Genomic DNA, 144,179 nt, shown 5'->3' on the forward strand with positions numbered 1-144,179 from the left:
AGAGAGAGAGAGACAAAAAAGACACGGGGACCTACGCTCTGATGGAGCAAAGGTGCTTTAATGATTTTTCTATGAGTATATATAGGCTGTGGTACAAGAAACTTCTTTCGGGAATGATAGAGATCAGAAAACCAAACATGCAGCAACCGTTACCAAGGGAACAAGGGGTAATGTTAGTCACAAGGTCAGGAGACAATCCATGTCTCAAGAAAGGGGAGCAAGACTAAGCAGTTTTGTCCTAAAGAGAATGTTCACTAAAGGAGACCAAGCCTGCCTCACACAATGACCTCAGTCCCTGGGAGCAGCGTGCTGTTCCGCTTGAAGAGGCACAAAGGACTCATGAGAGACAGCATGTAGGAATCCTCCTGTCAAACACTCCCTGACACTAAACAAACTTCCTTGATGCCAGTGATGCCCCTAAACGTAATACTGAATAGGTAACTACTTAAAACTTAAAATAAAATTTAGATTTAGTAAACACTCATATGGTTTTCTATAAATTATGTCAGTTCACACCTCCACTATGACTTTTCAGTGTGAATCTTCTGGGTTTTCCACATCTGTGTTAGCTGCTCCGTCATGTCCAACTCTTCGATTCTATGGATTGTAGCCCACCAGGATCCTCTGTCCATGGAATTGTCCAGGCAAGGATACTGGACTGGGGTGCCATTCCCTTCTCCAGGGCATCTTCCTGACCCAGGGAATGAACCCGGGTCTGTTGCAGGCAGATTCTTTACCATCTGAGTTACCAGGGAAGCCTTTCCACAACTTAAACAACACTTATTGTTGTCTGCCTTTTCAACCCTGTCCATTGTGTAGAATATCTGATTCCCTGATGACTCAAAAAGCTGGAAATCAACTTATATGAATATCCCTTTTAACAAAATGTCTCAAAGTAAAAATTCAGCATAGGTCAGTTAATTGGGCTTGATTGATGGGATTGGGCCTCCTGTAACCCACTGGACTGGAGATGCAATTTTTGACTTCCATTGGTAAATATATATATATATATATTTATATATATATATATTTATATATATATATATATGTGTGTGTGTGTGTGTAGAGAAAGAATACATATTTAAATATATATTATAATTATATATATATATATATATATATATATATATATATCTCCCCATCCCTCTGTTATATGTTTTTTAATCATTCCAAATAGAAATCATTGATAGAGTCATATCAACATAGATACAGCTTGTGGTAGCTGGAATGTTCAATAATGGTTATTGCATTCATAACTCTCTTTTGACCAGTAAAAAATGAGGCCCATGGAGGAAGTGATTTGTAGAAGGTCACAGTTACTGTAAGTTGAGTGTTCATATAGACACAATGTTGTTGAAACTGCTTCTCCAGTTCATAGCTTATTTCTAGAGAGGTTTTCAAGCTAAGTTAAATTTGCTGCCTCTGAAGAAAGAGCCACATACTTATCAAATCAATGAGAGCTGCTAACTAACTTTTCGCCAGTATGAGCTCATGGCTTCTATCATTCTGTATATGACCTAACTATCATCAGTGGTTATGCTTATTTGTGGGGATACGAACTGCAGAGTAGAAAGAAGGAACTGTGAGAAAAGAACTGACCTAAGTTGCAATCCTAGCTAAGTGCTGAAGAATTGATGCTTTTGAACTGTGGTTGGTGTTGGAGAAGACTATTGAGAGTTTCTTGGACAGCAAGGAGATCCAACCAGCCCATCCTGAAAGAAATCTGTCCTGAATATTCATTGGAAGGACTGATGTTGAAGCTGAAACTCCAATACTTTGGCCACCTGATGGGAAGGGCTGACTCTTTTGAAAAGACCCTGATGCTGGGAAAGATTGATGGCAGGAAGAGAAGGGGTCAACAGAGGATGAGATGGTTGGATGGCATCACCGACTCAATGGACATGAGTTTGGGTAAACTTCAAGAGTTGGTAATGGACAGGGAGGCCTGGCGTACTGCAGTCCATGGGGTAGCAAAGAGTCAGACACGACTGAGCGACTGAACTGAACTGAACTGAAGTTACAATCTCAGTACACACGGTTACTGAAGGAGGCCATGCAATGAGAGTCAGAGATGGTAAATGAAGCCTAAAATTGTTGGGATGATACCTGGATGAGACGCTGATAGATGACTCAGAGAGGAAATAAGACTGGAAAATATAAATAAAGTATTAAACTCAAAGTTGAGGTTGAGTAGTCAGGGAGAGGGTTAACTAGCGAGAGAGAGGAAAGCCTTCAGTAGTAAAATGTATGCTGCATTATAAATTACATCAAAGTTGCATTAATTGCAGTGGGAACTATCTGTAACAGTAGTTTTGTCAGAGGAGGGGATAAGTTAGAAGGTTGGAATCAACATAAACACATTACTATGTATAAGCTAGGTAATCAGCAAGGTCTTACTCTATAGTATAGGGAACTCAATACTATGTAATAACCTATATGGGATAATAATCTGAAAAAGAATAGATACATGGATTTGTATTACAAATCACTTTGCTGTACAACTGAAACTAAGACAAATTGTTGATCAACTCTAACCCAATATAAAATATAAATTAAAAGTAGAATTTTTCCAGTACAGATCAATGTGAAGGTAGGGTATGGGAAATGCTGGCTTTCGGTGGGGAAGAATGGAATGGTAGCCTGAAGGCGATGAGAGGCAAATGTTTTGTCTCAAATATGGAACAGGAAATGTCCTAAGTGCATGAGTTCATCACAAAAGATAGACATTGTTTCCTTTGCAGCTAAATGTGTCATTTCAACCATGGCCCTGGGGACAGGACCACAGAATTGCATAAGAAAAGTACTCTGGGATTAATTAGCCAAATCATTTCTTGGCAAGGTGCAACCAGGGAATTGCATCATTAGGGTGGTTTCAGGCATTTGGACGGATTTGGGAATGGTGTGTCCAACATAGATCACTGTGAAGTAACCTCTGCTCAGCTCAGACATTGAATGAATACAGGGTCTGGAAAAACCAGTCCTAAGGGCAAAGAACTGCAAACATGATATGATGATGGGATGTGTAGTGAAATCTGAAACACTGGATGACCTGCCTCTGACGTGGATAAAGGTGGATCCTGAAGATGTCACTGATGACCTGGTGCTGTGAATGATATCATCTCTTTTCAGGGCTCGTCCCTGAGGGACTTAGTAAGCTTTACATGATTGTGCAACCTGTGTAAAGCAGATAGCGAGTGGCAGCCTGCTACACAGCACGGGAATCTCAACATGGTACCTGTGGTGACCTAGAGGGATGCAGTGCCGGAGCGGAGGGTGAGCGGGAGGGGATACATGCACACACATGGGTGATTTGTTTAATGCACAGGAGAACTAGCACAACATTATAAAGCAACTGAACCCCACCTAAAAAAAATCCAGATTGAATACTCACCTCTCTTACATTTTAATCATTATGTTAAAATAAAAATAAACAGAAGCAAATGCAAAATTCCTGATTTCCTTATCATCTGTAAAGGCATTAATGCAGCGTCATTAGGTGAAAAGTTAAAGGAAAAAAGTAAAGTCTATTTTCCTTAAACATATAGTGGGTAGATGGTAAAGAATCCACTCGCAATGAAGGAGACTATGGTTCAATCCCTGGTCAGAAAGATCCCTTGAAGATGGAAATCCAGTGTTTTTGCCTGGAGAATTACATAGACAGAAGAACCTGGCGGGCAACAGTCCATGGGCTCACCAAGAGTGAGACACTACTGAGTGACCAAGCATCTCAGCACCTTATATGTAATTGATGACCAGAGAATCCAATTTTGCATAACACAAATAAATTTATTTTTAATATGTATGAATATCTTTGCTAGGTCTTTAAGAAAGTACATTGAATGTGGAAAGGGTTTGGACAATAATTAAGAGGTACTGACTTATAAAATATCCTGAGGAAAAAAATCAGTTATTTGAGGTTATAAAAGAAAATAGGTGGGTCATGGACACAGCGAGGGAATTAAAAAACAAACAAACAAAAAAAAAAAACTGCTTCTGCTTCACTGGCTGTGCTAAAGTCTTTGACTGTGTGAATCACGAAAAACTGCGGAAAAAACTGAAAGTGATAGTGTTTTGCCGAAAGTTTTCACTTCCATCTCAGGTTCAAAGGATTTGTTAACAAAGTAAGCCACTCAGTATATACAAATAAATAATGCAGATATTTATTAGAGAATTATCTAGCTTACTTTCAGGACACTAACATTAAAAGAAAAGATAAATAGGAAGAGCAGAGAATACATCACCAAACTGGGTTTTGACCAACATCCAGACTTAAACAGGGCTGGGAAGTCCCATGTCACAGCACGTCTGGAGTCCCAAATGGGAAAAGGTCCCAGGCAGCACATCCGCTCTGCTCTGTGGGTGAGACATCAAAGACTGACCTTTGGTTCTCATTTATAATCCCCGGAGACTCAAACGGATATATTCATCAATCTGGGACCAAATTGCAAGCCTGGTTTCAAGATAATGCTGTTGGTTTTGCCATGGAAAACCTGCAATGTGGTGAAGCCTGGGGCTTGGTTGGTCAGGCCGCCTCCAGGGACTCAACTATCTCAGGATCCCTCCCACATCTTATCTTTGTGCTGCAAGTCCTGCACTCAGCAGTCACTCCCAGTCACCCCCAGTCAGGGCGGTGTCCAGGTAGGTTAGAGCAAAGTCAGAGGCCTGCTCTGCTTTGTCTCTGAAGCCTAAACAAGACTACTTTATTTATTTTCTTTAACAGATGGGAGTACCAGATTACTTTACCTGTCTCCTGAGAAAATTGCATGGGAGTCAAGAAGCAACAGATAGAACCAGACATAGAACCAATGACTGGTTCAAAATTGGGAAAGGGGTATGACAAGACACTATATTGTTATCTTGCTTATTTAACTTATACACAGAATACATCATAAGAAATGCTGGGCTGGATGAATCACAAGGTGAATCAAAATTTCCAGGAGAAATATCAACAACCTTAGAAGTGCAGATGATACCACTCTGACGGCAGAAAGTTAAGAGTAACTAAAGAGCTTCTTGATGAAGGTGAAAGAGGAGAGTGAAAGCTGGCTTATAGCTCAACATTCAAAACACTAAGATAATGGCATCTGGTCCCAACATTTCATGGCAAATTTTGGTGTTCACTCACTAAGTCATGTCTAACTCTTTGCAGCCCCATAGACTGCAGCACACCAGGCTTCCCTGTCCTTCATCATCTCCCAGAGTTTTCTCAAATTCATGTCTATTGAGTCAGTCAGGAAGCAAGAGTTAGAACTGGACATGGAACCACAGACTGGTTCCAAATAGGAAAAGGAGTACATCAAGGTGGTATACTGTCACCCTGCTTATTTAACTTATATGCAGAGTACATCATGAGAAACTTGCTGGGCTGGAGGAAGCACAAGCTGAAATCAAGACTGCCAGGAGAAATATCAGTAACCTCAGATATGCAGATGACACCACCCTTAGGGCAGAAAGTGAAGAAGAACTTAAGAGCCTCTTGATGAAAGTGAAAGAGGAGAGTGAAAAATCTGGCTTAAAGCTCAACACTCAGAAAACTAAGATCATGGCATCCAGTCCCATCACTTCATGGCAAATAGATGGGGAAACAGTGGAAACAGTGGCTGACTTTATTTTTCTGAACTCCAAAATCACTGCAGATGGTAATTGTAGACATGAAATTAAAAGACGCTTACTCCTTGGAAAGAAAGTTATGACCAACCTAGATAGCATATTAAAAAGCAGAGACATTACTTTGTCAACAAAGTTCTGTCCAATCAAGGCTATGGTTTTTCATGTATGGATGTCAGAATTGGACTATCAAGAAAGCTGAGCACCAAAGAATTGATGCTTTTGAACTGTGGTGTTGGAAAAGACTTTTTGACTTTTTTTTTTCTTTTCATTTATTTTCATTTGTTGGAGGCTAATTACTTTACAATATTGTAGTGGTTTTTGTCATACATTGACATGAATCAGCCATGGATTTACATGTATTCCCCATCCCGATCCCCTCTCCCATCTCCCTTTCCACCTGATTCCTCTGGGTCTTCCCAGTGCACCAGGCCCGAGCACTTGTCTCATGCATCCCATTATACAGAGTGAAGTAAGCCAGAAAGATAAAGACCAATGCAATATACTAACGCATATATATGGAATTTAGAAAGATGGTAATGATAACCCTATATACAAAACAGAAAAATAGTCACATAAGTATAGAACAGAATTTTGGACTCTGTGGGAGAAGGCAAGTGTGGGATGTTGGAGAAGACTCTTGAGAGTCCCTTGGGCTGCAAGAAGATCCAACCAGTCCATCCTAAAGGAGATCAGTCCTGGGTGTTCATTGGAAGGAATGATGTTGAAGTTGAAACTCCAATACTTTGGCCACCTGATGTGAGGAGCTGACTCATTGGAAAGGACCCTGATGCTGGGAAAGATTGAGGGCAGGAGGAGAAGGGGACAACAGAGGATGAGATGGTTGGATGGCATCACCGACTCAATGGTCGTGTGTTTGAATGGACTCTGGGAGTTGGTGATGGACAGGGAGACCTGGCGTGCTGTGGTTCATGGGGTTGCAAAGAGTCGGACATGACTGAGCAACTAAACTGAACTGAACTGAATGCCATCCAATCATCTCATTTTCTGTTGTACCCTTTTCCTCCTGCCTTAAGTCGTTCCCAAATTAAAGGTCTTTTCCAAACATTTGACTCTTTGGATCAGGTAACCCACATATTGGAGCTTCAGCTTCAGCATCAGTCTTTCCAATGAATATTCAGGACTGATTTCTTTTAGGATTCACTGGTTTGATCTCCTTGCTGCCCAAGGGACTCTCAAGGGTCTTCTCCAGCACCACAGGTTGACAACATCAATTCTTTGGATTCAGTGTTCTTTATTGACAATTCTTACATCTGTACATAATGACTGGAAAAGCCATATTTTGGCTATACAGACCTTTGCTGGCAAAGTGATGTCTCTGTTCTTTAATACTCTAAGCTTGTCGTAGCTTTTCTTCTTTTACTTTCATGGTTGCAGTCACCATCCACAGTGGTTTTGGGACCCAATAAAATAAAGTCTGTCAGTTTCCATTTTTCCCCCATCTATTTGCCATGAAGTGATGGGACCAGATGCCATGATCTTAGTTTTTTGAATGTTGAGTTTTCAACTGTTTTTTTTCACTTTCTTCTTTCACCTTCATCAAGAAGCTCTTCAGTTCCTCTTCACTTCCTGTCATTAGAGGGATATCATCTGCATTTTTGAGGTTGTTGATATTTCTGCCAACAATCTTGATTTCAGCTTATGATTCATCCAGCCCAGCATTTCACATGAGGTACTCTGCATGTAAGTTAAATAAGTGGCGTGACAATATATAGCCTTGACGTACTCCTTTCCCAATTTTGAACCAATCAGTTGTTCTATGTCTGGTTCTAACTATTGCTGTTTGACCTGCATATAGGTTTCTCAGGAAGCAGGTAAGGTGGTCTGCTATTTCCATCTCTTTAAGAATTTTCCACAGTTTTTTGTGATCCACACAGTCAAAGGCTTTAGTGTAGTCATTTAAGCAGATGTTTTTCTGAAATTATCTTGCTTTTCCTGTGATGCAACAGATGTTGGTAAGTTAATTTCTGGTTCCTCTGCATTCTCCAAATCCAGCTTTTACATCTAGACACTCTATTCATGTACTGTTGAAACCTAGGAGAAGGATTTTTAGCATCGCCTTGCTAGTATGTGAAATAAGTGCAGTTGTGTGGCAGTTTGAACATTCTTTGCCATTGCCCTTCTTTTGGATTGGAATGTAAACTGACCTTCTTGGCAAATAGAAGTGGATAAAGTGGAAACAATTACAGATTTTATTTTCCTGGGCTCCAAAATCACTGGGGACAGTGACTGCTGCCATGAAATTAAGAGATGCTTGTTCTTTGGAAGGAAAGGGATGACAAACCTGGACAGATTATTAAAAAGCAGAGACATCACTTTGCTGACAAAGACCTGTGTAGTCAAAGCTATGGTTTTTCCAGTCGTCATGTATGGATGTGAGAGTTGGACCATAAAGAAGGCTGAGTGGTGAAGAACTGATGCTTTTGAACTGTCGTGTTAGAGAAGACTCTTGTGACTTCCTTGGACTGCAAGGAGATCAAACCAGTCAATACTAAAGGAAATCAACTCTGAATATTCATTGGAAGGACTGATGCTGAAGCTGAGGCTCCAAAACTTTGCCCACTTGATGCAAAGAACTGACTCATTGGAAAAGAGCCCGGTGCTGGGAAAGACTGTAAGCAGGAGGAGAAGGGGACCCAGAGGATGAGATGGTTAGGCAGAGTCATTCCCAAAATGGACATGAATTTGAGCACACTCTGAGAGATAGTGGAGGACAGATGAGCCTGGCATGCTGTAGTTCTTGGGGCCCCAGAGAGTCAGACACGACAGCCACTGAGCAACATGGACAACAAGAAAACGTGTTTCTCCTCTTTAGACTTTGTGTAATAAGTCACTGCTGACAAATAACGTGCTGACATTTTCATTTTAATATGCTATTTCAGGCTTATGATATGTGAGGTACATAACATACAACACATCATGTACACCGAAGGGATATATAATGTTAGGGAAGAGGATCTAAGGGCCAACCTTGTAGATCCCATTACTGTGTTTCCAGGCTTTGAAAAGTGTGTTTACAGGATTCTTTCTTGACAGCAACATAAACAGTCCTGATGGCTTGACATAGTGCTATGTTTTTTTAATAAGTGGATAAATAAGCAGTTAACTTAAATAAATTACTGGAATAAATACTAGAATTACCTAACATTCAGCTCTTTATGATGACTACTACTAAAATTTTGTTTAGAATAAAGTTCCAGTACATGTCGCAGATACACAGAGAGACAATATCAATCACTGCAAATATAATACAATTCTAAACATTACCTTATGTTTGTTTCTTGTTTTCCTGTATACCAATACTTAAGATGATAACTTTCTCTTTCATTTAAAAGATAGCAATTGGGATTTTTTTTTTTTTAATATTAACTGAGATAATGGCTAATAATGCAAAGGACACGGGTTTAATCCCTCAGTCAGGAAGACCCTCTGGAGAAGAAAATTGTAACCCACTTCAATATTCTTGCCTGGGAAATCCCATGGACAGAGGAGCCTGGCAGTCTACAATAGAGTCAGACACGACTTTGTGACTAAAAATAATGACAGCAAAAGGCTAATGCTAGGAGCACCTCAAGAAGTGGAGTTGTCTTTTCCAATGACCTTTAAAGAAGATCCAGGTTCTTCATCCCCCAACTTCCAATTATGAGTTTCTGTGCCTCTGTGAAGAACACTGGGTCTGGTCTCTGCAATATTGGCAAGACAGAACCTCCGCAGGACGATCGCCAGCCTCTGCAGAGCAGTAGCAGTCTAGTGCATATGATTCTGAGTCTGCTTAGTGGTAGACTTATAAGGAATAGACTATTCAAGAAGGTCTGCCAATCCCTGTGAACCCTGTCTCTTACTCATTCAACTGAGGCTGGAGGCATGAAACAGAGATATATTTCTTTTACAGTGAATATGCGTGTGAGCTAAGTAGCTTCAGTTGTGCCTGACTCTTAACAGCCCCATGGACTAAAGCCCACCAGGCTTGACTGTCCATCGGATTCTCCAGGCAAGGATACTGAAGTGGGTTGCCATGCCCTCCTCCAGGGGATCTTCCCAGCCCAAGGATCAGGCCCACATCTCTATTCCTCCTGCACTGGCAGGTAGGTTCTTTACCACCTGCGAGGCACAGTAAATATACTAGAATAAAGTGAAATAAAGGGAGGGGTTCTTGCTAGTGTATTTGGTAAATTTATAAGGACTCCTTTGCTTGATACTGCAAGGGGCCCTCGCTCATTTAATCAATAAGTGTTTTTGAATGGCATTCTGAAGCCCAGCAATATAAATATCAAAATAGATAATGGGTGAACGAGAAAGGAAAGGAACTTGCATTTATCGAGGTTTGAGATACAACACATGATTTTACACTTATTCTTATTTTTTATGAATTTATTTATATATGAAAGTATTTATTCACTACCTCTACAATTTTACATACTATGATGACAGAGTTATAGGGTGATACAAGTACATAAAACATGTACAAAATAACTATTTGACCTACTAATATTCCCTTATTGCTTAGCAACTTTATTAAACCTGTTGTTTAAAAAATGTACTGGAATCATAGGATGGTAATTTGAATTGACATAGGTGGAGGGATTGCTCGGTGAGTGCTATCTCACAGGAGGCTTACCCAAGGAAAGAGGTATAAAAAGACCCTCTCTGAAAAACAGCAAAGTGACCATATTGCTCCCCTTTCTTAGTCTGAAGACATTAAGATAACTGATGACTACTTTCAACACTCAATTTAGGCACAGAGGTAAGTAATGGGAATATCCAGAAGACTGTAATGATGAGACCACAAGCATCTAGCAGTACCTGAGCTTCCGCTCTCAGAATCTTTACATATGTAGTTTCGGTTGAAAACACTGTATCACTCAGAACACAGTTTAGTACTGATTACTTTTTCTATGGCAACTTTCACATCCTTATTTCTTAAACTGTAAATCAGTGGGTTTAGCATGGGGATGACAACTGTGTAGAAGACAGAGGCTATTTTGTCTGTGTCCATGGAGTAACTCGAGCTGGGTCTGAAATACATGAACAGGAGTGTGCCATGAAATACAGCCACAGCAGTTAAATGGGAGGCACAGGTAGAGAAAGCTTTGTGTCGCCCCTCGGCTGAATTCATCCTAAGGATGGTTGCTATGATGTAGGTGTAGGAGAGGAGGACAGTGATAATGCTGGTCCCCACAACACAGCTACTGGATATGAACAGCATTATCTCATTGATGGATGTATCTGAGGACGAGAGGGCTAGCAAGGCTGGGAAGTCACAGAAAAAGTGATCGATGACATTAGAACTGCAAAATGATAATCGAAATGTACAACAGGTGTGGATTGCTGAATCTACCAAACCTTCCACATAGACAACAGATATTAGCTGGGTACAGAGTTTTCTGGACATGGAACCTGTATAAAGAAGTGGATTACAAATGGCTACATAACAGTCATAAGCCATGACAGCCAACATGAGACATTCCACATCTCCAAAAATCCCCCAGAAATACATCTGCATGGCACACAAGTCAAATGGAATCCTTTTATGCTCAGAGAGGAAATCAGCCAGCATCTTGGGAGAGACAGCAGAGGAGTAGCAGACATCACAGAAGGACAGATTGCTCAGGAAATGATACATGGGTGTGTGCAGTCTGGGGTCCACCTTGATCAGCAGGATCATCCCCACATTGGCAACCACAGTCACACCATAAACCAGCAGGAAGAGCAGGAAGAGGCCCTGCTGCACGTGCCTGTTGTCTGAAAGTCCTCGGAATGTGAAGTCAGGAGCCACACTGCAGCTCTCAGCAGTCATCACTCAGGTATGTCGGGAAATTCCTGGCTGTGAAAGAGGAAATGGAAATGGAGGGTAAATATATCAATTTACCAGTTTTATAGATAAACTCCTGGTCCTTTTGCAGATTTCAGTAATCAAGAAAAGAGACAGACCTTCCTAGGACTGCATGAGGCCAACAGACTGAGAAATATTCTCCAGTTTTATATAAATGAAAAAATAATGTTGACAACAATACATTTGCAAAGCACTGTACCCTTGCAGTGCCCTTGCAACCGAACTAAATCAGACTGTTTCCAATCCAACTTGTGTAGTATTTATGACCATGTTTGTGGCTTTCCTGATGGCTGATATGTAAAGAATTTGCCTGCAATGCAGGTGACCTGGGTTTGATCCCTGGGTCAGGAAGATATCCTGGAGAAGGGAATGGCTATCCACTCCAGTATTCTTGCCTGGAGAATTTCATGAACAGAGGATCCTGGTGGGCTCTACAGTCCATGGGGTCGCAGAGTCAGGCACGACAGGGTGACTAACACTTTGCTGCTTCTGTCTAACACTAACAAAATGATGTGCTCTAAGCGAAGCAAGGGTCTAACAATTAGGTGGTTCACATAACTTGTCTTCTGACAAGATTGCTGGGTGTTTTGGTTTGTTTTGTTTTTCAATGATGTAGAAATGTTGTTCAGAGAAGGCACTGGCACCCCACTCCAGTCCTCTCACCTGGAAAATCCCATGGACAGAGGAGCCTGGTAGTCTGCAGTCCATGGGGTCGCTAGGAGTCCAACGAGACTTCACTTTCACTTATCACTTTCATGCATTGGAGAAGAAAATGGCAACCCACTCCAGTGTTCTTGCCTGGAGAATCCCAGGGACGGGGGAGCCTGGTGGGCTGCCGTCTCTGGGGTCGCACAGAGTTGGACACGACTGAAGCGACTTAGCGGCAGCAGAAATGTTATGTCCTGTGTTAGAGAAGAGTAGTAAGTAAGAAGCACAGGTGATGAATATATTGCTTTATTATTCCCCCTTTGGAGAGGGCAGGACTATAGCCAGTTTCTGAATGTAAGACGTCTTCACTTCCCCATTAACCTCTCAAGTCCCTCCAACCTCAGCATAGGAGGGATAGATGGTTCATGATTCAGGACCTGCTGGGACAGAGAGGGTGGTGATTTTTGGAAAAGAGGGTGCAAGGGTCTCTGTGAACTAAATGCTGAAATGCTGACCATTCTTCTGTTTGGAAGTTGCAGTTATACCAGGGAGATGATGAAGAGCATTTGAGGTCCAGTTGCAGAGATGCTGGTAGCAAGTGTCATAGAGGCGAGAAAGAAGGCTTGGTTTGCTGCATGAGTCCTTTCTGCCCTAACCTACCCTCTTCCACACTTTGTATTCTGCCATAACGGTTTTGTAAGACACATAACATAAATACTGTCATGGTCAGGATTCTGTAACCTCAGAGACATTCACATCTGAGCTGTGGCCCCACTCCAATTCCCTAAAAATTTTAATATTGTTTGATTATTTTACTTGAGCCACATTTCTCTTCAGTATCACTGAGTTCTGCCTTTCTTTGGTTTAAGAATTATTTGTCTTTGGAAGGACAATGGAATTTATGTCCCACTGTTATATTTTACCCAAACCAATTATGTGGTATATAATGTCATCAGTTAGTCAGTTCAGTCACTCAGTTGGGTCTGACTCTTTGTGACCCCACGGACTGCAGCACACCAGGCCTCCCTGTCCATCACCAACTCCCAGAGCTTGCTCAAACTCATGTCCACTGAGTCGGAGATGTCATCCAGCCATCTCATCCTCTGTCATTCCCTTCTCCTACACTTGTCCTCTTATGTTCTAGGAGAATTTAAAAAATAGGAGTTGAATGTAGATGAGGGATCGAGAAGAGCATTGGAACAGTGGTCTAGTAATCACTGTGCAGGTTTCCAACCCTAGGACTTAACTCGTATATCTGCTTAGAAAGACATAATTAAGCAAAAATACTTTCCTTTAAAGCTTAAAGCATTTATAGAAATATAATATACATGTTATATATAATGCATAATATAACAGGTAAATTTTTAAAATAGTAAAAACATCTGACCATTTCCATAATGCATGTTTGCTCCTTTTTTATTCCTTATTTATATGTATTTAAAATAAACAAGTTGTACAACTAGCTAAAATAAAAATGTGTGTACTATTTCATATGTTCCTTTGTTTATATAAAATACCTTCTTTCAAAAAAGCATTAAAAAATAAGGAAATCTCAAATATAAATCAAAGAAACAGCAAAGATACCAGTACCTCTCCCAGAACTCCTGACTTGTCCGTTGCATGCAGTTCTGTCTGCAGGAGGGTTCCTCATTGCCTCCTGCCTGACCCAGATTATATAATCATCTCTGAGTCTGGTCCCTGGGTGGTGAACCCTTAGTCTCTCAGGAATAAGTAACAGATATGATGTAATTTATCATCTGATATTTCATACAAGTGAGCTGATTGCACATGGAACATAGACCTTTAGAGTAGTATGTCTTTGGTCCCCCTCTACCTTAATGCCCCATATTGTACTTATTCAGAAACAGTGAATGCCTCTGATCTGCAAGCACTCCTAATTTCCAGTTCATCAATCCTTACACAGCCACTTAGTTTTCATTCACTACATTAGACAACAAATGCATACCCATTCACCCTCACACACTTACACAGACCACACAACCACCAACACTCTCCATTAAACACATTCATGAAACAAAGATTTTGCAGAAACATCAAAAATCTCAACATATGTACATTCCGTAGGGATAACTAGATGCTTCCTACACTATTTCACTTTTAGTTTTTAAATAAAAATGTTAGGATTATGTGTGTGTACAGGGAAGCCTGACGTGCTTAAATGCATGGGGTCACAAAGAGTTGGACACAGTGATTGATTAACAGCAAGGCTTTTTATATTATGTCATAATTACAGTCTGTTAGAAATAGTTTTAATAATTATTTAATTGACAGTGGTCACTTCCATTATATGGCAAGATTCATTAGTATAAAAGCAGATGGAGTCACCATGAAAGAAAGCCCACATAGAGTGCAACAGCAACTTAGAAAACACTAATTTTCAGAAAATTAAAAAAAAAAAATTAACACATATAAGTACTGAAGAAACACAAATTTGACAAATGAAGAGTCTGAGAATGTTCCACAAATAAGGAGTATTAAACAGAAGTTTAAGATATAAAATGAAACTTGTGGCATTTAGGAAATCATACATATTGCTAGGATTGGAAGATAGGATAAATACAAATGGAATCACACAACATTAGCCAAACCAATTTTGATTTTCATAAATTATTGTGTATACAAGCAAATTTTCAATGGAATCATTTTTTATTTTTACGTTTCATCAGAGCCTCTTTCACATCTTTGATCCATAGGCTGTAAATCAGAGGATTTAACATGGGAATCACAAGGGTATAAAGCAAGGAGGTCATTTTGTCTTCGTCTAGAGAGTAGGAAGTACTTGACCTGAAATACATGAAGAGCAGGGTTCCCTGGAAAATTGCCACAGCAGTTAGGTGGGAGGTGCAGGTGGAAAAGCCTTGAACCTCCCTTCAGCAGAGTGGATCTTTATCACTGCTAGGATGATGTAACAGTAAGACACGAAGAGACCTGAACGGGTAATTGGTTCAACGAAGCCCAAAATGAGAAATATGACTAACTCACTGACCTGTGTATCTGAGCAAGATAGCAAGAGGAGAGGAGGAACGTCACAGAAGAAATGGTTAATTTCATTTGACCCACAGAAGCATAAGTGGAAGGTTAATATTCTATTTATCAAAGCATCTATAATTTCCACCATATAAACTCCAGCCATCAGCAGTGAGCACACCTTGCCAGATATCCTGACTATAAAGCAAGGGGTTGCTAATAGCCATGTACCGATCATAGGCCATGACTGCCAACAGTAGCCACTCAGAACCTGCCAAGGTACAGAAGATCAGGAATTGCAGAGCACAGCCATAGAAGGAGATTGATTTGTTCTTGATGAGGAAGCCTGCCAGCATCCTGGGTCCAATGGCTGTGGAAAAGCAGAGGTCACTGAAGGAGAGGTGGCTGAGGAAAAAGTACATGGGTGTGTGCAGCTGGGGTTCTGTTCTAACTAAAACAGTCACACTGATATTTGCAACAAGAATAATGAGATAAACAACCAGAAACGTGGTAAATAGAGTCACTTTGATTACAGGGCTACTACTAATTCCCAAGAGAAGGAGTGCAATTTTCCCCATCCATTCTTCTTTATTCTTCTTGTAAAAATGCTCCAGAAATGACTGAGACAATGACAGATCCATGTTTTCACTCCTTTTGAGACAAAGTATTATCTGTAAACCAGATATAATTCATTTCAGTACATTTTATTATGAGAACATAGCCCATACAAATTTCCTCACTGTCTGATTTTAAAAGGTTAGGTGTGGGATAGGAGTTTTGAGAAAGTCTGACTCTAAATTTGGATGTCATCTATGATGTATGTGACTAGTTGGAACCTTCACTGCTTTATCTCAACAATCAGTTCTTTACTGAAAGCTCATTGCATGTCAAACATAATATGAAAGTAACACTTGAAGACAAGGTTGGAGTATTCAACCTTATATTTTAAAGATACCTATCCAACTAAGAATACAAGTGATTACACTTCTTGAGTACTTATATATCAAAATGTGTTTATTTGTTCGTTTGCTTGTTCAATAGCTAAGACGTGTCTGGCACTTTCAACTCAATGTTGAAGCCTACCAGGCTCCTCTGTCCATAGGATTTACCAGGCAAGGACACTGGAGCGGGTTGCCATTTCCTTCTCCAGGGCATCTCCCCAAATCCGGGATTGAACCCCCATCTCCTGAACTGCAGGAGGCTTCCTTACCCCTGAGGCACCTGGGGAGCCCAGTTCCCTTATTATTGTGTATTAAATAATGGCAGAGTTAACTTATCTCTGATTTTGAAAGAATGAGCAATATGGTATAATATTGAGCATTAGATATATTTTAGTAAAATTTTCTCCAGAAATATTTTGCTGCTTTGCCACATTATTATTACTTATGTGCAGGAGCAGTCTGGTGCCAAAGGACATGTCTCTTGACCAGATAAAGAAAAATTCTAGAAACAAGCAGAAGCAAGACACTTTAGCTAATGCATTTTCATCCCTTTAGATTTTAACCTGGCTTGTTCATTCAAAATAGATGGGACAAAAGTAACAAACATATTTGATATGAAGTGAATTCGCTCAGTTGTGTCCAATGCTTTGTGACCCCATGGACTATAGCCTACCAGGCTTTTCAGCCTATGGAATTTTTCAGGCAAGAGTACTGGAGTGGGTTGCCATTTCCTTCTCCAAGGGGTCTTCCTGACCCAGGGATTGAACCCAGGTCTCTCACAATGCAGGCAGACGCTTTACCATCTGAGCCACTTCTGAGCTAAGCTTCTGTTTGTGTGTATGTTTATATGTATGTGCATGTGTGTACTTGTGTGTCTCTGCTTTTTAATATGCAGTCTAGGTTGGTCATAAGTTTCCTTCCAAGGAGTAAGCATCTTTCAAATGGCTGCAGTCACCATCTGCAGTGATTTTGGAGCTCCCACACCCCAAAAATTCTGCCACTGTTTCCACTGGTTCCCCATCTATTTTCCATGAAGTGAAGGGACTGGATGGGCCATGATCTTAATTTTCTTGTTGAGCTTTAAGCCAACGTTTTCACTGTCCTATTTCACTTTCATCAAGATGCTCTTTAGCTCTTCTTCACTTTCTGCCATAAGGGTGGTGTTATCTGCATATCTGAGGTTATTCATATTGATAAATACTGATATGATAAATATTGGTAAATGGCTCATAGCACATTTCTAAAGAGAGAGATATCCAGGGAGGTGAAAAGTTTCAGCTTCTGTCTTTAACACAGAACTTTGTGCTTATTGAATTGTTGAACATTCATATCACTATTTTTTTTACAAATATAGTTATACAGCCAATGACCCATATGTATCTCTCTATTTTCGACACTGAACATATGCTCAAATCTACCATTTGATTGTTATATCATATTTGTACTTAAGTATTTCAGTGGCAGAGCTTCTCTGATGTCTCAGAAGATAAAGAATCACCTGCAATGCAGGAGACATGGGTTTGATCCCTGGGTCTGAAAGATCTCCTGGAGGAGGAATTGGCATGTCACTCCAGTATTCTGGCCTAGAGAATTCCATGGATAGAGAGGCCTGGCGGGATCCATGGGGCCGCAAAGAGGCAAACACGACTGAGCAACTAGGCGCACACACACATTTCAGGGGCAGGGATGACGGGATCAAGAGACAGGAACATGATTGCAGTAGTAGTCCACTGACGGGGTTCCCAGGGGCACAGTGGTGAGGAATATGCCTGTCAGTGCAGGGGACACAAGAGACACAGGTTCAGCCCCTCCGTGGGGAAGATCCCCTGGAGGAGGAAATGGCAAACCGCTCCAGTATTCTCACCAGGAGAGGTCCATGAGCAGACGAGCCTGGCAGGATATAGTTCATGGTGCCACAAGAGTCGGAAACAACTGAGTGACTGAGTACACAAACACACATCAGCCTTCTACACACTGTCATTGATAACACTGCAGTTGTGTGATGACATCTTTTAATCAGTCATTGGTGGATATATGAGCCGGAGGTGAGGTAAGAAGGGGAGTATAGTGATGAGGACTGAAGCAGACAGGGTAAAACACACCAAAGTCTTTAGTGCAGACTTCTTATTTTGCAAAATCTCAAGATAGAGGAGTTATTATGCATTCCTGTGTATTTTTTTATTTTAGTTATTGATTCCTAAAGTAATTTTCCCATAATTCATTATTCAACCATGCAAATTCTCAGAAAGGCAGAATCAATCAGTAGATTCCATTCTTGGCCTTCCATTTAATGGGCTTAATTTTTTTATTTTTTATTTTTTTTATTAGTTGGAGTTTAATTACTTCACAACATTTCAGTGGGTTTTGTCATACATTGATATGAATCAGCCATGGATTTACACGTATTCCCCATCCCGATCCCCCCCTCCCACCTCCCTCTCCACCCGATTCCTCTGGGTCTTCCCAGTGCACCAGGCCGGAGCACTTGTCTCATGCATCCCACCTGGGCTGGTGATCTGTTTCACCATAGATAGTATACATGCTGTTCTTTTGAAATATCCCACCCTCACATTCTCCCACAGAGTTCAAAACTCTGTTCTGTACATCTGTGTCTCTTTTTCTGTTTTGCATATAGGGTTATCATTACCATCTTTCTAAATTCCATATATATGTGTTAGTATGCTGTAATGTTCTATATCTTTCTGGCTTACTTCACTCTGTATAAGGGGCTCCAGCTTCATCCATCTCATTAGGACTGGTTCAAATGAATTCTTTTTCATGGCTGAGTAATATTCCATGGTGTATATGTACCACAGCTTCCTTATCCATTCATCTGCTGATGGGCATCTAGGTTGCTTCCATGTCCTGGCTATTATAAACAGTGCTGCGATGAACATTGGGGTGCACGTGTTTCTTTCAGATCTGGTTTCCTCAGTGTGTATGCCCAGAAGTGGGATTGCTGGGTCATATGGCAGTTCTATTTCCAGTTTTTAAAGAAATCTCCACACTGTTTTCCATAGCGGTTGTACTAGTTTGCATTCCCACCAACAGTGTAAGAGGGTTCCCTTTTCTCCACACCCTCTCCAGCATTTATTGCTTGTAGACTTTTGGATAGCAGCCATCCTGACTGGCATGTAATGGTACCTCATTGTGGTTTTGATTTGCATTTCTCTGATAATGAGTGATGTTGAGCATCTTTTCATGTGTTTGTTAGCCATCTGTATGTCTTCTTTGGAGAAATGTCTGTTTAGTTCTTTGGCCCATTTTTTGATTGGGTCATTTATTTTTCTGGAATTGAGCTGCAGGAGTTGCTTGTATATTTTTGAGAGTAATCCTTTGTCTGTTTCTTCATTTGCTATTATTTTCTCCCAGTCTGAGGGCTGTCTTTTCACCTTACTTATAGTTTCCTTTGTTGTGCAAAAGCTTTTAAGTTTCATTAGGTCCCATTTGTTTAGTTTTGCTTTTATTTCCAATATTCTGGGAGGTGGGTCATAGAGGATCTTGCTGTGATTTATGTCAGAGAGTGTTTTGCCTATGTTCTCCTCTAGGAGTTTTATAGTTTCTGGTCTTACATTTAGATTGTTAATCCATTTTGAGTTTATTTTTGTGTATGGTGTTAGAAAGTGTTCTAGTTTCATTCTTTTACGAGTGGTTGACCAGTTTTCCCAGCACCACTTGTTAAAGAGGTTGTCTTTTTTCCATTGTATATCCTTGCCTCCTTTGTCGAAGATAAGGTGTCCATAGGTTCGTGGATTTATCTCTGGGCTTTCTATTCTGTTCCATTGATCTATATTTCTGTCTTTGTGCCAGTACCATACTGTCTTGATGACTGTGGCTTTGAAGTAGAGTCTGAAGTCAGGCAGCTTGATTCCTCCAGTTCCATTCTTCTTTCTCAAGATTGCTTTGGCTATTCAAGGTATTTTGTATTTCCATACAAATTGTGAAATTCTTTGGTCTAGTTCTATGAAAAATACCGTTGGTAGCTTGATAGGAATTGCATTGAATCTATAGATTGCTTTGGGTAGAAAAGCCATTTTGACAATATTGATTCTTCCAATCCATGAACACTGTATGTTTCTCCATCTGTTTGTGTCCTCTTTGATTTCTTTCATCAGTGTTTTATAGTTTTCTATGTATAGGTCTTTTGTTTCTTTAGGTAGATATACTCCTAAGTATTTTATTCTTTTCGTTGCAATGGAGAATGGTATTGTTTCCTTAATTTCTCTTTCTGTTGTTTCATTGTTAGTATATAGGAATGTAAGGGATTTCTGTGTGTTAATTTTATATCCTGCAACTTTACTATATTCATTGATTAGCTCTAGTAATTTTCTGGTAGAGTATTTAGGGTCTTCTATGTAGAGGATCATGTCATCTGCAAACAGTGAGAGTTTCACTTCTTCGTTTCCTATCTGGATTCCTTTTACTTCTTTTTCTGCTCTGATTGCTGTGGCCAAAACTTCCAAAACTATGTTGAATAGTAGTGGTGAGAGTGGGCACCCTTGTCTTGTTCCTGATTTCAGGGGAAATGCTTTCAATTTTTCACCATTGAGGGTGATGCTTGCTATGGGTTTGTCATATATAGCTTTTATTATGTCGAGGTATGTTCCTTCTATTCCTGCTTTTTGGAGAGTTTTAATCATAAGTGAGTGTTGAATTTTGTCAAAGGCTTTCTCTGCATCTATTGAGATAATCATATGGTTTTTATCTTTCAATTTGTTAATGTGGTATATTACATTGATTGATTTGCGGATATGGAGGCTAAATAACACGCTTCTGAATAACCAACAAATCATAGAAGAAATCAAAAAAGGAATCAAAATATGTATAGAAATGAATGAAAATGAAAACACAACAACCCAAAACCTATGGGACACTGTAAAAGCAGTGCTAAGGGGAAGGTTCATACCATTACAGGCTTACATCAAGAAACAAGAAAAAAAACCAAATAAATAACCTAACTCTACACCTAAAGCAATTAGAGAAGGAAGAAATGAAGAACCCCAGGGGTAGCAGAAGGAAAGAAATCTTAAAAATCAGGGCAGAAATAAATGCAAAAGAAACTAAAGAGACCATAGCAAAAATCAACAAAGCAAAAAGCTGGTTTTTTGAAAAAATAAACAAAATTGACAAACCATTAGCAAGACTCATTAAGAAACAAAGAGAGAAGAACCAAATTAACAAAATTAGAAATGAAAATGGAGAGATCACAACAGACAACACTGAAATACAAAGGATCATAAGAGACTACTACCAGCAGCTCTATGCCAATAAAATGGACAACTTGGATGAAATGGACAAATTCTTAGAAAAGTATAACTTTCCAAAACTGAACCAGGAAGAAATAGAAGATCTTAACAGACCCATCACAAGCAAGGAAATCGAAACTGTAATCAAAAATCTTCCAGCAAACAAAAGCCCAGGACCAGATGGCTTCACAGCTGAATTCTACCAAAAATTTAGAGAAGAGCTAACACCTATCTTACTCAAACTCTTCTAGAAAATTGCAGATGAAGGTAAGCTTCCAAACTCATTCTATGAGGCCAACATCACCCTAATTCCAAAACCAGACAAAGATGCCACAAAAAAAGAAAACTACAGGCCAATATCACTGATGAACATAGATGCAAAAATCCTTAACAAAATTCTAGCAAACAGAATCCAACAACATATTAAAAAAATCATACACCATGACCAAGTGGGCTTTATCCCAGGAATTTTTTTTCTTTTTTATACCACAAAGTATATCTAATAAAATGGGCCCATTTTAGATGAAATTAGTCTTTAGATACTATAATAAATTTACATCATATAGGTGAAAGTTGGTTTTTCACAGCAATCTATTGACATTCTATTTTGCTTGGAATTTAACATACTTCAATGTTTTTCTGTCATATTTTTGCTCATAAGCAGCAATTCCAAAAGAGTTTGCACAAATCAATGAAATACATTAGAGATAGATTTGAAACTTTTATCTGAAACAAGAATTTTCTGTAGGTTTTTCTTCACTGTGTGATCTTTGCCTAAAATGCCATAATGTAGAACAAAGGCCTCCCTGAGTATCAGAGGCATTTTTTAGACTTTACTTATAACTAGAATATTTTCACATTATAGGGCAGTTTGAAAACCTAAGACATCAGTGGCTTTTAGATTTATAATTTTAATAGATAATTAAGAATGTCTTTCAGTCTTGTAAGGTTGTTCAAATATATGACCACATCCACACTTTCTCAACAAAAAGATTTAGCTCTAGCCTTCAAGAAACAAAAACAAAAAGGTCAACACTCAGAAAACTAAGATCATAGCATCTGGTCCCATCACTTCATGGCAAATAGATGGGGAAACAGTGGAAACAGTGGCTGACTATATTTTTGGGGGCTCTAAAATCACTGCAGATGGTGATTGCAGCCATGAATTTAAAAGACACTTACTCTTTGGAAGGAAAGTTATGACCAACCTAGACAGCATATTAAAAAGTAGAGACATTACTTTACCAGTAAAGGTCTGTCTAGTCAAGGCTATGGTTTTTCCAGTGGTCATATATGGATGTGAGAGTTGGACTATAAAGAAAGCTGAGTGCCAAAGAATTGATGCTTTTGAACTGTGCTGTTGGAGAAGACTCTTGAGAGTCCCTTGGACTGCAAGGAGATCCAACCAGTCCATCCTAAAGGAGAGCAGTCCTGGGTGTTCATTGGAAGGACTGATGCTGAAGCTGAAACTCCTATACTTTGGCCACCTGATGTGAAGAGCTGACTCATTTGAAAAGACCCTGATGCTGGGAAACATTGAAGGCAGGAGGAGAAGGGGATGACAGAGGATGAGATGGTTGGATGGCATCACCGACTTGATGGACATGGGTTTGGGTGGACTCCGGGAGTTTGTGATGGACAGGGAGGCCTGGCGTGCTGCGGTTCATTTGGTCGCAGAGAGTCGGACATGACTGAGCGACTGAACCGAACTGAAATATATATATATAAAAAAACTAAACCGATGGCATCTAGCCCCATTACTGCAAGGTGAATAGAAGGGGAAAATGTGGAAGCAGTGACAGATTTCCTCTTCTTGGGCTCCAAATCACTGTGGATGGTGACTGCAGCCATGATAGCCAAAGACAATTGCATCTTGGCAGGAAAGCATTGACAAACCTAGACAGGGCATTGAAAAACAGAAATATTACTCTGCCAACAAAGGTCCATATGGTCAAGGATATGATCTTCCCAGTGGTCACATATGGTTGTGGGAGCTGGACTGTAAAGAAGGCAGAGTGACAAAGAATTGAAGCCCTGGAACTGTGGTGCTGGAGAAGATTCCTGAAGGTCCCTTGGACAGCAAGGATACCAAGCCTGTCAATCTTAAGTGAGATCAACCCTGAATATTCACTATAGAAGGACTGATGCTGAAGCGGAAGCTCCAATATTTTGGCCATCTGATGCGAACAGATGACTCATTGGAAAAGCCCCTGATGTTGGAGAAAATTGAGAGCAGAAGGAAAAGAGGGCATCAGAGGATGAGATGGCTGGATAGCATCATTGATGCCATGAATGTGAACTTGTGCAAACTCTGGGAGATGATGAGGGACAGGGAGGCCTGGTGTGCTACAGACCATGGGGCTGCAAAGAGTCGGACACGACTGAGCAACTGAACAACAACAATAATGACAGCATGATGATGCACGATACTAATGTCCTGTCCTTTGGTCTTTATAACGATACTAATGTCCTGTCCGTTGATCCTTATAGCCTTCTTTCCTTCCTTTTATCCAAGCTTTATTCAGTTAAAATTGACAAATAGTATGTATAAGGTATTGAAAATGAAGCTCTGATATATTGTGAAATGGTCACCACAGTATGGTTAGTAAATGATTCATTAATTTATACAGTTAACATTTTGAGTGTGTGCATAATGAGGACCATTAGGATCTACTCTCCTGGCAAATTTCAAGTTTATAACACAGAATTAGTACCTAGAGTTGTCATATACATTGAATCTCCAGAACTTATTCACTGAATAATAGTAAGTTTGGTCATTATTACTGATTTTGCCCACCTTTGGGACCCTGGAAAAAGCGACCAATCTACTCTCTAATTCTATGAGTTTGAACTTTTAAGATTCAACATATATGTGAAACTCTAAAAGTATTTACCTTTATCTGTCTGCCTATTTTAGTCAGCATAATGCATTTATGGTTCTTCCATATGTAGGAAACAAAGCTTCTTGAATTCTAAAAGACACAGTCTTGTCCCTCTCAAGACCCATCTAATTTCAGATCCTCTGCCCACTATCATTTTATCTCTCAAATAGAATAATTATTAGATCTAAGGCTGAATATATTGATCAAAAGATACACTAGTTTTAGATTTCATCTTGGATTTAAAATCCTCATTTTTTTCTTTCATAATGATTTTGAGATTTCTTATAAGTTATATAGCTATTTAATCAATTAATTATTTTTATTAACATTAGCTTATATTCATTAGTATAGAAAGTACAGTGTATGCCATAGAACATAAAGAGACTCAAAGATTTCTCAGGAAATACAATAATTCTTAAGGTAGCTGAAATATTATTCAAACAAAAGAATAAGTCAGCAAAATTTGACAAAAGTAGAAAATTCTGGAAAATTTTCATCAAAGGAAAAGTGCCATATGCAAATTCTTGATACATGAAGTATGCAATATTTCAAAACTAAAATATTTCTAAAACTTAGACTTAATAACAACAAATTCTCATCTGAACTATTTAAAACAACTTTGTTTCTCTTGCATCACGCAGTATAAGTTTATAAAAACAAAAACCACAATATGTGTGTACTTGTGACTATAAGAGTGTGTGAAATATAAACCTTTAAAATCATATTTAAAGTTTCAGTTTTTCCAGGGCCTGTTTCACATCCTTGTTCCTTAGGCTGTAAATCAGAGGGTTTAACATGGGAATCACGAGGGTGTAAAACAAAGAGGACATTTTGTCTTCATCTAGAGAGTAGGATGAACTCGGCCTGAAATACATGAAAAATACAGTTCCCTGGAAAATTGCCACAGCAGATAGGTGGGAGGCGCAGGTGGAGAAAGCTTTGAACCTCCCTTCAGCAGAGTGGATCTTCAAGACTGATAGGATGATATAACAACAAGAGACAAGGACTCCTGAAATGGAGGTCAGTTCAACACAGCCAAAAAAAATGAATAATGCCAATTCATTGACCCTTGTATCAGAGCAGGAAAGGGAGAGAAGTGGAGGTAAGTCACAAAAAAAGTGGTTAATCACATTTGACCCACAGAAACATAAGTGGAATGCTAATGCCGTGTGTATCAAAGTATCTGTCATTCCCAGCAAGTAAACCCCCGCCATGAGCAGGGAGCACAGCCTGCTGGACATGCTGACCGCATAGAGCAAGGGGCTGCTGATGGCCTTGTACCGGTCATAGGCCATCACTGCCAGCAGGAGACACTCACAATCTATAAAGCTAGAGAAGACTAAAAATTGCAGAGCACAACCATAGAAGGAGATTGATCTCTTTTTGGCTAAAAGGTCCAACAGCATCTTGGGGCCAATAGCTGTGGAATAGCAGAGGTCACAGAAGGAGAGGTGGCTGAGGAAAAAGTACATGGGTGTGTGAAGCTGGGGATCCATCCTAATTAAAACAATCATTCCGAGATTTGCCAAAAGGTTAATGAGATAGATAATAAAAACCATGATAAATAAGATCATCTTAACTTCAGGCTTATCCGTAATTCCCCACAATATGAACTCAGTTAAGGATGAGCAGTTTCCTCTTTTCATTCTCCTGTCTTCTTGTCTAAACTTTTGAGGAAATGATCAAGAAAATGATACACGTAAGGGAACCACTTCGGGGCATTCACAAAATATCTGCAGGGAAGAACACAATTTATTTTTGCAATGGTCTTTTTAAAATATGTTCAGCCTGGTGTTTCTAACATCAGTGTTTTTTGCACACTATTTTGAAGATGTGATGAGATATCAATTCATGCAAATATCCTTCTTGATACAAGGAAGGTAGCGCTCAGAGAAACTGAAGAGCTCATGACAGCAACCAGTCAATCCTAAAGGAAACCGGCCCTGCTTATTCATTGGAAGGGCCGACTGATGCTGAAGCTGAAGCTCCAATACTTTGGCCACCTGTTGTGAAGAACCAACTCCTTAGAAAAGATCCTATTGCTGGGAAAGATTGAAGGCAAAAGAAGAGGCAGCAGAAGATGCGATGGTTAGATCGCATCACCAACTCAGCTGACATAGATTTGAACAAACTCTGAGAGACAGTGAACGACAAGGAAGCCTAGAGTGCTGCAGTCCATGGGGTCACAAAGAGTCAGATGTGACTTAGTGACGGCACAACAACAACATAGACAGTAACATAGCTCAGAAATTACGTCTGGATTTACACAGAAGTTTCTCAACTGCCTAGCTCGGATATTTTCATTATTATCAGATTGATAGCAATACCTCTTTAGAGAATGCCCGTTGATCAAGTCATTTTCTGAGTGTGTGCCCGCATGCGTTCCCTGACGCTAAACTCTGTTTGACTCGTTGCGTCCTCATGGACTGCAGCCCTCCAGGCTCCCTGTCCACGGGATTTTCCAGGCAAGATTCTCATCCCATGGAGAAGGAAGTCTGGTGAGCTGCAGTTCGTGAGGTCGCAACGAGTGAGACAGGACTTAGCGACAGAGCATACACTCAGAAAATGACTAAGTCAGTGGGCATTCTTTAAGGAGGGATTGCTATCTACCTGATAATATTAAGAAATATCCGAGATAGATAGCTGAGAAACTTCTATTTCTAGATGTTGTTCCTAACTTAACTACTGCCATAAGCTCTTTAATTTCTCTGAGCACTGTATTCTTTGTATTGAGAAGGATATTTAGATGAATTGACATCTCATTACATTGCCAAGGCAGTGTGGAAAAAAACACTGATGCTAGAGACAGCAGGCTGAAAGCATATGTATAACCATTTACTATGCTGGAAAAGTTCCTTGGATACAAACATTTATTTTCATCATCATATCGCACATAAAACATAATTTAAAATATTAATTATTAGTTTTACAATCTATTAGTACACCATACACTGATAACAATGAAAATAATTGTTAGTGATCCTAGTCTTCAGTATTTAGTGAGACATGAAATAAGTAACATTGAAACCTTTCTCTAAAAATCGATCACTGCTTTGCCACAGAACTTATTATCTATTTATAGAGTTTCTGCTGCCAAAGGAGGAGTCTCTTGAACAAAGAAAAATGCTAAAATGAAGTGAAAACCACAGAATCTAACACCTACTATTGCATCTCTTTGGATTTTAATGGACTTCTGTATTATAAGAGTGGAAATAGTTTTAGGGACAATAAATGCCTCTGTGACACATAGGTTTCTCTGTCTAGGATGTATGCATTATGTGTCTGTCATACATTTGCATGCAGATTACATGTCTCCAATGTATATGAGAACAGTGCGTGCGTAAGGAATTCTTTCTTTTGACCTTAGTAGCTATGGGGCTTCACATGAAGATGAATGTGCACATTTTAATTTTTAAATTCACTCGTACATTATATTTTAAATAAAAGAGAACAAATCCACCAAGCCCCCTTTAAATTCACCTATATGCTACTCTGATTATAAAAGGAGTAATATCTTTCCTATAAACCAGAATCAAAATAAATTAATTTAATAGTTATATTATGGATATTAACAAGCACAGAATCTGCCAGCTCTGAGAAGAAAATATTGTTCCTGAACATTAAATTACAGAATGTATTCAACTGAGTAAACAGGTATAAAATGTTTTATTTATAAATTAATTTTCCTCCAAATGGGAATGTTTTTGTCCTATGTTCTTTAAATCAGGACCTCAAAACTTACCTGAGATGAGCTGGTCTTAGGTAGCTGAGCAGTAAGCAGATAGCATTTTATTTTACCAGGTACTTTGGGACTTAAATCCCTGGGCCACTGCCTCTGGGTATTGGTGTTGTACAAACATGTCATTAATTATGTTTCTGCTTCTGCATATTGGCTCATGAATTCAGGGACAAATTTAACACAGGATGACCTTGTATACATCAATATTGTTACTAAATTAATCTAGCAAAAGGGGGGCTTCCCTCATAGCTCAGTTTGGTAAAGAATCTGCCTGCAATGCAGGAGACCTGGGTTTGATTCCTGGGTTGGGAAGATCCCTGGAGAAGGAAATGGCAACCCACTCTAGTACTCTTGTCTGGAAAATCCCGTGGACAGAGGAGCCTGGCAAGCTACAGTCCAAGGGGTCCCAGGGGTTGTAAACGACTTAGTGACTAAACCACCACCACCAAGGATGAAGCAATGTGAGCTAATATAAAGAGAAATGTTTCCATAATATATGAAGTAAATATTTAAAATATTTAGAAACCTTGTATATATGACAAAGAACTTGTATCCAAAATATATGAACTTTAATCAATAGTAAAAAAATAAAAAACAAACAAAAAAAGTGAGCAAAAAAAAAAAAAAAAAAAAAAACTTGAACAAATACTCAACAAGATAACAAATAAGCAAGAGGTTAATGCTTAAGAATTTCATTCTTATGTGAATCAGTAGGTATTAAGCAATGGCAATAAAGCCACAATAAGATAAGATGACCTAAATGTTAATGGACTGAAATTAAATACTGATCATAACTAATTTTCTGTTTCATCTGAATTCTCATTTGTGAAATACACAGGATTTCTTATCGGTTTGGGTATTTTCTCAGTTCTTTTCAATTTTTTTGTTTGTTTGTTTTTCTACTTTTTTCCTTATAAATCTGAGAAATTATTTATGCTAAAATCCATAAATGTAGTACATATATAATTTTGTAAAAGTGATTCTTAATGTCAATTTTTAAAAATGCCTTTGTATATGTCATTGTCATTCTTGCCTATGAGGAACTCAACACTAAAATGTCACCTGTAACCTGTGGAGTTATCATTGAGGCAAATCTCAAACCACAGTATAATTGCTAATAATTTTCCACTAAAATTAAGAAGGGCTCCCAGGTGGCTCAGTGGTAAAGAATCCAACTACCAATGCAGGAGACTCAGGAGACATATGTTCGATCCCTGGGTCAGGAAGACCCCCAGAGGAGGAAATGGCACCCCACTCCAGTATTCTTGCCTGGAAAACTCCATGGACAGAGGAGCCTGGCAGGCTACAATCCAGTGGTTGCAAAGAGTTGGACATGATTGAGCACACACACACACACACACACACACAATCAAGAAACTATGTTTCAAAAGCGTTTTTCTATCATTATTTACTTCTCTGTTACACATATAGTGTATGTGCAGTTGTTCTCAATCCCCTAATTCTACTCCTATCTAAATTATTTTTTCCCTCAGGTACATCCCTGTCTTCAGGGATGCAAAAATCCCTTGGGTTATATTTTGTTCAGCCAGAAGCAAGTGTTAATTTTTTAACAGGCCTGCTCCTCAAAAACATGTGGACTAACATCCTTTCTATCTTCCCCCATATAACAATTTAAACCTGAGTTTGGGTAGCTACATTATTAATTGCAAGGTGGGTAACCTAAAATACCTCCCAATGGGATTGGTGCTTCATTAAAAATGGAGATTTTAAGTAATCAAAAAGCTTCTTAAGGAGAAAATGTATGCTTCAGATACAAATGAGGGAAAAAATGGTCATTATTTAGGTTTTTCATGGTGCCTCTGCTGACATGAAAACAATTTTATGTCAGCAAACACTACCCAAAGATGACCTTTTTCAGAATATAATGGTCAGTTCCTCCAACCGTGAGTAGAATGACACAGAGCTCACTGCACAGTCCAGTACAAAGTCCAGGAGCGCTCCCCGCTGCTGAGAGAGTGACCGGGAGGGTCAGGGGGTGGACGAATGCAGTGCTGTCCTACAAGCAAGGCAGCGCTTTCAGTGATACGGAGATCGAGGATGTCCTGAGATGCTCTGGTGATTATGCTCCACCTCAGTTTCATTGTTGTAGCCACGCGTTCCGGAAACAAACTCACTCAGAAGGACAATGCAGATCATGGAGGGCAGTTTATTACACCTGCCGGCCCAAGGCAGCGTCTGCTTTTAGCCAAGGACCCTGACCAGCACTTGTGAAAATCTTTTCTACCCCATGTGTACGTGTCCAAACTCACCAGCCCAAATCCCTTGAGACTTACATAAACTAAGGAACGATAAATACAATCCCGATAACCCCATCATTCATGTGCCTTGTGCTCAGACAGTTAAACAATTAGCCAATAATCTATAAGCCGGAGGTTATACTCTGATAGGTACACAAAAACTTATGGCCTGTCTGGAGGAAGGGGTGATTAGTGTATGTGTTCTCTTAGGCGAGGAGTAACCTGGATACGATCTTCAAGATTCCCCTGTCCGGGGCGGGGGTCTTATCCTTCTGTTGTCGTTTCCATAGACATTAAACTCAGAGTTCAGAGTCCATTGGAGAGGTGGACGAGCATGATCAGCATGGACAGGCCTACGATGGAGTCCAGGCCCTATGAATTCCTTCTTCATCATAAATCTATATGAACAATCATTTTATATAAGAAAATTTTAGACTTAAAAATAAATATTATTATTTTTTACAATCTCATAGAGAAAAAAAATAAAGAGGGTGATTTTAAAGTATAATATACATACAGAAAAAAATTTGTATCTAAAAATGCAGACTGCATAAAAATCTTTCAAAAATAGAAAGATTCCTGCACCCAGGACCAAAAAAAAAAAAAAAATTACTAGAGTCTCAGAAACTGTCCCTACATCCATCAGAAACTGATTTTCCATATGACATGTGAGTTTGTTTGTTTTTAAGGTACATAGTAGTGAGATCAGATTTTACACTTTTATGTCTGACATTTTTCACTGAAGATTATGTTTGTGAAGTTTTCCCCTGCTCTTGCATGAAGTTATTTTTTCTCATTGCTGTGTACTTTTCCAGCATACAAACTTATCATAAACTCATTTGTCTAATCTAAAGCAGGAGTCAGTAAACTTGACCTGTTAAGTTTTACTGGAGCTGTGGCGCACCATTTATTCACGTATTATGGATGGCTGCTTTTGTGATAGAGGACAAAACAGTTTTTATGTACCAAGATTTTATGGTCTACAAATCCTAAAATATACAGTATTAAGTACTTTCAGAAAAGTATGTCAAGTCTTGATCTAATGTGTTAAAAGAAATGAGTTGCTTTTGGTATTACACTACTGTAATTAATACAACATTTCTATACATGTTTTTTTGGTGCATATTCACTCTGTACTCTTGGACATACTTCTAGGAATAATATTTTTGGTCGTAGGACATTTACGTGTCCGGCTATAGGAGATTCAGACATAGAATTTTACCAAGTGCAGTGTCAAATCTCAATCTACTGTCAAGGCATAAAAACTGGTTGTTTCACATCCTCAACAGTAGTAGACACTTGTTTACTATTTGGTATGTAAACAAGTACTTTTGCCATTTGGTAAATGTCAACACAACTCTTAATATTTTGTTTCACTTCCCTTTACTTCAGCACTAATAAAGTTGGATATCTATCCACTACTATAAGTGAAAGTTTGCAGTCTTGCGCCATGAGCTGCTCCAGGATTCGTGACCTCCAGAGGAGAGGGTTTTGATCTGGAGTCAGAGAGGAGGCTTGATCACTTGAAGTTTTTGTGTCATAAAGTTTTATTAATGTGTAAAGGGATGGAGGAAGCTCTGACATAGACTTCAGAAGGGGGCAGAAAGAGTGCCCCAAGTGCTAGCTTTTAGCAAGGAGTTATATATCGGGTAAAGAATCACCTGAAAACTGAGAGAGTTGCATCAGCCCCCTCTCCCACAACATGCATTTTGAGACAGAATGCAAGGTGAGTCATCCCCAGCCATAAAACAATTGACATGAACCCTAAAGAAAGGCAGATTTCCAAACAAATACATAGCTTCATTAACATAGCTTAAGAGAACATTTCCATGACTAAGACAGACAGATATGTTGAGCCATTATCAGTTCAAGGTTTGAGAAAAGTTAAGCCCAGGCTGAACCAGGGGTCTTCCTGACAACACAGAATTTAAAACAAACCTTCTTTTAATTTTGTATAGAGAAGGAACAGACAAAACAAACAAACAAAAAGCATCTGCCACTTGCAGTTTACTTCCTCTGCTTCGGGATCCCTAGCCTTCCTGCCTGTTACCCTCTCATAAGGAGTCCATGAGATGTTGAACTTGGATAACAGGGCATGCAAAACAGCTGTTTTTAAAAGTTTTTGGCCTACTAAACTCACAGTGTCTTCATGCCTTCATGTAACTGACAATTCAGATTGAGTGAGTGAGTGAAACTCACTCAGTCGTGTCCAACTCTTTGCAACCCCATGTACCATACAGTCCATGGAATTCTCCAGGCAGAATACTGGAGTGGGTAGCCATTCCCCTCTCCAGGGAATCTTCTTAACCCAGGAATCAAACCCACGTCTCCCGCATTGCAGGCAGGTTCTTTACCAACTGAGACACAAGGGAAGCCCAAGAATATTGGAGTGGGTAGCCTATCTCTTCTCCAGGTGATCTTCCCGACCCAGGAATTGAACTGGGGCCTCCTGCACTGCAAGCAGATTCTTTACCAACTGAGATACTCGGCCTATATGTTCAGATCAATTCTTTGACGGGAATGTGAAGTGACTCTTTTTTCTTTTTTTCATATTCTTTCCATTGATATAGATGGATTTACGCTACAGTAAAGCCATAGTTTATAGAGGCAGATCATATCGCCTGAAAAGAGCCTTAGAGGTAATATAGCTTAAATCCCTCTTCTACACAGGGTGATCTGAGGGATAGAAAGTAAGAATGAGGTATTCAGACTGGTGTTCCTGCCTGGTTCATAGCATGGTTCTAACTAAAGAGAAAGACATCCAGGGTGGTTAAAGATTTTTGCCTCTAGCTTTAACCCAGATCCTCCTACTTACTGGTGTGTTGAACGTTACTGCTTTCCTACTTGTAACGAGTATACCTGTACAGCCAGTAACAAGTATGAGTCTGTCTGTCCTCTGCATTAGACATTTACCAAATCTAACATTTCTTTGCCATGTTTCAGTTCAGTCCAGTCTGTCAGTCGTGTCTGACTCTTTGTGACCCCATGGACTGCAGCACTCCAGACTTCGCTGTCCATCCTCAACTCCCAGAGTTTGCTCAAACTCATGCCATTGAGTCGGTGATTGCCATGTTTATGCTAAAGAATTTCAGTGGCAAGGAAGAAGAAAGAGGCCAAGATACAGGAATTTGACTGTAATATTAAAATATTACATATGTCATTGATAAATTGCATTTGCACAATATTTTCCATGAGTCATTGGTGCATGTATAAGGATAATGTGATGTGAAGACATTAAAATGGTAAAGAATGAAGAATACTGAAATTTACAGGCTAGAATAAAGTTTTTGATAAATTGTTCCCATTTTTTTTACAGATTACTGTCAAGAAAGAAGAAACATTTTGCCCAAATTCCTATCTGAGTTAGAAATTATCTAAAAAAAGAAAATTTCCATAATTTCTCATTAATTTCTTCAATTTGAGGAGAGCAAGCCTACAATTAACTGAATCAATCAGTTCTATTTTAGGAATTCCATTTAATGGGCTTAAAATTTTCTTCTATTTACGTATTCCTCACTAGATACAATGAAATGGGCTAGTATTCATGTTGAATTAGTCTTTAGATGCTGATCATATATATGAAGATGGATTAATTAGATCCATGTTTATTGATCTCTGAATTAATGGTAGTCCACTGACACCCTATTTTAACTATATTTCTGACTATATTTGCTGCCATTTTGCTGCTCATAAGCAACAAGTCAAAAGAAGTCTGAGTGAATTGATAAAGTATGCCAGGAGCACACATATTTAAGTCTTTCATATTATGCAAGAATTATCCTAATTTTTTCACTATGATAATTTTTCTTAACATGGCATAGTGCTTTATAAATACCACCCTGAACAAAAGAGGAATTATAGAGGCTTTATTTTTCCATTCTGAAATATTGTCACATAAGAACATTTTACAATGGCAGCAAGAAAATTGAAGACCATCAGAGGCTTTTAATTTTATAATTGCAATGGATAATATGTCTCTTTCAGTACATTATGGTATTTTAAATACATGGTCACATCCTAGCTTTCTTAACAAATTAATTTAGTGCTTTAGCCTTCAGGAAACCAGATCAAAAGCAGATGAAATAGTCAACTAGCAAGAACTTAGAGCTTATTCTTTCTAGTGAAATTAATAGGCATGTCTTATCACTCATGGGAAATAGATCGGGAAACAGTGGAAACAGTGTCAGATTTTATTTTGGGGGGCTCCAAAATCACTGCAGATGGTGAATGCAACCATGAAATTAAAAGATGTTTACTCCTTGGAAGTAAAGTTATGACCAACCTAGATAGCATATTAAAAAGCAGAGACATTTCTTTGCCAACAAAGGTCCATCTAGGCAAGGCTATGGTTTTTCCAGTGGTCATGTATGGATGTGAGAGTTGGACTGTGAGGAAAGCTGAGCACCAAAAAATTGATGCTTTTGAACTGTGGCATTGGAGAAGACTCTTGAGAATCTCTTGGACTGCAAGGAGTTCCAACCAGTCCATCCTAAAGGAAATCAGTCCTGAATATTCATTGGAAGGACTGATGTTGAAGCTGAAACTCCAATACTTTGGCCAACTCATGTGAAGAGTTGACTCGTTGGAAAAGACCCTGATGCTGGGAGGGATTGGGGGCAGGAGGAGAAGGGGGTGACAGAGGATGAGATGGTTGGATTGTATCACCGACTCGATGGACATGAGTTTGAGTAAACTCGGGGAGCAGGTGATGGACAGGGAGGCCTGGCATGCTGCGATTCATGGGGTTGCAAAGAGTTGGACACGACTGAGTGACTGAACTGAACTGAACTTATAGTATATTATCTTAATGTCCAAAGCCATTTTGTGGACCTTCCAAACATGTGTATATGTGTTCAATATGTTAACTATATTCTGATATACATTTGTAAGCTACTTATCAAACCCTCATTTAATTTTGTACTACTGACTTATAATTAGCAGTGAAAAAGTGTTGTCTTCTATTTTTAGTTTATTATATATTTGTTTATTTGATCTTCCAGACAACATGTAGTGCTTTGTTTATATAATGCTCAAAAGCAAAGAATTCTGATAAACAGGGTGATATAAAGTAATCTTTTAAATAGGTGGTTTTTTGTGAACAACAAAGAGACAAAGAGGTGTATTTAACCAGAGCTAAGAGTAAGGAAAATGGGAAGGAAATTGGTGTGCAGAGAGTCACAGAAGAATCTACAGCTGATAATGAAGCACAATTATGTACTTTACTATGATTCTGTCCACTGTCCCTTAACTTCTTTTACTCTTTTTTTTCAAACTGTATTCAGATAAAATTGACAACATGCTTATGATATAGGGCATGAAGATTTAATATATGTGTACATTGTGAAATAATTACTACAATAAAGTTAGTTAACACATTCATCAATTTACATAGCTATCATTTTGAGTGTGCATACCATGAAAACCTTTAAGAACTACTCTCTCAGCAAATGTCAGTCTTACAATACACAATTTTAACTAGAGTCACAGTGCACATTAGACCCCCAGAACTTATTCATTGAGTAACAGAAAGTTTGTAAACTTTGATCAGCATCACCCATTGCTCCCACTGTTCAGCCCATAGCAATATCCAATCTATTCTCTAGTTCTGTGTGATTGACCAGTTGGATTCTACATGTTTGTGGGACCCGTACAGTACTTGTCTTCCTCTGTATGAATTATTTCACTTAGCATATGCTCCTCATGGTTCTTCCATGTTGTAGCCAATATGACTTCTTCTAACAGGTATGGACTCGTACACTTCAAGATCTGAGTAACTGTCACATCCTCTGTCTGCTATTTTTTCATCTCCCAAATTGAATCCTTTTCTGATTTGACTGAATATCCAAAGATGCCTTTTCTTTAGACTGGTTTTAGATATTTTTACTTTTGAATAATAGACCACCATGCGTTATCTCATGATGAATTTCAGGCTTATTATGAATTATTTGACTATTTAGTTAATACATTATTAATACTAGCTTAATATTTAATTGTATTTAAACTACAAGATGTAGTATATAAAGAACTGAAAAGCTCAAAGATCAATTAACAAAATGCACTATATATCTTAGTGTAATTTAAATAGTGCTTGACTAAAAACTGAACAAAATTAATATATTGAAAAAGTCAGAAAAGTTTTTCCCAGAAACTGATGCCGTATACAAATTCGGGAAATATAAAGAAGCATGGTAGGTGGGGGAAATAGCAATACACTTCAAATAGAAATTATGTTTCTCATGTAACCTACCATTTAATTTTAATAAGTCAACAATCACCATATATGTATGGATGTGTATGTGTGCACATACACAAAATATAAATTTTTAAAACCACTTATTCTTCAATTTTTTCAGGGTTTGTTTCACATCCTTATTCCTTAGGCTGTAAATCAGAGGGTTTAACATGGGAATCACAAGGGTGTAAAACAAAGAGGTCATTTTGTCTTCATCTAGAGAGTAGGAAGAACTTGACCTGAAATACATGAAGAGCATTGTTCCCTGGAAAATTGCCACAGAAGTTAGGTGAGAGATGCAGGTAGAGAAAGCTTTGATTCCCCCTTTGGCAGAGTGGCTCTTCAAGACTGATAGGATAATATAACAATAAGAGACAAGAACTCCTGAAATTGTACTCAGTTCAATGAAGCCAAAAGCAGTAAATATCAGTAACTCATTGACCTGTGTATCTGAGCAAGATAGCAATAGAAGAGGAGCAACATCACAAAAAAAGTGATTAATCTCATTTGACCCACAGAAACACAAGCGGAAGGCTAATGTCAAGTGTATCAAAGTCTCTGCTATGCTCACCAGGTAAACCCCCGCCATGAGCAGGGAGCACAGCCTGCTGGACATGCTGACCGCATAGAGCAAGGGGCTGCTGACGGCCTTGTACCGGTCATAGGCCATCACTGCCAGCAGGAGACACTCAGAATCTATAAAGGTATAGAGCACCAGTAATTGCAGGGCACAGCCATAGAAGGGAATCGATCTGTTCTTAGCAAATATGTCCACCAGCATCTTGGGGCCGACGGCTGTGGAAATGCTGAGGTCACAGAAGGAGAGGTGGCTGAGGAAGAAGTACATAGGTGTGTGCAGCTGGGGATCCATCCGAATCAGGGTTATCATTCCGAGATTTGCCAGAAGAGTAACGAGATAAACAAGGAGAAACATGGTAAATAGAATCACTTTGTTCTCAGTGTTATCTGTAATTCCCAAGAAAATGAATTCAGTTAAGGAGGAGCAATTCCCCGTGTCCATTCTTCTTTGTTCTTGTGTAAACTTTTGGAGAAAATGATCAAGAAAATGATACTTGTATGTGTAACACTTTTTGGCATCTACAAAATGTCAAAAGATAGAATATCTTCTCTGTAAGTGTCTTTTTGTACTTAGAAAATTATTCAGTCATGCACCCACTCTTTAAAGAGGCATGACTATTCTGCAATAATAAAAATGTACCTGAGAAAGACCTTTGAGAAATTGGATGTAAATCTGGATGTCATTTAGGAGGTTTTTTACTTTCTGTAAGCTCTTCTCTGAGTGTTAGTTTCTTCATCCCAGGGAGTAGATTTAGAGAAATTTAACTCTTTACCTCTTGAGAAAAACCTAGAAGAGACACCAGTGTTAGAGAGACCAAACTGTAAGACATAGGACTGAGCATCTATGATGGCTGAAAATAGTCACTTAGATACAAAAACAATAACAATTTTTACGTTTCTCAAAAAAGAATGATTGGTTTCAGAGAATTTGACTTAGTTCGAGAAACAGTGAGTATATCAATGGCTAGTAATAAAAAATAATTATATTCCTGGTTTTAGTTTATGTTATGTTCAGTATTTGCTTAGACATGAATTAAGTATTATTGACCTGATTTTCTAGAAATGCATTCTTGCTTCCCTACAATGCTAATTACCTCTTTGTGGAGAGGTAGCTGTCAAAAGGTAAATCTCTTAACAAGTGGAAAAAAAGAGCTAAAAGGAAGTGAAAACAACAGAATTTATTGTATGATTCGCATCATTTTAGATTTTAAATGGCCTGTTAGTTACTAAAGTGGAAATAAGATGAGGGACAATAATGTTTCTAAAATGCATAGACTTTCCTCTTTGTTATATGTGTATACATTTTAATGTTTATAAGAATAGAATGGAAGCAATGAACTTTTTTTCCCCTCAGACCTAAGTAAAAATGGCATGTGGTTCACATAGAGATGAATTTGTACATTTTTTATTTTTATTGCAGTACCTACTCTGCTTTAATAAAGCAAAAGATTTTTTAAATTCATGTATACATTTTTCCAATGATAAAAAGAGTAAATATTTCCTGTGAAGAAACAGCAAAATAAAATAAATAAACAGTTGCATTATGGATATTAACCGGTTCAGATTCTTGTGATTCTGAGATTGAAATATGCCTAGTCATTGATTTCAGATTTTAATGAAGAGGCAGGCACAATATGGTCCATTTACAATTTTTTTTCCCTCAAAATGTTAAGTATTTTCTTCTATATTCTTTGAGTTAGGAACTGGAAACCTACCTGAGGTGAGCAGGTCTTAGCTAGCTGAACAAAAGGCAGATGGCCTCTTATTTTACCAGGTACGTCGGGACTTAAATCCCTGGGCCACTGCCCCCTGCTTTGATCTGACGCAAACATTTCATTAATTATGTTTCTGCTGCTGTGTTTTCTCCTGAGAATTCAGAAGCCACTTAGCACAGGCTGAATTTTCATGCTTCACTAATGTCATCAAATTGATCTATGGTAAAGAGAAAACTGCAATTTTATTTTTTTTTTGTATGATGTGCTTCACAGTTACCCTGAAATGGTTTCATCCTTCTTTAGGTAAAGAGTAAACCTACTGAAACTCAAAAAGATCCTCCCTCCATTATTTCTGTTTTGATAGATTTGTTCATAGTGTTTTAGAGTCTCTTCACATTTCATTTAAGGATATTACCACACTTGGTTCATGTTTTCTTTTTTACTGAAATGCAATGTGTACCTCATAGAATTCACCCTTCTAATGTATACAGTTCTTTGTTTTTACTATATTTTTAAGGTTCTTAGGTTATCACCAGTATTTTCTGCCACAACATTTTCATCATTACAATAAGAAATCCATATTTATTAGCTGTCACTTTCCCTTCCTTCCTCCCTGATCCCTGGCAATTACTAATTTACTTTCTGATTCTTTGCTTTCCAATTCTTGGCCTCCTTTTAAACAGAATTATGCAACATGCTTTTTTGTTTGTTTTTTTGCTTGCTTGTTTTTCTTTTTTTTTGTTATTCTTTTCATCAGCCTTCTTGTCTTCATTGAAATATTTTCAAGGTTCATCTATATTGCATATTTATAGTTCTTTGAATTTTTGCCATACTTCATCTGTTTTGACCAACAACATTAGCAGAAATATTGTAAGTCACTTCTGGGTCTTGTCTTGAAGAAGACAATATGTGAAAGCCATGAATTACTATTACAACTAGCCATCTGATTAAACAGTGTGGCACATTCTGAGATTACATGAACTGAAAGGGGAGAATTTGGGTTCATCTTTCTAAACATTCTCATCAAGTGTCAATAATTAAAGAACTTGAAACCTAGCCAATCTTTCCACTGAATATTTCATGCAACCTCAGTAAACACTAGAAAGAACAAAATAAGGAGTTGGTGGCCATTCTCTTAAGCGATTTGGTTTTGAAATACAGTATAGGTAGGAAGAGATAACTAGAACAGTGTGCAAAAATAAATCAGAGAAACAAGCATTTGAAGATATATAAATGCATGTATATTCAAAGGTTTCCCAGGTGGCTCAGTAGGAAAGAATCTGACTGCCTAACAGAAGATGTGAGTTTGATCCCTAGGTCCAGAAGAGCCCCTGGAGTAGAAAATGGCAACCCACCCAAGTATTCTTGCCTGGGAACTTTGGGCAGAGGAGCCTGGCAGGCTACCATCCATGGGGTCACAAAGAGTCAGACATGACTGAGCACACATGGTCAGTGGTCATTCTCAAGTTATCTAGTTTTGAAATGAAGTTTATGTAGCAAGAGATAAGTGGAGCAGTGTGCAAAAATAAATCAGAGAAGCAAGCTTTTGAATATATATATAAGTACATGCATATTCAAATATTGAGGGAAAATGTTTGAAAACTATATATATATATCTGACAAAGAACATGTAGCCAAAGTATATGAAGAGTCCACACAGACAGTAAGAAAACAAACAATCTAATAAAAATTGAACAAAGAATTTCAACAAATTAAGTCTCATCAAGAAGATATATACAAAGAAACCCACTTCAGACCTAGAGACACATACAGACTGAAAATGAGGGAATGTAAGAAGATATTCCATGCAAATGAAAATCAAAATAAAGCTGGAAAAGCAATACTTTTATCAGATAAGATAGACTTTAAAATAAAGAATGTTAAAAGACACAAGGAAAGACATTATACAATGACCACGGGATCAATCCATGAAGAAGACATAATAATTATAAATATATATGCACTCAACACAGGAACACTTCAATATATAAGGCAAATGCTAATATCTATAAAAGGGGAAATTAGCAGTAACACAATAATAGTGGGGAACTTTAGCACTCAAATTACACCAATGGACGGATCACCCAGGCAGAAAATTAATAAGTAAACCTATTCTTAAATGACACAATAGACCAGATAGATTTGATATTTGTAGGACATTCCATCTGAAAGAAGCAGAATACACATTCATCTCAAGTAAACATGGAACATTTTCCACAATAGATCATTTCATGGATCACAAACCAAGACTTGGTAAATTTTTAAAAATTGAAATAATAACAAGCATCTGTTTCCAATGACAATATGAGAAATCCATTACAAGATAAAGCTGTAAAAAACACAAACATATGGAGGCTAAACTATATGTGACTAAACAACCAATATCACTGAAGAAAACAAAGAGGAAATCAAAAAATACCTAGAGACAAATGACAACAAAAACACGAGCACCAAAACCTAACGTGCTCAGTAAAAGCAGTTCTAAGAAGGAAGCTTATGACAGTACAATCTTACCCCAGGAAACAGGAAAAATCACAAATCAACAACCTTACATTACACATAAAGCAACTAGAGAAAGAATAAACAAAACCCGAAGTTAATAGAAGGAGCCAAAACATAAAGATCAGAGCACAAATAAATGAAAAATATAAAGAAAATAATAGCAAAGGTCAGTGAAACTAAAAGCCGGCTCTTTAAGAATATGAAGTTGATGAACGTTCAGTCAGACTCACCAAGAAAAACAAAGAGAAGACTCAAGTCAATAAAATTAGAAATGAAAGATGAGAAGTAACAACTGACATTACATTTTCCATCAGTCATCAGTGATGTGTAAGAGGGATGTGCTATGGAAAGAAGGAAAGTTAGTGATGAAATTAGAAGTGATGAAATTAAGACACTTGCTCCTTGGAAGAAAAGTTATGACCAACCTAGACAGCATATTAAAAAGCAGAGACACTACTTTGCTGACAAAGCTCTGTCTAGTCAAAGCTATGGTTTTTCCAGTGGTCATGTATGGATGTCAGAATTGGACCATAAAGGAAGCTGAGCACTGAAGAATTGATGCATTTGAACTGTGGTGTTGGAGAAGACTCTTGAGAGTCCCTTGGACTGCAAGGAGATCCAACCAGTCCATCCTGAAGGAGATCAGTCCTGGGTGTTCATTGGAAGGACTGATGCTGAAGCTGAAACTCCAGTACTTTGGCCACCTGATGTGAAGAACTGACTCATTGGAGAAGACCCTGATGCTGGGAAAGATGGAAGACAGGAGGAGAAGGGGACGACAGAAGATGAGATGGTTGGATGGCATCATAGACTCGATGGACATGAGTTTGGGTAAACTCTGGGAGTTGGTGATGGACAGGGAGGCCTGGCGTGCTGCAGGCCATGGGGTCTCAAAGAGCTAGACATGACTGAGCGACTGAACTGAACTGAAGTGAATCATAAGCTGTGGAAATAGTTTTCCCTACTCTGATTTTACCATTATTTCAAATAATGATGACATGGTCATATTCTTTGTAAGCCAAATTCCAAATAAAATCTGAAAAGTCTGCATGTTCAACAATGCTTTTTAATGTTAAAATCGTATAGAAGTAGCAACAAACTGGATGACAAAATAAAACATTTTTTAAAATAGTAGATATTTGTGCAAAAAAATTGCTCTTAATTATGAAATCCACACCTACAGAAGCATGCAATTCTTTTCTTTAAAATAAGACCTCTTTTAGTACTCTCCCTTTGACACCATTATTATATTAAATTCTTGCAAAGTACTAATGAGATGTGTCTGTAGTCACAGCTGATTATATTCACAGAAGTTCATACATCAGATAAAGGTGTGTCGAATACATACATAGCAGAGGAAAGCACTCTTTAAACATCGAAGTGCTCAATCATAACACACACATTAAAATATTAAAACTTGCACTTCTGAACAACATTTCCTACCACAAAAGAGCTTCTGCACTGGCTGAAAAGTCACTAAAGAGGTACAATCTACCACCACCAAACACTGTGAAACATGAATGTGTATTTTCTCCTTTAGAATTGTATTCAAGCCTGTGCAATAAAACAGTGTGTTTTTTTTTTTTTTTAATTTCACACAGCAATACTTCTGGTGGGATGGTGTAGCTAGCCATGTGCTTTTAAATAAGCTTCATACTCATTTTAATTTTGTTTTTTAAAAGAATGAAAGGAAAAAATAATAGCTAAATGACTTGCTTTATGTCTGGTAGAGAAGATTGAAAACCAGTGATCAAACTTCTGGGACAGCAGTGTTTCACGATTTTGTAAAACCTTCTTTAGTAAGTAATACACATATATGTAATCTAAAAAAAAGTGATACTGATGAACCTTTGTAGGAAAGGAATGGAGACACAGATGTAGGGAATGGACTAACACAGTGGCGGCGGGAGAGAGTGAGATGAATGGAACAGTAGCATCAACATATTTACACAATCAGGAGTGAGATGGTGGGAAGTTGCTGTGTAGCGCAGGGAGCCCAGTCTCAGGTGATGACCTGGAGGGGTGGTGTGGGGGAGGGATATAGGAATAATCATGGCTGATCTGTGTGGTGCTGGAGAAGACTCTTGAGAGTCCCTTGGACTGCAAGGAAATCCAACCAGTCCTTCCTAAAGGAAATCAGTCTTGAATATTCATTGGAAGGACTGATGCTGAAGCTGAAACTCCAATACTTTGGCCACCTGATGCGAAGAACTGACTCATAGGAAAAAACCCTGATGCTGGGAAAGATTGAAGGCAGGAGAAGGGGATGACAGAGGATGAAATGGTTGGATGGCATCACCAACTCAATGGACATGAGTTTGAGTAAACTCTGGGAGTTGGTGATGGACAGGGAGGCCTGGCGTGCTGCAGTCCATGGGGTCGCAAAGAGTTGGATATGACTGTGTGACTGAACTGAACTGAATTGAAAAATACAGTAATAAAAAGAAATGGTTAACTTCTAAACTGGGAAATGTAGAGATTTTTAAAAATTTTCTCTGATAACCCTGTGGCCTGTATTTAAAGCATTTTAAAATAAACTCATCACACTACTTTTTCAGTAATAATTTTCTCAGTGTGGCAATCACATCCTTGTTCCGAAGGCTGTATATCACGGGATTGAACAGAGGAGTCACTGTGGTGTAGAAGAGAGAGAGCAGCCTGTCCGTTCCTGCAGAGTGTCTGGATTCGGGCCTTAAGTAGGCAATGGCAGCAGATCCAAAGAATAAAAGCACAACCAACAGGTGAGACGCACACGTGGAGAAGGCTTTGGCTCGCCCTCTGGCTGTTGGCAGCCTCAGAATGGTGCAGATGATTCTGATATAAGAGGCAAGGATCAACATAAAAGGTACGCCAACAAACAACAGAGCTACTGCATAGACTGCCAGCTCTTGCACAGAAGTGTCCCCGCAGGCCAGCTTCAGAATGGGGGGCCCGTCACGGAAGAAGTGGATGATCTGGTTAGAATGACAGAAACGCAGAGTGAAGATCCACCACGTTTGCCCTATCTGCACTGGGATTCCGCTGGCCCAGGAGCCCACAGCCAGCTGGAGGCACGTCTTTGGGGTCATGACCAGGGGGTAGTGCAGGGGGTCACAGATGGCCACACAGCGGTCGTAGGCCATCACCGCCAGGAGGAAGCACTCAGTAGCTGCCAGTACAAGGAAGAAGCACATTTGGGCAGCACAGGCCAGCACAGAAATGCTCCTGTCCTGAGTCCAGAGGTTCACCAGGATCCTAGGGGGAGAGAGACGGACACGTAAAAGATTTCCAAGGAGGAAAAATTTGCCAGGAAAAAATACATGGGTTTCTGCAGAGCTGGGTCAAGCCAAGTTATTATTATTAAGAGGCCATTTCCAATTAAAACAATGGTGTAAGTGATGGTGAACACCCCAAATAATAACCCTTGTAAGTTTGGAAGATCAGAAAACCCCAGTAGTGCAAATTGGATGACTGTGGACATGTTGCCGTTTGCTTCCATCTCTTCGTATTTCATCTGTGGGAATGATTCAATCAGAGGCACTGTCATTTCATTTTTATTGACTCTTGTTTTTTGTGTATAAACTAGATTATATGTCTTCTTACTTTTCATTTCCCTATAAAAACCAAACTTATAATGCCAGGTGCTCTAGAAGTACAGAGAAGTATACCTTTTTTTTTTTTTTTCATTTATATTTATTAGTTGGAGGCTAATTACTTAACAATATTGTACTGGTTTTAGCCATTCATTGACATGAATCAGCCATGGATTTACATGTGTTCCCCATCCTGATCTCCCCTCCCGCCTCCCTACCTTTATTTATCATTAAACCTATCTGAAAGAAAAAACTTCAGTCTCTGTTTTCTCTACCATATATTATTTTATTGCTTTGATTCTGAAGATGCGTGATTGCAGTTTTGCTATTCATCTGAACATTTAAAAATTCAAATTGAAAATTACGTTCAGTTGTAACAATGATTTCATGTTTTCAACTGACATGCTATTTTCACCTCTCTATTCTGTTTTCCATTATTATCAATTCAAAATTAATATTATTCCTGTAAATATTTTGTAAGCCACTTAAAATTGTTTTGGGGATAAAGATAGTTAATTTTTAAAATGATGATCTTCCAGTGGTATTTCTAAACCTTGTTTGTCTTTGACATTACACATATTCAGCTCATTTACTATAAAACCAAATTAATGAGCTGACCATTGAGTATTATGGGATACGATTTATCTTTTAAAAGAGTGTACTTCAATGTAACGTCTATGAAAGCAACAGTCATAGATTTTTTTTTTAATATCTAATTTCTCTTTTTATTCATGTATTTGTTTTAGTTTGGCCACATGGCATGTAGGATCCTAGTTCCCAGACTAGGGATCAGATCTGGACCCTTGCAGTGGAATCAGGGAGACTTAACCACTGGACTACCAGGGAAGTTCCAGTAGTCATAATTTTTAATTCAGGTTTTCCAACTTGGAGAAAAGAATCATTAAGCTGATCTTCTGTCCAGGAACACCCAAGAGAGAAGAAGTAGGTACATCTGGCACTTAAGTTCCAGCTAGGGGTTCTAACTAGAATGCTCACCTCTCACACACTTCCTGCATGAACGAAACATCACCACAGTTCATCTCTGAGATCTTCCTGAATTACTCACATCCTGGAAATTGCTGTTGTTCTGCTGGCCCCATGTAATTCATTAATTCTTGTGTTTTTTTTGTGTGTGTGTGTGTTTTTGTGTATGTTTTTTATGTGAATGTGAATATGTTGAGTTGAGGTTTCCCATCTTTGTTAAGTACTTGTCCTTTGCTATAGCTAGATCTTAAGCTTCTTGTGATATTCTATACATCTTTCTATGGAGTATATAGTATATTTTCTCACAAAAGCAATTTCCTAATTTATTGAATAAATTAAAATGAATCAACTTGATTGTTTCTTTACAATAGTCCCAAGATGTAAGTGAGGATTTGTACCCCAAATTCAGAACAAGCTCCTGTACCCTCCTGTTTTATTTACTTATTTAATTCAGTATAGACTGTAGTACTTGTATACTGATTAAAATTGCTTGTTGAAAGAATCATCAATCTTTTTAGACCAGTACAGTTCAAGTGTACCTTCTGTAGAGTGTGTGTGTATATAGAAATTATACTCTTTTCACCCACTCTTGTAGAAGTTACAAACTACATCATTGTTTTCAGTATATCATGCATAACTTTCATGGTATGTCTTAACTAATTTGAAAGTTCACAAAGACAAAGCCACTGCAAAGAAGAGACAAACCTGTATCCGTATTCTAACAGTTTTAAGTGAGGACGAGGGTCAGCATTTCAGCTGCAGAAGTGTAGACACACATGTGGGGCGGAAGGAGCAGTCCATCCAAACCTTGAGCATCCCAAGGAGTTCCTTTTCCCTGGGGACGGGGGAGCCGGGTGGGCTGCGGCTTTGGGGTCGCACAGAGTCGGACACGACTGATGCGACTTAGCAGCTGCAGCAGCAGCAGCAGGAAAAGGAAAACTAAATAGGAGTCTGTTTTATCATCTGCAGTATTTCAGACTACTTATATATATTTATATTTTACATATAGTATATATTAAGGATCAAAAGGTATTTAAACTTAACTCATTATTATAGAATTTTCCCAATGAAAATGTGATGTTAAGAAATATAAAAACGCTTTAACTGAGTCTTTAAAATGATCAGAAATGGGGGTCTGATGGGTGACATTATTAAGATATGATTTTATGTGTATAAGACCATGAAACAGTGCCTATTTTTTTCAACCTTATCCTGACACCTTTATCCATGTTTATTCACCCATTTAGTTCAATGTAGAGTGTAATACCTGGATACTGATTAAAACTGCTTGTTGAATGAGCTCTCAGTCTTTTCAGTCCAGTATGCACCATGCCCTACATTGATGAGTTAACCTCTGCCTTCAGAAACTACTGTCAGTTGTTTTTGTTTGTTTGTTTGTTAATTTTATTGTATCTTCTTTTAATAAAAGGTTTTCTCTCATTTTTTGTACTTCTATCTAAATTATTCCTTTCTGTTCAAGTAGGATAGTACATTTGAATATCCCTAGGTCAAGATTCCTGGAGAAGGGAATGGCTACCCACCCCAGTATTCTTGCCTGGAGAATTCCATAAACAGAGTAGCCTGGTGGGTTACGGTCCATGGGGTAGCAAAGAATCGGACATAACTGAGTGACTAACACTTTCACTTTTTCACACAGGGTAGTACATTTGAAAATCATACTGAAACTCAGGTTCAAAAAACAGCCAAAAGAAGTAAAAAAACAGAACTTACAATAAAAAATACAGTGTTCTTAATTTACTGAAATCTTTTTTATTCTTAACTTTGCTTTTCTTTGTCAAATGCAGCAAGATTTTATGAATCTTAAGTGGAATTATCAATGTAAAATCATATTTAAATTAAGAAATATTAAAGTTATTCAAATCCTACCCAAGTTATGCTTAGTTTTATAAAAATCTCATCAAAATTTTTCTTCTCAAATTTTGCATTGTTGGTTTCCAACCTCCACAAACCTTTAGAGAGTACTACTGCTACACTCAGAAAGAAGAGCCACTAAATTATTCAGCTTACATAGTCACTTTTGTTTTTATCCAAATAACTCATGTTTGCTTTTCTGGTCTTTCCACTGTGTGAGGATTATAATAAGCAAGTACATCATCTATCATTAAAATGTACGTGGTGCTATTGAAAGCAGGTTTGTAAAATCAAATTGAGGATAGGAAGTAAAAGTCTAAAACTGGTGACTCCAGAAGTCTAATTCCTTGCGTGCTGCAGTCCTTGGGTTCACAAAGAGTCAGTCACAACTGAGCAACTGAACTGAGCTGAATTCCTTATTTGAAGTTTCTAAAGATTAAAATGAAAACATACCAAAATCTCTTTCATATTGTCAGATTCAGTTACCATAAAAGTTATTTTTAACAAACAGTATTTTATGTTAATAGGATGCAAAATCCTTTTAATAAAGTTCATTTACTATCTTATTCCTTAGTTATATACAATTAATTTTAATGAGATAACCCCAGGTTTAAAACATGCAAACTTCTTAACTACATACTTAACACATAGCAATCACTTAATAAAGGTTAGCATTTAAATAATTATGATAGTGATGCCGAGGTTGGTAAACTTTGGTATAGTGGCCCACTATATTATAAAGTACTTTTGTAATTTTTTATTTTATAATATAATAATGTGCATCAGAAAATTAAAAAGGCTATCTGAATCAGGGTTTTGAAATTAAACAAGAATAACAACAAAAGTTTCCTTGCTAAATTTTCTGAAATGAGTGTTTTTTGTCTGATGTTACATATAAATAGGTACATTTAAAACTAAATTTGACATTGGACAAAAATGAGTCATGCTTACCTGTTTAGATTGAAGTTAAATACAATGCTTACCTTTATTAATTGAGCTTTTGAATTAAAAGCTGATAGAAGCTGTGAACGTTTTGTGTTTTTTTTTTTTTTGGTAGTTAGGTAATTTTTGACACCAAGTATTTGATACCAGGCTTAACCACCCTCTAAAATATCTGCTATCTTCATAACTAATAGTGCTCTTTAAATAGGAATTATTCTTACTCTTGGGATCAGCTTCTTCCCCAGGTTACTTTCTAATTGAACTAAACCTTTCTGCATGCCACTCAAGAAGTTTGGTACAACAAGAGAAACCATAACTGTCTATACCACGCGTTCTCTAAATTCTCCGTCTCTCCTCCTGTATTTTGTAATTATTAAGAAATAGAAGCATTGCAAAGCAATGATTTATGATGATTGATATATTATTTTTATAAAATAAAGATGGTCTAAAAAGATGTAAATATACACTGCCTTACAGGGAGTTTGCTTTTCTCTCTCTAAGTGTTCTGTGGTAAGAAATCCAGGACCGTCGGGGCAGCTGTGTTGTCTTCAATACGGATCTTCCATCTCTAGGTCCACATGGGTCAGGCAGTCCTCAGTGCCTCCCGGACGACAGGTGGATACAAGGGAATGCTCACTCACTCCTTTTTAGGTGTGCAAACTGGAACCAGAATCCTGAACTTCCAGACATGACCCCTCACATCAGCATTAGTCACAATTTCACACTGAACTGGGAGAGAGGATGCAAATACTTCTAGCTGAGCTGCCATCTGTCCAGCCCAGACTCCCATTTCTATCAGCTGCCCTCACTTGTCACAAACTAGAACTCCAAGAAGTTACTATATTGTCTCCCCAGCCAAGGATGCCCTCAGGTTAATTGTGGTAACTCTCAGTACAGAGACTACCAGGTAAAAGAACAGTATTTTCTGTACCACGCCCTACAAACAAACTCACAGACACAAACTCACAAAATACAATGGAGAAAAATATTAGATTTAACTATAGGAAGTAGGAATAGATTTATACTCTTATGAAGATTAATAAAGACATAGTTTAGAAATTTGATGCTCATGCATTGAAAGCTATTCAAGTGTTATATATGTACACACCAATTTTGAATTATATTATTTTGTGATTTGTTTTATTTTAATTCTAACAATTGAAATACATGTGTAGCATAATCTCAGTTTTGTTTTTATTTGCATTTTGATAATGACTAATGGCAGTGAGTATCCTTTATGTGATTATTTGACTTCTGCTGTCCGCTTTAGTAAAATATCTATGTAAGAGTCTTGTACATTTAGTGGACATTTAGATTACCTCCATGTCCTAGCTATTATAAATAATGCTGCAATGAGCATTGGGGTGCATGTGTCTTTTTGAATTATGGTTTTCTCAGGGTATATGCCCAGTAGTGGGATTCTTGGGTCAATGGCAGTTCTGTATTAGTTTCTTAAGGAACCTCCATACTGGTCTGCACAGTGGCTGTGTCAATTTAAGTTCCCACCAACAGTGCAAGAGGATTCCTTTTTCTCTATACCCTCTCTAGCATTTCTTGTTTGTAGATTTTTTGATGATGGCCAGAGAGCTAGTGGGAACCTGCTTTAAACCACAGGGAGCTCAACTCATTGCTCTGCGGTGACCTAGATGATGGGATGTCAGGGGTCAGAGGGAGGGGACATATGTATACATATAGCTAATTCACTTTATTATACCGTAGAAACTAGCACAATATTGAATACAAATGATACACCAATGAAGAAAAAAAAAAACTCATACATCTGATGTTAGATTGCTTCTTTTCTTCCTGTTGGCTTTGAGAGTTATTTCCATAATCTTTCTATATATTTCTTATTTGATATATGCAACTTTCAAATGTTTTCCCTCTTAGCTTGTATTTTCTATTTGGGCTTCCTTAATAGTTCAGTTGGTAAAGAACCCGCCTGCAATTCAGGAGACCTCAGTTCCCTTCCTGGGTCAGGAAGACTCCTGGAGAAGGGATAGGCTACCCACTTCAATATTCTTTGGCTACCTTTGTGGCTCAGCTGGTTAAGAATCTCCCTGAAGTGTGGGAGACCTGGCTTCAATCCCTGGGTTGGGAAGATTCCCTGGAGAAGGGAAACACTACCCACTCCAGTATTCTGGCCTGGAGAATTCCATGGACTGTATAGTCCATGGGGTCACAAATAGTAGGAAACAATGGAGGGACTTTGACTTTGACTTTATATTTTTGAAGGCAATTGGGACAACTTACTCTTCCTTTAGAGAGCTTTTATAAACATTTTGCTGACTTTATCTTGATAAAATTTTAGATGTAGGAGCTTATTAGAACTGTGTGAATATTCACAACAAAAATAAATTGAAAATAAGCACAGATCAGTATAGATACAGGTATTATTAATATCTCTTGAAATCATTTTTATCTTTGGGCTACTATTTCAAGTAATGATGAGGGAGTCATAGTTGTTGTGAACCAAATTATAAGAAAATATGTAAAGTCTGCAGGTTTAACAATGCTTTTACATGTTAGAATTATACAACAACAACAAAACAGATTACAAAATGAAATACTATTTAAAATGTAAGATATTTGTCAAACAACTGCTTTCAGATCATCAAATATCTACCTGTGGAATATCATAATTATGAAAGCCACACTTAGAGACACATGCAATACTTTTCTTTGAAATATCAGTAGGTCATTCCAGGGCCTTTCTTACTACTCTTCCCACTGACCTGTGAATATATTAAATTCTTGCAAGATGCTTACGAAATGTGTCTATGTTCACATGTGTCTATATCCACAGAAGTTCAGACATCATATGAAGTTGGGTTAAATGCATTCACAGAAAAGAAAAGCACATTTCCCTTGGAACATCCAAAATGTCAATCACAACATACATATTAATGGTACTAAAACCTGATATTCAGTTCAGTTCAGTCACTCAGTTGTGTCTGACTCTTTGTGACCCTATGAACCGCAGCATGCCAGGCCTCCCTGTCCATCACCAATTCCTGGAGTTTACCCAAACTCGTGTCCATTGAGTGGGTGATGCCATCCAACCATCTCATCCTCTGTCGTCCCCTTCTCCTCCTGTCTTCAATCTTTCCCAGCCTCAGGGTCTTTTTAAATGAGTCAGCTCTTTGCATTACGTGGCCAAAATACTAGAGTTTCAGCTTCAACATCAGTCCTTCCGATGAACAGCCAGGACTGATCTCCTTTAGGATGGACTGGTTGGATCTCCTTGCAGTCCAAGGAACTCTCAAGAGTCTTTTCCAACATCACAGATTAAAACCATCAATTCTTTGGTGCTCAGCTTTCTTTAGGGTCCAACTCTCACATCTATACCTGACCACTGGAAAAACCATAGCCTTGACTAGACGGACCTATCTCTGCTTTTTAATATGCTGTCTAGGTTGGTCGTAACTTTTCTTCCCAGGAGTAAGTGTCTTTTAAATTCATGGCTGCAATCACCATCTGCAGTGATTTTGGAGCCCCCCAAAAATAAAGTCAGCCACTATTTCCACTGTTTCTCCATCTATTTACCAGGAAGTGATGGGACTGGATGTCGTGATCTTAGTTTTCTGAATGTTGAGCTTTAAGCCAACGTTTTCACTCTCCTCTTTCACTTTTATCAAGAGGCTCTTTAGTTCTTATTCACTTTCTGCCACAAGGGCAGTGTCATCTGCATATCTGAGGTTATTGATATTTTTCCCGGCAATCTTGATTCCAGCTTGTGCTTCCTCCAGCCTAGCGTTTCTCATGATGTATTCCGCATATAAGTTAAATGAGCAGGGTGACAATATACAGCCTTGACGTACTCCTTTTCCTATTTGGAACCAGTCTGTTGTTCCATGTCCAGTTCTAACTGTTGCTTCTTGACCTGCATACAGATTTTTCAAGAGGCAGGTCAGGTGGTCTGGTATTCCCATCTCTTTCAGAATTTTCCCCAGTTTATTATTTAGCTGTTAAAAAGAGTAAGACGATTCCATTTGCAACAACATGGATGGACCTAGAGACTGCCATACTGAGTGTGGTCAGACATAGAAAGAGAAATATCGTATTATATCATTTACTTGCAGAATCTAAAAAAAAAAAAAAAAATGTGACATGTACACACTGCTGTATTTAAAACGGATGTCCAACAATGACTTGCCTATTGCACGGGGAGTGCTGCTCAATGTTATGTAACAATGTAAATTGGGAATTGTTTGAAGCATAAAAGGTACATAATGTGAACTTAGGGGACAGAACTATTTCCATGGGGCTGTGATTCCTGCTTTCCTAAATTTCAGAAACAAAACTATTATTGTTTTCTCCATCTAGATTGTCATCTTTGTCATCTTTATTATAATCATCATCCTAGATTACATTATGGACTATATATAAAAGTATATAAACATATGAAACATTTAATTAGAAGGTATTTATACATATAGACGCTATGAATCAAATGCATAAGTAACTAAACCTGGTACACCATATTTACTACCTAGATGGTAAAGCAAGCAAATGGACTGAGAAGAGAAACATAACTAGCTTCAAAACAGGAGCTAACATTGCCTTATACACATGTGTTCAATTATAACTAAAACAACAAAAGAGCATAATTGTCAAAAGAACTTCCAGCGGACGTATTCTCCAAATGAGTTGCTGATTGTGCTTATGTGTGTGTGTGTGCTCAGTCGTATCTGACTCTTTGTGACCACCTAGACTGCAGCCCACCAGGCTCCTCTGTTCATGGAATTTTACAAGCAAGAAGACTGGAGTGAGTTGCTCTTGGCAGTTGCATTGGCAGGCAGATTCTTTACCACTGTGCCATCTGAATGTAATTGGGAGGATACCTGTTAATGATTCTATTGACAGATGCTTATTTTCCTGGTGAATATCAGTTCAAAGGTTTAAATATTATATCACTTAGAGAAGGTTAAAAACATAGAGGGTTAGGCAAGGCACACTAATGTAAATTCAATTGTGGAAGCTTTGTGTAATTCTTAAAATAACTTCTAACATTTTCTTCACATTAAAAGCACATATATTTTATTTTTAAAATATGAAATAGCATAGGGGTAGTTTGGAAGGCACTGATGAAAAGATGAAATAATTCAAAGCAGATTATTTTGGGGCCAAAATTGCTACATAGAATATAGAAATATATACAAAGTAAAAGTGTTGAGACAAACAGGGAGATTCTTCTATAATATGCAGTTAGGAAAAGTACTCAGTGCATGAAAAATTTTCTTTTGGTATGATGATTGAAGTAACTCCTCATGAGGGTATAGTTGGCTAAATAAACATACTCCTAGTGACTACTGATTCTTTGAAGCCTCTAGATTTTGCCAGGGCTCTGACATAGGGCGTGGTAACATGCATTCGCTCATTCACTTGTTCAATTCCTCCTTCAAATAGTCATTATTTAACTGCTACTGGTCAGTTTCCATGCAATTGAATCAAAAAGTGCCAAAAATAAAAATGGAAAAATATAAGGAATCTTGCATGTTTTAAGGTATATTTAAGCCAAAAGTCTTAACAACTTGAATTCTCTTTTGTTTTTTCATAAAGTATGTAACAAACATTACTCTTTATTCACAACAGAGGATTATTTAGGTATGAAATATTGAAGACCCTTTCACTAATTAGCCTGCCAGGCTCCTCCATCCGTGGGGATTCTTCAGGCAAAAATACTGGAGTGGGTAGCCATTCCCTCCTGCCTGGATCTTCCCAATCCAGGGATCGAACCCAGGTCTCCTGCATTGCAGGCAGATTTTTTACCGTCTGAGCCACCAGGGAAGCCCAAAGAATATTTAAGCAGAGTCAACGGTGGATTATTTTAAACTATCTAAAGTATCTTATAAGCTAGAAATGGTTAAGTTTTTAAGGGGAAAATATTTAAAACCATTCTCTGATAACTGTGTGGCAAGCAGTTAAAACATTTATAAATATACTCATCACACTATACTTTTACTGTTTTCAGTCATTCAGTGAAGTACAACTCTTTGCAACCCCATGGACTGCAGCATGCCAGGCTTCCCTGTCCTTCACTGTCTCCTAGAGTTTGCTCAAGCTGTTGTCCATTGAGTCAGTGATGCCATTCCACTATCTTGTCCTCTGTGGTCCCCATCTCCTCCTGCCTTCAATCTATATTTTAAGTAACAATTGTCTCAATGCTGCAATCACATCCTTGCTCTGAAGGCTGTATATCATGGGATCTAACACCGGAGTCACTATGGTGTCGAACAAGGAGAGCAGTCTGTCACCTCCTGCAGAGTGAATGGATTTGGGCCCTAAGTAGGTAACGGCAGCAGATACAAAGAATAAAAGCACAACAGGCGAGAAGAACACGTGGAGAAGGCTTTGTCTCTTCTGGCTGTTGGCAGCCTCAGAATGGTGCGATGATTTTACTGTAAGAGGCAAGTATTAACGTAAAAGGCACTGCAGCAACGAGCAGAACTACTACATACACCGACAGCTCACGTGCAAAAGTGTGCCCGCAGGCCAGCTTCAGAATGGGGGGCCCGTCACGGAAGAAGTGGTTGATCTGGTTAGAATGACAGAAACGCAGAGTGAAGATCCACCACGTTTGCCCTATCTGCACTGGGATTCCGCTGGCCCAGGAGCCCACAGCCAGCTGGAGGCACGTCTTTGGGGTCATGACCAGGGGATAGTGCAGGGGGTCACAGATGGCCACACAGCGGTCGTAGGTCATCACCGCCAGGAGGAAGCACTCAGTGGTTCCGAGGATAAGGAAGAAGCACATTTGGGCAGCACAGGCCAGCACAGAAATGCTCCTGTTCTGGGTCCAAAGGTTCACCAGAATCCTAGGGAGAGTGATGGACATGTAACAGATTTCCAAGTAGGAAAAATTTGCCAGGGAAAAATACATGAGTTTGTGCAGTGCAGGGTCAAGGCAAATTATTATTATTAAGAGGCTATTTCCAGTTAATATAATGATGTAAATGATGGAGAACACCTCAAATAGTAACCCTTGGAGGTTTGGAAGGTTAGAAAACCCCAGGAGAACAAATTGTATAACTGTGGATATGTTGTCTTCTGCTTCCATCTCTTCATATTTCATCTGTGGGAATGATTCAATCCGAAGTACCATTATTTCACTTTTTGACTTTTGTTTCCTTTTGTATAAACAGGATTCTATGTCCTCTTATTTTTCCAATTCCCTAAAGAAACAAAACCTATTACTAGTAAGACCTGTGAAAGTGTAGTGAAATATATCTTTCATTAATGTTAAATATATTTTTAAGAAAATATATCTCTAATTTTCTTGAAGAGATCTCTAGTCTTTCCCATTCTATTGTTTTCCTCTATTTCTTTGCATTGGTCTCTGAGGAAGGCTTTCTTATCTCTCCTTGCTATTCTTTGGAACTCTGCATTCAAATGCATATGTCTTTCCTTTTGTCTTTTGCTTTTGGCTTCTCTTCTTTTCACAGCTATTTGTAGGGCCTCCTCAGTGAGCCATTTTGCTTTTTTGCATTTCTTTTTCTTAGGGATGGTCTTGATCCCTGTCTCCTATACAATGTCATGAACCTCCATCCGTAGTTCATCAGGCACTCTGTCTATCAGATCTAGTCCCTTAAATCTATTTCTCACTTCCACTGTATAGTCATAAGGGATTTGATTTAGGTTATACCTGAAGGTCTAGTGGTTTTCTCTGTTTTCTTTTATTTAAGTCTGAATTTGGCAATAAGGAGTTCATGATCTGAGCCACGGTCAGCTCCCGGTCTTGTTTTTGCTGACTTATAGAGCTTCTCCATCTTTGGCTGCAAAGAATATAATCAATCTGATTTCAGTGTCGACCATCTAGTGATGTCCATGTGTAGAGTCTTCTCTTGTGTTGTTGGAAGAGGGTGTTTGCTATGACCAGTATGTTCTCTTGGAAGAACTCTATTAGCCTTTGCCCTGCTTCATTTTATACTCCAAGTTCAAGTTTGCCTGTTACTCCAGGTGTTTCTTGACTTCCTGCTTTTGCATTCCAGTCCCTTATAATGAAAAGGACATATTTTTGGGGGTGTTAGTTCTAGAAGGTCTTGTAGTTCTTCATAGAACCATTCAACTTCAGTTTCTTCAGCATTACTGATTGGGGCATAGACTTGGATTACCATGATATTGAATGGTTTACCTTGGAAATGAACAGAGATAATTATGTCATTCTTGAGATTGCATCCAAGTACTGCATTTTGGACTCTTTGGTTGACAATGATGGCTAGTCCATTTCTTCTAGATATTCAGTGGTTTGCTAATGTTTACATATACTTTCAGTATGGAAATCCAATATATGAGGCAGTTATTAATTGATTCTCTGTTTTGTCAAGTATGTTGGCTGTCACAGAATAATGACCCTCAAAGACACATGTTATAAGGAAGGCTGAGTGCCGAAGAATTGATGCTTTTAAACTGTGGTGTTGGAGAAGACTCTTGAGAGTAGCTTGGACTGCAAGAAGATCGAACCAGTCCATCCTAAAGGAAATCAATCCTTAATATTTATTGGAGGGACTGATGCTGAAGCTAAAGCTCCAATACTTTGACCACCTGATGCGAAGAGCCAACTCTTTAGAAAAGACCCTGATGCTGGGAAAGACTGAAGGCAGGAGGACAAGGGGATGACAGAGTTCAAGATGGTTGGATGGCATCACCAATTCTATGGACATGAGTGTGAACAGGCTCCGGGAGATGGTGAAGGACAGGGAAGCCTGGCGTGCTGTAGTCTGTGGGCTCACAAAGAGTCGGACACAACTGAGCGACTGAATAGCAACAACAACATATATGTATGTGACAACCTGGTTTGTGCATGCTGAGTCACTTCAGTGGTGTCTGCTTGCACCGCCCTATGGACTGTCAATAGCCCAGCTCCTCTATCCATGGGATTCTCCTGGCAAGAATACTGGAATGGGTTGCCATGCCCTTCTCCAAGCTATCGTCCCAAACCAGGGATCAAACTCAAGTCTCCTGCAGCTCCTGCACTTCAGTCTGATTCTTTACCCCTGAGACATTGGGGAAGGCCGTATATGACAACCTTAATCATTCTAAATATAATTAGTTCAATGAATCCACCTAGAAAAGTTCACATCTGAGTTATTGCATGCACATACACAATCTCTTTTTATCTATGTATCTATCATCTATCCAAATGCTTTAAACACAAAATATAAATGTACAGATATAAATATGCATATCTTTTGTGTATAAAGCTTATTATGGAAAAGCTCAATCATCTTCCTTTTTGAAATTTCAACATCATCTCTCTAAAAGTTTGTTTCATAATTTATATATTTTTTCAACTCTTCCCTTAGACCATATGTTCACCTTCTCTTTATCTTCCAATTATATTATTCTATTTCCATATATGTTCTCTGTACTAATTATACGATAGTGAAATAAGCTTACATGCTTTCATGTCACAGCTAAAGAAATAGTTTATCGATATAAAAGTTACATATTGCAAAACACTATTCCAAGAAACAATTATACATATACCTATATAAATATAAATATACAGATACCTTTAAAAAAAGGAAAGAAAGAGATGTCTACCATTATTCCCTGAACTTTCTTTTCCAGCAAAGAATCCATAGCTATTAATACAATCCAGATGCACAGTGAAGACATATTCACTTTTCACTTTCCCCGAATCAGGCTATTAATCTTGGAAAGATTTTGCACATATTATTGACCTTCCCATCCTTTGTTGTCACTTGACTTCAGTCCACAAAAGCAATATTATCCTAAAGTACACTCACACACACAGACAAGCAGATATACCTACATAAATGAATATCTGTTTTCGTGTTTCTAAATAATAAAATTGTGTTTGCTTAGTTTCTCAGGATTATAAGTGACTTGTTCTGTGAATAGTACAATGCAAAGTAGTAACAAAAGATTATGTTGCTAATAAAGATATTTGTAATTTACAAAGCATTGATAGTATTTGCACACATTCATTGTATTTTAAAAACAAGTGATACAGATACAGATTTCTGGCAAGCTATTACCACTGAATGTGGTAACTAGTTTAGATATGGTTTGTTAGTTGCCAAGCCAAAGTGAAAATAATTTCTGAAGCTGTCCACTGACATTTTTAGCTTGTGAAACTTCAGTATCTACCCAAAAAAGTCATAATGCTGCAAGATATCACTCTTATTTTGCCATTCTCTATAAAAAGAGAGAGATCCAATCATATCTTATTGATATATCAGTATTTTTAAATGTTGCCCCCCCCCCCCCATTAGTTATCTCTTTTCTCTAAAAAAAGTTTTTTGTTTTCTTTTAATTAGGCAGGAAGGACAGAAAAAAGAGAGGATTTCTTAATTTCTGTCTCAATCTTTTCAACATATAGTAGTTTCAGGATTTATCCAACTTCTGCCTAGAAATGTTTCTGGGATTCTGGTGTTGCTGTTATTACAGTTCTCTTTCTTTTACCCTCCCCTGTATTCAGTCATTTCCATTAGATTTCAGTAGGTTATGATAGCCGTATTACCTGCGAATCGTGGTGACTTATTTTTTACTTGGTTCTCAACAAGAGTCGGTTTTTCCTTCTTCACTTTATTATCAGAATTGGTCACATGTCATCTGGCTGTTTTCTCCCAGGGAGGAAGTGTTACTGAACCTCCCTATCCATGTGGAAGTAGCCAGTGCCACATAAATGTGCACAGAACTGGCATATATTTTTATGGGAACAAACTTTAAAAGCAACGGTTCAAGCTTCATCATACTTTTTAACTTTGAGTAATGGCGACAGGTCATATTCTGCAATGATCTGTTGCCTGTCTATATGAAGGATTATTATATATACATGGAGTTTTGAAAAATATGTAACTACAGAAATAGCACACATGACTAATAATTGCGATTTTCCTTGTCCAGAATGAATACACATGTGTTATTTCGATTACCTGAATAGCACAAGTTTATTGTAATAAACTGCACAATTTCAATAAAACAAAGGGAAACATAGAATGATTTACTCTGTGATTTCCATAATGAACAATGATGATTATTTTTGTATTGACCGTTTTTAATATGTGTATGTATGTAAGGTTTAAGGTGTTTACTACTTGTGCTTTTATAGCAGATACTTGCTTCTACAAAAATTTAAATCCTTTCCCTTTTACCCTAACTTTCCTATCCCTACTATCATCTCTAGGAAAATATATTATATGACTTGTGAATATTCCCATCACTTTTTCCAAGCTCATCTTATTGTATGTAAAGATTTCAATAATATCTTTTGTTTTATCAACTCAACAAATCATATTATGGATTTAATGATATACACATAAATGATGCCTAATAATTACTAATATCATTGTACAACATCATTTATTAAACTACATTCCCAATGAGAGGTACTTTTCACTCTAAGAAATTATTTCTCTGTAGAATAATTGCTAGGCCAAACTATACATAACATTTTAATTAATGTTCATTACTGACTTAGTTTTAAAAATTTCCATGACAACTCTACGGAACTGAATAATATGCTTTCCAATAAGTGATATAACTGAGTCTGTATTACAACTGGGCCTCTTATAGCAGTTCTTGTCTAAAGTTCTTACTACAAAAGAACATTTCACAATAAGGTTATAGAATTCCCAAGCGAATGATTTGCTATTTGTTGACCCATACACTACAGTATAACTGGAGACAGAAAGGTTTCTCAGTGTTACAAGTAATTTTTATTTTGGTAATAACTACCACTTTATAGACAGATAAATTGAGTTTAAGATAAACACCTGTTGAAAATTTGTAACACATACATAAGAAATCAAGTTCTGAAATACAAGTCACTTTTTCCATGAACTAAGGTGTTTACCTGGCCACTTTCTCAGGGCCATTATGACATCCTTGTTCCTCAGACTGTACATCATGGGGTTAAACACAGGCGTCACAATCGTGTAGAGGAGGGAACACACTTTGTCAGTTCCTGCTGAGCCCTGCGTCTTGGGTCTTAAATATGTGACAATGGCTGATCCGAAGAACAATGCCACAGCCATAAGATGAGATGAGCAGGTGGAAAAGGCTTTGCCCCGACTCGTGGCTGATGGCAGTTTAAGGATTGTGGAGATGATTTTGCCTTAGGAGACGAGTATCAACAGAAATGGAATCAAAACAAACAGCGAGGCAACTGTGAAGACCAACAGTTCAGTCAGGAAAGTGTCCCCGCAGGCCAGCTTGAGTATGGGAGGGATGTCACAGAAGAAGTGGGTGATGAGGTTAGAGCCACAGAAGGGCAGAGAGAAACTCTGGCATGTCTGGCCTATTTGGATTGGGATTCCACTGATCCAGGAGCCAGCCACTAGCTGGACACACACCTTGGGGTTCATAACTAGAGGATAGCACAGAGGGCTACAAATGGCCGCGTAGTGATCATAGACCATCACGGCCAGAAGGAAGCACTCGGTGGCTCCGAGTGTAAGGATGAAGCACATTTGTGTGGCACAAGCAACCAGAGAAATCGTTCTTCTTTGTGTCCCAAGACTTGTGAGCATTCTGGGGAGTGTAACAGACACATAACAGATTTCCAAAAGGGAAAAATTGCCAAGGAAAAAATACATGGGGGTCTGGAGACCAGGGTCTAGTTTTATTATCAGAAATATGATGCCATTGCCCATCAAGATAATTATATAGATGAGTAAGAACAGTCCAAATAAAAACTTCTGGAGATGAGGAACATCAGCAAAGTCCAGGAGAACAAATTCCATCAATTTAGTGAGATTGCCTTCTGGTGCTTTTTCTTGATGTTCCATCTGTGAAAAAGGGTAAATGTGTTATCTGCTTTTTATTTTTACCATCAGGGATCAGTGCCTGTTTTATAAATTGTATCAGGGTATCCAGGTTGATTTTCATGATCAATGCAACTGCTTCTAATTTAAGAATTTTATTATTTATGCATTTCCCCTTTCTCAGTTTATAATCCATGTGTTATCACCATACACTCTCCCTTGAAATATCTTTTACAGCATTCTTTCCGAATACAGTCCAAAGTCAAAAAAGTTAAGAGTGTTAGTCGTTCAGTCGTGTCTGACTCTCTGATCCCAAGGACTGTAGCCCGCCAAGCCCCTCTGTCCGTGGGATTTCCTAGGCCAGAATACTGGAGTGGGTTGTCATTCCCTTCTCCAGGAAATCTTACCGACCCAGGGATCAAACCCAGGTCTCCTGCATTGCAGGCGGATTCTTTATCGCCTGAACCACGAGGGAAGCCCCGAATGCCCCGCTCAGCACAGACATTGGACAAACTGATAGTTATTGAAGACAGACCCACGGTGTTGTTATGTGATCTCAGTTTTAAATACTGACATTATTTTGTGGCCATGTTTCACTGTTTGTGGGATCTTAGTACCCCAACCAGAGATTGAACCTCAGGCTCATGGCAGTGAAAGTACAGAGTCCTAATCATTGGACTGCTAGGGAATTCCCTCAAATATCTACATTTTTTGATGATTTTATTGTATTTCTCTATGACTTTACATACTTCAGTAGTAACAGAATTTATCTCTCATATATTTTCAGCTACATATTTCAACACTTCATTTCCCTCCCATTGCTTGATGATCTTGATCATACATGTTCTTATATACAATTCACATTATTAGGCAGTTTATAAAAAATATGAGAGAATATTTTATTTTATTGTACATAGGGGAATAAAATACATATATTTCAGTAAGATGCTATGTGGGAGCTATCAGAGGGTTTTATTCTGGAAAGGTTGTGTGGGAATAGATAAAGAGAGAAACAATTCAGAGGGTCACTGTGGGAAAAGAGGGGTCACCTGGAATGTGTTCACTAGCTGTGTGAGATACTTCCTGTCACGCTTTACCCCATGGTCTGTGTGCATCTCTGATGTCTTTGGTGTTCCTCAAATAATAATAATAATAATAGTAATAATAATAATTCAGATAACAGTTTCTAAACTCACTTTTCTTGAGCTAGGATATTGAGATTTAGCAATGATGGATACATTGCTCATTTGCACATTGGTTTTGTGATTGCAAATCAGTGCCTATTTTTTAAATCATACTTAAGTTTGAATCCTAACTCCATTATTTATCATTTGTTATATTAAGTAACTGTTTAAGCTTTCTGTTTGCTTTCTTATTTGAGATAATTAAATATGATATTATTGATAAAGTTACCTATCACTTTTAATATGTTTAAGTCATAGTCCTATAATTATAAGTATTAATATGGTATAATGTTCTTAAATCTTTAGTTGCCAGGGTTGTAACACACTCCCTGGAAAAATTGTTTTTGGTACAGGTATTGAGTTACTCATTGATGGTTACTTTTTTCCATTTTTTCCTTTAATCAGGGCCAGGAGTAGGATGCGGTCTTACCTAGATAAGGGATGAGACTCTTCCAGTACAGAATCTAAGAGCACACGCTCAGTTTCAGGGCTGGTTCTGAAACCAGTTGTTCAAGTGACTGCCTCCTTAAATATTACACTCCAGGCATCATTGACTCAACATGAGTCCCAGCCCTGCTTCTCAGTTCCCCACCCTTTATGTTTCAAGTTTTTCCACCAAGCACAGTCTAAATATAGTGTCACGGACAAAAAATACAATCCTGACAAGACGGCCTGCGATTGAACCATGGCTTCACTTGCCAGAGGTGTGACAAGGCCAAGCGCTTAATCTCCCTGCCCGTGGTTCACGTGGCTGCAAAACCGACTTAACGGCTGTACCAGCAGTTAGCATTGCTACGTGAATTAGTTCATTTGGTACAATACAGCAACGTAAAGTTGTTTTGGCATTCATAGAAAGTCTATTTGAAAGCTAGCTATTAGTGTTTTTATTAAAAGCTAAATTTTATTCTAAATTTCACTCTCTGCTTTAACAGTATGAAAAACTGTTCTCTAATTTACCTTGGCTTGGTATCACATGGTTAATGTGGCAATGAAATAAGATATTAAAACAATCATCACAGTGTTATAAAAATCCCAGACTTTTAGATGTGAAGTCTCCACTAAATTTCTGCCAATAATTTAATAATATTATCACCTCCACTCTAGAACTAATAGGGAGAGCGTACATAACTTTGTAGCACATAGTGTTGCAATTTGGCTAATTCCTTTCATATACCTTTTTTCTTTCCCACTGATATTACATGATCTAGGATCTAAGGACTGAGATTTAGGAAAATAGTTATTGCATGGTCTAGGAAAATAGCCCTAGTTTTCCTGCTTGGAGGCAATATAGATCTTAGAAAATGCTTCTTTACTTAACATATTGTTCATTATTTGATTCTGAAATTGAGTAAAGGAACAGACACTTTTAATTTAAAATTGTCAATCTTAAAAGAGAGGAAAAATTAATATACAAAAAAATAGAATTGCAATCTTTATCATTTTTATGAATAAAAGCATTTAGTATTTCACTCATTACCTGAATAAAATTATTTCCAGTATTTTATAAAATATAATTTCTAATTATACAGATATGACATTTTGGTGATGAAACCTTGTATAACATAAAATAGGTAAGATTTGAGTTTGAATTTCTCAAGAGTAAAACAAGGTATACTTCAAATATGTTTGTATATTTGATAAAAATTAGTAACCCAATCCTTGAAAATAATTTAAAAACATTGTTGAAACTAAAGCTATCTTTATTATTTTATAAATCCTGAATTCTATAATTTTTTCAAAATAATTGTTCTTTGAATTCCAATGGTTAAAACTTTATTTTATGTATCACTTTCTTTTAAATCTCTTATTATAATATCAAACTGAATGGACATATGTAACCTTTTTTTGTTACAATATGTGGGCTCAAGTGAAGTTTTCTTTAATACTATCTATACCTAGACTTTAGCTATTACATATTTTACATGTGTAATATTACATGTAAAATATTACATATTTTACAAAGTGACTTAATACCATTATTTGTTATAAGTATTTGATTGCAAATTTTATTTAATGGAGTCAGAAATATATAGAAGTTGCTTTGATGAACAAAAATATTTACTACTATGTGTAAAATTAATAATTTACACATTAAAAATCTGTGTACATGATTAATTTTAATTTTAAAATAAGAATTAAGCCTTACTATCATTTTCATATTTACCTTTCTTACTTGAAATGTTGCTGATTTTTCTCACTAGAGAGGCTTTGAATATTTACTGTAAGTGGAATTACTTGTTCCATCAAAGTAATTCAACTGGCCTTTAAATATTCTATTCTTTCTAAACATAAAGTGCTCTTAAATAAAAGTAGTTATCACTACTCAAGGGATCTCTGCAACTTGGCACATTTAAATTTCTGATTAAAATCATCACTCTTTGAATTCTCTGATTTGTTGTATTTATTTTTTAATTTTTCCCAGAAAGCTCTCACTACTCAGAATATTTTTTTTCTTCAGCCTCTCTAGGGAATAGAGGACACAGAGCATTTTATTTCTCAGATGTGAACAGGGTGCTAAGTAATATTATTTATGGGCTCCCCAGGTGGTACAGTTGGTAAACAATTGGCCTGCCAATGCAAGAGATGCAAGAGATATAGGTTTGATCCCTGGATCATGAAATTCATGGAGTAGGAAATGACAACCCACTCCAGAATCCTTGCCTGGAGAATTCCATGGACAGAGGAGCCTCATGGGCTCCAGAGTTGGATAGGACTGAACACACACACACACACATAATACTATTTGGTTTGATCAAATAGACACAGATTCAATTCTTACCTTAACTGTTAATCGTAGTAGGAGAAAGGTTAATCATAGCAGGAGAATACTTTTCCTCTCTTTTGCAGCCTACCACCAATTTTTCCCAATCTTATTTTACATCTTCAAGATGTGAATACTTTCAGCCTCTAGTTACAATAAAATGAGAATCTGGAATAAGTCCAGCTGAGATCATGGGAAAGATGCTAAGCAAAAAGTTTGTGAGTTACACATTTCAACAGTGGAGAAATTTCTCCAACATTAAGATTATTTAAATATCTTGGCTTAGAGCCAGTTTCTCATGACCCCAAAAATTGGATGTTGTTTCCTATTATTTAGTAAATAGTGATTTCTTGAGGTTTATGATTATGAAGAGAAAATATTTACAAGAGAGGGAACACATAGTAATGTGACAGTGGGAGTGATCTGGAAGGTTAATTAAAAAGTATCAGGAGCCTTGTGGCACAGATTCTGAGTAGTGGGGGGCGGGACAGGCTTCTCACGGGGACCAGATGAGATAAAGGACAGGAAGGGAGTGAGGCCAGCCAGGCTGAATCCTGCGGGGGCTCCCCCAAGACACAGCTGCTGCTGGGAAGGAGTCACAAGGCCCGTGGATCAGCAGGGGCTCAGTGGTGACGAGTCGGCCTCCCAGGGCAGCAGAGGCCAGCGGAGCCTCGAGGGCCGTCGTCCCCGGGGTCGCAGAGTCTGACCCAGCGGAACGACTGAGCGCAGCGCAGCGCAGCATCATGCATAAATAAAGACCTGCTGCCGGGATAGAACAGAAACTCCAGAAAAGGCTCAAATACACACGAAAATCTGTCATTGACTGAAAATAGCCTACCAAATTGGTAAAGCGTGGACATTTAAAATAACTGTCATTCGGACAAGTTGGGCAGACTTGGAAAAAAAACAGTGTATGTATTCTTGATAACTATCCCACAGCAGAATAAACTCCAAATGATACACAATTTTGTATATTTTAGAGCAAAATGATGAAAGTATTCTAAGAAATTATAAAAAGAGGTTTTATAATTTTGGAGTAAGGAAAGTTTAACTCATTAAAATTTAAAATGCGGGACACACACACACACACACACAAATGTGTAAAAATAAATGATTCTAGATGCTAAAAAGTGGCAAGCCCCATAAGAATAAAATATAATTAATATAACAGAAAAAATTGTTACAACTGATTTGAAATAAAGGGATCTTGGCTCCTTCTTTAATACAGAGGAAAAGTCCAAAGTATAAATATAAAAATGGGTAAAACAGATGACTTAACAATTCACAGAAGAAAATTTTTCTTTCAATATACAGAAAACAGCTTCATTTGTTAAAAAAAAGAAAAGTAAATTGTAATCTGAACAATGATACAGTATTAAAAAATCTGAGACATTTTCCTATGCGCTGTGTATGTGTGGAGAGGAATATCCAATCAACCAATATCACAACTATGCTCACCCTTTGACTTAATCAGTAAGCATGTGCACATACTAAGATATGCAACAGCATGATTTTGCAACAAATTTGTGGCTTGAAAAAGTATGAATATTGTATGACTGAATGAGCCTTGAATTTGACATTGTCATCTATTCTTTTTTCTCCCACAGTTATATGATACCTTTAAAATACATTCTATAATTTCTCAAAAGTTTCTAGTGCTTGAAACTAGACTGGCTTGTTGTGACCCAGTGCCTCTTAACCACAAATGAAAGTTATTTTTTGTTATTGTTTTAGAGGTTGGAAAATTAAACTTGGCTTTAAGTATGTCCTTTTATAAAGATGTTGATTTATTTTTCAAAGCAATTCAGTGGCATCACCAGTTTTGAATCATATTTTTGTTGCTTGATTACTACTTTTTTATAACAAAAGGTAATTCATTTTTCTGAATTAGTTTCAGGAAAAATAGAAGCATAGCCAAAAACAAGAAAGAGTATTATGCTTTTTTCCATGATAGAATTTGCTCATTAAATAAAATTTAAGAAATAGAGGAAATTATGTATATACATATGATAAATGGTGTTCTAAATACGGCTTTTTAGCTTAACACAAAGGATATGTACAGTATGATTATGATTTGGTTTGCTTAAAAATATGCTTAATACATGTACATAATTGCATTTTATTCATTTTATAACTCTTTGGTTTTCCTCTGTGTGAAATTAGTTTGATAAAGATTTGACATTATGAATGACTCAAAATGAGCATTCTCAGATGCGTCCCTTGGCACACATGTGCACACATTTCTTCTGTTGCGTGGCTAAGGGTAAGATTTTCTTGATGAAGGCAGGCTGTGAGCTAATACACTGTACAATTCACACCCCAGCATCAGGTGAGAGCTTTCATCACTCCACACCCTTTACGTACATGATGGCATGACTCTTTTCGTTTATTTCATCCTTGTAATGAATGTGTCATAGATTTCATTAGAAGACAACACTTTTTCACTGCTAATTATATGTCAGTAGTGCAAAATTAAATGAGGGTTTGATAAGTAGCTTACAAATGTATATCAGAATATATTTAACATATTGAACACATATATACATGTTTGTTTGGAAGGTCCACAAAATGGCTTTGGACATTAAGATAATATACTATAAGTTCAGTTCAGTTCAGTCACTCAGTCGTGTCCAACTCTTTGCAACCCCATGAATCGCAGCATGCCAGGCCTCCCTGTCCATCACCAGCTCCCTGAGTTTACTCAAACTCACGTCCATCAAGTCAGTGATGCAATCCAGCCATCTCATCCTCTGTCACCCCCTTCTCCTCCTGCCCCCAATCCCTCCCAGCATCAGGGTCTTTTCCAATGAGTCAACTCTTCACATGAGTTGGCCAAAGTATTGGAGTTTCAGTTTCAACATCAGTCCTTCCAATGAATATTCAGGACTGATTTCCTTTAGACTGGTTGGAACTCCTTGCAGTCCAAGAGACTCTCAAGAGTCTTCTCCAATGCCACAGTTCAAAAGCATCAATTTTTTGGTGCTCAGCTTTCCTCACAGTCCAACTCTCACATCCATACATGACCACTGGAAAAACAATAGCCTTGCCTAGATGGACCTTTGTTGGCAAAGAAATGTCTCTGCTTTTAAATATGCTATCTAGGTTGGTCATAACTTTACTTCCAAGGAGTAAACATCTTTTAATTTCATGGTTGCATTCACCATCTGCAGTGATTTTGGAGCCCCCCAAAATAAAATCTGACACTGTTTCCACTGTTTCCCCATCTATTTCCCATGAGTGATAAGACATGCCTATTAATTTCACTAGAAAGAATAAGCTCTAAGTTCTTGCTAGTTGACTATTTCATCTGCTTTTGATCTGGTTTCCTGAAGGCTAAAGCACTAAATTAGTTTGTTAAGAAAGCTAGGATGTGACCATGTATTTAAAATACCATAATGTACTGAAAGAGACATATTATCCATTGCAATTATAAAATTAAAAGCCTCTGATGGTCTTCAATTTTCTTGCTGCCATTGTAAAATGTTCTTATGTGACAATATATCAGAATGGAAAAATAAAGCCTCTATAATTCCTCTTTTGTTCAGGGTGGTATTTATAAAGCACTATGCCATGTTAAGAAAAATTATCGTAGTGAAAAAATTAGGATAATTCTTGCATAACATGAAAGACTTAAATATGTGTGCTCCTGGCATACTTTATCAATTCACTCAGACTTCTTTTGACTTGCTGCTTATGAGCAGCAAAATGGCAGCAAATATAGTCAGAAATATAGTTAAAATAGGGTGTCAGTGGACTACCATTAATTCAGAGATCAATAAACATGGATCTAATTAATCCATCTTCATATATATGATCAGTTTTATGTCAGCATCTAAAGACTAATTCAACATGAATACTAGCCCATTTCATTGTATCTAGTGAGGAATACGTAAATAGAAGAAAATTTTAAGCCCATTAAATGGAATTCCTAAAATAGAACTGATTGATTCAGTTAATTGTAGGCTTGCTCTCCTCAAATTGAAGAAATTAATTAGAAATTATGGAAATTTTCTTTTTTTAGATAATTTCTAACTCAGATAGGAATTTGGGCAAAATGTTTCTTCTTTCTTGACAGTAATCTGTGAAAAAAATGGGAACAATTTATCAAAAACTTTATTCTAGCCTGTAAATTTCAGTATTCTTCATTCTTTACTATTTTAATGTCTTCACATCACATTATCCTTATACATGCACCAATGACTCATGGAAAATATTGTGCAAATGCAATTTATCAATGACATATGTAATATTTTAATATTACAGTCAAATTCCTGTATCTTGACCTCTTTCTTCTTCCTTGCCACTGAAATTCTTTAGCATAAACATGGCAATCACCGACTCAATGGCATGAGTTTGAGCAAACTCTGGGAGTTGAGGATGGACAGGGAAGCCTGACGTGCTGCAGTCCATGAGGTCACAAAGAGTCAGAAACGACTGAGAGACTGGACTGAACTGAAACATGGCAAAGAAATGTTAGATTTGGTAAATGTCTATTGCAGAGGACAGACAGACTCATACTTGTTACTGGCTGTACAGGTATACTCGTTACAAGTAGGAAAGCAGTAACGTTCAACACACCAGTAAGTAGGAGGATCTGGGTTAAAGCTAGAGGCAGAAATTTTTAACCACCCTGGATGTCTTTCTCTTTAGTTAGAATCATGCTATGAACCAGGCAGGAACACCACTCTAAATACCTCATTCTTGCTGTCTATCCCTCAGATCACCCTGTGTAGAAGAGGGATTTAAGCTATATTACCTCTAAGGCTCTTTTCAGGCGATATGATCTGCCTCTATAAACTATGGCTTTACTGTAGCGTAAATCCATCTATATCAATGGAAAGAATATGAAAAAAAAAGAAAAAAGAGTCACTTCACATTCCCGTCAAAGAATTGATCTGAACATATAGGCCGGGTATCTCAGTTGGTAAAGAATCTGCTTGCAGTGCAGGAGGCCCCAGTTCGATTCCTGGGTCGGGAAGATCACCTGGAGAAGAGATAGGCTACCCACTCCAGTATTCTAGGGCTTCCCTTGTGTCTCAGTTGGTAAAGAACCTGCTTGCAATGCAGGAGACGTGGGTTTGATCCCTGGGTTGAGAAGATTCCCTGGAGAAGGGAATGGCTACCCACTCCAGTATTCTGCCTGGAGAATTCCATGGACTGTATGGTACATGGGGTTGCAAAGAGTTGGACACGACTGAGTGAGTTTCACTCACTCACTCAACCTGAATTGTCAGTTACATGAAGCCATGAAGCCACTGTGAGTTTTAGTAGGCAAAAAACTTTTTAAAACAGCTGTTTTACATGCCCTGTTATCCAAGTTCAACATCTCATGGATTCCTTATGAGAGGGTAACAGGCAGGAAGGCTAAGGATCCCCAAGCAGAGGAAATAAACTGCAAGTGGCAGATGCTTTTTGTTTGTTTGTTTGTTTTGTTTGTTCCTTCTCTATATAAAATTAAAAGAAGGTTTGTTTTAAATTCTGTGTTGTCAGAAAGACCCCTGGTTCAGCCTGGGCTTAACTTTTCTCAAACCTTGAACTGATAATGGCTCAACAAATCTGTATGTCTTACTCATGGAAATGTTCTCTTAAGCTATGTTAATGAAGCTATGTATTTGTTTGGAAATCTGCCTTTCTTTAGGGTTCATGTCAATTGTTTTACGGTTGGGGATGTCTCACCTTGCATTCTGTGCTGTCTCAAAATGCCCCTTGTGGGAGAGCGGGCCGATGCAACTCTCTCAGTTTTCAGGTGATTCTTTAACCGATATATAACTCCTTGCTAAAAGCTAGCAAGTGGGGCACTCTTTCTGCCCCTTCTGAAGTCTATGTCAGAGCTTCCTCCATCCCTTTATACATTAATAAAACTTTATGACACAAAAACTTCAAGTGAGCAAGCCTCCTCTCTGACTCCAGATCAAAACCCTCTCCTCTGGAGGTCACAAATCCTGGAGTAGCTCATGGCTCGAGACTGCAAACTTTCACTTATAGAAGTGGATAGATATCCAACTTTATTAGTGCTGAAGTAAACGGACGTGAACAAATGTTGAGTTGTGTTGACATTTACCAAATGGCAAAAGTACTTGTTTACATACCAAATAGTAAACAAGTGTCTACTACTGTTGAGGATGTGAAACAACCAGTTTTTATGCCTTGACAGTAGATTGAGATTTGACACTGCACTTGGTAAAATTCTATGTCTGAGTCTCCTATAGCTGGACACGTAAATGTCCTACGACCAAAAATATTCCTAGAAGTATGTCCAAGAGTAAGAGTGAATATGCACCCAAAAGGCATATATAGACATGTTCACCATTGTATTAATTACAGTAGTGTAACACCAAAAGCAACTCATTTCTTTTAACACATTAGATCAAGACTTGACATACTTTTCTGAAAGTACTTAATACTGTATATTTTAGGGTTTGTAGACCATAAAATCTTGGTATATCTAAACTGTTTTGTCCTCTATCACAAATGCAGCCATCCATAATACGTGAATAAATGGTGTGTCACAGCTCCAATAAAACTTAACAGGTCAAGTTTACTGACTCCTGTTTTAGATTAGACAAATGAGTTTATGATAAGTTTGTATGCTGGAAAAGTACACAGCAATGAGAAAGAATAACTTCATACAAGAGCATGGGAAAACTTCACAAACACAATCTTCAGTGAAAAATGTCAGACATAAAAGTGTAAAATCTGTATGATCTCACTACTATGTACCTTAAAAATAAACAAACTCACATATCATATGGAAAATCAATTTCTGATGGATGTAGGGACAGTTTCTGAGACTCTAGTAATTTTTTTTTTTATTTGGTTCTGGGTGCAAGAATCTTTCTATTTTTGAAAGATTTTTTGCAGTCTACATTTTTAGATGGAAATTTTTTCTGTATGTATATTATACTTTAAAACCATCCTCTTTATTTTTTTTCTCTATGAGATTGTAAAAAATATCTATATTTAGTTTTAAGTCTAAAATTTTCTTATATAAAATGATTGTTCATATAGATTTATGATGAAGAAGGAATTCATAGGGCCTGGACTACATCTTAGGGCTGTCCATGCTGATCATGCTCGGCCACCTCTCCAATGGACTCTAAACTCTGAGTTTAATGTCTATGGAAACGACAACAGAAGGATAAGACCCCCGCACCCCCACCCCGGACAGGTGAACCTTGAAGATCGTATCCAGATTACTCCTTGCCTAGGAGAACACATACACTAATCACCACTTCCTCCAGACAGGCCATAAACTTTTCTGTACCTATTGGAGTGTAACCTCAGGCTTATTGATTATTGGCTAATTGTTTAACTGTCTGAACACATGGCACATGAATGATGGGGTTATGGTGAATGTATTTACCCTTCCTTAGTTTTTGTAAGTCTCAAGGAATTTGGGCTGGTGGGTTCGGACACGTACACATGGGGTAGAAAAGATTTTCACAAGTGCTGGTCAGGGTCCTTGGCTAGGAGCAGACTCTGCCTTGGGCCGGCCGGTGTAATAAACTGCCCTCCACAATCTGCATTGTCTTTCTGAGTGAGTTTGTTTCCCAGAACTCGCGGCTACAACAATGAAACTGAGGTGGAGCATAATCACCAGAGCATCTCAGGACATCCTCAATCTCCGTATCACTGAAAGCGCTGCCTTGCTTGTAGGACAGCACTGCATTCGTCCACCCCCTGACCCTCCCGGTCACTCTCTCAGCAGCGGGGAGCGCTCCTGGACTTTGTACTGGACCGTGCAGTGAGCTCTCTGTCATTCTGCTCAAGGTTGGAGGAACTGACCATTATATTCTGAAAAAGGTCATCTTTGGGTAGTGTTTGCTGACATAAAATTGTTTTCATGTCAGCAGAGGAACCAGGAAAAACCCAAATAATGATGTTTTTTCCCCCTCATTTGTATCTGAAGCATACATTTTCTCCTTAAGAAGCTTTTTGATTACTTAAAATCTCCATTTTTAAGGAAGCACCAATCCCATTGGGAGGTATTTTAGGTTACCCACCTTGCAATTAATAATGTAGCTACCCAAACTTGGGTTTAAATTGTTATGTGGGGGAAGATAGAAAGGATGTTAGTCCACGTGTTTTTGAGGAGCAGGCCTGTTAAAAAATTAACACTTGCTTCTGGCTGAACTAAATATAACCCAAGGGATTTTTGCAGCCCTGAAGACAGGGATGTACCTGAGGGAAAAATTAATTTGGATAGGAGTAGAATTAGGGGATTGAGAGCAACTGCACATACACTATATGTGTAACAGAGAAGTAAATAATGATAGAAAAACACTTTTGAAACATAGTTTCTTGATTCTGTGTGTGTGTATGTGTGTGTGTGCATGCTCAGTCATGTCCAACTCTTTGCAACCCCTGGATTGTAGCCTGCCAGGCTCCTCTGTCCATGGAGTTTTCCAGGCAAGAATACTGGAGTGGGGTGCCATTTCCTCCTCTGGGGGTCTTCCTGACCCAGGGATCGAACATATGTCTCCTGAGTCTCCTGCATTGGTAGTTGGATTCTTTACCACTGAGCCACCTGGGAGCCCTTCTTAATTTTAGTGGAAAATTATTAGCAATAATATTGTGGTTTGAGATTTGCCTCAATGATATCTCCACAGGTTACAGGTGGCATTTTAGTGTTGAGCTCCTCATAGGCAAGAATGACAATGACATATACAAAGGCATTTTTAAAAATTGACATTAAGAATCACTTTTACAAAATTATATATGTACTACATTTATGAATTTTAGCATAAATCATTTCTCAGATTTATAAGGAAAAAAGTAGAAAAACAAACAAACAAAAAAATTGAAAAGAACTGAGAAAACACCCAAACTGATAAGAAATTCTGTGTATTCCACAAATGAGAATTCAGATGAAACAGAAAATTAGTTATGATCAGTATTTAATTTCAGTCCATTAACATTTAGGTCATCTTATCTTATTGTGGCTTTATTGCCATTGTCTTAATACCTACTGATTCACATAAGAATGAAATTCTTAAGCATTAACCTCTTGCATATTTGTTATCTTGTTGAGTATTTGTTCAAGTTTTTTTTTTTTTGTTCACTTTTTTTGTTTGTTTTTTATTTTTTTACTATTGATTAAAGTTCATATATTTTGGATACAAGTTCTTTGTCATATATACAAGGTTTCTAAATATTTTAAATATTTTCTTCATATATTATGGAAACATTTCTCTTTATATTAGCTCACACTGCTTTATCCTTGGTGGTGGTGGTTTATTCACTAAGTCGTTTACAACCCCTGGGACCCCTTGGACTGTAGCTTGCCAGGCTCCTCTGTCCACGGGATTTTCCAGACAAGAGTACTAGAGTGGGTTGCCATTTCCTTCTCCAGGGATCTTCCCAACCCAGGAATCAAACCCAGGTCTCCTGCATTGCAGGCAGATTCTTTACCAAACTGAGCTATGAGGGAAGCCCCCCCTTTTGCTAGATTAATTTAGTAACAATGTTGATGTATACAAGGTCATCCTGTGTTAAGTTTGTCCCTGAATTCATGAGCCAATATGCAGAAGCAGAAACATAATTAATGACATGTTTGTGCAACACCAATACCCAGAGGCAGTGGCCCAGGGATTTAAGTCCCAAAGTACCTGGTAAAATAAAATGCTATCTGCTTACTGCTCAGCTACCTAAAATCAGCTCATCTCAGGTAAGTTTTGAGGCCCTGATTTAAAGAACATAGGACAAAAACATTCCCATTTGGGGGAAAATCAATTTATAAATAAAACGTTTTATACCTGTTTACTCAGTTGAATACATTCTGTAATTTAATGTTCAGGAACAATATTTTCTTCTCAGAGCTGGCAGATTCTGTGCTTGTTAATATCCATAATATAACTATTAAATTAATTTATTTTGATTCTGGTTTAAAGGAAAGATATTACTCCTTTTATAATCAGAGTAGCATATAGGTGAATTTAAAGGGGGCTTGGTGGGTTTGTTCACTTTTATTTAAAATATAATGTACAAGTGAATTTAAAAATTAAAATGTGCACATTCTTCTTCATGTGAAGCCCCATAGATACTAAGGTCAAAAGAAAGAATTCCTTACGCACGCACTGTTCTCATATACATCAGAGACATGTAATCTGCATGCAAATGTATGACAGACACATAATGCATACATACTAGACAGAGAAACCTATGTATCGCAGAGGCATTTATTGTCCCTAAACCTATTTCCACTCTTATAATACAAAAGTCCATTAAAATCCAAAGAGATGCAATAGTAGGTGTTAGATTCTGTGGTTTTCACTTCATTTTAGCATTTTTCTTTGTTCAAGAGACTCCTCCTTTGGCAGCAGAAACTCTATAAATAGATATTAAGTTCTGTGGCAAAGCATTGATGGATTTTTAGAGAAAGGATTCAATGTTACTTATTTCATGTCTCACTAAATACTAAAGACTAGGATCACTAACAATTATTTTCATTGTTATCAGTGTATGGTGTACTAATAGATTGTAAAACTAATAATTAATATTTTAAATTATGTTTTATGTGCAATATGATGATGAAAATAAATGTTTGTATCCAAGGAACTTTTCCAGCATAGTAAATGGTTATACATATGCTTTCAGCCTGCTGTCTCTAGCATCAGTGTTTTTTTCCACACTGCCTTGGCAATGCAATGAGATGTCAATTCATCTAAATATCCTTCTCAATACAAAGAATACAGTGCTCAGAGAAATTAAAGAGCTTATGGCAGTAGTTAAGTTAGGAACAACATCTAGAAATAGAAGTTTCTCAGCTATCTATCTCGGATATTTTTTAATATTATCAGGTAGATAGCAATCCCTCCTTAAAGAATGCCCACTGACTTAGTCATTTTCTGAGTGTATGCTCTGTCGCTAAGTCCTGTCTCACTCGTTGCGACCTCACGAACTGCAGCTCACCAGACTTCCTTCTCCATGGGATGAGAATCTTGCCTGGAAAATCCCGTGGACAGGGAGCCTGGAGGGCTGCAGTCCATGAGGACGCAACGAGTCAAACAGAGTTTAGCGTCAGGGAACGCATGCGGGCACACACTCAGAAAATGACTTGATCAACGGGCATTCTCTAAAGAGGTATTGCTATCAATCTGATTATAATGAAAATATCCGAGCTAGGCAGTTGAGAAACTTCTGTGTAAATCCAGACGTAATTTCTGAGCTATGTTACTGTCTATGTTGTTGTTGTGCCGTCACTAAGTCACATCTGACTCTTTGTGACCCCATGGACTGCAGCACTCTAGGCTTCCTTGTCGTTCACTGTCTCTCAGAGTTTGTTCAAATCTATGTCAGCTGAGTTGGTGATGCGATCTAACCATCGCATCTTCTGCTGCCTCTTCTTTTGCCTTCCATCTTTCCCAGCAATAGGATCTTTTCTAAGGAGTTGGTTCTTCACAACAGGTGGCCAAAGTATTGGAGCTTCAGCTTCAGCATCAGTCGGCCCTTCCAATGAATAAGCAGGGCCGGTTTCCTTTAGGATTGACTGGTTGCTGTCATGAGCTCTTCAGTTTCTCTGAGCGCTACCTTCCTTGTATCAAGAAGGATATTTGCATGCATTGATATCTCATCACATCTTCAAAATAGTGTGCAAAAAACACTGATGTTAGAAACACCAGGCTGAACATATTTTAAAAAGACCATTGCAAAAATAAATTGTGTTCTTCCCTGCAGATATTTTGTGAATGCCCCGAAGTGGTTCCCTTACGTGTATCATTTTCTTGTTCATTTCCTCAAAAGTTTAGACAAGAAGACAGGAGAATGAAAAGAGGAAACTGCTCATCCTTAACTGAGTTCATATTGTGGGGAATTACAGATAAGCCTGAAGTTAAGATGATCTTATTTATCATGGTTTTTATTATCTATCTCATTAACCTTTTGGCAAATCTCGGAATGATTGTTTTAATTAGGATGGATCCCCAGCTTCACACACCCATGTACTTTTTCCTCAGCCACCTCTCCTTCTGTGACCTCTGCTATTCCACAGCTATTGGCCCCAAGATGCTGTTGGACCTTTTAGCCAAAAAGAGATCAATCTCCTTCTATGGTTGTGCTCTGCAATTTTTAGTCTTCTCTAGCTTTATAGATTGTGAGTGTCTCCTGCTGGCAGTGATGGCCTATGACCGGTACAAGGCCATCAGCAGCCCCTTGCTCTATGCGGTCAGCATGTCCAGCAGGCTGTGCTCCCTGCTCATGGCGGGGGTTTACTTGCTGGGAATGACAGATACTTTGATACACACGGCATTAGCATTCCGCTTATGTTTCTGTGGGTCAAATGTGATTAACCACTTTTTTTGTGACTTACCTCCACTTCTCTCCCTTTCCTGCTCTGATACAAGGGTCAATGAATTGGCATTATTCATTTTTTTTGGCTGTGTTGAACTGACCTCCATTTCAGGAGTCCTTGTCTCTTATTGTTATATCATCCTATCAGTCTTGAAGATCCACTCTGCTGAAGGGAGGTTCAAAGCTTTCTCCACCTGCGCCTCCCACCTATCTGCTGTGGCAATTTTCCAGGGAACTGTATTTTTCATGTATTTCAGGCCGAGTTCATCCTACTCTCTAGATGAAGACAAAATGTCCTCTTTGTTTTACACCCTCGTGATTCCCATGTTAAACCCTCTGATTTACAGCCTAAGGAACAAGGATGTGAAACAGGCCCTGGAAAAACTGAAACTTTAAATATGATTTTAAAGGTTTATATTTCACACACTCTTATAGTCACAAGTACACACATATTGTGGTTTTTGTTTTTATAAACTTATACTGCGTGATGCAAGAGAAACAAAGTTGTTTTAAATAGTTCAGATGAGAATTTGTTGTTATTAAGTCTAAGTTTTAGAAATATTTTAGTTTTGAAATATTGCATACTTCATGTATCAAGAATTTGCATATGGCACTTTCCCTTTGATGAAAATTTTCCAGAATTTTCTACTTTTGTCAAATTTTGCTGACTTATTCTTTTGTTTGAATAATATTTCAGCTACCTTAAGAATTATTGTATTTCCTGAGAAATCTTTGAGTCTCTTTATGTTCTATGGCATACACTATACTTTCTATACTAATGAATATAAGCTAATGTTAATAAAAATAATTAATTGATTAAATAGCTATATAACTTATAAGAAATTTCAAAATCATTATGAAAGAAAAAAATGAGGATTTTAAATCCAAGATGAAATCTAAAACTAGTGTATCTTTTGATCAATATATTCAGTCTTAGATCTAATAATTATTCTATTTGAGAGATAAAATGATAGTGGGCAGAGGATCTGAAATTAGATGGGTCTTGAGAGGGACAAGACTGTGTCTTTTAGAATTCAAGAAGCTTTGTTTCCTACATATGGAAGAACCATAAATGCATTATGCTGACTAAAATAGGCAGACAGATAAAGGTAAATACTTTTAGAGTTTCACATATATGTTGAATCTTAAAAGTTCAAACTCATAGAATTAGAGAGTAGATTGGTCGCTTTTTCCAGGGTCTCAAAGGTGGGCAAAATCAGTAGTAATGACCAAACTTACTATTATTCAGTGAATAAGTTCTGGAGATCCAATGTATATGACAACTCTAGGTACTAATTCTGTGTTATAAACTTGAAATTTGCCAGGAGAGTAGACCTTAATGGTCCTCATTATGCACACACTCAAAATGTTAATTGTATAAATTAATGAATCATTTACTAACCATACTGTGGTGACCATTTCACAATATATCAGAGCTTCATTTTCAATACCTTATACATACTATTTGTCAATTTTAACTGAATAAAGCTTGGATAAAAGGAAGGAAAGAAGGCTATAAGGATCAACGGACAGGACATTAGTATCGTTATAAAGACCAAAGGACAGGACATTAGTATCGTGCATCATCATGCTGTCATTATTGTTGTTGTTCAGTCACTCAGTCGTGTCCGACTCTTTGCAGCCCCATGGTCTGTAGCACACCAGGCCTCCCTGTCCCTCACCATCTCCCAGAGTTTGCACAAGTTCACATTCATGGCATCAGTGATGCTATCCAGCCATCTCATCCTCTGATGCCCTCTTTTCCTTCTGCTCTCAATTTTCTCCAACATCAGGGGCTTTTCCAATGAGTCATCTGTTCGCATCAGATGGCCAAAATATTGGAGCTTCCGCTTCAGCATCAGTCCTTCTATAGTGAATATTCAGGGTTGATCTCACTTAAGATTGACAGGCTTGGTATCCTTGCTGTCCAAGGGACCTTCAGGAATCTTCTCCAGCACCACAGTTCCAGGGCTTCAATTCTTTGTCACTCTGCCTTCTTTACAGTCCAGCTCCCACAACCATATGTGACCACTGGGAAGATCATATCCTTGACCATATGGACCTTTGTTGGCAGAGTAATATTTCTGTTTTTCAATGCCCTGTCTAGGTTTGTCAATGCTTTCCTGCCAAGATGCAATTGTCTTTGGCTATCATGGCTGCAGTCACCATCCACAGTGATTTGGAGCCCAAGAAGAGGAAATCTGTCACTGCTTCCACATTTTCCCCTTCTATTCACCTTGCAGTAATGGGGCTAGATGCCATCGGTTTAGTTTTTTTATATATATATATTTCAGTTCGGTTCAGTCGCTCAGTCATGTCCGACTCTCTGCGACCAAATGAACCGCAGCACGCCAGGCCTCCCTGTCCATCACAAACTCCCGGAGTCCACCCAAACCCATGTCCATCAAGTCGGTGATGCCATCCAACCATCTCATCCTCTGTCATCCCCTTCTCCTCCTGCCTTCAATGTTTCCCAGCATCAGGGTCTTTTCAAATGAGTCAGCTCTTCACATCAGGTGGCCAAAGTATAGGAGTTTCAGCTTCAGCATCAGTCCTTCCAATGAACACCCAGGACTGCTCTCCTTTAGGATGGACTGGTTGGATCTCCTTGCAGTCCAAGGGACTCTCAAGAGTCTTCTCCAACAGCACAGTTCAAAAGCATCAATTCTTTGGCACTCAGCTTTCTTTATAGTCCAACTCTCACATCCATATATGACCACTGGAAAAACCATAGCCTTGACTAGACAGACCTTTACTGGTAAAGTAATGTCTCTACTTTTTAATATGCTGTCTAGGTTGGTCATAACTTTCCTTCCAAAGAGTAAGTGTCTTTTAAATTCATGGCTGCAATCACCATCTGCAGTGATTTTAGAGCCCCCAAAAATATAGTCAGCCACTGTTTCCACTGTTTCCCCATCTATTTGCCATGAAGTGATGGGACCAGATGCTATGATCTTAGTTTTCTGAGTGTTGACCTTTTTGTTTTTGTTTCTTGAAGGCTAGAGCTAAATCTTTTTGTTGAGAAAGTGTGGATGTGGTCATATATTTGAACAACCTTACAAGACTGAAAGACATTCTTAATTATCTATTAAAATTATAAATCTAAAAGCCACTGATGTCTTAGGTTTTCAAACTGCCCTATAATGTGAAAATATTCTAGTTATAAGTAAAGTCTAAAAAATGCCTCTGATACTCAGGGAGGCCTTTGTTCTACATTATGGCATTTTAGGCAAAGATCACACAGTGAAGAAAAACCTACAGAAAATTCTTGTTTCAGATAAAAGTTTCAAATCTATCTCTAATGTATTTCATTGATTTGTGCAAACTCTTTTGGAATTGCTGCTTATGAGCAAAAATATGACAGAAAAACATTGAAGTATGTTAAATTCCAAGCAAAATAGAATGTCAATAGATTGCTGTGAAAAACCAACTTTCACCTATATGATGTAAATTTATTATAGTATCTAAAGACTAATTTCATCTAAAATGGGCCCATTTTATTAGATATACTTTGTGGTATAAAAAAGAAAAAAAATTCCTGGGATAAAGCCCACTTGGTCATGGTGTATGATTTTTTTAATATGTTGTTGGATTCTGTTTGCTAGAATTTTGTTAAGGATTTTTGCATCTATGTTCATCAGTGATATTGGCCTGTAGTTTTCTTTTTTTGTGGCATCTTTGTCTGGTTTTGGAATTAGGGTGATGTTGGCCTCATAGAATGAGTTTGGAAGCTTACCTTCATCTGCAATTTTCTAGAAGAGTTTGAGTAAGATAGGTGTTAGCTCTTCTCTAAATTTTTGGTAGAATTCAGCTGTGAAGCCATCTGGTCCTGGGCTTTTGTTTGCTGGAAGATTTTTGATTACAGTTTCGATTTCCTTGCTTGTGATGGGTCTGTTAAGATCTTCTATTTCTTCCTGGTTCAGTTTTGGAAAGTTATACTTTTCTAAGAATTTGTCCATTTCATCCAAGTTGTCCATTTTATTGGCATAGAGCTGCTGGTAGTAGTCTCTTATGATCCTTTGTATTTCAGTGTTGTCTGTTGTGATCTCTCCATTTTCATTTCTAATTTTGTTAATTTGGTTCTTCTCTCTTTGTTTCTTAATGAGTCTTGCTAATGGTTTGTCAATTTTGTTTATTTTTTCAAAAAACCAGCTTTTTGCTTTGTTGATTTTTGCTATGGTCTCTTTAGTTTCTTTTGCATTTATTTCTGCCCTGATTTTTAAGATTTCTTTCCTTCTGCTAACCCTGGGGTTCTTCATTTCTTCCTTCTCTAATTGCTTTAGGTGTAGAGTTAGGTTATTTATTTGGTTTTTTTTCTTGTTTCTTGATGTAAGCCTGTAATGCTATGAACCTTCCCCTTAGCACTGCTTTTACAGTGTCCCATAGGTTTTGGGTTGTTGTGTTTTCATTTTCATTCATTTCTATACATATTTTGATTCCTTTTTTGATTTCTTCTATGATTTGTTGGTTATTCAGAAGCGTGTTATTTAGCCTCCATATCCGCAAATCAATCAATGTAATACACCACATTAACAAATTGAAAGATAAAAACCATATGATTATCTCAATAGATGCAGAGAAAGCCTTTGACAAAATTCAACACTCACTTATGATTAAAACTCTCCAAAAAGCAGGAATAGAAGGAACATACCTCGACATAATAAAAGCTATATATGACAAACCCATAGCAAGCATCACCCTCAATGGTGAAAAATTGAAAGCATTTCCCCTGAAATCAGGAACAAGACAAGGGTGCCCACTCTCACCACTACTATTCAACATAGTGTTGGAAGTTTTGGCCACAGCAATCAGAGCAGAAAAAGAAGTAAAAGGAATCCAGATAGGAAAAGAAGAAGTGAAACTCTCACTGTTTGCAGATGACATGATCCTCTACATAGAAGACCCTAAATACTCTACCAGAAAATTACTAGAGCTAATCAATGAATATAGTAAAGTTGCAGGATATAAAATTAACACACAGAAATCCCTTACATTCCTATATACTAACAATGAAACAACAGAAAGAGAAATTAAGGAAACAATACCATTCTCCATTGCAACGAAAAGAATAAAATACTTAGGAGTATATCTACCTAAAGAAACAAAAGACCTATACATAGAAAACTATAAAACACTGATGAAAGAAATCAAAGAGGACACAAACAGATGGAGAAACATACAGTGTTCATGGATTGGAAGAATCAATATTGTCAAAATGGCTTTTCTACCCAAAGCAATCTATAGATTCAATGCAATTCCTATCAAGCTACCAACGGTATTTTTCATAGAACTAGACCAAAGAATTTCACAATTTGTATGGAAATACAAAATACCTTGAATAGCCAAAGCAATCTTGAGAAAGAAGAATGGAACTGGAGGAATCAAGCTGCCTGACTTCAGACTCTACTTCAAAGCCACAGTCATCAAGACAGTATGGTACTGGCACAAAGACAGAAATATAGATCAATGGAACAGAATAGAAAGCCCAGAGATAAATCCACGAACCTATGGACACCTTATCTTCGACAAAGGAGGCAAGGATATACAATGGAAAACAGACAACCTCTTTAACAAGTGGTGCTGGGAAAACTGGTCAACCACTCGTAAAAGAATGAAACTAGAACACTTTCTAACACCATACACAAAAATAAACTCAAAATGGATTAACAATCTAAATGTAAGACCAGAAACTATAAAACTCCTAGAGGAGAACATAGGCAAAACACTCTCTGACATAAATCACAGCAAGATCCTCTATGACCCACCTCCCAGAATATTGGAAATAAAAGCAAAACTAAACAAATGGGACCTAATGAAACTTAAAAGCTTTTGCACAACAAAGGAAACTATAAGTAAGGTGAAAAGACAGCCCTCAGACTGGGAGAAAATAATAGCAAATGAAGAAACAGACAAAGGATTACTCTCAAAAATATACAAGCAACTCCTGCAGCTCAATTCCAGAAAAATAAATGACCCAATCAAAAAATGGGCCAAAGAACTAAACAGACATTTCTCCAAAGAAGACATACAGATGGCTAACAAACACATGAAAAGATGCTCAACATCACTCATTATCAGAGAAATGCAAATCAAAACCACAATGAGGTACCATTACACGCCAGTCAGGATGGCTGCTATCCAAAAGTCTACAAGCAATAAATGCTGGAGAGGGTGTGGAGAAAAGGGAACCCTCTTACACTGTTGGTGGGAATGCAAACTAGTACAACCGCTATGGAAAACAGTGTGGAGATTTCTTTAAAAACTGGAAATAGAACTGCCATATGACCCAGCAATCCCACTTCTGGGCATACACACTGAGGAAACCAGATCTGAAAGAAACACGTGCACCCCAATGTTCATCGCAGCACTGTTTATAATAGCCAGGACATGGAAGCAACCTAGATGCCCATCAGCAGATGAATGGATAAGGAAGCTGTGGTACATATACACCATGGAATATTACTCAGCCATGAAAAAGAATTCATTTGAACCAGTCCTAATGAGATGGATGAAGCTGGAGCCCCTTATACAGAGTGAAGTAAGCCAGAAAGATATAGAACATTACAGCATACTAACACATATATATGGAATTTAGAAAGATGGTAATGATAACCCTATATGCAAAACAGAAAAAGAGACACAGAAATACAGAACAGAGTTTTGAACTCTGTGGGAGAATGTGAGGGTGGGATATTTCAAAAGAACAGCATGTATACTATCTATGGTGAAACAGATCACCAGCCCAGGTGGGATGCATGAGACAAGTGCTCCGGCCTGGTGCACTGGGAAGACCCAGAGGAATCGGGTGGAGAGGGAGGTGGGAGCGGGGATCGGGATGGGGAATACGTGTAAATCCATGGCTGATTCATATCAATGTATGACAAAACCCACTGAAATGTTGTGAAGTAATTAAACTCCAACTAATAAAAAAAATAAAAAATAAAAAAATTAAGCCCATTAAATGGAAGGCCAAGAATGGAATCTACTGATTGATTCTGCCTTTCTGAGAATTTGCATGGTTGAATAATGAATTATGGGAAAATTACTTTAGGAATCAATAACTAAAATAAAAAAATACACAGGAATGCATAATAACTCCTCTATCTTGAGATTTTGCAAAATAAGAAGTCTGCACTAAAGACTTTGGTGTGTTTTACCCTGTCTGCTTCAGTCCTCATCACTATACTCCCCTTCTTACCTCACCTCCGGCTCATATATCCACCAATGACTGATTAAAAGATGTCATCACACAACTGCAGTGTTATCAATGACAGTGTGTAGAAGGCTGATGTGTGTTTGTGTACTCAGTCACTCAGTTGTTTCCGACTCTTGTGGCACCATGAACTATATCCTGCCAGGCTCGTCTGCTCATGGACCTCTCCTGGTGAGAATACTGGAGCGGTTTGCCATTTCCTCCTCCAGGGGATCTTCCCCACGGAGGGGCTGAACCTGTGTCTCTTGTGTCCCCTGCACTGACAGGCATATTCCTCACCACTGTGCCCCTGGGAACCCCGTCAGTGGACTACTACTGCAATCATGTTCCTGTCTCTTGATCCCGTCATCCCTGCCCCTGAAATGTGTGTGTGCGCCTAGTTGCTCAGTCGTGTTTGCCTCTTTGCGGCCCCATGGATCCCGCCAGGCCTCTCTATCCATGGAATTCTCTAGGCCAGAATACTGGAGTGACATGCCAATTCCTCCTCCAGGAGATCTTTCAGACCCAGGGATCAAACCCATGTCTCCTGCATTGCAGGTGATTCTTTATCTTCTGAGACATCAGAGAAGCTCTGCCACTGAAATACTTAAGTACAAATATGATATAACAATCAAATGGTAGATTTGAGCATATGTCCAGTGTCGAAAATAGAGAGATACATATGGGTCATTGGCTGTATAACTATATTTGTAAAAAAAATAGTGATATGAATGTTCAACAATTCAATAAGCACAAAGTTCTGTGTTAAAGACAGAAGCTGAAACTTTTCACCTCCCTGGATATCTCTCTCTTTAGAAATGTGCTATGAGCCATTTACCAATATTTATCATATCAGTATTTATCAATATGAATAACCTCAGATATGCAGATAACACCACCCTTATGGCAGAAAGTGAAGAAGAGCTAAAGAGCATCTTGATGAAAGTGAAATAGGACAGTGAAAACGTTGGCTTAAAGCTCAACAAGAAAATTAAGATCATGGCCCATCCAGTCCCTTCACTTCATGGAAAATAGATGGGGAACCAGTGGAAACAGTGGCAGAATTTTTGGGGTGTGGGAGCTCCAAAATCACTGCAGATGGTGACTGCAGCCATTTGAAAGATGCTTACTCCTTGGAAGGAAACTTATGACCAACCTAGACTGCATATTAAAAAGCAGAGATACACAAGTACACACATGCACATACATATAAACATACACACAAACAGAAGCTTAGCTCAGAAGTGGCTCAGATGGTAAAGCGTCTGCCTGCATTGTGAGAGACCTGGGTTCAATCCCTGGGTCAGGAAGACCCCTTGGAGAAGGAAATGGCAACCCACTCCAGTACTCTTGCCTGAAAAATTCCATAGGCTGAAAAGCCTGGTAGGCTATAGTCCATGGGGTCACAAAGCATTGGACACAACTGAGCGAATTCACTTCATATCAAATATGTTTGTTACTTTTGTCCCATCTATTTTGAATGAACAAGCCAGGTTAAAATCTAAAGGGATGAAAATGCATTAGCTAAAGTGTCTTGCTTCTGCTTGTTTCTAGAATTTTTCTTTATCTGGTCAAGAGACATGTCCTTTGGCACCAGACTGCTCCTGCACATAAGTAATAATAATGTGGCAAAGCAGCAAAATATTTCTGGAGAAAATTTTACTAAAATATATCTAATGCTCAATATTATACCATATTGCTCATTCTTTCAAAATCAGAGATAAGTTAACTCTGCCATTATTTAATACACAATAATAAGGGAACTGGGCTCCCCAGGTGCCTCAGGGGTAAGGAAGCCTCCTGCAGTTCAGGAGATGGGGGTTCAATCCCGGATTTGGGGAGATGCCCTGGAGAAGGAAATGGCAACCCGCTCCAGTGTCCTTGCCTGGTAAATCCTATGGACAGAGGAGCCTGGTAGGCTTCAACATTGAGTTGAAAGTGCCAGACACGTCTTAGCTATTGAACAAGCAAACGAACAAATAAACACATTTTGATATATAAGTACTCAAGAAGTGTAATCACTTGTATTCTTAGTTGGATAGGTATCTTTAAAATATAAGGTTGAATACTCCAACCTTGTCTTCAAGTGTTACTTTCATATTATGTTTGACATGCAATGAGCTTTCAGTAAAGAACTGATTGTTGAGATAAAGCAGTGAAGGTTCCAACTAGTCACATACATCATAGATGACATCCAAATTTAGAGTCAGACTTTCTCAAAACTCCTATCCCACACCTAACCTTTTAAAATCAGACAGTGAGGAAATTTGTATGGGCTATGTTCTCATAATAAAATGTACTGAAATGAATTATATCTGGTTTACAGATAATACTTTGTCTCAAAAGGAGTGAAAACATGGATCTGTCATTGTCTCAGTCATTTCTGGAGCATTTTTACAAGAAGAATAAAGAAGAATGGATGGGGAAAATTGCACTCCTTCTCTTGGGAATTAGTAGTAGCCCTGTAATCAAAGTGACTCTATTTACCACGTTTCTGGTTGTTTATCTCATTATTCTTGTTGCAAATATCAGTGTGACTGTTTTAGTTAGAACAGAACCCCAGCTGCACACACCCATGTACTTTTTCCTCAGCCACCTCTCCTTCAGTGACCTCTGCTTTTCCACAGCCATTGGACCCAGGATGCTGGCAGGCTTCCTCATCAAGAACAAATCAATCTCCTTCTATGGCTGTGCTCTGCAATTCCTGATCTTCTGTACCTTGGCAGGTTCTGAGTGGCTACTGTTGGCAGTCATGGCCTATGATCGGTACATGGCTATTAGCAACCCCTTGCTTTATAGTCAGGATGTCTGGCAAGGTGTGCTCACTGCTGATGGCTGGAGTTTATATGGTGGAAATTATAGATGCTTTGATAAATAGAATATTAACCTTCCACTTATGCTTCTGTGGGTCAAATGAAATTAACCATTTCTTCTGTGACGTTCCTCCTCTCCTCTTGCTATCTTGCTCAGATACACAGGTCAGTGAGTTAGTCATATTTCTTATTTTGGGCTTCGTTGAACCAATTACCCGTTCAGATCTCTTCGTGTCTTACTGTTACATCATCCTAGCAGTGATAAAGATCCACTCTGCTGAAGGGAGGTTCAAGGCTTTTCCACCTGCACCTCCCACCTAACTGCTGTGGCAATTTTCCAGGGAACCCTGCTCTTCATGTATTTCAGGTCAAGTACTTCCTACTCTCAAGACGAAGACAAAATGACCTCCTTGCTTTATACCCTTGTGATTCCCATGTTAAATCCTCTGATTTACAGCCTATGGATCAAAGATGTGAAAGAGGCTCTGATGAAACGTAAAAATAAAAAATGATTCCATTGAAAATTTGCTTGTATACACAATAATTTATGAAAATCAAAATTGGTTTGGCTAATGTTGTGTGATTCCATTTGTATTTATCCTATCTTCCAATCCTAGCAATATGTATGATTTCCTAAATGCCACAAGTTTCATTTTATATCTTAAACTTCTGTTTAATACTCCTTATTTGTGGAACATTCTCAGACTCTTCATTTGTCAAATTTGTGTTTCTTCAGTACTTATATGTGTTAATTTTTTTTTTTTAATTTTCTGAAAATTAGTGTTTTCTAAGTTGCTGTTGCACTCTATGTGGGCTTTCTTTCATGGTGACTCCATCTGCTTTTATACTAATGAATCTTGCCATATAATGGAAGTGACCACTGTCAATTAAATAATTATTAAAACTATTTCTAACAGACTGTAATTATGACATAATATAAAAAGCCTTGCTGTTAATCAATCACTGTGTCCAACTCTTTGTGACCCCATGCATTTAAGCACGTCAGGCTTCCCTGTACACACACATAATCCTAACATTTTTATTTAAAAACTAAAAGTGAAATAGTGTAGGAAGCATCTAGTTATCCCTACGGAATGTACATATGTTGAGATTTTTGATGTTTCTGCAAAATCTTTGTTTCATGAATGTGTTTAATGGAGAGTGTTGGTGGTTGTGTGGTCTGTGTAAGTGTGTGATGGTGAATGGGTATGCATTTGTTGTCTAATGTAGTGAATGAAAACTAAGTGGCTGTGTAAGGATTGATGAACTGGAAATTAGGAGTGCTTGCAGATCAGAGGCATTCACTGTTTCTGAATAAGTACAATATGGGGCATTAAGGTAGAGGGGGACCAAAGACATACTACTCTAAAGGTCTATGTTCCATGTGCAATCAGCTCACTTGTATGAAATATCAGATGATAAATTACATCATATCTGTTACTTATTCCTGAGAGACTAAGGGTTCACCACCCAGGGACCAGACTCAGAGATGATTATATAATCTGGGTCAGGCAGGAGGCAATGAGGAACCCTCCTGCAGACAGAACTGCATGCAATGGACAAGTCAGGAGTTCTGGGAGAGGTACTGGTATCTTTGCTGTTTCTTTGATTTATATTTGAGATTTCCTTATTTTTTAATGCTTTTTTGAAAGAAGGTATTTTATATAAACAAAGGAACATATGAAATAGTACACACATTTTTATTTTAGCTAGTTGTACAACTTGTTTATTTTAAATATATATAAATAAGGAATAAAAAAGGAGCAAACATGCATTATGGAAATGGTCAGATGTTTTTACTATTTTAAAAATTTACCTGTTATATTATGCATTATATATAACATGTATATTATATTTCTATAAATGCTTTAAGCTTTAAAGGAAAGTATTTTTGCTTAATTATGTCTTTCTAAGCAGATATACGAGTTAAGTCCTAGGGTTGGAAACCTGCACAGTGATTACTAGACCACTGTTCCAATGCTCTTCTCGATCCCTCATCTACATTCAACTCCTATTTTTTAAATTCTCCTAGAACATAAGAGGACAAGTGTAGGAGAAGGGAATGACAGAGGATGAGATGGCTGGATGACATCTCCGACTCAGTGGACATGAGTTTGAGCAAGCTCTGGGAGTTGGTGATGGACAGGGAGGCCTGGTGTGCTGCAGTCCGTGGGGTCACAAAGAGTCAGACCCAACTGAGTGACTGAACTGACTAACTGATGACATTATATACCACATAATTGGTTTGGGTAAAATATAACAGTGGGACATAAATTCCATTGTCCTTCCAAAGACAAATAATTCTTAAACCAAAGAAAGGCAGAACTCAGTGATACTGAAGAGAAATGTGGCTCAAGTAAAATAATCAAACAATATTAAAATTTTTAGGGAATTGGAGTGGGGCCACAGCTCAGATGTGAATGTCTCTGAGGTTACAGAATCCTGACCATGACAGTATTTATGTTATGTGTCTTACAAAACCGTTATGGCAGAATACAAAGTGTGGAAGAGGGTAGGTTAGGGCAGAAAGGACTCATGCAGCAAACAAGCCTTCTTTCTCGCCTCTATGACACTTGCTACCAGCATCTCTGCAACTGGACCTCAAATGCTCTTCATCATCTCCCTGGTATAACTGCAACTTCCAAACAGAAGAATGGTCAGCATTTCAGCATTTAGTTCACAGAGACCCTTGCACCCTCTTTTCCAAAAATCACCACCCTCTCTGTCCCAGCAGGTCCTGAATCATGAACCATCTATCCCTCCTATGCTGAGGTTGGAGGGACTTGAGAGGTTAATGGGGAAGTGAAGACGTCTTACATTCAGAAACTGGCTATAGTCCTGCCCTCTCCAAAGGGGGAATAATAAAGCAATATATTCATCACCTGTGCTTCTTACTTACTACTCTTCTCTAACACAGGACATAACATTTCTGCTGCCGCTAAGTCGCTTCAGTCGTGTCCAACTCTGTGCGACCCCAGAGACGGCAGCCCACCAGGCTCCCCCGTCCCTGGGATTCTCCAGGCAAGAACACTGGAGTGGGTTGCCATTTTCTTCTCCAATGCATGAAAGTGATAAGTGAAAGTGAAGTCTCGTTGGACTCCTAGCGACCCCATGGACTGCAGACTACCAGGCTCCTCTGTCCATGGGATTTTCCAGGTGAGAGGACTGGAGTGGGGTGCCAGTGCCTTCTCTGAACAACATTTCTACATCATTGAAAAACAAAACAAACCAAAACACCCAGCAATCTTGTCAGAAGACAAGTTATGTGAACCACCTAATTGTTAGACCCTTGCTTCGCTTAGAGCACATCATTTTGTTAGTGTTAGACAGAAGCAGCAAAGTGTTAGTCACCCTGTCGTGCCTGACTCTGCGACCCCATGGACTGTAGAGCCCACCAGGATCCTCTGTTCATGAAATTCTCCAGGCAAGAATACTGGAGTGGATAGCCATTCCCTTCTCCAGGATATCTTCCTGACCCAGGGATCAAACCCAGGTCACCTGCATTGCAGGCAAATTCTTTACATATCAGCCATCAGGAAAGCCACAAACATGGTCATAAATACTACACAAGTTGGATTGGAAACAGTCTGATTTAGTTCGGTTGCAAGGGCACTGCAAGGGTACAGTGCTTTGCAAATGTATTGTTGTCAACATTATTTTTTCATTTATATAAAACTGGAGAATATTTCTCAGTCTGTTGGCCTCATGCAGTCCTAGGAAGGTCTGTCTCTTTTCTTGATTACTGAAATCTGCAAAAGGACCAGGAGTTTATCTATAAAACTGGTAAATTGATATATTTACCCTCCATTTCCATTTCCTCTTTCACAGCCAGGAATTTCCCGACATACCTGAGTGATGACTGCTGAGAGCTGCAGTGTGGCTCCTGACTTCACATTCCGAGGACTTTCAGACAACAGGCACGTGCAGCAGGGCCTCTTCCTGCTCTTCCTGCTGGTTTATGGTGTGACTGTGGTTGCCAATGTGGGGATGATCCTGCTGATCAAGGTGGACCCCAGACTGCACACACCCATGTATCATTTCCTGAGCAATCTGTCCTTCTGTGATGTCTGCTACTCCTCTGCTGTCTCTCCCAAGATGCTGGCTGATTTCCTCTCTGAGCATAAAAGGATTCCATTTGACTTGTGTGCCATGCAGATGTATTTCTGGGGGATTTTTGGAGATGTGGAATGTCTCCTGTTGGCTGTCATGGCTTATGACTGTTATGTAGCCATTTGTAATCCACTTCTTTATACAGGTTCCATGTCCAGAAAACTCTGTACCCAGCTAATATCTGTTGTCTATGTGGAAGGTTTGGTAGATTCAGCAATCCACACCTGTTGTACATTTCGATTATCATTTTGCAGTTCTAATGTCATCGATCACTTTTTCTGTGACTTCCCAGCCTTGCTAGCCCTCTCGTCCTCAGATACATCCATCAATGAGATAATGCTGTTCATATCCAGTAGCTGTGTTGTGGGGACCAGCATTATCACTGTCCTCCTCTCCTACACCTACATCATAGCAACCATCCTTAGGATGAATTCAGCCGAGGGGCGACGCAAAGCTTTCTCTACCTGTGCCTCCCATTTAACTGCTGTGGCTGTATTTCATGGCACACTCCTGTTCATGTATTTCAGACCCAGCTCGAGTTACTCCATGGACACAGACAAAATAGCCTCTGTCTTCTACACAGTTGTCATCCCCATGCTAAACCCACTGATTTACAGTTTAAGAAATAAGGATGTGAAAGTTGCCATAGAAAAAGTAATCAGTACTAAACTGTGTTCTGAGTGATACAGTGTTTTCAACCGAAACTACATATGTAAAGATTCTGAGAGCGGAAGCTCAGGTACTGCTAGATGCTTGTGGTCTCATCATTACAGTCTTCTGGATATTCCCATTACTTACCTCTGTGCCTAAATTGAGTGTTGAAAGTAGTCATCAGTTATCTTAATGTCTTCAGACTAAGAAAGGGGAGCAATATGGTCACTTTGCTGTTTTTCAGAGAGGGTCTTTTTATACCTCTTTCCTTGGGTAAGCCTCCTGTGAGATAGCACTCACCGAGCAATCCCTCCACCTATGTCAATTCAAATTACCATCCTATGATTCCAGTACATTTTTTAAACAACAGGTTTAATAAAGTTGCTAAGCAATAAGGGAATATTAGTAGGTCAAATAGTTTTTTTGTACATGTTTTATGTACTTGTATCACCCTATAACTCTGTCATCATAGTATGTAAAATTGTAGAGGTAGTGAATAAATACTTTCATATATAAATAAATTCATAAAAAATAAGAATAAGTGTAAAATCATGTGTTGTATCTCAAACCTCGATAAATGCAAGTTCCTTTCCTTTCTCGTTCACCCGTTATCTATTTTGATATTTATATTGCTGGGCTTCAGAATGCCATTCAAAAACACTTATTGATTAAATGAGCGAGGGCCCCTTGCAGTATCAAGCAAAGGAGTCCTTATAAATTTACCAAATACACTAGCAAGAACCCCTCCCTTTATTTCACTTTATTCTAGTATATTTACTGTGCCTCGCAGGTGGTAAAGAACCTACCTGCCAGTGCAGGAGGAATAGAGATGTGGGCCTGATCCTTGGGCTGGGAAGATCCCCTGGAGGAGGGCATGGCAACCCACTTCAGTATCCTTGCCTGGAGAATCCGATGGACAGTCAAGCCTGGTGGGCTTTAGTCCATGGGGCTGTTAAGAGTCAGGCACAACTGAAGCTACTTAGCTCACACGCATATTCACTGTAAAAGAAATATATCTCTGTTTCATGCCTCCAGCCTCAGTTGAGTGAGTAAGAGACAGGGTTCACAGGGATTGGCAGACCTTCTTGAATAGTCTATTCCTTATAAGTCTACCACTAAGCAGACTCAGAATCATATGCACTAGACTGCTACTGCTCTGCAGAGGCTGGCGATCGTCCTGCGGAGGTTCTATCTTGCCAATATTGCAGAGACCAGACCCAGTGTTCTTCACAGAGGCACAGAAACTCATGATTGGAAGTTGGGGGATGAAGAACCTGGATCTTCTTTAAAGGACATTGGAAAAGACAACTCCACCTCTTGAGGTGCTCCTAGCATTAGCCTTTTGCTGTCATTATTTTTAGTCACAAAGTCGTGTCTGACTCTATTGTAGACTGCCAGGCTCCTCTGTCCATGGGATTTCCCAGGCAAGAATATTGAAGTGGGTTACAATTTTCTTCTCCAGAGGGTCTTCCTGACTGAGGGATTAAACCCGTGTCCTTTGCATTATTAGCCATTATCTCAGTTAATATTAAAAAAAAAAAAAAACCCAATTGCTATCTTTTAAATGAAAGAGAAAGTTATCATCTTAAGTATTGGTATACAGGAAAACAAGAAACAAACATAAGGTAATGTTTAGAATTGTATTATATTTGCAGTGATTGATATTGTCTCTCTGTGTATCTGCGACATGTACTGGAACTTTATTCTAAACAAAATTTTAGTAGTAGTCATCATAAAGAGCTGAATGTTAGGTAATTCTAGTATTTATTCCAGTAATTTATTTAAGTTAACTGCTTATTTATCCACTTATTAAAAAAACATAGCACTATGTCAAGCCATCAGGACTGTTTATGTTGCTGTCAAGAAAGAATCCTGTAAACACACTTTTCAAAGTCTGGAAACACAGTAATGGGATCTACAAGGTTGGCCCTTAGATCCTCTTCCCTAACATTATATATCCCTTCGGTGTACATGATGTGTTGTATGTTATGTACCTCACATATCATAAGCCTGAAACAACATATTAAAATGAAAATGTCAGCACGTTATTTGTCAGCAGTGACTTATTACACAAAGTCTAAAGAGGAGAAACACGTTTTCTTGTTGTCCATGTTGCTCAGTGGCTGTCGTGTCTGACTCTCTGGGGCCCCAAGAACTACAGCATGCCAGGCTCATCTGTCCTCTACTATCTCTCAGAGTGTGCTCAAATTCATGTCCATTTTGGGAATGACTCTGCCTAACCATCTCATCCTCTGGGTCCCCTTCTCCTCCTGCTTACAGTCTTTCCCAGCACCGGGCTCTTTTCCAATGAGTCAGTTCTTTGCATCAAGTGGGCAAAGTTTTGGAGCCTCAGCTTCAGCATCAGTCCTTCCAATGAATATTCAGAGTTGATTTCCTTTAGTATTGACTGGTTTGATCTCCTTGCAGTCCAAGGAAGTCACAAGAGTCTTCTCTAACACGACAGTTCAAAAGCATCAGTTCTTCACCACTCAGCCTTCTTTATGGTCCAACTCTCACATCCATACATGACGACTGGAAAAACCATAGCTTTGACTACACAGGTCTTTGTCAGCAAAGTGATGTCTCTGCTTTTTAATAATCTGTCCAGGTTTGTCATCCCTTTCCTTCCAAAGAACAAGCATCTCTTAATTTCATGGCAGCAGTCACTGTCCCCAGTGATTTTGGAGCCCAGGAAAATAAAATCTGTAATTGTTTCCACTTTATCCACTTCTATTTGCCAAGAAGGTCAGTTTACATTCCAATCCAAAAGAAGGGCAATGGCAAAGAATGTTCAAACTGCCACACAACTGCACTTATTTCACATACTAGCAAGGCGATGCTAAAAATCCTTCTCCTAGGTTTCAACAGTACATGAATAGAGTGTCTAGATGTAAAAGCTGGATTTGGAGAATGCAGAGGAACCAGAAATTAACTTACCAACATCTGTTGCATCACAGGAAAAGCAAGATAATTTCAGAAAAACATCTGCTTAAATGACTACACTAAAGCCTTTGACTGTGTGGATCACAAAAAACTGTGGAAAATTCTTAAAGAGATGGAAATAGCAGACCACCTTACCTGCTTCCTGAGAAACCTATATGCAGGTCAAACAGCAATAGTTAGAACCAGACATAGAACAACTGATTGGTTCAAAATTGGGAAAGGAGTACGTCAAGGCTATATATTGTCACGCCACTTATTTAACTTACATGCAGAGTACCTCATGTGAAATGCTGGGCTGGATGAATCATAAGCTGAAATCAAGATTGTTGGCAGAAATATCAACAACCTCAAAAATGCAGATGATATCCCTCTAATGACAGGAAGTGAAGAGGAACTGAAGAGCTTCTTGATGAAGGTGAAAGAAGAAAGTGAAAAAAAACAGTTGAAAACTCAACATTCAAAAAACTAAGATCATGGCATCTGGTCCCATCACTTCATGGCAAATAGATGGGGGAAAAATGGAAACTGACAGACTTTATTTTATTGGGTCCCAAAACCACTGTGGATGGTGACTGCAACCATGAAAGTAAAAGAAGAAAAGCTACGACAAGCTTAGAGTATTAAAGAACAGAGACATCACTTTGCCAGCAAAGGTCTGTATAGCCAAAATATGGCTTTTCCAGTCATTATGTACAGATGTAAGAATTGTCAATAAAGAACACTGAATCCAAAGAATTGATGTTGTCAACCTGTGGTGCTGGAGAAGACCCTTGAGAGTCCCTTGGGCAGCAAGGAGATCAAACCAGTGAATCCTAAAAGAAATCAGTCCTGAATATTCATTGGAAAGACTGATGCTGAAGCTGAAGCTCCAATATGTGGGTTACCTGATCCAAAGAGTCAAATGTTTGGAAAAGACCTTTAATTTGGGAACGACTTAAGGCAGGAGGAAAAGGGTACAACAGAAAATGAGATGATTGGATGGCATTCAGTTCAGTTCAGTTTAGTTGCTCAGTCATGTCCGACTCTTTGCAACCCCATGAACCACAGCACGCCAGGTCTCCCTGTCCATCACCAACTCCCAGAGTCCATTCAAACACACGACCATTGAGTCGGTGATGCCATCCAACCATCTCATCCTCTGTTGTCCCCTTCTCCTCCTGCCCTCAATCTTTCCCAGCATCAGGGTCCTTTCCAATGAGTCAGCTCCTCACATCAGGTGGCCAAAGTATTGGAGTTTCAACTTCAACATCATTCCTTCCAATGAACACCCAGGACTGATCTCCTTTAGGATGGACTGGTTGGATCTTCTTGCAGCCCAAGGGACTCTCAAGAGTCTTCTCCAACATCCCACACTTGCCTTCTCCCACAGAGTCCAAAATTCTGTTCTATACTTATGTGACTATTTTTATGTTTTGTATATAGGGTTATCATTACCATCTTTCTAAATTCCATATATATGCGTTAGTATATTGCATTGGTCTTTATCTTTCTGGCTTACTTCACTCTGTATAATGGGATGCATGAGACAAGTGCTCGGGCCTGGTGCACTGGGAAGACCCAGAGGAATCAGGTGGAGAGGGAGGTGGGAGAGGGGATCGGGATGGGGAATACATGTAAATCCATGGCTGATTCATGTCAATGTATGACAAAAACCACTACAATATTGTAAAGTAATTAGCCTCCAACAAATGAAAATAAATGAAAAGAAAAAAAAAAGACAAAAAGTCTTTTCCAACACCACAGTTCAAAAGCATCAATTCTTTGGTGCTCAGCTTTCTTGATAGTCCAATTCTGACATCCATACATGAAAAACCATAGCCTTGATTGGACAGAACTTTGTTGACAAAGTAATGTCTCTGCTTTTTAATATGCTATCTAGGTTGGTCATAACTTTCTTTCCAAGGAGTAAGCGTCTTTTAATTTCATGTCTACAATTACCATCTGCAGTGATTTTGGAGTTCAGAAAAATAAAGTCAGCCACTGTTTCCACTGTTTCCCCATCTATTTGCCATGAAGTGATGGGACTGGATGCCATGATCTTAGTTTTCTGAGTGTTGAGCTTTAAGCCAGATTTTTCACTCTCCTCTTTCACTTTCATCAAGAGGCTCTTAAGTTCTTCTTCACTTTCTGCCCTAAGGGTGGTGTCATCTGCATATCTGAGGTTACTGATATTTCTCCTGGCAGTCTTGATTTCAGCTTGTGCTTCCTCCAGCCCAGCAAGTTTCTCATGATGTACTCTGCATATAAGTTAAATAAGCAGGGTGACAGTATACCACCTTGATGTACTCCTTTTCCTATTTGGAACCAGTCTGTGGTTCCATGTCCAGTTCTAACTCTTGCTTCCTGACTGACTCAATAGACATGAATTTGAGAAAACTCTGGGAGATGATGAAGGACAGGGAAGCCTGGTGTGCTGCAGTCTATGGGGCTGCAAAGAGTTAGACATGACTTAGTGAGTGAACACCAAAATTTGCCATGAAATGTTGGGACCAGATGCCATTATCTTAGTGTTTTGAATGTTGAGCTATAAGCCAGCTTTCACTCTCCTCTTTCACCTTCATCAAGAAGCTCTTTAGTTACTCTTAACTTTCTGCCGTCAGAGTGGTATCATCTGCACTTCTAAGGTTGTTGATATTTCTCCTGGAAATTTTGATTCACCTTGTGATTCATCCAGCCCAGCATTTCTTATGATGTATTCTGTGTATAAGTTAAATAAACAAGATAACAATATAGTGTCTTGTCATACCCCTTTCCCAATTTTGAACTAGTCATTGGTTCTATGTCTGGTTCTATCTGTTGCTTCTTGACTCCCATGCAGTTTTCTCAGGAGACAGGTAAAGTATTCTGGTACTCCCATCTGTTAAAGAAAATAAATAAAGTAGTCTTGTTTAGGCTTCAGAGACAAAGCAGAGCAGGCCTCTGACTTTGCTCTAACCTACCTGGACACCGCCCTGACTGGGGGTGACTGGGAGTGACTGCTGAGTGCAGGACTTGCAGCACAAAGATAAGATGTGGGAGGGATCCTGAGATAGTTGAGTCCCTGGAGGCGGCCTGACCAACCAAGCCCCAGGCTTCACCACATTGCAGGTTTTCCATGGCAAAACCAACAGCATTATCTTGAAACCAGGCTTGCAATTTGGTCCCAGATTGATGAATATATCCGTTTGAGTCTCCGGGGATTATAAATGAGAACCAAAGGTCAGTCTTTGATGTCTCACCCACAGAGCAGAGCGGATGTGCTGCCTGGGACCTTTTCCCATTTGGGACTCCAGACGTGCTGTGACATGGGACTTCCCAGCCCTGTTTAAGTCTGGATGTTGGTCAAAACCCAGTTTGGTGATGTATTCTCTGCTCTTCCTATTTATCTTTTCTTTTAATGTTAGTGTCCTGAAAGTAAGCTAGATAATTCTCTAATAAATATCTGCATTATTTATTTGTATATACTGAGTGGCTTACTTTGTTAACAAATCCTTTGAACCTGAGATGGAAGTGAAAACTTTCGGCAAAACACTATCACTTTCAGTTTTTTCCGCAGTTTTTCGTGATTCACACAGTCAAAGACTTTAGCACAGCCAGTGAAGCAGAAGCAGTTTTTTTTTTTTGTTTGTTTGTTTTTTAATTCCCTCGCTGTGTCCATGACCCACCTATTTTCTTTTATAACCTCAAATAACTGATTTTTTTCCTCAGGATATTTTATAAGTCAGTACCTCTTAATTATTGTCCAAACCCTTTCCACATTCAATGTACTTTCTTAAAGACCTAGCAAAGATATTCATACATATTAAAAATAAATTTATTTGTGTTATGCAAAATTGGATTCTCTGGTCATCAATTACATATAAGGTGCTGAGATGCTTGGTCACTCAGTAGTGTCTCACTCTTGGTGAGCCCATGGACTGTTGCCCGCCAGGTTCTTCTGTCTATGTAATTCTCCAGGCAAAAACACTGGATTTCCATCTTCAAGGGATCTTTCTGACCAGGGATTGAACCATAGTCTCCTTCATTGCGAGTGGATTCTTTACCATCTACCCACTATATGTTTAAGGAAAATAGACTTTACTTTTTTCCTTTAACTTTTCACCTAATGACGCTGCATTAATGCCTTTACAGATGATAAGGAAATCAGGAATTTTGCATTTGCTTCTGTTTATTTTTATTTTAACATAATGATTAAAATGTAAGAGAGGTGAGTATTCAATCTGGATTTTTTTTAGGTGGGGTTCAGTTGCTTTACAATGTTGCGCTAGTTCTCCCGTGCATTAAACAAATCACCCATGTGTGTGCATGCATCCCCTCCCGCTAACCCTCCGCTCCGGCACCGCATCCCTCTAGGTCACCACAGGTACCATGTTGAGATTCCCGTGCTGTGTAGCAGGCTGCCACTCGCTATCTGCTTTACACAGGTTGCACAATCATGTAAAGCTTACTAAGTCCCTCAGGGACGAGCCCTGAAAAGAGATGATATCATTCACAGCACCAGGTCATCAGTGGCATCTTCAGGATCCACCTTTATCCACGTCAGAGGCAGGTCATCCAGTGTTTCAGATTTCACTACACATCCCATCATCATATCATGTTTGCAGTTCTTTGCCCTTAGGACTGGTTTTTCCAGACTCTGTATTCATTCAATGTCTGAGCTGAGCAGAGGTTACTTCACAGTGATCTATGTTGGACACACCATTCCCAAATCCGTCCAAATGCCTGAAACCACCCTAATGATGCAATTCCCTGGTTGCACCTTGCCAAGAAATGATTTGGCTAATTAATCCCAGAGTACTTTTCTTATGCAATTCTGTGGTCCTGTCCCCAGGGCCATGGTTGAAATGACACATTTAGCTGCAAAGGAAACAATGTCTATCTTTTGTGATGAACTCATGCACTTAGGACATTTCCTGTTCCATATTTGAGACAAAACATTTGCCTCTCATCGCCTTCAGGCTACCATTCCATTCTTCCCCACCGAAAGCCAGCATTTCCCATACCCTACCTTCACATTGATCTGTACTGGAAAAATTCTACTTTTAATTTATATTTTATATTGGGTTAGAGTTGATCAACAATTTGTCTTAGTTTCAGTTGTACAGCAAAGTGATTTGTAATACAAATCCATGTATCTATTCTTTTTCAGATTATTATCCCATATAGGTTATTACATAGTATTGAGTTCCCTATACTATAGAGTAAGACCTTGCTGATTACCTAGCTTATACATAGTAATGTGTTTATGTTGATTCCAACCTTCTAACTTATCCTCTCCTCTGACAAAACTACTGTTACAGATAGTTCCCACTGCAATTAATGCAACTTTGATGTAATTTATAATGCAGCATACATTTTACTACTGAAGGCTTTCCTCTCTCTCGCTAGTTAACCCTCTCCCTGACTACTCAACCTCAACTTTGAGTTTAATACTTTATTTATATTTTCCAGTCTTATTTCCTCTCTGAGTCATCTATCAGCATCTCATCCAGGTATCATCCCAACAATTTTAGGCTTCATTTACCATCTCTGACTCTCATTGCATGGCCTCCTTCAGTAACCGTGTGTAATGAGATTGTAACTTCAGTTCAGTTCAGTTCAGTCGCTCAGTCGTGTCTGACTCTTTGCTACCCCATGGACTGCAGTACGCCAGGCCTCCCTGTCCATTACCAACTCTTGAAGTTTACCCAAACTCATGTCCATTGAGTCGGTGATGCCATCCAACCATCTCATCCTCTGTTGACCCCTTCTCTTCCTGCCATCAATCTTTCCCAGCATCAGGGTCTTTTCAAAAGAGTCAGCCCTTCCCATCAGGTGGCCAAAGTATTGGAGTTTCAGCTTCAACATCAGTCCTTCCAATGAATATTCAGGACAGATTTCTTTCAGGATGGGCTGGTTGGATCTCCTTGCTGTCCAAGAAACTCTCAATAGTCTTCTCCAACACCAACCACAGTTCAAAAGCATCAATTCTTCAGCACTTAGCTAGGATTGCAACTTAGGTCAGTTCTTTTCTCACAGTTCCTTCTTTCTACTCTGCAGTTCGTATCCCCACAAATAAGCATAACCACTGATGATAGTTAGGTCATATACAGAATGATAGAAGCCATGAGCTCATACTGGCGAAAAGTTAGTTAGCAGCTCTCATTGATTTGATAAGTATGTGGCTCTTTCTTCAGAGGCAGCAAATTTAACTTAGCTTGAAAACCTCTCTAGAAATAAGCTATGAACTGGAGAAGCAGTTTCAACAACATTGTGTCTATATGAACACTCAACTTACAGTAACTGTGACCTTCTACAAATCACTTCCTCCATGGGCCTCATTTTTTACTGGTCAAAAGAGAGTTATGAATGCAATAACCATTATTGAACATTCCAGCTACCACAAGCTGTATCTATGTTGATATGACTCTATCAATGATTTCTATTTGGAATGATTAAAAAACATATAACAGAGGGATGGGGAGATATATATATATATATATATATATATATATATATAATTATAATATATATTTAAATATGTATTCTTTCTCTACACACACACACACACATATATATATATATATATAAATATATATATATATAAATATATATATATATATATTTACCAATGGAAGTCAAAAATTGCATCTCCAGTCCAGTGGGTTACAGGAGGCCCAATCCCATCAATCAAGCCCAATTAACTGACCTATGCTGAATTTTTACTTTGAGACATTTTGTTAAAAGGGATATTCATATAAGTTGATTTCCAGCTTTTTGAGTCATCAGGGAATCAGATATTCTACACAATGGACAGGGTTGAAAAGGCAGACAACAATAAGTGTTGTTTAAGTTGTGGAAAGGCTTCCCTGGTAACTCAGATGGTAAAGAATCTGCCTGCAACAGACCCGGGTTCATTCCCTGGGTCAGGAAGATGCCCTGGAGAAGGGAATGGCACCCCAGTCCAGTATCCTTGCCTGGACAATTCCATGGACAGAGGATCCTGGTGGGCTACAATCCATAGAATCGAAGAGTTGGACATGACGGAGCAGCTAACACAGATGTGGAAAACCCAGAAGATTCACACTGAAAAGTCATAGTGGAGGTGTGAACTGACATAATTTATAGAAAACCATATGAGTGTTTACTAAATCTAAATTTTATTTTAAGTTTTAAGTAGTTACCTATTCAGTATTACGTTTAGGGGCATCACTGGCATCAAGGAAGTTTGTTTAGTGTCAGGGAGTGTTTGACAGGAGGATTCCTACATGCTGTCTCTCATGAGTCCTTTGTGCCTCTTCAAGTGGAACAGCACGCTGCTCCCAGGGACTGAGGTCATTGTGTGAGGCAGGCTTGGTCTCCTTTAGTGAACATTCTCTTTAGGACAAAACTGCTTAGTCTTGCTCCCCTTTCTTGAGACATGGATTGTCTCCTGACCTTGTGACTAACATTACCCCTTGTTCCCTTGGTAACGGTTGCTGCATGTTTGGTTCTCTGATCTCTATCATTCCCGAAAGAAGTTTCTTGTACCACAGCCTATATATACTCATAGAAAAATCATTAAAGCACCTTTGCTCCATCAGAGCGTAGGTCCCCGTGTCTTTTTTGTCTCTCTCTCTCTCTCTCTTTTTTTCTGGCTGATTCTCTGGAGCGTGGAGACCCATCGTGCTCACTTTCCTGCCCGGGCTTCTAAGACCCCCCGAGAGGGACTGAGTGATGCAAGTCCTGTGTCAAGGGCTTTAATGGTCGTCTGTGTAAACCACGGAATATCAGCCTCTTTCTCTCTTTTAGTTTCTTATCGTTAACTCCTTACCACCAGGTTCTGGTCCATTAAAGGACCCCAAAAGTTTAAATGCAGATTTTATATCTCAATTGTTTGTCTCCAAAGTCTTGCATTTTACATTCTACCTTCGTCTCTCCCTCTGTGCCCTCATGATTCAAAAAGGTATTCTCTGTTAATGCCCAAATCTTTGGGGAAGCAATTTAGGTTATTCAACTGTCAGTAGCATACTGCTATCCATGTTAGAGATTTAGGAAGAGTTAGTCATCATGGCCTGGATGGGCAGTCAGCTTTATGAAGATAAGATGGGGTTCTGTCTAAATAGAGTGTAGGCTGAGGAAATGTGGTGTTCTTAGAGAAAGAGAAGCATCTGAGAAAAATATGTCTAGAAAGAAATCAGATTATGGTGATGATGGTTAACTTCCCTCCCTCCAAATACACAACAGAGAAATAGAGAATGGAATTAAATTCTTAATGACAACAAATATATCATTTTCCTGTACAAACATGCTGAAATACTTTTAGCAATTACATAGAGTTTTTGAGATTTGTCTTGCTAATATCTGCCACAGAACTACATTTGGTATTTTCATATTGAGGTCATCACAAGAAAAGGCATTAATAATTGTAACAGAAATCTCTTTTCTGAAAATTATTAATTTAATTGAATTTTGTCTGAAGAATATTCTAGCCTTATAGACACTGTGGGGGAATACTATAACAATTAACAATATGAAGACATAAAAAAAATAACTAAAAATCATTTGTTTTGTATGTATTACAAATTAGGATTAAGATAAAATATGAAATTTACTAAATGACTGGAATGCATGAACTGGTACATGTCTTGCACATCTTTTCTTGTTTGCTCACATTTTACATTTACACATCTGTGGCAATTAACTGCATTAAGACTGAAGGTGTAGAGCTAATATATATGATTATAGTATATTTGGGGAGAATATTTATCAACTACATGTGTCTAAAGAACAAATAGCAACTTGTGCTCAAAAGTATACAGCGATGACCCACACGTGTGATAAAACATTACAGTAGATGGATAATGCAGAGATCACCTCCTCGAAACTGTCAAGTTGTACAATGTCAAGGGACACCACTTTCTTTACTTCCTATTCCTTTCCAAAACTACGACGAAGTAGTCCCCCCCATCACTTTCTCTTCACCCCAACATTGATTATGTTCGTGTCCATGTGATGTAACTAAAACAGACGCCCTCCCAGGGTGACAAAGCTTCCTAGTTGCTCCGCTCTGCTATCGGTCACTGTTGGATCCCTCCTTGGTTTAGAAATGGGACTTGTATGATCCATCAGTCCTCTCAGAAATCTAGGAGCCATATGTCATTGTTTTCTGAGTTTGCAAGTGTCACTTTAACATAAACAAGCCATTACATCTGAGAGACTACTTAGAGTTATATTTTAAGACAAATTTGTTTCATTGTGCTGTATTCAGGAATCTATTTTTGAGCTATTTCTATGGAAGCAAATAGACAATGACTACAGAATTGCAAAATATTATTCCCTCTGGGCTTCAATTTCTGTTCCATATTGTGAGGTTATTAGGCCAGGACATATGTGATAATATGTCAAATCTATAAAAACATGCAGTGAAAATTAGATAATATAAAATGAGCATGGTGAAAAAGCAAAAATTGCAAGGTTTATGTCATTTTAACACTCTTTGCTCCTAAACATAATTTATAGAATTTATTTATTTATTTTTAGGATTTTACTTTTATTTATTTACTTATTGGCCTGCCATGTGGCATGTGGGATCTTAACCCACACCCAGGGCACCAACCGGAACCCTCAACCTCTGTGTTAGAAGTGCAGAGTCTTAACCACTGGACCACCATGGAAGTTCCCACATATAATTTATTTTAAGAAATAAATTATCTGGCTTTGATAAATTATGTTGTTTTTGTTCAGTTGTTAAGTCGTGTCCATCTCTTTGTGACCCCATGGACAGCAGCACGCCAGTCTTCCCTGTCCTTCACCATCTCCTGGAGCTTGCTCAAACTCATGTCCACTGAATCGGTGATCACATCCAACCATCTCATCCTCTGTCATCCCCTTCTCCTTCTGCCTTCAATCTTTCCAAGCATCAGAATCTTTTCAAATGAGTTGACTCTTCACATCAGGTGGCCAAAGTATTGGAGTTTCAGCTTCAGCATCAGTCCTTTCCATGAATATTCATGATTGATTTCCATTAGGATTGACTGGTTGATCTCCTTGCTGTTCAAGGAACCCTCAAGAGTTTTCTCCAGCACAGTTTGAAAGCATCAGTTCTTTGGTGCTCGGCTTTCTTTATGGTCCAACTCTCACATTCATATAAAACTACTGGAAAAACCACAGTTTTTACTATATGGATCTTTATCAGCAAACTGATGTCTCTGCTTTTTAACATGCTGTGTAGGTTTGTTATAGCTTTTCTCCCAAAGAGAAAGTGTTTTTTAATTTCACAGCTGCAGTCACCATCTGCAGTGATTTTGAAGCCCTAGAAAGTAAAGTCTCTCACTGTTTCCATTGTTTCTCCATCTATTTGCCATAAAATAATGGGACTGTATGCCATAATCTTAGTTTCTTTGAATGTTGAGTTGTAAGCCCGCTTTTTCACACTCCACTTTCATCTTCATCAAGAGACTCTTTAGTTCCTCTTCACTTTCTGACATAATGGTGGTGTCATCTGCATATCTGAGGTTATTTATATTTCTCCTGGCAATCTAGATTCCAGCTTGTGCTTCATAGAGCCCAGCATTTCACATGATGTATTGTGCATATAAGTTGAATAAGCAGAGTGACAATATGTAGCCTAGATGTAACCCCTTTCCCAATTTTGAACTAGTCTGTTTTTCCATGTCTGGTTCTACCCGTTGCTTCTTGACGTGCATGCAGGTTTCTCAGGAGGCAGGTAATGAGATCTGGTATTCCCACCTCTTTAAGCATTTTCCATAGTTTGTTGTGATCAGCACAGTATGAGCCGAAGAACTGATCCTTTTGAACTGTGGTGTTGGAGAAGACTCTTGAGAGTCTCTTGGACTGCAAAGAGACCCAACCAGTCCATCCTAAAGGAGATCAATCCTGGGTGTTCATTGGAAGGACTGATGCTGAAGCTGAAACTCCAATACTTTGGCTACCTGATGCGAAGAGCTGACTCTCTTGAAAAGACCCTGATGCTGGGAAAGATTGAGGGCAGGAGGAGAAGCAGACGACAGAGGATGAGATGGTTGGATGGCATCACCGACTCAACGGACATGGGTTTGGATGGACTCCGGGAGTTGGTGACGGACAGGGAGGCCTGGCGTGCTATGGTTCATGGGGTCACAAAGAGTTGGACATGACTGAGCAACTGAACTGAACTGACACAATATGAAAATGCAAAAAGATGCTAAAGTGTATGTATTTAATTTTCTCACAAAACAGGTTTTTAGTTAATAATTGAATATATAGTAAGTGGTTTTATATATAGGCATAATTTATTATATAATTCATTGCAACATCAATTTTATTTAAATATTAAAAGCCAAGTACATAGAAAATAAAGTTTAGTTATCTACAGGTACTGTAAATATGTTCAGATTTTTGCTGTTTTTTCAAAATCTTTACTGTGTTAATGCATTTAATGGGCTGTCTGTGTGTCTGTGTTATTATGTAAGGGTGAATGTTTTTTCATTTGCTTTGCAATTTATCTAATGAAAATAAAGGGATTCATGAACTGGAAATTAGGAATGCTTGTTGATTAGTATCATTTAACGACAGTCTGTATTCCATTCTCAATCAACTTACTAGTATGAAGCACCAGATGATATACTACATCATGATGTCTGTTAATTATTCCTGAGAGACCAAGGATTCACCACCGAGGGACCAGACACAGAGATGGTTATATAATCTAGGTCAGGTAGGAGACAGGCTGAATCTTCCTGCAGACAGAACTGCATGCAACAAGCAAGTCAGGAGTTCTGGCACAGGTACTGATATCTTTCTTGTTTCTCTGATACATATTTGAAATTTCCTTAGGTTTTTAATGCTTTTTTGAAAGAAAGCATGTTATATAAACAAAGGAATATATGAAATAAACACAAAACTTCATTTTACTTAATTTTTTCAATCTGTTCATTTTAAACCAATATATTTATTATTGTTGCTCAGTTGCTAAGTCATGTCTGACTCTGCAACCCCACAGACTGTAGCACACCAGGCTTCCCAGCCCTTCATTCTCTCCTTGAGTTTGCTCAGATTCATTTGCACCAAATTGTGTTGGTGATGCTATCTAACCATTTCATCCTCTGTAGCACCTTTCTCTTTTTTCCTAAATCATTCCCAGCATCGGGGTCTTTTCCAGTGAGTTGTATTTTTTCCAATAAGTTGGCCCTTTACATCAGGTGGCCAAAGTATTGGAGCTTCAACTTCAGCCCTTCCCGTGAATATTCAGGGTTGAGTTCCTTTAGGATTAACTGGGTTGATTTCATTGCAGTCCAAGGGACTCTTAAGAGTCTTCTCCCAGCACCACAATTTGAAAGTGTCAGTTCTTCAGATATACACAGATAAATATACATAGTTCAACTCTGTAGCGACCCCATGGGCTATAGCCTGCCATGCTCCTCTGTCCATGGGATTTCCCAGGAAAGAATACTGGAGCGGGTTGCCATTTTCTCCTCCAGGGGATCTACTAGACCTAGGGATCAAACTCAAGTCTTCTGCATCTCCTGCAGTGGCAGTCAGATTCTTTATCACTGAGCCACCTGGGAAGCCCTATGTTCAATTCTACTTTTCTTAAATTCTCACAGAATGTATGGGGACAGGTATGACCTTGTATATCACACAATTGGTCTCGGCAACATAGAGCAAGGGGACATAAAATTCAATTGCTTCTGCCTCCCAAGACAAGCGACTCCTAAATCAAGGATGACTGGTCTCAGATATATTCAAGAGAAATATGGATCACATTAAAGAATGAAGCTATTAAAATTCTTAGAGTCTGGGATGGGGACACAGTTCACGCATGATTTTCTCCGGGACTATGAACATATGAGTATTTGTATCATGTGTCTTACGTAACTGATCTTGCATTGAACATATCATGCTGTGAAGAGTAGACTAGGGTAGAAGGATCCACACGGTAAACCACACCACCTTTCTCGCCTCTCTGTCATCTGTGCTACCAGCTTCTCTACGACTGGGCCCCAGATGTTCTCCATCATCTCCCCTGTGTAACAGCAGCTCTCAGAAGTGGGGATGTTGCCCTGGAATATGACTGCCTCTCCACTCTAACAGTTCGTGCATAAGCACCCTTCCACCCTCTTATCCAAAAGCTGTCACCTTTCTGCTCCAGTGGGTCTTCACAGACTCTCTCTCATACACTAAAGTTGAACAGACCTGAGAGTTTAATGGTGAAATGAGCTCTTGTGTTCAGAAACTTGCCATATCTCTTCCTGCTTCACACTCATGGAAGATGAAGAAATTACAAAGCAATATATTCATTATCTACATCATTCATTAACTATATTTCTCTATTACAGGATATGACACCATTCGTACATCATTGAAACAAAACAGAGATCTTGTCAGAAGACATAGTTTGTCTAATTGTGAGAACTAATTGTGAGAATCTTGCCTTCAATCTGAGGACATAAATTTCTTAATATTTGATTAAAGTAGCAAAAATCATCATAAATACTACACAAATTGATATGGAAATAGCCTGATTTAGCATAGATGAATTTGTGCTACAAGTACTACAATGGTTTCCAAATGTATCATTATTATTATCATTTTATCAGTTATATTCAGTTGGAAATATTTCCCAAAGGATCAGTTTAACTTCAAGGCATCTTAGCATTATTTCTCTCTTCTAATTACTGAAATATAGAAACAAATAGCAATTTAGCAATTAAGACAGTAAGATGATATTAACCCTCCACTTCCATTTCCTTTTTCATAACCAGGAGATTTCATGTGTGAGGGATGACTGCTGAAAACTGCACTGTGTTTACTGCCTTCATATTCTTAGGACTTTCTGGTAGACAAGATGTGCAGCAGGGGCTCTTCCTGCTCTTCCTGCTGGTTTATGGCATGACTGTGGTTGCCAATGTTGGGATGATCCTGCTGATCAAGGTGGACCCCAGAATGCACACACCCATGTATTATTTCCTGAGCAATCTGTCCTTCTGTGACATCTGCTATTCTTCTACTATCTCTCCCAAGATGCTGGCTGATTTCTTATCTGAGCAAAAAAGGATTCCATACAATGTATGTGCCACTCAGTTGTATTTTTTTGGAGCCTTTGCAGATGTGGAATGTCCCATGTTGGCTGTCATGGCTTATGACCATTATGTAGCCATTTGCAATCCACTTCTTTATCCAATTGCCATGTCCAGGGGAATCTGTACCCAGCTTGTGGCTATTGCTTATATCGTAGGCTTGGTAGATTCAGCAATCCACACCTGTTGTACATTTCGGTTGTCATTCTGTAATTCCAATATCATCAATCACTTTTTCTGTGACAACCCACCCTTACTAGCCCTCTCCTCCTCAGATGCATCCATCAATGAGATCGTGATGTTCACTTTTATTGGCTGTGTTGTGGGGACCAGCATTATCACCGTCCTCCTTTCCTACAGTTACATCCTAACAACCATCCTTAGAATGAACTCAGCTGAGGGGAGACGCAAAGCCTTCTCCACCTGTGCCTCCCACTTAACCGCTGTGGCTATGTTTCATGGCACGCTCCTGTTCATGTATTTCAGACCCAGCTCCAGTTACTCCATGGACACAGACAAAATGGCCTCTGTCTTTTACACAGTTGCCATCCCCATGTTAAACCCACTGATCTACAGCTTAAGGAATCAAGATGTAAAAGGTGCCCTAAAAAAAGCAATCAGTACTAAATTATGTTCTGAGTGACACAGTACTTTCATCCTAACGTATTTAAAGATTCTGAGAGATGAAGCTCAGGAAACTTGACATAGATTCTTGTAGGTTTACTAACACAGCTTTTGAATATTTTCCATTACTTGTATTTTCACCTAAATCAGTTTAGGGAACAGCCATTTCACTAAACTCTCCAAACTAAGAAACAGTAGTAATAGGATCAGTTTGCTGTTTTGCAAAGGGGTTTTTGTTTTGTTTTTTTTTTTTGTTTTCCCCCACATCTGTTTTTTCTTTTCTTGAAGAAGCCTCAGTGAGATGTCATGCACAGAGCAACTCCACACCCATGTTAATTCAACTTACCTTCCTAAGGGCTCCTATTTATTTATTTTAACAATAGGCTTAATAAACTTGCTGAGTGTTAGTGGGTCAAATTAGGTTTGTTTATATCCTTTTCATGTATTTGCATCACCCTAGCAAAGCTCCATCATAAAACATAGAAGCAAATAATTTGTAAGAAAGATGGAATGAGAACTCTCTCTCCCTAGACTGAATATTCCATAAAAGTTTGGTACTTCCTGTCTAATTCACTGTTGTCTACTCATTTAAAATGCTTAGCCTCAGGATGCAATTCACAAACATTTATTGAAGAGATGAATTAATTAGCCTGAAAAACTAATAGAAAGTTGAACCTTTGTAAATTTATCCAAAAAAAAAAAAAAAAAAAAGCATTTCTTTAATTTCATTCTAGTGTGTTCACTTTAGGTAAAATCCATCTGCATTTGTTTTCTTTTGACTTAGGCAAAAATGAGATTCTGAGACAGGAATTATTTGATGTAAAAATCTGCTCAGTTTCTCTTCATTCTGCTTCAGTTATTATCATCAAACCTCCCCTGATTTTCCAGAAATCACTGGAGAGGACTTTGTTAATGAAAACTATTGCCTGCCTCATCAGTAAACTAAGGAGGTTGCCATCATGAAGCTGCCTGGTCAATGAGCCCTGAGGGGACTCAGGATGAGAAAGCACAGAATAGGCTTTCTCAAGATAGGCTGGCCCCAGATAGCTAAGTTCAGATCAGTTCAGTCACTCAGTCATGTCCGACTCTTTTCAACACCATGGACTGCAGCACACCAGCCTCCCTGTCCGTCACCAACTCCCAGAACCTACTCAAACTCATGTCCATTGAGTCGGTGATGCCATCCAATCATCTCATTCTCTGTCGTCCCTTTCTCCTCCCACCTTCAATCTTTCTCAGCATCAGGGTCTTTTCCAATGAGTCAGTTCTTCACATCAGGTGGCCAAGGTGTTGGAGTTTCAGCTTCAGCATCAGTCCTTCCAATGAACACCCAGGACTGATTTCCTTTAGGATGGACTGGTTGGATCTCCTTGCAGCCCAAGGGAGTCTCAGGATAGCTAAGGTGCATATCAAAGGAATAATCCCAGCGAGCCCAAACTGTTGTATCTTCCCATACACAGAAAAAGTGCTAAATTCTTTAGTTTATCCAGTTTTCTTTTATTAACAATAATCTTTTTGGTATTCTGATTATCTGATGTTTTCCTCAAAAACTTCTATCTATCCTGGCTCCCCCTTGCCTCTTCAGAACTTGCCTCTTCAGAACAGTTTCTTAGCACTATCTGAGATGCTGTGTTCCAGGCTTGAAGTCCTCAGAATGTCTGCCAAATAAAATATGACTCTCATCGTTTAGTTTGTGCATTTTTTTCAGTGGACAGCTTCATCTCCCCTATGGGTTCATAGCATTACACTAGTCAAAATTAAAAAAAAAAAAAAAAAGAAAGAAAGAAGCTGAATGCCCTGTTGATATAACTTAAATTGTCAAGGAAGAGTTACTAACAAAACGTAGGTCCCTTATGGTGGGGAGGGGTGGGGTGATGCAGGCGGTGGGGAATGAAGTAGTAGTTATATTAAGATGCCACGGGCAATGATTTATGCAGTCTCTCTATATCTGAAATAAATTGGAATGATATTCTGAACAAAATTGTAACATTCTGTTCTCCTGGTATCCAATTAGCAATTAACCCAGCTGGAAAAATAAAATACAATTTCAGGTTCTTGGAAATTTTTTTAAATTAAAATATAGTTGATTTACAATGCTGTATTAGTTTCATGTGTACAACAAAGTGATTCATATCATTTTTTTATCTGTGTTTGTTGTTATTTGATCACTAAGTCATGTGTGACCCTTTTTTGACCTTGTGACCCCATGGACTATAGCCATGCATCTCTGTCCATGGGATTTCCCAGGCAAAGATACTGGAGTGGGCTGCCATTTCCTTCTTCAGGGAGATCTTTCTGACCCAGGGATTTAAGCAGTGTTCCTATGTGTGTATATATATATATACACACTAGTGACTAAGAAGGTAAAGAATCTCCCTGCCAATGTAGGAAAAACAATTAATTAAGCACACACTTGCATTGCTAACACCATTTTCTGCTGTTTAAGACAAAGCGTTTGGTTCTCACCACCCTTAGGCTGTCATCTCCTCCTTCCCCATGGAAAGCCCACATTTGCCAGGGCCCATGTCACCACTGACCTGTACAGACAGAGTTCTTTGTGTAGTGTAGTTCCCACTGCCATGGGTGGAACCCAGGGCTGGATTTGTAACTAGTGTACCTTCTACCATAAGAGGCTCTCCCCTCTACCCATCTGGGAGTAGTGGACGTACACTGACTGCTCCTCGAACTCGTCTGAAAAGCAAACACAGAAAGATTCTTCTGTATTTCTTTAAATGGCTTTACATAAATCATCTGGCCACTCTCTTATTTGCAAATTGTAGAAATTCATATGAATTTCTTATTCTCTTATAATTTTATTGTGCTTCATTTTACTGTGTATGTCTGCTCAGTCACTCAGTTGTGTCTGATTCTTTGTGACCCCATGGACTTCAGCCCACCAGGCTCCTCTGACCATGGGATTCTCCAAGCAAGAATCCTGGAGTGGGTTGCCATTTGCTCCTCCAGAGGATCTTCCCAACACAAGGATCGAACCCCTGTCTCTTGCAGCTCCTGTATTGGCAAGTGGATTCTTTATCACTGAACCACTGAGGAAGCACACACACACACACACACACACACACACAGAGGCAGCATTAGTCTACATCTCATTTCAATCCTTTGATATCATGCCATGAGCTTTTCAATCTCCACTCAACTTCCTATTGTCTTTCATTCACTATTCTCTGTTTGCCTAATTCTTCATATGGATTCAATTTATCCTCCCTTTCTGCTTTGTTCCCAGAACACCAGCTGGCATGCATACATAGAGTAAATGTTATTATTGAGTTAAGATTCTCAGGTCAATTCTGGCCTTGGATGGCCAAAATTCCTCTTGAACATGAAGCACAGATAACACATATTGGAGTTAATGTCATTCATCACTGACTTTCCACCTACATGCAGTGAAATGAAATGTCTGCTGTCATACCAATAAACAAGAGATGTCACAGCCATCCATGTTTTCTGGCCTCCAAATGTGAATGAGGGCTCCCAAGACTGAGAGCCAACAGGCGCTGCCACCGCCACAGGTGTTTGCTAGGGAGCTCAGGGAATGCAGGCCGCAACCATCTGCCAGATCGGCCACTCCTTAAGGTGAACGAGGGATTAAGGATGCAAGCAATCAGGAAACAGAATTTGGCCCTAGATAGCAAGCTCCAGGAGTTGGTGATGGACAGGGAAGCATGGCGTGTTGCAGTCCATGGGGTCCAGACTGAACTGAGGGACTGAACTGAACTGAGCTGAAGTGCATATGAAAGGAATGAATTCAGTGAGCTCAGAGGCCTGCATTTTTCCATATGCAGAAGAACAATAAACTCCTTAACTTGATATCTGATTTTCTTTACCTCACAATAATCTCTGATGTTCAGATTCCCAGTCCCCTTTGTTGCAAACTTGTATATAGCCTGACTCCCCCTCCTGCCTCCTTAGAGTGGTTTTCTCATGACTACTGAGATGCTGCTTCCTGATCTTCGAGTCCTTAACATTCCCATCAAGGCCTTAACATCCCCGTCGATTTTATATCTAATGGTCTACCAGTTTGAAAGTCATAATATACTTTTGCCTGAGATGTTCTTAAGAAATAGAAAAACACATTACATCATTTCCTTTGTGTTTACTCAACTCCTCAGTAGAACTCTAATTGCTCAGGTAAATTTTCCCATTGGGATTTGGATATCAGAGTATGTGATCCTGAGATCTGAGATTAGAAAGCTAATCTCAAAAGCTTCAAAGCAACATATAAAAGGTCTTGCATTACCCTAAAGAACTGCAGCCTTCCTAAGGAAGGCACAGATTTCTTCTACGAACACAGAAGACCAGCCCACATGGGTTGTAAAAATTACACAACGGATCAATTTTTCTTTTTAAATCTTTAAGTGTGAAATTGATTTTTGCAGTAAAAAATGAACTAATACTGACAACAGTGTAGTAAGAAGATGAATGAAAAAGATAATAATCTGGTAAGTGAAAAGTGAAAGTGAAGTTGCTCAGTTGTGTCCGGTTCTTTATGACCCCATGGACCGTAGCCTACCAGGCTCCTCCGTCCATGGAATTTTCCAGGCAAGAATACTGGAGTGGGTTGTTATTTCCTTCTCCAGGGGATCTTCCCAACCTAGAGATTGAACCCGGGCCTCCAATATTGCAGGCAAACTTTTCTTGTCTGAGCCATTAGGAAAGCTCACTTATTTTACATATAGAAACAGATGGTTTGAGAATAAGCAAACTTAGGGTAATACAGTTTTTAAATTCTGAAAATATATCTAACAAAAACAACAGCAGAAACAAAAACCTAACATTTGACACATGATAGTGTTAAGGAATCTGCCTGCCAATGCAGGAGACATGCATTTGATCTCTGGGTCAGGAAGGTCCCCTGGAGAAGGAAATGGCAACCCACTCCAGTATTCTTGCCCGGGAGACTGCTAGGACAGAGAAGCCTGGTGGGCTACAGTCCATGGGGTCACAAATGAGAAGGACAAGACTTTGCAACTGAACAACAACAACAGCAAACCTTAAAACAAACCTCACCATTGCTGGACTCTGATTAAGAATCATAATTAAACATGGGGCTTATTAGATATTATTTATTTTTAAAGAATGGAAGAAGGTATATATTAATTAAAGCTGAACTGATTTTTATATTATATTATTTGTCCTGTCTTATGGTAATGCATTGATACCAACAACTGTCAATACACAAGTGAAAGGATTCAGGCAGATAAGAGGGCTGACTTTAAGGGAAAAGAAAAAAAAATGCTTTAAAAAATAATGATATTACTCAGCCATTAAAAATAATGAAATAATGGCATTTGCAGCAGCATGGATGGACCTAGAGTGTCATACTGAGTGAAGTAATTCAGACAAAGAAGGAGAAGTATCATAGGACACCCTTTATATGCAGAATCTAAAAGGATTGATGCAAATGAACTTATAAAAAGAGAAAGAGATGTACAGACCTAGAGAAGGAAATTATGGTTACCAGTGGAAAAGAGTAGGGGGAGGGAGAATGGGATTTGGGGATGAGCATGTCGCACTGCTGTATTTAAAATGGATGATCAGCGAGGACCTGCTGGATGGCCCAGGGAACTCTGTGCAATGCAGTGTGGCTGCCTGGATGGGGGGAGAGAGTGAGGGGGATGGATACGTGAGTGTGTATGGCTGAGTCCTTCTCCGTTCACCTGAAACTATCAAACATTGTTTGTCCATTTCTGGGACAGTAGTGTTTATTGAAGAATGTCCAGTGTACAGAATGTCCAAACTCTGGACCTGATCTTTGATTGCAAAGCTATGTAGTCCTGGACTATTCATTGGGCTGAAATCATCAGTTCCTTCTCAGTAAAACTGAGAGATGATCAGCCCTCTTTAAAGAACTGTGAGAATTAAATTAGATGAGAAAGTTTACTTTGAAAATTATAAGACACAAATGAATGTATTAATGTCAAATAAACACATTTACCCAGAATTTACCTAATCTACCTAGAAACAGAACAGATGCAGAAAAATAGGTGTTGAGCAATGCAGAATCTACAATTATTATCATGTCTATAGTTCATTTTCTGCATCCAAAAAATTTCTTCACAGATAGCTGTGTTGTGCTTATTAACTCTAAATGTATACACAGTGTTAATAAAGACATTTAGCTTTGTTAAGAACTTGGAACAAATTGATAATAGGATGGATGGTTAAGATTTAGGTAATGTGCTTAGATTATGTTCTGAGACAGAGGATATGAGATGAAAATGAAAATGTATTCAAATCTGAAGTTGTTTAAATACTGAGTTTGTAGAAGCTATGAATAATGTAAACTGTTAAAGAAAAATATATATGTGTATATAACATATGCACACATACTTAACTTATCTTTAACTTTTATAGGCAGAGACAGTGAGTACAGGGAGGACGGCATGCTGCAGTCCCTGGAGTCCTAAAGAAACAGACACTATTTAGCACCTAAAAAACAATAACAGTGCATATAGCATGTATAGGCATCAAAGATTTTACTTACTTTATTCAATATATAACATGCTATAAAATGTACACAATATAATTCAAAGAACCACAATATTGGAAATCAGGAATTCACAAATAAACTGACAAATAGATGCAAAGCTGGATTGTTACCATCAGCAGGGACAGAAGTCAGTCATCTCTATCCTGGGCAGAATGTGCCTGTCTATAGACAAGTGTCACTTGCATTGCTATGGGTTATCTACAATTTACAGAGCTGTGGACTAAAGCAATGACAAGGAAATGCAGAGATAACATGGAGAGGTGGGTAGGTGAGAATTTAAAACATATTTTATAATTTTAATCAAAGGGGCCATCCAATATTCCTGAATATTATTATTGCATTGCCTAGATGAATTTAATAAATATGCAAGCATTTGGATTTCTCTAGTTCTATTTCATAGCTTGGATTTCAGATAACATAAAACAGATGTATGGATTTCCTCAGAATTACTTTGTGGCCAACTTCAGAACAGTGAATGAACAAGATGGTGAAGATAGTGAGCCTAGAAGGAAATTAACACAATTTGATGAGGAAGGCACTGTCCTTTTCATTTTATAGGTGATGAAGCTGAAATTCTGTGATTACTTGGCCTGCCCAAGACTTTACAACTGCTAAGTGGCAGAGTTATGATTCAGTTACTTACAGAACTAATTCTGAATCTTACCTCCTTCTATTCATCAGTAGATTTCAAGAAACTTTAACTAGTTTCTTTAGTCCTCAGAGGGAAATTCTCTGCTCAAGTTAAGAAATAAAGAACTTCTACTCCTCTGCATATACAACGCTTCAAGAAACAGAAATGTATCTATTTGTTGTGTAAATAAAAACACCAAAATGGGAAACAGAGGCTAGTTACTCAGTTTGCTATGTAGCGATGTAACTAACCTCAATCACTTGACATTGGTGACAGATGAGAGAGTTGATGAAATTAAGAAATTCAGAGTTCACCCGCTAGTTTGATGGTGTCTCACTTAATGGGGGGGGGGGGAAGAAAAAAAATATATATATATAGCTTGAAGAAATAGAAGTATAAATAATCAATTCAATTAAATAAACTATCTCAGGGAATTCCCTGGCCATCCAGTGGTTAGGACTCTGCGCTTTCAGTATAAAATAGACAGGTTCCACTGCTCATAGGGAACTAAGGTCCTGCAAGCTACATGTCTCTGCCAAACATTAAAAAAAAAAAAAAAGTAATTAACTAATTAAAAAAAAAAAAAGTATTTCAGTTGAAAAGCTATGCTTATACTAAACTTAACTTTACTTATGCCTAAGTGTTATGAGGGTGCCCAAGTGGATTTAGAATTACTATTCTAACTGCTTTAATTATTTTCCTTTTCACTACTCTTCAGGTTATTATCAACATCCCCATCGGTACCCTGCTGAAATTCCAGCCTCCAGGACCACTGCAGAGAATGGAGGTGGAGAACGGCACTGTGAAGACACAGTTCTTTCTCTTGGGATTCAGCGACCACCCAGAACTGCAGAGTGTTCTTTTTGCTGTGTTTCTGTCTATCTACTCTGTCACCCTGATGGGGAACCTTGGGATGGTTTTATTAATCACGGTCAGTCCGCCTTTGCACACCCCTATGTACTTTTTTCTCCGCATCTTGTCTTTCGTAGATGCTTGCTACTCCTCAGTCATTGCCCCCAAGTTACTTGTGGACTTAGTTTCTGATAAGAAGACCATTTCTTACAGTGGCTGTGCTGCACAGTTTTATTTCTTCTGCTGTTCGGTGGACACAGAGTCTTTTATCTTGACTGTCATGGCTTATGACCGGTACATAGCCATCTGCAACCCCCTGCTTTACACTGTTATTATGTCCAAGAGGATTTGCCACCAGCTTGCAATTGGGGCATTTTTAGGGGGTACCATGAGCTCAGTGATTCACACCACTAATACCTTTCAACTGTCTTTCTGCTCCAGTGAAATTAACCATTTCTTTTGTGACGTCTCCCCTCTCTTCTCTCTGTCCTGCACTGACACCTATATCCATGATGTTGTACTGGTGGTCTTTGCTAGTTTAGTGGAAGCTCTCTGCCTTCTAACAGTTCTCCTCTCTTATATCCTCATCACAGCAGCAATTCTTAAAACAAGATCTGCTGACGGAAGAAGAAAAGGATTCTCCACTTGTGCTTGCCATCTGACCATGGTCTCTATCTACCATGGTACCCTGATCTTCATTTATTTGCGTCCCAGTACTGGCCATTCACTGGATATTGATAAAGTGACCTCTGTGTTCTATACATTGATTATACCTATGCTGAATCCCCTGATTTACAGTCTAAGGAACAAAGATGTGAAAAATGCTTTTAGGAAAATGATTAGCAGGAAATTTCTTTCTTAAGAAAGGGTGAAACTGAGGCTGACAAGTTTTCTACCCTGCTTCTTGACCTTTAGTTTTAACTAATGGAAAAGACAGTGTAATATGGGTGTTCCCTAATTCTACAGGCAATGAAGCCTCAACCACAAACTTGGACCAGAATCTAATGTTAGAGCCAGGCCCTGTTACATATGTCTATATCTTTATCATTTTAACTTTGATTTTTTTTTGTTCACACTCACGCCTTATAGGTGGAAGTTTAAATTGTCTCCTTTATGGAAGATAATTTGCTAATATTTGAATGAAATATACAATTCATCTGGAATTTGGAAACTAAATATGAAAGTATCATTTAAACCAGTAATTCCACTTCTAGTAATTGAGCCTGCAAAAGTTTACCACTTTCAAAGTATTCATGGCACCAGAGCTTATAGTCAATTCAGTTCAGTTCATTATGTCAGTCGTGTACAACTTTTTGCAACTCCATGGACCACAGGACGCCAGGCTTCCCTGTCCATCACCAACTCCTGGAGCTTACTCAAACTCATGTCCATCAAGTCAGTGATGCCATCCAGCCACCTCATCCTCTGTCATCCCCTTCTCCTCCCACCTTCAATCTTTCCCAGAATCAGGGTCTTTTCCAATGAGTCAGTTTTTGGTAAGGTGTCCAAAGTGTGGGAGTTTCAGCTTCAGTGTCAGTCCTCCCGATGAATATTTGGGACTGATTTTCTTTAGGTTTGACTAGTTGGATTTCCTTGCAGCCCAAAGGACTCTCAGTAGTCTTCTCCAACACCACAGTTCAAGCATCAATTCTTTGGCGCTCAGCTTTCTTTATAGTCCAACTCTCACATCCATACATGACCACTGGATAAACCATAGCTTTGACTGCTGCTGCTGCTAAGTCACTTCAGTTGTGTCTGACTCTGCATGACCCCATAGATGGCAGCCCACCAGGCTCCCCTGTCTCTGGGAGTCTCCAGACAAGAACACTGGAGTGGGTTGCCATTTTCTTCTCCAGTGCATGAAAGTGAAAGTGAAGTCGCTCAATCGTGTCCAACTCTTCATGACCCCATGGACTGCAGCCTACCAGGCTCCTCCGTCCATGGAATTTTCCAGGCAAGAGTATTGGAGTGGTTTGCCATTTTCTTCTCCAATAGCTTTGACTAGACAGACCCTTGTTGTCAAAGTAATGTCTCAGCTTTTTCATATGCTGTCTAGGTTGGTCTTAGCTTTTCTTCCAAGGAGCAAACGCCTTTTAATTTCATGGCTGCAGTCACCATCTGCAGTGATTTTGGAGCCCCAAAAAATAAAGTCTCTCACTGCCTCACTTCTCTAATGAGCAGAAATATGGCAGAAAGACATTGAAGTATATTAAATTACAAGCAAAATAGAGTGTCAATAGATTGCCATGAATAACCAACTTTCACCTATAGATGTAAATTTATTATACCATCTAAAGACTAGTTTCATCTAAAATTGGCCCATTTTATTAGATCTACTTTGTGGTATAAAAAAGAATAAAATTAAGCCCATTAAATGGAAGGCCAACAATGGAATCTACTGACTGATTCTGCCTTTCTGAGAATTTGCATAGTTGAATAACAAATTATGGGGAAATTATTTTAGGAATCAATAACTAAAATAAAAAAAATTGCACGAATGCATAATAACTCTTCTGTCTTGAGATTTTGCAAAATAAGAAATCTGCACGAAAGACTTTGGTGTGTTCTACCCTGTCTGCTTCGATCCTCATCACTATACTCCTCTTCTTACCTCACCTCCGTCTCATATATCCACCAGACTGATTAAAAGATGTCATCATATGACTGCATTGTTATCAATGACAGTGTGTAGAAGGCTAATGTGGGTTTGTGTACTCAGTCACTCAGTTGTGTCCAACTCTTGTGGCACCATGAACTATATCCTGCCAGGCTCGTCTGTTCATGGACCTCTCCTGGTGAGAATACTGGAGTGGGTTGCCATTTCCTCCTCCAGGGGATCTTCCCCACGGAGGGGCTGAACCTGTGTCTCTTGTGTCCCCTGCGCTGACAGGCATATTCCTCACCACTGCGCCCCTGGGAACCCCGTCAGTGGACTACTACTGCAATCACGTTCCTGTCTCTTGATCCCGTCATCCCTGCCCCTGAAATGTGTGTGTGCGCCTAGTTGCTCAGTCGTGTTTGCCTCTTTGCGGCCCCGTGGAGCCCGCCAGGCCCCTCTATCCATGGAATTCTCTAGGCCAGAATACTGGAGTGACATGCCATTTCCTCCTCCAGGAGATCTTCCAGACCCAGGGATCAAACCCATGTCTCCTGCATTGCAGGTGGATTCTTTATCTTCTGATACATCAGAGAAGCTCAGCCACTGAAATACTTAAGTACAAATATGACATAACAATCAAATGGTAGATTTGAGCATATGTCCAGCGTCAAAAATAGATACATATGAGCGATTGGCTGTATAACTATATTTGTAAAAAATAGTGATATGAATGTTCAACAATTCAATAAGCACAAAGTTCTGTGTTAAAAACAGAAGCTGAAACTTTTCACCTCCCTGGATATATCTCTCTTTAGAAATGTGCTATGAGCCATTTACCAATATTTATCCATATCAGTAACCTCAGATATGCAGATGACATCACCCTTATGGCAAACAGTGAAGAAGAGCTAAAGAGCATCTTGATGAGAGTGAAAGAGGACAGTGAAAAAGTTGGCTTAAAGCTCAACAAGAAAACTAAGACCATGGCCCACCCGGTCCCATCATGTCATGCCAAATAGATGGGGAAACAGTGGAAATAGTGGCAGACCTTTTTTTTTTTTTGGAGGGGGCTCCAAAATCACTGCAGATGGTGATTGCAGCCATGAACTTGAAAGATGCTTACTCTTTGGAAAGAAAGTAATGACCAACCTAGACAGCATATTAAAAAGCAGAGACATTACTTTGCCAACAAAGTTCTGTCTAGTAAAAGCTGTGGTTTCTCTGGTGGTCACATATGGACATGAGAGTTGGACTGTAAAGAAAGCTGGGTGCTGAAGAATTGATGCTTTTGAACTTTGGTGTTGGAGAAGACTCTTGAGAGTCCCTTGGACTACAAGAAGATACAACCAGTCCATCCTAAAGGAAATTAGTCCTGAATATTCATTGGAAGGACTGATGTTGAGGCTGAAGCTCCAATACTTTGGCCATCTGATGAGAAGATCTGACTTATTTGAAAATACCCTGATGATGGGAAAGATTGAGGGTAGGAGGAGAAGGGGATGACAGAGGAAGAGATGGTTCGATGGCATCACTGACTCACTTGACATGAGTTTGAGTGGACTTAGGGAGTTGGTGATGGACAAGGAAGCCTGGCATCCTGCAGTCCATGGGATCACAAAGAGTTGGACACATCTGAGCAAATGTACTGAACTGAACTGATGATCCATTTAGCAAAGTTACTCTAACTTTAAAACAAAACTTTTCAATACCACTGAGCCCACTGTGTAAAAAAGGACTTCAACCAGATTACTTGAAATGTCCTCTCCAGCTGATACATCCTTTGTCTATAATATATGACTCTATTGCTGTTTAAATCCTCTCCCACTATTGAAAAGCATTAGAAATTTGGAAAACGTTGGGGAAAAAAAAGGAATCATTTTATCTTCAAAGAAAAAAAAAATGTACTATTAATGTAGGCTGTATAAACCTGCAACAGTGGTGGCATGAAGCTTTGGATATTACGTGTTTCAGGAAGCCAAAGGCTTTTAATTATGGCTCTTGTGTCACCTCTTATTCAAATTCAGACTCTTATAGAGTCCTCAAAGTAGTGGACATCCAAATTTATTGGCCCACCAGTAAGTAAAACTTGAATAAAAAGCTAACAGTAAATAAACAGAGTATAACAACTCATCTAAAGAATATTTTTGTTGTTCAGTTGCTAAGTCATGTCTGATTCTTTATGACCCCATGAACTGCAGCACCACGCTTCCCCATCCTTCACTATCTTCCGGAGTTTGCTCAAGCTCATGTCTACTGAGTCAGTGATGCCATCCAACCATCTCATCCTCTGTTGTCCCCTTCTCCTCTTGCCCTCAATCTTTCCCAGCATCAGGGTCCTTTCCAATGAGTCAGCTCCTCACATCAGGTGGCCAAAGTATTGGAGCTTCAATTTCAGCACCAGTTCTTCCAGTGAATATTCAGGGTTGATTTCCTTACGGTTGACTGATTTGATCAGATTGATCAAACCAGTCAATCTAAAAAGCAGCACGATGCAGATAATTAACCTAGCAACTGTCGGTGAGGATGTGGAACAGCCACGACTTTTACACGTCAACTGTAGAACAAGAATTGTTGCTGCACTTTGTAAAACTCTGAAGTGAAGTGAAGTGAAAGTCACTCACTCGTGTCCAACTCATTGTGACCCCATGGCTATATATTCCATGGGATTCTCCAGGCCAGAATACAAGAGTGGGTAGCTGTTCCCTTCTCCAGGGGAATCTTCCCAACCCAGGGATCAAACCCAGGTCTCCAGCATGGCAGGAAGATTCTAAATTGTGTCTAATATAGCTGGACATATACATGTCATATAACTTAAAAATGCCATTCTTTGAATGATACCCGAAAGAAATGAGTGAATATGACCAAAAAAAAAAAAAGATTTACACAAATATATTCTTAATTGCATTATTTGTAATAATCTAGAACTAAAATAACTCAATTTCATCAACACATTAGTGAAGACTTGACAAAATTTTAAGCGACGTTAAATAATGTACATTTTAGGGTTCATAGTTCATAAACTTTGTCACAACCCTCAGGATTTCCCTAAATCATGAATGAAACCATGAGTAATATATAAATAAATGGTATGTTCACCTCCAGTGAAAATTTATAGGTCAAGTATATTGACACATGCTCTTGATTAAATAAATTACTATGTGGTAAGCTTCAGTTCAGTTCAGTTAAGTCTCTCAGTCATATCCAACTCTTTGCGACCACATGAATCACAGCACGCCAGGCCTCCCTGTCCATCACCAACTCCCGGGGTCCACCGAAACCCATGTCCATTGAGTGGGTGATGCCATCCAACCATCTCATCCTCTGTTGTCCCCTTTTCTTTCTGTCCTCAATCTTTCCTAGTATCAGGGTCTTTTCAAATGAGTCAGCACTTCACATCAGGTGGCCAAAGTATTGGAGTTTCAGCTTCAACATCAGTCCTTCCAATGAACACCCAGGACTGCTCTCCTTTAGGATGGACTGGTTGGATCTCCTTGCAGTCCAAGGGACCCTAAAGGGTCTTGTCCAACACCACAGTTCAAATGCATCAATACTTTGGTACTCAGCTTTCTTTACAGTCCAACTCTCACATCCATACATGACCACTGGAAAAACTATAGCCTTGACTAGAAGGACATTTGTTGGTAAAGTAATGACTCTGCTTTTTAATATGCTGTCTAGACAGGAGGAGAAAGGGACAACAGAGGATGAAATAGCTTGATGGCATCACTGACATGAGTTTGGGTAAACTCTGGGAGTTGGTGATGGACAGGGAGGCCTGGCATGCTGTGATTCATGGGGTCCCAAAGAGTCAGACACGACTGAGCGACTGAATTGAACTGAACTAAGCTGGTCATAACTTTCCTTCCAAGGAGTAAGTGTCTTTACTTTCATGGCTGCAATCACCATCTGCAGTGATTTTGGAGCCCAAAAAAATAAAGTCAGCCACTGTTTCCACTGTTTCCCCATCTATTTGCCATGAAGTGATGAGACCAGATGCCATGATCTCAGTTTTCTGAATGTTGAGCTTTAAGCCAACTTTTTCAATCTCCTCTTTCACTTTCATCAAGAGGCTCTTTAGATCTTCTTCACTTCCTGCCATAAGGGTGGTGTCATCTGCATATCTGAGGTTATTGATATTTCTCCCAGCAATCTTGATTCCAGCTTGTGCTTCTTCCAGCCCAACGTTTCTTATGATGTACTCTGCATATAAGTTAAATAAGCAGGGTGACAATATACAGCCTTGATGTACTCATTTTCCTATTTGGAACCAGTCTGTTGTTCCATGTCCAGTTCTAACTGTTGCTTCCTGACCTGCACACAGGTTTCTCAAGAGGCAGGTCAGGTGGTCTGGTATCCCATCTCTTTCAGAATTTTCCACAGTTTATTGTGATCCACACAGTCAAAGGCTTTGGCATAGTCAATAAAGCAGAAATAGATGTTTTTCTGGAACTCTCTTGCTTTTTCGATGATCCAGCAGATGTTGGCAAGTTGATCTGGTTCCTCTGCCTTTTCTAAAACCAGCTTGAACATCTGGAAGTTCACAGTTCATGTACTGCTGGAGCCTGGATTGGAGAATTTTGAGCATTCCTTTACTAGCGTGTGAGAGGAGTGCAATTGTGCGGTAGTTTGAGCATTCTTTGGCATTGCCTTTCTTTGGGATTGGAATGAAAACTGACCTTTTCCAGTCCTGTGGCCATGATTGAGTTTTCCAAATTGGTGGCATATTGAGTACAGCCCTTTCAAAGCATCATCTTTCAGGAGTAGAAAACGCTCAACTGGAATTCCATCACCTCCAATAGCTTTGTTCATATGGATGCTTCCTAAGGCCCACTTGACTTCACATTCCAGGATGTCTGGCTCTAGGTGAGTGATCACACCATCATGATTATCTGGGTCATGAAGAACTTTTTGTACAGTTCTTCTGTGTACTCTTGCCACCTCTTCTTAATATCTTCTGCTTCTGTTAGGCCTCTTATTAAGGTCCTTTATTAAGCTCATCTGTGCATGAAATGTTCCCTTGGTATCTCTAATTTTCTTGAAGAGATCCCTAGTCTTTCCCATTCTGTTGTTTTCCTCTATTTCTTTGCATTGATTGCTGAGGAGGGCTTTCTTATCTCTCCCTGCTATTCTTTGGAACTCTGCAGTGAAATGGGTATATCTTTCCTTTTCTCCTTTGCTTTTCACTTCCCTTCTTTTCACAGCTATTTGTAAGTCCTCCTCAGACAGCCATTTTGCTTTTTTGCATTTCTTTTTCTTAGGGATCATCTTGATCCCTGTCTCCTGTACAATGTCACATACCTCCATTCATAGTTCATCAGGCACTCTGTCTCTCAGATCTAATCCCTTAAATCTATTTCTCACTTCCACTGTATAGTCATAAGGGATTTGATTTAGGTCGTACCTGAATGGTCTAGTGGTTTTTTCCACTTTCTTCAATTTCAATCTGAATTTGGCCATAAGGAGCTCATGATCTGAGCCACAGTCAGCTCCCAGTCTTGTTTTTGCTGATTGTATTGCACTTCTCTATCTTTGACTGCAAAGAAGATAATCAATTTGATTTTGGCATTGGCCATCTGGTGATGTCCATGTATAGAGTCTTCTCTTGTGTTGTTGGAAGAGGGTGTTTGCTATGAACAGTGCGTTCTCTTGGCAGAACTCTATTAGCCTTTGCCCTGCTTCATTCTTTACTCCAAGGCCAGATTTGCCTGTTACTCCAGGTGTTTCTTGACTTCTTACTTTTCCATTCAGTCCCCTATAATGAAAAGGACATCCTTTTTGGGTGCTAGTTCTGGAAGTCTTGTAGGTCTTCATAGAACTGTCCAAGTTCAGCTTCTTCAGCATTGCTGGTCAGGACACAGACTTGGATTACTCTGATATTGAATGGTTTTCCTTGGAGACAGTAAGCTTATACTTAGGAAAAGTACACAACCATGAAGATGAGTGAACTGCCTTGACATACAAAAGTGTAGGGGAATTTCACAAAAATAATATTGAGTGAAAGAAGTCAGAAATGAAAATATGAAACCTATATGATTATGCTACAATATTACTCAAACATATTAAAACTAAAGTATCATTGTGGTGGTGGTTGTTTAGTTACTATGTCTTGTCCAACATTTTGTGGCCCATAGACCCACCAGGCTTCTCTGTCCATGGGATTTCTTAGGCAAGAATACTGGAATGGTTTGCCATCTCCTATTCCATGTGATCTTCCTGGCCTGGGGATAGAAGCCGTGTCTCCTGATTTGCAGCTGGATTCTTTACCACTGAGCCATCAGGGAAGCCCAAGATATCATATTGGATATCAGTCTCTGATAGATGTGAGGTGACAGTTTCCAAGACACTAGGTATGTTTTATCTTTGGTGTTCTGAGTTTAGCATCTTATCATTATTGAAAATTTCCTTGTAGTATACTTTTATAGAAGGACATTTTCTTTATGTGTATTGTACTCTTCTAAAAAATTCCATAAACAAAATATGTTCACTGAAAATTGCTGAATTTTACTTTTTTTAATCTAACAGTTTCTTGTGCAAAATAAGTGCTAATATATTTGTGAAACTGACATAGTGCACTATTTCTTAGAGTATCTCAGTGCATAGTTAATGTTTATGTTACTAGGAGAGCTGATCTGTTTTTAGAACAGCACAGTCCATAGCCTTTCACAGAGTTTTCCTAGTCTTTCTCCCACCAACAATGGGACGTAATGAACTTTGGTTCCCTATCATGCAGTGAGCTCTGCATCTCAGTACTCCAAGTTTGAGGAACATACAGCTGTGTCCTGAAAAATTAATCTTCCGGGTAGACATTTACTTACACACAATTTTACTCTCATCAGGGGCACTAGAGAAACCCTAAGTATAGATTGTATTTTGTCTCACTTGTTTGTACCTGAGGAATACATTTTCTCCTTGAGACATGTTTTCCAATTATTTAAGGTCTCCATTTTTAATAAGACACAGATCCCTTTGGGAGACACTTTAGTTTATCCAGCTTGCAATTGTAACGTAGCTACCCAAACTCAGTTTTAAATGGCTAGGTGGGAAAAGATTGAAGGCATGATAGTCTATATGGTCTTGAGGAGCTATTACAAAGTGAAAGTTGGGTTCTGGTTGAATAAAATGCAACTTAAGGGATTTTTGAATCCCAGAAAATCAGGAAGTACCTGAGGGAAAGTTAATTTGGATAGAAATAGTAGGAGGTAATCAAGGGCAATTCTATATGCAACAAATATGTGCCAGAGAGGTTAATAATGATACTGAAATTCTTCTGTGACATATGTGCATCAGTTTCTTGATTTTAACCAGTGGAAAATTATTAGCAATTAGTTATGTGATTTGAGCTTTTTCTTAACAAAATCTCCACAGTAATGCTTTTGATATTTGAGTATTTTGTTGATCACACCAAGAATGGCAATGGTAAAGACATTAAAATGGTATCAAAAATTGTCCCTATGAATCTTTTTTCCCAATTTAAAAATGTACTAATGATATGAAATTTTGCTAGATGAGTTTCTTAGGTTTACAGAAAAAAAAACAAACAAACAAACAAACAAAAAAAAAAACACACACACACAAGAAAAAGCAGGAAACAAAAAAAAATAAATAGAAAATTAACCCAAACAAATAAGAATATAATCTGTGTTCCTGTTAAATACCAAACGAAAATTCAGATAAAACAAAAAATTAGGCATAATCGGCATTTTTAATTTTAACCCATTGTTACTTTATTGTCATTTCCCTAATAAGTAAAGATGCTAAGCAAGCTGTTATACATAACCTTGCTATTTAAATATATACTTGGTGAGAGTAACTATTCAATCTTTTGTGTAAATTTTGCTAATTTGATTTTTATTATTGATGAGGGATTTTCATAAAGTTTGGGTACAAGTTCTTTGTCAGATATATAGATGCATGATTTTCAGGCATTTTCCTCACTTTTGTGATATCTATATCTATATCTAAATATCATTATTGTTGTTCAGTTGCTAAGTCATGTTGGACTCTCTGCAACCCCATGAGTTGTAGCACGCCAGGCTCTGCTATCCTCCACTATCTTCCTGGGTTTACTCAAACTCATGTCCATCGAGTTGGTGATGTCTTCCAACAATCTCATACACTGCCGACCCCTTCCCTCCTGCCCTCAATCTTTCCCAGCATCAAGGTCTTTTCCAGTGAGTTGGCTCTTCACAGCAGATGGCCAAAGAAATGGAGCTTCAGCATCAGCATCAGCCTTTACAGTGAATATTCAGGGTTGATTTCTTTCAGGATTGACTGGTTTGATCCCAGTCTTCTCCAGCGCTGGAGAAGACCACACTTTGAAAGCACCTATTCTTCAGCCCTCAGTCTTCTTTATGGTACCACTCTCACAAACTTACATGACTACTAGGAAAACCATACCTTTAGCTGTTTGGCTCTTTGTCAGCAAAGTGATATCTCTGCTTTTTAATACACTCTCTAGGTTTGTCATAGCTTTCCTTCCAAGGAGCAGGCATCTTTTAATTTCAATGTCCATAGTGATTTTGGAGCCCAAGAAAAATAAAATCTATCATTGCTTCCACTTTTTTCCCATCTATTTGCCATGAAGTGATGGGACCAGATACCATAATCTTTGTTTTTTGAATGTTGAGTTTTAAGTCATTGTTTTCACTCTCTTCTTTCACCTTCATCAAGAGATTCTTTAGTTCCTCTTCATTTCTGCCATTAGGGTGGTACCATCTGCATATCTGAGGTTTTTGTTATTTCTTAAGGCAATCTTGATTCCAGCTTGGGCTTCATCCAGTCTGGAATTTAGCATGATGTACTCTGCATATACAAGTTAAATAAACATGGTGACAATATACAACCTTGATGTACTCATTTCCCAATTTTGAACCAGTCCATTGTTCCAAGTCTGATCCTGACTGTTGTTTCTTGACTGCATACAGGTTTATCAGGAGGCAGATAATGTGGTATGGTATTTGCATCTTTTTAAGAATTTCCCACAGTTCATTGTGATCCACACAGTCAAAGGGTTTTGCATAGTCAATGAAGTAGAAGTAGATATTTTTCTGAAATTCTCTTGCTTTTTTTTCTATAATCCAACTGATGTTGGCAACTTGATTTCTGGTTCCTCTGCCCTTTCTAAATCCAGCTTGTACATCTGGAAGTTCTCAGTTCATGTCTGTTGAAAGTGAAAGTGAAGTCGCTCAGTCATGTCCGACTCTGCGACTCCATGGACTGTCACCTACCAGGCTTCTTCATCCATGGAATTTTCCAGGTAAGAACACTGGAGTGGGTTGCCATTTCCTTCTCCAGGGGATTTTCCCGACCCAGGGATCGAATCTGGGTCTCCCACACTGCAGACAGACGCTTTACCATCTGGTGAAGCCTAGCTTAAAGGATTTTGAGCATTTCCTTGCAAGCTTGTATAATGAGCATAATTGCATGGTAGTCTGAGCATTCTTTGTCATTGCCATTCTTTCAGGTTGGAATGAAATCTGACCTTTTCCAGTCTTGTGACCACGTGTGAGTTATCCAAGTTTGCTGGCATATTGAGTGCAGCATTTTAACAGCATCATTTTTAAGATTTGAAATAATTCAGCTGGAATTCCATCCCCTCCACTAGCTTTGTTCATAGTAGTCCTTTCCAAGGTCCACTTGACTTCACACTATAGGATGTCTGGCTCTAAGTTTGTGATGACACCATCGTGGTTATCCAGATCATTAAGACAGTTTTGTACAATTAAGCTATATCTGTAGAAAAAAATTCAAAACAAGTATACTACTATTTTTCACATTATTTTCCCAGGTGACTCAGTGCTAAAGAATCTGCCAGCCAATGTAGGAGACACAAGAGACACAGGTTCCATCCAAGATTTGGGAAGATCGACTGGAGGAAGAAATGGCAACCCAATTTCAGTATTCTTGCGGGGAAAATTCCATGGACAGAGGAGCCTGGCAGATTGTGGTCCAAGGGACTTGCAAAGAGTTGGACATGATTGAGCAACTGAGCATGGCACATTATTTTCCACATTAATACTTTAAGTCATAATTAATACATATTAATACTTTAAGTCATAAATACTTAATGGCAAATATTTAGAAAGTACCACCTTTTCAAATCCTTGTGCCATGAAGTTTAGAAAACACAAAATAAACATTGCTCTAATTTCTGAGGCCTTAAATTTAGTACAGAGATTTCTTACATAAACAAATTAATTTAACTCAGAAAAAAAAAATGCATTGTTTAGAGGATGTGAAGGTGACATGAAATTAATGAAATACCCTTTGGTATGTGGTTGGATAATAGGAGTAAGATAATGTTTGGTGTTGATGGCTGCCAATATTGTAGTGCTGACAATAACAGAGCATCATTATCTGTGACAGATAAAGAGCAGAAACAACCTAACATTTATCCAACTGGACAATGGGTCAGTATAGTGTGTAATATCCATAAAATAAAATATTACTGTGCCCTTCAATGAAACAGAATTCTGATTCTGACACATGAACAACATGGATGAGCCTTGATAATATTTCACTGAAGAAAAAAAGTTTGAGAGAAGAAAAAATACACTACATAGTGCATGATTCTGTTTATATGCAAGACTAAGAATAAGACACTGCACAGAGTCAGAATATAGATTAGTGGTTGCCAGGGCTGGGGTCAGCAGGGACAGGGAATGAGACTAATAGGTATAGGCTTCTTACTGAATTGATGAAAATGTTCTGTAGGTAGATAGTGGTGATGACTGAAAAGCCTTGAAAACAAGATAAAACTGAAACAAACAAACAAAAACCTATATACATTAAAAGGGTGAATTTTATGGCATATGTAATATAAGTATTATATTTCAATATAAAAGAAAATACAGCTAGAGTGTAGTTATACTCCTAAATGAGGTATGAAGGAGAATGTTTCAAAAACACAATGAATAATGCAAAGAAGTTAGAAGTGATGGAGGGAGGGATCTTTTTGAGTTTCTTTAGGTTTCCTGGTTTACTAGAGGAGGAGGAAATAGTTTCAGGGTAACTGTCAAGCAGTCCTACAATTTGCAGTTTTCTTCCCAACACAGAGCAATTTGGTAACAACAGTGAAGCACAAAAACTCAGCTGGGGCTAAGTTGTTTTGAACTCTCAAGGGAATATAGAGAAACAGAAATATAATTAATGAAGTGTTTATATAACATCAAAGCCTAAGGGCAGTAGCTCTGGGATTTAAGTCCCAATGTACCTGGTAAAATAAAAGACCATCTGCCAGGGTTCTTCCCTGGTGGTTCAGATGGTAAAGCGTCTGCTTGCAGTGCAAGAGAGCTAGGTTTGCTCCCGGGATGGGGAAGATCCCCGGGAGAACGGAATGGCAACCCACTCCAGTATTCTTGCCTGGAGATTTCCGTGGACAGGGGAGCCAGGCAAGGTCACATGGGGTCACAAAGAGCTGGACACGGCTGAGTGACTAGCACTCACTGGTTGTTATTCAGCTACTCAAGCCCTGCTCATCTCAGGTAGGTTTCTAGGTCCTAACTTAAAGAATATAGGAGAAAATACTTAAGTTTTTGAGAAAAGCAAAGTTTTTGTAAATGAAATATTTTATGCCTGCCTATTCTCTAAAAGGTGCATTTAATGGTTAGTAATAATATTTTCTTCTCAGAATTGAATGAGTCTGAACTTGTTAATATCCACACATAATTACTTTTAATTTATTTCATTTTGTCCTTGGTTCATGGGAAAGCCTTTACTCTTTTTATCATTTGGTAAGTATTAAAAAACAATTTAAAGTATATATTGTTTTATTGAAAAAATAATGTAGGTACCACAGTAAAATTAAAAACATGTACAAATTCATCTCCACGTGAACCATACATGTGCCCTGGGGGTCGCAAAGAGTTGGACATGACTGAGCAACTGAACTGAACTGAACTGAAGGAAAAAGTCTATTACTTACATTCTATTCTCAGATACATTAAATATATATATACATATTCACACACATAAATACATACATATAACATAGAGAGAAGTCTATGTATTTTAAAAGTATTTACTGTCACTCTTTTTATTTACATTTTATTAAATTAAAGGAGATTTAAAATCTAAAGTGATGCAAATGTACGTGGTACATTCTGTTGCTTTTATTTCCTTTTAACTTTTTTCTTCCACTGGTCAATAGATTCATCCCTTGACTACAACTACTACAAAAAGAGATAATGAGCACTGTGGGAAAGCAATTATAAATTTCTAGCAAAAAGGTAAATAATACTTATTTCATGTATCTCCAAATACTAAACACAACATAAACTAAAATCTGTACCATATTTTTATTTTTATTAACATTAGTCAGTGTTATTGTTTCTGGAACTAAGCTAAAGACTCAAACTGATCATGTGTTTTTGAGAAACATAAATTTTGTAATTATCTTTTCTAATCATTTTTCATACTTCTCTAATCATGTATTCAAGTGAATATTTTCAAGCATAGAAAATGCTTAGTCTCATGTCTTAAACCTGGCTTCTCTACCACTGGTGTCTCTTACAAATTATTTTGAAGAAATAAGGAGAGTGAAATTGACCAATATCTACCCACTGAGATAAGGAAAATAATGCTCAGACAGGAGATTGTAGAAAGTAGCATACCTCATGAATGATATCTAAATTTATATCACTATTTCTCAAAGTTCAATTCCAGATAATTTTTATTATTGCTTAGTATACAGCTATCCCTCTTCAAGTGTACGTTCACCTATCATGAATTATTTTCTAAATATAAAAATATAATTATAGAAAAAAATCATGATCTATCTTATGATATTTTGCAGATGTGCAGAAGTGTTACACATAACATGTCCTTTTCTTGATCACTTTCTAAACGTTAGAAAAGAACAAAGAAGAATGAGTAGAGAGAATTGTTCCTCCTTTACTGAGTTCATTTTCTTGGGAATTACTGATAACACTGAGAACAAAGTGATCCTATTTACAATGTTTCTCCTTGTTTATCTCATCAACCTTCTGGCAAATCTTGGAATGATAACCCTGATTCGGATGGATCCCCAGCTGCACACGCCCATGTACTTTTTCCTCAGCCACCTCTCCTTCTGTGACCTCTGCTATTCCACAGCCATCGGCCCTAAGATGCTCGTGGACCTATTTGCCAAGATCAAATCAATCCCCTCCTATGGCTGTGCTCTGCAATTCTTGGTTTTCTGTACCTTTGTAGATTCTGAGTGTCTCCTGCTGGCAGTGATGGCCTATGACCGGTACAAGGCCGTCAGCAGCCCCTTGCTCTATGCGGTCAGCATGTCCAGCAGGCTGTGCTCCCTGCTCATGGCGGGGGTTTACCTGGTGGGGGTGATAGATGCTTTGATAAACACGACATTAGCATTCCGCTTATGCTTCTGTGGGTCAAATGAGATTAACCACTTTTTATGTGATGTTCCTCCTCTCCTGTTGATATCTTGCTCAGACACACAGGTCAATGAGTTAGTGATATTCATGATTTTTGGCTTTATTGAATTAAGCTCCATTTCAGGAGTCCTTGTCTCTTATTGTTATATCATCCTATCAGTCTTGAAGATCCATTCTGCTGAAGGGAGGTTCAAAGCTTTCTCCACCTGTACCTCCCACCTAACTGCTGTGGCAATTTTCCAGGGAACTCTGCTCTTTATGTATTTCAGGCCGAGTTCTTCGTACTCTCTAGATGAAGACAAAATGACCTCATTGTTTTACACTCTTGTGATTCCTATGTTAAATCCTCTGATTTACAGCCTAAGGAACAAAGATGTAAAACAGGCCCTGGAAAAATTGAAAAATAAATGGTTTTAGTTATCTGTATTAGGCATTTGTGTACATATGTGCATTCATATAATATATTGATTGTTGATTTACTAAAATTAAAAGAATACATGAGAATAATTTCTCAAATTCTTAAAGTGATATTTGTATTAAATCCTAATTTTGCTTCCCCCACACATGTCATGTTTCATAATGCTTTAAGGATTTATATATATATATATGTGTGTGTGTATGTGTATCTATAATACATATATATATATACATACATATATATAAATGTAATATATATATACTTATTATATGTATGTGTGTGTATATATGTATATATACATACATACGTATATATATATATGGCACTTTGTCTATGTGAAAAAGGTTTCTGTCTTTTCCATTGTAGTAATTTTTGTTCATTGTTTAATTCAAGCATTGTTTTCAATTACACTAAGATTTATTGTGCATTTACTCAGTGATCTTTGAGCCTGTAGCCTTTTTATATATTATTATAGATCTTATAGTTTATGCACTACTGAAGTTAGTACTAAAAACAAACAAAAAACAGTCAAGTAATAATTCACAATTGGCCTCAAATTCATCACGAAATAAAACATAAAGGGCTATAATTTCAAAACAAAAATATCTAAAACTAGCCAAAAAGGAAAGTTACTTTGGATAGAGATATTCAGTCAAATTTTAAAAAGGTTCAATCAGGGAAATGAAAAGGTTGTAGTCAGAGGATCTGACAGTTATTCAGATTTTGAAGTGGCATCACCGACTCAATGGACTTGAGTTTAAGTAAACTTTGGGCATTGGTGATGGACAGGGAGGCCTGGCGTGCTACAGTCCATGGGGTCGCAAAGAGTTGGACACAACTGAGCAACTGAGCTGAACTGAAATGAAGTGTATACGTCCATGTATTTAGAAGTCATGTTTGCTACAACATGGAAGAACTGTGAGGCCATGTGCTAAGTGAAATATTAATACAGAGGGAGACAAGTACTATATGATCTCACATATATGTAGAATCTAAAAAGTCAAATTCAGAAATTCCCTGGCAGCCCACTGATTAGAACTCAATGCTTTCACTAACTGGGTCCAGTTTGATCCCTGATCAGGGAACTAAGATCCTGGCAAGCTGAGTGCTACAGTCAAAAAAAAAGAGATGAAATTCATACAAACAGAACGAGTTGAATGTTGCTAAGGCCTGAAAGGTAGGGGAAATTGGTGATATTGGTAAAACTGTACAAGCTTTGTTATTTGATGAATAATTCAGGGGAATCTAAATGTATATGGTGACTCTAGTTAACAATAATGAAAACTTGAGAAATTTGTGGAAAAAAATGTAGCTCTTAACCCCCCTCACTATATACACACTCAGAATGGGAAACTATGAGGCAAAGCATGTGTTAATCAACCTTACTGTGGTAACCATCTCACAAATGTAGACATATATCACGTTGTGCACTTATAATTACACGTGGAATTAGCCAATTACATTTGAATAAAGTTAGATAAAAATAAGATATCTAAAGATTAGATTATAAAGATATACAGAAGAGCTGTCTACTTGTTAAAGTACAATAGAGTGCTGTTGTTATCAGCTATCAATTCTTCTGCACTTCTTCCAAGACAATTTTCTTTCCTTCCTCCTCATTGTCAACCCTGGTTAAATGCCCACCTCTCTATGGTTTACAATCACCTTTAAGGCGTTGCTTTATATCACCCTGTTTGTGAGCATTCTTTGCTAAAGAACTGAGCATTCATTCCATCGTTGTTAACCAAGCACTGAATTTTGCCTGGGATATAAAATAAATGAATATGAATTTATCTAAAAACAGTAGGCAATATTTTTTGACTATTACTTATATCTCGATAACCCAAAATTATCTGAAGATTCGTTAAATACCTTAACACACATACACACATAGACACATACCTCACAACAGTGTATACATATTGTATGTATATACACAACAGTTTTTTGGAAGGTGCATAAAATTGTTGTGGACACTAAGATAATATTCTTATAAAGATATATGTATTTGTTAATTGCACTACAAGTAAGAAGCTATCATTTCTTGATATTTGACTATTACATCTGACTTTGATATGGCTTCCTGAAGGCTAAAACACTGAATCAGTTTGCTGAGAAAGCTAGGCTGCAATCCAATTATATATTTGAAATATCATAAACTACTGAAGAACACTCTTATTTACACATTAAAATTGTAAAGTTAAAAGCTTCAGATGGTCTTAAATTTTCCAGCTGCCATTGTAAAATGTCCTTAGGTAAAATTATTACAGAATGCAAAAATAAAGTCTATGAAATTCCTTTGTTACTCATGGTGGTATTTGTAAAACATTATGGCATGTTAAGAAGAGTTCTCATGGTAAAAACCCCGTAAGATAGCTATTCTATAATACAAAAGGTTTATAGGTTTCTATTTCTGGTATACTTCATTAATTCACTCAAACTTCTTTTGAACTGTTTGCTTATGAGGAGTAACATGGCAGAAAACATTGGCTGGAATATATTAAAGTCAGACAAAATATGGTGTCAATGAGTGAGTGAAAGACACTCAGTCGTGTCTGACTCTTTGCCACCTCATGGACTAAACAGTCCACGGAATTCTCCAGGCCAGAATCCTGGAGTGGGTAGCCTTTCCCTTCTGCAAGAGATCTTCCTAACCCAGGGATCAAACCTAGGTCTCCCGTATTGCAGGCAAATTCTTTACCAGCTGAGCCACAAGGGAAGCCCATGGTTTCAGTATTTTGCCATTAATTATTGGTTTACTAATATAATATATTAACACTCTATCTCAGTAGTCTTCATTCTTTTCCCATTTAATCTTTCAACACCACATTCTTCTCACACAACCAGTGCAATGTGTGATGGTAAATATCATTGTCCAAATGCAATTTATCAATGAGTGTGTCATGTGTTACTATTTTAGTCATGTATCTTGACCTTGTCCTTCATCCTTGCCACTGAAATAATGAAGTATAAATATGGCAAAAGCAATGTTAGATTTGGGTAAATGTCTAACATAGAGGACAGATAGCGGCATACTAGTTATGGGTTGAACAAGTATATTCATTATAAATCCTGCAGTAATAATGTTCAGTACACCAGGAAGTAGAGGTTCTGTGTTATAGCCAGAGGCAGCAAAGTTTATCCTCCCTGGACATCTCTCTCTTTAGGTACAAACATACTATGGACCAGACAGCAAGTCCACTCTAAATTTAACACATCACTCTTCCTTTCTATCCCTCAGGTTCCCTGAAGTTAAATAGAGGCTTCAGCTAGATTACCTCTAAGGTCCTTTCCAGCTGGTACAATCTGTCCCTATAAAATATGACTCTACTTCTGTGTAAATTCACCCCCAGTACTGGAAAGGGCTTGAAAATTGAAAAAAAAAAAAAAAAAAGAAAGAAAAAATAATCACTTCATATTCAAACAAGAAATTGTTTGATACATGTAAACTGTTTAACCTAAAGTAGTGGTAACATGAAGCCATTTAAGTAGTATAAGTCTCAGAAGGGCAAACATTTTCAAAGGTGACCCTTTTGTCTCTTCTGTTATTCAGATTCAGAAACTCATAGACTCATCACAAAAGTGGATATCCACCTATTTAGCACTGAAGTAAATAAAATGTTAGAAATTGTAGTATGCAAGGAGAGCAAATCAGTCAATCCTAGAAGAAGTCAGTCCTGAACATTTATTGGAAGGACTGATGCTGAAGCTGAAACTCCAATACTTTGACCACCTGATGCGAAGAGCTGACTCATTGGAAAAGACTCTGATGCTGGGAAGGATTGAAGACAGGAGGAAAAGGGGATGACAGAGGATGAGATGTTTGGATGGCATCCTCAGTTCGATGGACATGAGTTTGGATAAGCTCCGGGAGGTGGTGATAGACAGGGAAGCCTGGCATGCTGCAGTCCATGGGGTCGCAAAGGGTCGGACATGACTGAGTGACTGAACTGACTGACCAAATGGCAAAGTGTAAACAAGTATGGTATCTGGGGAGGATGTGAGTCAGCCGTGGCTTTTACACATTGACAGTAGGTTGAGAATTGCCACTGCACTTAGTAAACACCATAGCAGAGTCTATTGATACTAGAGCTGCACATAACCGTGCTAGAACCCCAACATACCTCTCCTACAATTATGCCCAAGAGTGAAGAATGAATACGTCCACTGAAATACATGTACAGAAATATTCACCATTGGGTTATTTGAAATTATGTAAAAATGGTACCAGTTCAAATTTGTTTCAACGCATTAGATCATGACTTGACAGACTTTTCTTTGAAGTATTTGTGTGCATGCTAAGCAGCTTCAGTCGTGTCTGACTCTTTGTGATTCCATGGACTGTAACCCACCAGGCTCCTCTGTCCATGGGATCCTCCAGGCAAGAATACTGGAGTGGGTTGCCTTGACCTGCTTCAGGGAATCTTCCCAGCCCAGGGACCAAACCTGTGTCTCTTATGTCTCCTGCATTGGCAGTTGGGTTCTTTACCACTAGCACCAACTGCGAAGCCCTGAGCTATTTAATAATGTATATTTTAGGGTTTTAGGCCATAAATTTTGGTCATAAATAAACAGTCTTGTCCTGTATCACAAAAGCAGCTGTCCATAATATATGAATAAACGGTATGTCCCAGCTCCAATAAAACAATTTGAGTCAGGTACACTGACACTTGATATAGATTAGATAAGCAATATTATCACAGTTCAGTTCAGTTCAGTCACTCAGTCATGTCCGACTCTTTGCAACCCCATGAATCGCAGCACGCCAGGCCTCCCTGTCCATCACCAACTGCCGGAGTCCACGCAAACCCATGTCCATCGAGTCTGTGATGTCATCCAGCCATCTCATCCTCTGTCATCCCCTTCTCCTCCTGCGCTCAATCTTTCCCAGCATCAGGGTCTTTTCAAATGAGTCAGCTCTTCGCATCAGGTGGCCAAAGTATTGGAGTTTCAGCTTCAGCATCAGTCCTTCCAATGAACACCCAGGACTGATCTCCTTTAGGATGGACTGGTTGGATCTCCTTGCAGTCCAAGGTACTCTCAAGAGTCTTCTCCAACACCACAGTTCAAAAGCATCAATTCTTTGGTGCTCAGCTTTCTTTATAGTCCAACACTCACATCCATACATGATTATTGGAAAAACCGTAGCCTTGACTAGATGGACTTTTCTTGGCAAAGGTATGTCTCTGTTTTTTAATATGCTGTCTAGGTTGGTCATAACTTTCCTTCCAAGGAGTAAGTGTCTTTTAATTTCTTGGCTGCAATGACCATCTGCAGTGATTTTGGGGCCCCCAAAATTAAGGTCAGCCACTGTTTCCCCATCTATTTGCCATGAAACGATGTGTCCAGGTGCCATGATTTAGTTTTCTGAATGTTGAGCTTCAACTTTTTTACTCTCTTTCACTTTCATCAAGAGGCTCTTTAGTTCTTCTTCACTTTCTGCCATAAGGGTGGTGTCATCCGCATATCTGAGGTTATTGATATTCCTCCGGGGAATCTTGATTCCAGCTTATGCTTCCTCCAGCCCAGAGTTTCTCATGATGTACTCTGCATATAAGTTAAATAAGCAGGGTGACAATATACAGCCTTGACATACTCCTTTTCCTATCTGGAACCAGTCTGTTGCTCCATGTCCAGTTCTAACTGTTGCTTCCTGAGCTGCATACAGGTTTTTCAAGAGGCAGGTCAGGTCGTCTGGTATTCCCATCTCTTTCAGAATTTTCTGGTTTATTGTGATCCACACAGCCAAAGGCTTTGACATAGTCAATAAAGCAGAAATAGATGTTTTTCTGGAACTCTCTTGCTTTTTTGATGATCCAGTGGATGTTGGCAATTTGATTCTTGCTCCTCTGCCTTTTCTAAATCCAGAAAATGCATTTTCTATGTGCATATTATACTCGAAAAATGCCTTTCCATAAACAGATTACATTCATTATGAGATTGTAGGAGACTATTAATTTTTATTTTTAAATTGAAAAGTTTCTTGTACAAGAGTTCATTACATATTTTTCTAATTGATGTAGTTCATGGTTCACGTATTGCTGAAGCCTGGCTTGGAGAATTTTGAGCATTACTTTACTAGCGTGTGAGTTGAGTGCAATTGTGCAGTAGTTTGAACATTCTTTGGGATTGCCTTTCTTTGGGCTTGGAAGGAAAATTATGACCAACCTGGATAGCATATTAAAAAGCACAGACATTACTTTGCCAACATAGGTTCATCTAGTCAAGGCTATAGTTTTTCCAGTAGTCTTGTATGGATGTGAGAGTTGGACTGTGAAGAAAGCCGAATGTCAAAAAATTGATGCTTTTGAACTGTGGTGTTGGAGAAGACTCTTGAGAGTCACTTGGACTGCAAGGAGATCCAACCAGTCCATCCTAAAGGAAGTCAGTCCTGGGTGTTCATTGGAAGGACTGATGCTGAAGCTGAAACTCCAATATTTTGACCACCTGATGCGAAGAGTTGACTCATTGGAAAAGACCCTGATTCTGGGAGGGATTGGGGGCAGGAGGAGAAGGAGACGACAGAGGATGAGATGGCTGGATGACATCACAGACTCGATGGACATGGGTTTGAGTAAACTCCGGAAACTGGTGATGGACAGGGATGTCTGGCGTGCTGCGATTCATGGGGTCACGAAGAGTCAGACAGGACTAAGTGACTTAACTGAACCGAACTGAATTGATGTAGTGCATACTTTCTAGAGTCTCTCAAAATATTACTAATCTTTATGTTACTAAAAGTGCTGCCTTGCTTGTAGAACAACACTGTCTTTATACACCCACTGGCTCTCCTGGTCATTCTCACAGCAGGAGAGAGGTACAATGTACTTCAGTTCAGAACCATGCAATGCATTCTATATCATTATAGATTTGGGGGCCAGAGAACTACATTCTGAAGAAGACCTTCATCTGGGTACTGTTTGCCTACATAGAATTGTTCTAGTGTCAACAAGGCACCAGGAAAACTCTAAGTATAGGTTTCTTTTTTTTTTCCCTCACTTGCTTATATCTGAGAAATATGCTTTCTCCTTAAGACAAGCTTTTAAACTATTTAAGATCTTCATTTTTAATGAAACACAAATCCCATTGTGAGATATTTCAGGTTATCTGGCTTGTAATAATAATGTAACTACCCAAAATCAGGTTTCAGTTGTTGAGTGGGAGTAGATCAAAATGATGCTAGTCTTCATGGTTTTGAGGAGCAGCCTGTGAAAAAGCTATAGCAAGGTTCTGACTGAACAAAATGTAATTCAAGGGATTTTTATACCCTGTAACACTACACACAAAAATAAACTCTAATTGGATTAAAGATCTAAATGTAAGACCAGAAACTGTAAAACTCCTAGAGGAAAACATAGGCAAAACACTCTCCGACATAAATCACAGCAGGATCCTCTATGACCCACCCCCCAGAATATTGGAAATAAAAGCAAAAATAAACAAATAGGGCCTAATTAAACTTAAAAGCTTTTGCACAGCAAAGGAAACTATAAGCAAGGTGAAAAGACAGCCTTCAGAATGGGAGAAAATAATAGCAAACTAAGCAACTGACAATTAATCTCAAAAATATACAAGCAACTCCTGCAGCTCAATTCCGGAAAACTAAGTGACCCAATCAAAAAGTGGGCCAAAGAACTAAACACACATTTCTCCAAAGAAGACATACAGATGGGTAAGAAACACATGAAAAGATGCTCAACATCACTCATTATCAGAGAAATGTAAATCAAAACCACAATGACCATTACACGCCAGTCAGGATGGCTGCTATCCAAAAGTCTGCAAGCAATAAATGCTGGAGAGGGTGTGGAGAAAAGGGAACCCTCTTACACTGTTGGTGGGAATGCAAACTAGTACAGTCACTATGGAAAGCAGTGTGGAGATTTCTTAAAGAACTGGAAATAGAACTGCCATATGACCAAGTAATGCCACTGCTGGGCATACACACCGAGGAAACCAGATCTGAAAGAGACACGTGCACCCCAGTGTTCATCGCAGCACTGTTTACAATAGCCAGGACATGGAAGCAACCTAGATGCCCATCAGCAGACGAATGGTTAAGGAAGCTGTGGTACATATACACCATGGAATAATACTCAGCCATTAAAAAGAATTCATTTGAATCAGTTCTAATGAGATGTATGAAACTGGAGCCCATTATACAGAGTGAAGTAAGCCAGAAAGATAAAGACCAATACAGTATACTAACACATATATATGGAATTTAGAAAGATGGTAATGATAACCCTATATGTGAGACAGAAAAAGAGACACAGATGTACAGAACAGACTTTTGGACCCTGTGGGAAAAGGCAAGGATGGGATGATCTGAGAGAATAGAATTGAAACATGTATATTATCATATATGAAACAGATCACCAGTCCAGGTTCAATACATGAGACTGGTGCTCAGGGCTGGTGTACTGGGATGACCCTGAGGGATGGGATGGGGAGGGAGGTGGAAGGGGGATCCAGGATACGGAACACATGTACACCCATGGCTGATTCATGTCATTGTATGGCAAAAACCACTACAATATTGTAAAGTAATTAGCCTCCAACTAAAATAAATAAATTTAAAAGAGAGAGAGAGAGAGAGAGAAATGGAAGTAACTGAGGGAGAAATTAGAAAGGATAAGAATAGAACTAGGTGATCAAGGGCAATTCTACATACACTACATACACATTCTACATACATTACATATGTGTAATAGAGAATCAAGTAGTAATAGTAAAATTCTTTTGAAACACACTCATCATCTTCTGGATTTTAGTGGAGAACTATTAAAAATTAGTTGTGGTTTAACCTTTGCCTCAAAAATATCTCCACAGGAGTACAGGTGATATTTTAGTATTGGAATCCTGAGAACCAAGAATGACAGTGACATATAAAAGGCATCAGAAATTGTTATTAAGGATCACTTCTCCAATATAAAATATGCAGTATTTATATATATTTTAGCAAAATAAATTTCCCAGATTTATAGAAATAAGTAAAAGGACAAACTGAGGAAAAATATCAAAACTAATAAGAAAACCTGTGTTGCTAATTTCCCAATGAGAAATCAGATGAAGCAGAGATTAATTATGATCAGTATTTAATTTCATTTCATCTAGCATTTGTGTAATATTATCTTACTGTGGCTTTGTTGTCATTGCCTTAGTAACTAGTGATTCTGAGAAAGCTGTTGTGTTTTAACTTGTTGTTTATATATCTTTATGGTGAGAGTATCTGTTCAGTATTTTGCTCATTTTTTTTGTTGTTGTTTTTACTATCGACAAAAAAATTTCATTTTTGGATATATGTTCTGTGTCATATATATGTATAAACGGTTTTCAGATACTTTATATTTTATGGAAATGTTTCTCTCTGATGTATTTACTCTTACTGTTCTAGTTATCTTTTGCTACATAAACACTTTTTCAAAATTACATGACCTAAAATGATGACCATTGGTCCATTCTTTGGTATTGGTTTTCTTCTTCATGTTGACTGAGGTCACCATGAAATATTCAGTTGAAATATGGGCTAGGTTCTACAATCACTCATGACAGGTACCAAGATGATGTAACCCTCCCCCTGATTTACTCACAAATCCTGCCTCTCTCTCATGCCCCCCACCCCCTCTGGTAACCAAACTATTAGATATAAAATTAAGAAGATACAAGATATGATATAAAAACAGAAAATATAGACTATATTTTATAACTATATATAGAGAATATAAAACATGGAATCACTAAGCTATATGCCTGAAACAAATATAATATTGTATTACAACTACATGTCAATAGAAAAAAGAAATTTCCAATATTTTTAATTATGCAAATCAGTATGGATAATATAAGACAAATTATTTAAGAAAACCAAAATTAAACCTACTTAGAAAATCATTAAACCCACCAAAAATTT

At 38.5% G+C, this 144,179-nt stretch overlaps 8 protein-coding genes and 5 pseudogenes across 8 annotated transcripts; 6 read left to right on the top strand and 7 right to left on the bottom strand.

The window, feature by feature from the left end:
* Positions 1 to 10,486: 10,486 nt before the first annotated feature.
* LOC133064291 (olfactory receptor 5W2-like) lies at positions 10,487 to 11,425 on the bottom strand. Its single transcript, XM_061154227.1, has one exon. It carries the CDS (start codon positions 11,423 to 11,425, stop codon positions 10,487 to 10,489), a length of 939 nt encoding a protein of 312 aa, XP_061010210.1.
* A 3,344-nt stretch (positions 11,426 to 14,769) lies between these two features.
* On the bottom strand, positions 14,770 to 15,738 carry LOC133064353 (olfactory receptor-like protein OLF2; annotated as a pseudogene).
* A 9,153-nt stretch (positions 15,739 to 24,891) lies between these two features.
* LOC133055620 (olfactory receptor 5W2-like) lies at positions 24,892 to 25,812 on the bottom strand. The gene has a single exon (XM_061140759.1). The coding sequence runs from the start codon at positions 25,810 to 25,812 to the stop codon at positions 24,892 to 24,894; it is 921 nt and encodes a 306-aa protein (XP_060996742.1).
* Positions 25,813 to 36,486: 10,674 nt separating this feature from the next.
* On the bottom strand, positions 36,487 to 37,422 carry LOC133055631 (olfactory receptor 5W2-like). Its single transcript, XM_061140768.1, has one exon. The coding sequence runs from the start codon at positions 37,414 to 37,416 to the stop codon at positions 36,487 to 36,489; it is 930 nt and encodes a 309-aa protein (XP_060996751.1). The 5' UTR covers positions 37,417 to 37,422.
* Positions 37,423 to 43,737: 6,315 nt separating this feature from the next.
* Positions 43,738 to 44,693, bottom strand: LOC133055641 (olfactory receptor 10AG1-like; annotated as a pseudogene).
* A 10,006-nt stretch (positions 44,694 to 54,699) lies between these two features.
* On the bottom strand, positions 54,700 to 55,657 carry LOC133055652 (olfactory receptor 10AG1-like; annotated as a pseudogene).
* A 4,699-nt stretch (positions 55,658 to 60,356) lies between these two features.
* LOC133064407 (olfactory receptor 10AG1-like) lies at positions 60,357 to 61,325 on the bottom strand (annotated as a pseudogene).
* Positions 61,326 to 74,223: 12,898 nt separating this feature from the next.
* Positions 74,224 to 77,924, top strand: LOC133055662 (olfactory receptor 5W2-like). The gene is made up of 2 exons (XM_061140796.1): positions 74,224 to 74,236; positions 76,993 to 77,924. Exons 1-2 carry the CDS (start codon positions 74,224 to 74,226, stop codon positions 77,922 to 77,924), a joined length of 945 nt encoding a protein of 314 aa, XP_060996779.1.
* A 9,152-nt stretch (positions 77,925 to 87,076) lies between these two features.
* Positions 87,077 to 88,045, top strand: LOC133064451 (olfactory receptor-like protein OLF2; annotated as a pseudogene).
* Positions 88,046 to 91,388: 3,343 nt separating this feature from the next.
* LOC133064502 (olfactory receptor 5W2-like) lies at positions 91,389 to 92,327 on the top strand. Its single transcript, XM_061154749.1, has one exon. The coding sequence runs from the start codon at positions 91,389 to 91,391 to the stop codon at positions 92,325 to 92,327; it is 939 nt and encodes a 312-aa protein (XP_061010732.1).
* Positions 92,328 to 108,959: 16,632 nt separating this feature from the next.
* On the top strand, positions 108,960 to 109,898 carry LOC133064563 (olfactory receptor 8U9-like). The gene has a single exon (XM_061154871.1). It carries the CDS (start codon positions 108,960 to 108,962, stop codon positions 109,896 to 109,898), a length of 939 nt encoding a protein of 312 aa, XP_061010854.1.
* A 7,898-nt stretch (positions 109,899 to 117,796) lies between these two features.
* Positions 117,797 to 118,732, top strand: LOC133055672 (olfactory receptor 5I1-like). Its single transcript, XM_061140805.1, has one exon. The coding sequence runs from the start codon at positions 117,800 to 117,802 to the stop codon at positions 118,730 to 118,732; it is 933 nt and encodes a 310-aa protein (XP_060996788.1). The 5' UTR covers positions 117,797 to 117,799.
* Positions 118,733 to 133,332: 14,600 nt separating this feature from the next.
* Positions 133,333 to 134,265, top strand: LOC133055682 (olfactory receptor 5W2-like). The gene has a single exon (XM_061140816.1). The coding sequence runs from the start codon at positions 133,336 to 133,338 to the stop codon at positions 134,263 to 134,265; it is 930 nt and encodes a 309-aa protein (XP_060996799.1). The 5' UTR covers positions 133,333 to 133,335.
* Positions 134,266 to 144,179: the final 9,914 nt, after the last annotated feature.

The sequence above is a fragment of the Dama dama genome, chromosome 1, assembly GCF_033118175.1.
Source record: "Dama dama isolate Ldn47 chromosome 1, ASM3311817v1, whole genome shotgun sequence".
NCBI lineage: Eukaryota > Metazoa > Chordata > Mammalia > Artiodactyla > Cervidae > Dama > Dama dama.

What these genes read in the sequence shown, in the direction of transcription:
- LOC133064291 (XM_061154227.1), bottom strand. Translation starts at nt 11,425, where the DNA reads ATGACTGCTGAGAGCTGCAGTGTGGCTCCTGACTTCACATTCCGAGGA.
- LOC133055620 (XM_061140759.1), bottom strand. Translation starts at nt 25,812, where the DNA reads ATGAAAAGAGGAAACTGCTCATCCTTAACTGAGTTCATATTGTGGGGA.
- LOC133055631 (XM_061140768.1), bottom strand. Translation starts at nt 37,416, where the DNA reads ATGGACACGGGGAATTGCTCCTCCTTAACTGAATTCATTTTCTTGGGA.
- LOC133064502 (XM_061154749.1), top strand. Translation starts at nt 91,389, where the DNA reads ATGACTGCTGAGAGCTGCAGTGTGGCTCCTGACTTCACATTCCGAGGA.
- LOC133064563 (XM_061154871.1), top strand. Translation starts at nt 108,960, where the DNA reads ATGACTGCTGAAAACTGCACTGTGTTTACTGCCTTCATATTCTTAGGA.
- LOC133055672 (XM_061140805.1), top strand. Translation starts at nt 117,800, where the DNA reads ATGGAGGTGGAGAACGGCACTGTGAAGACACAGTTCTTTCTCTTGGGA.
- LOC133055682 (XM_061140816.1), top strand. Translation starts at nt 133,336, where the DNA reads ATGAGTAGAGAGAATTGTTCCTCCTTTACTGAGTTCATTTTCTTGGGA.